This window comes from Primulina eburnea, chromosome 3 (genome assembly GCF_022965805.1).
Source record: "Primulina eburnea isolate SZY01 chromosome 3, ASM2296580v1, whole genome shotgun sequence".
NCBI lineage: Eukaryota > Viridiplantae > Streptophyta > Magnoliopsida > Lamiales > Gesneriaceae > Primulina > Primulina eburnea.
Window position 1 is genome coordinate 51,074,212 of NC_133103.1, and position 144,179 is coordinate 51,218,390.

The following is a 144,179-nucleotide window of genomic DNA, read 5'->3' on the forward strand; positions in this document are numbered from 1 at the left end:
GAAGAACACGGACCCCGTACCTACATCCGTGTAGGGGTCCGTGTAGGTACTGGAAGTAGACACCGAAGGGAAGCAAAGGCACGGACCCCGTGTCAGGGTCCGGGTGAGGGTCCGTGTAGGCACTGGAAAAGACACTAAGTGAAACCCAAAGGCACGGACCCCGTGCCCTCATCCGTGTAGGGGTCCGTGTAGATACTGGAAAAAGACGCCGAGAAGACAACAAAGGCACGGACCCCGTGTCAGGGTCCGTGTACAGGTCCGTGCACCCACTGTAATCGCGAACTTACGAAAATTCTGAACACCTAATATTCATCCTTCTAGACTCGGTTATACGGACCATGCACCGACACCTCGAGACTCATCCTAGCATACCGCAACATAAAACCCAAATTGTACAAACGTTTCAAGACAACAGTGTTCGCTCTACGACACACACGACCCAAAATATGGCAATTGACATCAAACTGTTTCCTACGACTTCTAGTTAGCTCGAGTGCCTATCGACATGAAACGTAACCTCAAAAACACTCTTAACATCATTACTAACATACCCGTACGCAGCAACAATCGCCCGTCGATTTCCAACGAAGCCTGCAACTTAAAACTTCAAGAAACGTATCAATAACATAATTTTCTGAAATTTTCAGTTTGCGCAGTCGAACGGAAAATATCATAACTCACTCAATTTTCGTCCAAAAATTTCGAATCATATATCAAATCGAAGGTATCGAAAAGTTCTACGTTTTTGCCGTTGAAAGTTTTCCCAAAATCTGAACAAAAAAATCGCAGTTTTGACATGAACAGTAAAAACGAGTTTTTGATCTAAAAATTTTCCTTCGAAATTGATCCGATTCATGATTCGCTCAAACTACTAACATCATACATAACTTTTACGCATAAAAACAATGCAATACAATATATGACTTGATCGACACAGCAAGAACAGATTATACGTGCCTTTTTGATAATAAACGTTACCGAAGCGGCGTCACCGAAGCGGAGATAGAAGCGAGGTTGATCCGGGGCGATTGTGGCGCTAAAATCTTTGAATAAAACTCGACAAAACCTGCTGGAAATCGCTAGAGGAGGGGGCGGCTGCTAAGGGGAGAAGAACCCTAGGTTTTGCTCTTTGAAAATAATAAAAGTCTAGAATGAACTTGTGTGTGTGTGTTTAGGCATTACAGGTGTGTGTAAAAGTGTGTAGTGTGTGTGTGGCGTGTGTTTTAATAATTAGGGAGAGTAAATCTTAGTTTAATAAAATAATTAACTACTAAGTAAAATACTAACTCTTTTCCCACTTAAATAAAATCCCAACATTTAAAATAATTGCACACCCACTACACTTTAAGAGTTTTAAAACTCTAAAATTCCTAAATAACATAATTGACATGCTAATCCAATACTAATTAAAAAGGTTAACTCCAATAATAAATTAGTTAAAATACTAACTCTACTCATCTTTAAATAAAATCTCCTAATAAAATTAAAGTGCACACTTGCTAAACTTTTAAAAGTTTAAAACTCATAAAATCACCTAATAATTAAATCAGACTTAAAAATGCTAAAACTCAATAAACTATTTAAAATCACCCCCAAACTCAACTTAAAATAAAATACCACATTATCAATTGCCAAAAATCGTCACCGGGTCTTTTCCTCAATCCCGCCTCGAATGATCGTCTGAAACATGAAACTCGATAAAATATTTTAACGTGCATCCCATAAACATAAATAATTTAAAATAGTGCATTTAAATAAATCATGCATCGCCAAAACTCATTTAAAATTAATTTAAATGATTTAATAATTAAATGAATGCATGGGTTATACGTGTACTATATTTGGGCACTACAGGATACATCTTTTTTTTCAGCAATAAAAATGAAATCATATATTCGTAAAAAATGAAAATCATAATCCCGATATATAGTACATACTTGCAAGAAATCATTTAATTATAAACAAGTAATGTTAGATGGGCAAAGAAAAGAATCAACAAAGTTTTTCTTTTTAATGAAATATTACTTCGATCCATTAAATTTGTTAAAAATAGTCAGAATTACAAATACAATGGACAATCCTCTTGAAATAATAAAGAATGGCAACACTAGAAGTAGTATGGATTTCTGCTGTGATAGGGTTCGGCTTTAATTTGTCGATGACAGGAGAAAAGTGGTCGTTGTAGCTAAGGTTGGGTAGAGCTAAAACATATCCATTTTCACTTAGCATTTACTAATTCAGCTCTAAGTCGTCGATAACTTGGGCCGACCTTACTTGTATTGTTATCTGAATTCGCTGCCAAAAATATTTTGAATCCTGAATCATCCTATCATGCATGGACATCACCACAAATTTTAGAGAAATCATACTGTAGCAAAATGAGTCTCGGTTGTTCCATGTGTACTTTATTACATAAACAAAGACATGAAAAAATATACAACTACTTAAATCTCACTCCCGTCTGTTGTAAAAAATGCCCAAAATTCATGTAAAGCTCATTAAGAATCCAGCCTCTGCCACACAACTCCATACTTTGTAATAAAACAAAAAAATACTAGAGACACATATCTTTACTTGAAATGCAGCATGATAATTAGTCATATGTGCATGAGTTCTTTAGGGATTTCTTGGGGTCTAAGACGATTTGTGTAAGCAATAACTTGTCACAAATAATTTCCTCTTTCAAAGTTTACTAATAAAAACAAAACATTTGTATACAAGTCTCTGAAAAAACATAATTAAGTATAGACCTAATTACGAAGAGTCTGGTTAATTAGCCAACTTTATCTTGAACATCTTATAAGTTTTTAGATCCTAATTACAAAGTGTTTGCATTAATAATTTTGAAATTAAGCTTGTTATTAAAAATAAAATTCATATAGTCTTAACTCGAAAGAACTAACAAGAACTTATATTAACTTCTTTAATTTGAAAATATTATAAGATTATTTATTAAAAAAATGTTTATCTAGTACTTATGTATATCTTATAAATTCAAAATTAAACATCTTACAAGATCCGGCCAAAAAAATCTCTTTATATGTGAAACAGGTCAACCCTACTAATATTCGCAATAAAAAGTAATACGTTTTCATGGATTACTCAAATAAGATATCGGTATCACTTTTGCCAAATTTCTTCGAGTATTCTTGGTACAAATTAATAGAAAGCTAATTTAGTAAAAAAATAATAATAATAATAAGCCATCAAATGTATTTTTTTATTTACCAATCATGTCACATTTTAAAGTATTTAAGAATTAACAAACCCATCAGTAATTCTCCTCAAGTGTCAAAATTACTCTACAAATTCATTTTAATTTTCCTTTTGAAGTTTGAGAAATGACAAACATGGCGTATCCGTTTTTTAATAGAAAATTTACAATTTTGATTTTTTATATTTATCTTTTTTTTTGTCAAATTTCACTCGTAAACTGTTATATTGTTCTTGTTTTTCTTTTTCAAATATTAGTTTCTTTATGACACGAAGTTGGCGCAGTCCGCTGACGTCTATAGTGTAAAATCAACACTGAAAAAATGTCTAAAATTACCAAATTTGAAGAATAATATTTTTACAAATGATAAGTTAGATAATCAATTTTCTACTTGAGGACTGTAACTTATAATCATATTAATTTTACACACAGATGGCATCTGCTCCGGATCGAGATATTTATAATCTTTCAAAAATTATAATACAATATATATCAGTTTAATTTGTAAGTTATCAGTCTTTTTCATCAAGGAAGACTTATATCTATAGTTTCGTGTGTGTGCGTCTATATATATATATATATATATATATATATATATATATATATATATATATATATAGAAGGTCGTCACCCGCACGTTCAATTTAATATTATTTCGACAAATTTTAACTAAACTTCAAGCTATAATTTATAAGCAGTATTTGGTAACAAAACAACTGTTGTTTTCCCCTTTGATTCATGCATGGTGATTATTGACTTCACATGTTTGATTGATTTTGATTACTATAATCCGAGCAAAGCTGAACAATTATTGAGATATTTTCACCAAATTCTTGATTTATATGTTCATGAATAATTATTCCCTCTTTGTTTTTTTTTAATTGGCACTACTCAATTGAAGGTGAAAATTTAAATTAAGATCTCTATTTTTCTTTTCCCTGTTTATAAATATCATATTATGGACTTTAGAGGTGATAGATCAAGGATTGTGATGAGATACACACTTTTGGTTTTTCAAATTGTCAAAATTTGATTTTCACAAAAAATTATATTATGACATTCACTCCTTTTTTTCATAAGTCTTGCGACAAATATATCAACAATATCTAATGTTATAACAATACTCTTCCAAAAGATGGCTACAAGTATAAAATAAACCAATTATTGTACTAATAGTCTAATAACGAATTTCAACTAAATATATTATCAAAATATTATTTAGCCCAATTCATGAAACGGGTCGAACCGACTCATATCTGTTTTGAAAAATTGACCGTGAGGCACACTCACGAGAGTTTTTGTGTTAATGTTAAGATTTCTTGATTACTCAGTGTATTTTATGTTGAAACATATAGATGATCACATAATTTGAATATAAAAGCATTCAAATGACTGTGTAATACAATAATTTCCAATTTTTAATATTTTAACGTTAACATATTAATTGTATAGATATGGGTAATTCCATACAAAAAAGCTAACCTCAAATATGCTCCATTAGATGTGCCAAATGAAATACCAAAATTTGTGCTTAAAAATAAATTAATTTTATATTAAAAATTATTTAAAAATGAATAAAAATACCAGTGATTATATTCTTCAAGCACAAAAGCATCCCAACTCAATAAAAATTGTTGATCCAGCTTCTAGAAATTGAACTGTTACATAACCAGGCTTTTCGAGATATCTCGTCGTATATTGTCTTCTTTATTCTTTCGGTAAAAGCATGTTTTGTGCGATTGAATTAAAAATGTCATTGTAATATAATTGTAGGAACGTTGTCTTTTCTATTCTTTACGCTTGAATATTTGCAATTTTATGTTATTAAAATTGAGTTTTAGTCATATATCTTTCTGTTAAGATAGGCGGTGGTGCTTTAAAAGAGGGTGAGTAAAGCACCACGTATTTTGAGTTTATTTTCTCCATGAGACCTTCACTGTTATTAATTGCAGAAATCTGATTTTGATCTTAAAATAGTCAGTAAGCAGTTGATGAGCAATGTGGAATGAGTCTACTGAACTTTGTAAACAATAATAGATGTAATGAAAAGACACGTTGATTGTTTCTGGAAGTTTGAAGATTAAAGCTTCCTACGTCTCCCCTTATTTTGTTTCCAGAAAGTATTCACTAAAAGACTTTGATATTTACAGTTTATGTAAAAACTCACTTCAGTAGGACTTAACAATGCCTACTGAAACTCTTAGTATTAACTTCTTTACAACTTACGCATCGACTTCTGATCGGAAGTTTTATTATGTCAGTTATAAAGATCTACTCAAAATGTTAATACAATAATGAGATTACAAAGAGTAGAAGATAACACGAGATGATATCTTGGAAGATCTAATAAAACTTGTATGAGTGTGCTTCTGAATGATAAGATATGTTTGCGTTGAGTGTGTTTTCATTTTTTTTACTTGCTGAAATATGACATGACTTTATATAGGTGATCTCCAAATATTCGGATCTGGGCTTAAATTTTCTCACACTTTCGTTTGTAATTCAGATATTTTATTTTGCAATTTTAGTTTTTTTGGTGTGAAAGTGCTTACATGATCCTTAATACTTGAGCGTCATCATGTCAACATCACGTTAGCACCACATCAACTACACTTGGAAAAATGACAAAAATAACAAAGATAGTGAATCGGAACTGAATTTTTACAATATAAATTATTAAAATCACAAATAAACAAAAATTAATTAAGGACCAAATTTACGAGTTTTCTCGTATCTCTAAAATCATCTTCGTCTCCCAAACCTTACCCTACTTATCTCAAGTGTAAAATGTGTTTTTATTTCCAAAAAACCCTAATAAATGTACCTCCAAATATCCTAATCAACATAACTTGACTAAACTGCCACCCACCCCCACCCCCACCCCACCCTTACCCAATCATTACTGTTACTACAGTTGCTCCCCCTTTTCTAGGGAAAAAATCATCCAATCCCTTCACGTGTCTGCACATAAGAACTAAGCAATAAAGCTTAACAAACATCATAGAAATGGCCAACTTTTTCTAGGACTGATCAAACATAAATTTACCCAAAAACTATATTATCTTCTTCCATACCTTAAACCACCAATATTTTCTCCTCCAATTTCTTGAAATTCTATTAAACTTCATGATCAAGAACATTACACTACATTTTCTTTAACCCTAGAGGCAAAAGCAAAGCATACATATCGAGAAATGAACTCATCAACCCCAAAAATTATCAATTTCACCATCACCACCGACACGGCCGCCGCACAAGCCGCCGGTAGCTTAACCTCTGCCTCCTCCTCGTCCCCCTCTGCCACATCCCCGACTACCACAAGTCGATACGAGAACCAAAAGCGCCGAGACTGGAACACCTTCGGCCAGTACCTCCGCAACCACCGTCCCCCACTCTCACTCGCTCGTTGCAGCGGCGCCCACGTTCTCGAATTCCTCCGCTACCTGGATCAGTTCGGAAAAACAAAGGTCCACACCCCGATCTGTCCCTTTTACGGGCACCCGAACCCGCCGGCACCTTGCCCCTGCCCGCTGCGCCAGGCCTGGGGCAGCCTCGATGCTCTCATAGGACGCCTGCGGGCAGCTTACGAGGAGAATGGAGGCAAGCCCGAAGCAAATCCTTTTGGAGCTCGGGCAGTCAGGCTTTACTTACGCGAAGTTCGTGATTCACAGGCCAAGGCAAGAGGGATTAGTTATGAAAAGAAGAAGAGAAAGAAGCCGCCGCCCTCTGCTACCGATGGCTCTTCTTCCATGCCACCGCCGAGTCAATGTTAGTACGATGGACATGCAATATATATATAGCATATCTGCCACCAGCTCAGCTACGAGTCCAGTAAAAGGTACCCTACGTTTTCCATTTGTGTAAGAATTAAGCTTTAATATATTTCTTTTTTTGGACATAAAAAAAATTGTCAAAAATTTATTTGATATTTGATGATGTGCTACCATAAAAATGCTTCTTTATCTAATTTTTGCACTTTTTTTTATTACAAAAGAGAGTTTTCAGTAGTTTAATTTCTGTATTTGAATACTCCTATTTAGTTTCTCCACTCAAGTCTTGATTTCTTGGAAAATCCAGTTTGTTATACGCCATGCAAGACTGTGAATCGAAGGGGCCGGGGTAAACTGAAATCAATAGAGATTATGTAGACTCTAATTAACTACAATGTTTTTTAGACTGTCGATATTGAATAAAGTTTGATTATAATCACCTTGAATCTATATTAATAAATGAATTTGACATAAAATTAGGGAAGTTTCTTGATCAGTATTATGCATGTGTGCACTGATTTGCTACTGTCTTCTTTTAAACTAAACAGATTGTCTTAGATTTTTTGGATGAATTTCAAGATTCAAATTGACCAAAAGATTGAATAGTAGTAGTGATGGAAGGGTAAAGTGCTCTTGTACTATTGAATGAACATTGATAGATTCCTCATCTAATTTCAAGAATAATATTGAAGTTTACCACCTTATGGTTATAATTTGTCTGATACCCACCAGTTTTTCCACCTGATATTACTCGAGTAAATTGCAAAATTCACATCTTTTGTGATTTTTCTCATGCCACTTTCATAAATTCCTAATTAAGAGATAGTACACAATTTAACTTTTTATTACACTTGGTCATCTTGGGACAAATTGGGTGGAGAGACATACGAGGTTAACGATTTATTCGACTCTATCCTTTGGGCATATTATCCAAAGTATTCATATAATTGATGTATATGAGCTACATATGTTTTTTCATGTTTTCGGTGCATTATAACACATGAAAAAATGACGTGAACCCGAGTAACCATTAGATCAACCGCTCAACTGAACCAAGTTTAACATATTCTCCTACATACCGAGCAGACTAATTTTGTTCTGAATTGGTCCCCTCTTCCGGTGCATTATAGCACATGAAAAAATGACGTGATCCCGAGTAACCATTAGATCAACCTGTTCAAACGAACCGAGTTTAACATCTCCTACATACCGAGCAGCCTAATTTTGTTTTGAATTGGTCCCTTCTTGGAGTTTACATGCAACCGTGGCATAGTTTAAGTGGTTTTGCCTAAAATTTCGAAGTCATGATCTCTTTTACTGATTTGAAGTGGTAGTTTTTAAGGTACTGTGACACACTGTTGAACCAACCAACATGTCATGAATGAGTGTACAAATACAGAAAACTAAAGGCTTGTCTTTTGGGGTAAAAATTGCATAGCCATTTATGACATTTTATAGATTTGCATATCATGTTTTGTGTCTTTTCTTTATTATATAAAGATTTCTTTTATAGGTGTTGGCAAATCAACCAGATAGTGGTTGAAAATTAGATTAAAAAAAATAATAATAAGAGGAAAAACTTGTCATTTCATAAAGATTGAGTGTTTTAATTCTAACTCTATGTCAAACAATTACAAGATACATTACTTTATGCCTAAAATTATAATGTTAGTTTGTTTATTTGTGATTTTAGTTGGATATGTTATTGAATTTTCATTTCAGTCGTGTATCTTTCAATTTTTGATATTTTTATTTTTATTAAGAGTGGTGAGGTAGCGCTGCAGATGTCAACGTCATGTCTGATCAGCTTCACGTTAGAAGATAACTAAAAAAAACTAAGATAACTGATTAACATTGAAATTTAGATAACATATAATATTAAAATTACATTTTTTTTTTTCAAAATTCAGAGCAATAAACCAATACTTAAGAGGGTATTATACTAAAACCTTCCTAGTGGTGAGAAAATAAGCAAGCAATAGAAAAAGATCAAAAAATATATATGAGATCAAACCATACAAATTAAGATGTGTTTTCTTTGAGTTTTGGTTTAGATTCAAGTTATCGTGCAATTATTTTCCAAATGCTCGTCATTTTTCCTGGAACAATCCAATATAACGTCCGACGAGCGAGTGATCCCTCCTGGTCATGCGAAAGAAAATTTCAAAAATTCAAATTTTTAGGATTTTTACAGGAAGTTTTAATGAATGGATTGCTTTAACCGATGGAGATATTTTGGAGAATTTTTCTTTACTAAAGGGAAAAACCAAGTGGTTTAAAAAGATTCGAGTAATATGAGTTTTAACTACGCCAGGGAAGAAGGGCGAAGGGTTTTTTTGTTTTAGCATGGATTTGAGACGACGCCTCTCATTTAACTGAGAAATGTTTATGTCACTACACCACGTAACGTGGTAGCGAAACAAACTTATATTTTGGAATCTACTTTTATCATACGTCGACTAAAAATGAAAGTTTAAAATATTGTTTGGTATTTCAATAATTTTCTTAGCCATATAATTAACATTCGTTGTCATGTTAATACACCGACAAAAATCGGCTTGAACATGCAAAATGATCCAACTGATTGACTAGAATCAAAATTTGACTAATTAAAAAATTAAAATATTGTCTAGATCATCTTAAATGACAATTTTTAAAGTTTTCTAAAACAAAATGACTTGGTAAAATCAAGACATCTTGAGCACAAATTGGCATGTTTATTATTAATAAAGGATATATGTGTGTGTACTCATATTAATTAATTAAATCTTTTGAATATTTAATTTTAGTTAGGTATTTTTTCCAAGGCTAGGCCCTAGCTAGCTATCTTGATCTACATGTGGGAAGAAATTAAAGAAGAAAAATCTCAATCTTTCAAGATCCTTTCATTTTAATAATTTGTTGGTATCCAAGAAACACATGTGACCTAACTTTGCATCAACCACCAACAATTTTGTGATGCTAGATTACATCTCTTCTTATATTTATATTCTTTCAAATTTTATCACAGAAAATTTATTATTATCTACATCAATTATTAATATTATTAAAAATTAGTTTTTATTTTTTTTGCACCAAATTGATTACAAAAAATATTTTGGTAAATTAATTTAGCAGCATGAAATCAAGAAGTTTCATGGAATATTTGGGACCAATATGGTAGAACTTTATTTAACCATTTTTTTTTATAATATTATGTCTAGGTTATTTAATTTATTAATTGTTATTGGCAGTGGACTTACTGTTTTCTATCATTAAATTATATATATATCTTTTAGAGTACGGACGTAATCTTATTCATTTTTTAATGGTGATTATTCATATATAATATTATGTCGGCAATTTCATTACATTCTTAATCTATGATTAATAACAATAGAAAAAAAAATTTAGCAACAAGGTTACAGAAATAACATATGGATAAAATAATTATATTATTTATTAATAATTAATTATGTTACCGAGAAAGTGCTACATATGTAATTGTTTTCCCTAGGTTAAATGTATACTGCCGAAAATACCACGATTATTAATTACTAGCTAGTGAATCTTCGTACCATGCTCGTTTAAATATTTTATATTTTGATATAAAATATAATTTTATATATTAAAAGTATAATGATAGCCAAGTAATATTTTGAAAAAGTTGTGCACTTATGTTTGAATTTAGATTTCTTTATGTTTAGTTTTTTTTTTTTCTTTATGTTTAGTTTTTTTAAAAAAAAACTGATGGTAAGTATATGGGAAAAATATATTTAAAAAATAAAAAATTAGCCAGGATAGATGTTTCGTATTTAATAATATAGTTTGTATATATATTTGTTTAAATATGAAATAATGTAAGTTTTAACTTATTAAATTAAGTTATATATCTGGTATTAATAATATCATGTTGTATAAAACTAAACACTTATGATATGATAAGCATGTGATATATAATATAAGGATAAGTTAAGGATAAATAAGATGTATGATATTATATTTAAAGTTTGGTATGATTTTAATAAGAGTGATTAAATTTATATAATAGATTATAATGAAAAAATTAACCTTACCATAATAAATTTTATAATTTCAAAGTTGTTGCTTGAGTTCATATTTTTTATTTTTTCATACGCCGATAGTGCTTGCATGATTTATTTATTTTTATCTAATTTTATATATTATATAATATGATAATTGAGTCCTTGATTTTGTGAGTCAAGTCAAATATCAATTTTTAATGTTAATCGAGTGATACTAATAATTTTATTAAGATTTATAAAAATTATTTACATAATTATCTCGAATTCATTTATATAATTATCATATTATATAATATATAAAAATAAATTAAAATATTTATTTGATTTTAATTTCTACCTACTAGCATAGATTTATATAAATCATTTATAAATTGAGGGTAATTAAGTCATTTGTAGTGTATTTTATCCTTAAATAAAAATTATCACACCTAATAGAAGGGATATTTTATCCTTCTAAAAAATTATTTATCAAAGGCCCATGATATTATCATGAGCTTTTTAAAAATATACCAAACATGGGATAAGGAAGATTATTTATCAATCCTTCGTCCTTATCTCATGTACCAAACTATGCATTATTTTTTTAAATTTCACGACTATAGTGTTTTTCCTCATGTGATGTGGTTTTGGATTTCATTAGATAATGTAAACTCTTGTTAAAGAGTAGGTCTCTTGTGAGACGGTCTCATGAATCTTATGGGTCAACTCTATCGATATTCACAATAAAAATTAATACTCTTAGCATAAAAAATAATATTTTTTCATAGATGACCCAAATAAGAGATATGTCTTACAAATACGACCCGTGAGACTGTCTCACAAAAATTTTTGCTCTTGTTAAACTAGGAATGACCTATGTGATCTAATATTATTGAACCATGGGGAAGGTCATGTTAGTTCAAAGGGCTGGTCACATGGCTACAAGAGCCACATAATTTTTTTTAATGTAATATAATGTATTGAGCAACGTGAAAAAAAATATATATATATAACCATTTTAATTAGAAACATTGTATAAATACTTCGGATATGTTGTGAACTGACACATATTTTGTGGTGGCCCGGACGTTAATCACGTTTTAAATCATAATTATGACTAATTAATCAATTAGTATAAACAGGGTCTAAATTTTTTTTAAAATGCAAAGCGGAAACGTAATGTAATTAAATTCAAATTACATATTAAACATAACATACAATTATTGTATGATCTACAATAATCCAACTAGGTTCAACTACAAGTCAGTGCTGAATCCTAAGTTGCTTCAAAGCCCGGATCTCCACGCTATCTAGTCCAGCTTCGTACTCTTCTTGACCCTGATCCTAGCCCACATGTTGACATGCACACATACAAACAAGACAACAGCCGGATAACTCCGGTGAGATATAAATATCCCAGTATAAATCATGTATACATGCCATCATATAAACAATATAAAAGCATAAGACAGCAAATCATATCCTATATCAAAAAGCAAATCATATCCTATATCAAAATCATGATATGAATCAATAACAAGAATAAGTCATATTCTAAACATGTACCCTAATCCGGAACATAATTCAGTATCAAGAATAAATCATATTCTAAGCATGTACCAATATCAGGAACATAATTCACATCCATCAATATCCATCGATATAACTGTCACTCAACTCGTGACTCTACGTTTTAGACTAGATTCAATCCTAGCCTAGGGATCCCGGTTTCTAAATGTGGTATTCCTATATCGAATTTCGTAATAGAAGGAACTATGTTCCTATTACTCGATATAACCCAATATGGTGTTCCTCTATCGAATTCCGATATAACCAATTATGGTGTTCCTATATCGATTTCCGTAATAGAGAAATTCCAATTCTATTTACTCGATATAACCAAACATCCGGAGTCCTGACCTATCCGTCATAGACTGTAGTTCTATCGCTAATATCGTTATCTTGAGACATCGTGCAATGTTCCCGTGGCGATTCCACCACTATCAGGAACTTCTGTCACAAGATTACTCATCTGATACCTGCTATCTATAATCAAGTAAAAAGTACATCAGTCAACTCAATGCAAATATCAATGCAATAAAGTAAAGTATGTGATTTAGGGAAACTCGAGTCAAACCTCACTCGAGTTGTGCAATCCCAACTCAACATTAATTTATACATTTATCTTCTCTCTCAGAAGAAGAAGAAGAAATCTCGACTCTATCTCGGTCCATTCCCAATCTGGTAATAACAATACCGAACAGATATAATATCAATAACAACTCAATTCAGAACCTGTTCTGATCAATTCAAATCAAAACACATAATCTGATCAATGTCGAATCAAGACACAATCCAATTCATATCGACAATATCACGATATAATCGAAGTCACTACTGAATCTGATCAATATCAATTAACTGATGTTTCGACGGTATAACAATACAGTCTCGATAACCTCGTCAATCCAAACATCACAGATATAATACCAGAACTCATAATTAATGTCGATATCAGTCATAATCTCAATAACCATACATATCTGATATGAGTTCTCAGTCAAATCGACTCCAAAAATCATAACAATTACATGACCAGTCCGTTCTTTAATCTGACTTCAATCTTATGATGTCTAACATGACAAGAACATCATATATGAATCCTATTCAATTCTGACAATAGTCTAATTTCAAAACATGTCAAAACGTAGCTAAACTTACATCCAGTGGTAGCCTACGTTGATAGGAACTCGGTACTGTACTCGGATTCAAGTTTGGACGGACGGATCTAAATATAAAGGCGTAAGGATTTTTCACCTCTTTCCCCGAAGCTTTTCCTCGATTTCTGCTTTTGTTTCTGAGGAATTTTCGAAGCAAACATATATATATATATATATATATATATATATATATATATATATATATATATATATACATGTTTTTCGATCGGCGCCCGGGCGGTAGGCGCTCGGGCGGTCAAGAATTACCGCCCGGGCGCCGAACCTTCTGCCCGGATTCTCATCTTATCATCCTCTCGTGCTCGGGCGGTCAATAACTACCGCTCGAGCGCGAGACATTCTGTCCAAATCCCTTCTTGTGGTGCATTGGCGCTCGGGCGGTAACTTTCTGCCGCTCGGGCGCCAACAGTTCGGTACAAAATATGCATAAATCATATGCTTTGTTTAATCTGATCTCGGAATGGCCCGATCATAATCATATCAATTCATAATCAATGGATCATATCAGATTAATAGAATCAAAACCTCGGGTATTACATATTTCTTGTAATACCGTTATTTTCACACAAGCCTATAGATAAAAAAAAAATATAAATAGAAGCAAAAAGGTACTCCAATGCCTTGCATCATAATATATTTAATTATATATATATAGTATATGCACTTATCATACGACAAGATTCACTAGTAATAATAAATTTTTTCATATGTAAATAGATTTTCAAATATATATTAAAAATCAAATTAAATTCAACTAAATTGTTGTTATAAAAAAATTTATTTTCCCATCTCATAATATCTATATAAAAAAAAACTCAGTTTTTCTAAAAAGAAATGGGTATGAGAATCCCTAAATCACCCATTAGTGAAACTCTGAGGTTGTGATTTGATTGATTTCAATATACATGTGATGCTCATTTACTCTAAGGACAATAATTATCAAACAATAATGGTTTGATTTAAAGCAGCAGCGGAAAAAGGTTTAAAATACTTTAAAACGGACCTCAGGGTCTAGAAAAATTTCGGCATGACATCCCTGTAAGTAGGGCATCCCGAAAACTCAAGTAGCAGTTTATATCAAAATATACTCCAACTAGACTCATTAAAACAAAAACCGAAGTTAAACAACCTATAGCCGCATTGGCCAGGACTAAGCAGAAATTAAAACTTACCAAATACTCACCAGATCATAAATATCACAGAGTCAACTCAAAACATCACAAAAACAACTAAATACGATGACAGATACACGGGGCATCTCCACGGCAAATAAACTACAATACAAGGCTGAAACAAACTCAAGACATACATATAGACTAACTAAAAGACTCCACTGAACAGAACCAAACAATCCAACCTCAATACCGAGCTCCACTGGCGGAACCTCGGCCTGATGCTGTAAAACGACTCGGGAGATCTACCATGGTGCCCAATAGCAACCACAGCAGCCCCCCAGAAAACAACTGAGGTTAGGATTCTGGTATGAAACAGTTCAACAATAATCATAAATCATGCATAATCATATAATAAAATGTAATGTGCAATGCATGACATCCCTGTAAGTAGGGCATCCCGAAAACTCAAGTAGCAGTTTATATCAAAATATACTCCAACTAGACTCATTAAAACAAAAACCGAAGTTATACAACCTATAGCCGCACTGGCCAGGACTAAGCAGAAATTAAAACTTACCAAATACTCACCAGATCATAAATATCACAGAGTCAACTCAAAACATCACAAAAACAACTAAATACGATGACAGATACACGGGGCATCTCCACGGCAAATAAACTACAATACAAGGCTGAAACAAACTCAAGACATACATATAGACTAACTAAAAGACTCCACTGAACAGAACCAAGCAATCCAACCTCAATCCCGAGCTCCACTGGCGGAACCTCGGCCTGATGCTGTAAAACGACTCGGGATATCTACCATGGTGCCCAATAGCAACCACAGCAGCCCCCCAGAAAACAACTGAGGTTAGGATTCTGGTATGAAACAGTTCAACAATAATCATAAATCATGCATAATCATATAATAAAATGTAATGTGCAATGCATGAAGGCTCAACGAATAATCGGGATAACAGGAGCCAACAAACGGTACGATAACAACTGGAATAATGCTCGAGCAACAACACAGGGGAGCTACATCGTCATGCAGCCGCCCTGCCAAGTATGCGAGGTATGCCAAGTTGTGCTGAAAAACACCCCTGACTCGACCTCCATACAGCCGATACGATATAACAAGATGACACAACAGAACGAAATAGATGACACATTCCCAACGCTCATCTCAAAAGGCTGCACTAACCACGAGATTATTCAATCACATCTATGGTCTCATGTATATAGGCCTATCAGTCACACTATGATCTCGAGATAAATAACAGTGCCAGATAATAACGAATATCAACATTGAGCTGACAAGAACGGTATGACTCAACATGAATGTCACAACAGTATACCCTATGCTAAATGTTAATAATACGTCACAACAGAGGCAGATCTAGTGTAGGACCCAGGGGGGCTGTGGCCCCTCCGGAAATTTTAAAAAAAAATTATTATTATATAATATATATTTTATTATTTAGTATATATATTATTTGATCATAAAAAAAATAAAGTATCTATAGACGGCCCCCTCGAAATTTTTTAAAAAAATTATTACTCTATAAGATATATTTTATTATTTAGTATATATATCATTCGACCATAAAAACATAAAATATATATAATTAGTTTAATGGTTATAGACTTTCAAGGTTTACATATGTGGTCCGCGTTCCATTATCTGTAATTTTTTTCGAAAAACTAAATAACGAGCCTTTACAAATGGTCAAATGCCCAACTTAAAACTATCATAATTGGTGGTGAGCCGCCCCCCCAAACTTAAAATCCTGGATCCGTCCCTGCGTCACAATAATAAATATATATCACAACGAAGACATTTAACAACTTACAACAGTCAACAAATCATAAGCGATCAGTGCAACACAGAATGATAATAAACATAATTTATGTTTTACCGTCGTATGTTGCCGAGCTGTAACATACCTATACCGACTGATAACGACAACAAGCTCAACTTTGATCTCCTCGGCCTAAAAATAAGATAATATAACAAGTCGAGTAAATTTCCAATTCAATAACAATATTTCCAAATTTCAGCTTGTACCTATGCTAAATTTTAAGGTCATAACTTAACCAAAACTTAACCAAAATATACTTATCATACGTGGTTGGAATCCTAACTAAAAAACCCATATTTCATCAGAAGATGCCAAAAAGAAATTCAATCATCTTGACATGGATAAACATCCACAACCAGAAATCTAGAAAAATGAATTCTATTACGGTTTCAGATTCGGCACCTATGACCATAAAATTCATATCTAATTCATTTTTGACCCAAATCAATATCCGCCAATTGGAAATGAAAGACAACTCAAATATCTAAGTTTTTCTAGAGTAAAGCATTTTCATAATCCTTACAGATAAATACCAGAATTATCAAGAAGACACTACTCCATACGCACGCAGAATTCTGTAATTGAGCAGTTTCCGCAAAATGAGGATAACTATCTCAATTCTTAAAAGACTTTAACGAATCTTATATCATTACGAAGACAACACATAGATCTACAACTTTTGTTGGCATCATATGTTCAGAATCCGACTGCATATATGCCACAATCCCGAAATATAGTAGGTATTATACACAGCACAATTTCATATTTCGATTTTGAAAAATTTTGGTGGAAAAATCATATCAAATCCATTTCTAATAAAAATTCGATAATTTTAGTGGCAATAGAAAGATAACAAACATAGCTACAAGTTCTATTTGAACCACAAGTCGAGATTCTTAGTGCACAATACACATAAACTCGAAATTCAGAAGCACAAAAACTGAAACTCAGCAACTACTGCATAGAAACAGGGCTCACGAAATGGAGCTTCGATCTGCTCGCTTCCTTGCTCAAAATTCGTGTTTTATGACTCAAAACGAAGCTACTGATGTAAGGGAAACAACCCCTCAAACCGATCGAGACTTAGACGTCGGACGAAGGAAATATCGAGATTTTGCCACGGTTGCTCCAGGGGTGCCGAGAATGGGGTTGAGGGAAATGGGTTTTCTTCCTTCCTTCTCTCTTCCTTACCTCGTTTTCTTATTTTTGAAGGAGGTATGTGTGTATAGATTTGTATATAATGTAATATTCATGCCCCTTTTTATCCCAGTTTTGCATTTATTTTTCTATCGTGTGTTATTTTAATTCCATATGTATTTTATATCGTTAAATTATCCGATATTCTAAAATACATATTTTTAACACACATCTTGAATTTATTTGGTATAAATAATTATTTTAATTTACAACTCAATAATTATTTTAATTTTGTCAAATTACCGGATAATTAATTACTGGGTCTTACAATAGATTTTTTAAATGTATTTTTATTATATAGAGAAATAAGAAAATAAATTTAAATCAACACATTTATATTTATATAGCATTTCATGGTAATTATGATAAATTTCAAGTTCACATGATAATTGTGTCATTTGAAATTCATTATACTATGTATTACTATTGTGTAAATAAGTAAAGTGTGAATTTAATAACTGATTTATTTTTTCGTTGAGAACAATAATATTGTAATTGAAATCCATGAATTTAAATACATTTCCACAAGTGTAAGGATGACAATTTCCTCCGAATTTGATACTCGACCTGAATGGAGGAGATTTTTTACTTGATTAAATAAATGGAAAATCGGGTATGAGGATGCAAATGGGTCTTAAAGAATCTTATCCATACCGATCCGAATACCAGATTAAATTAGTATATTTATATATATAGTATTGTTTTGCTGCCTTTCAACCATATCTACCTTTATGTCCAATAATGATGTGTCACTCACCTATTAGATGTAATGAAACATATCAAAATTGTACATCTAATATATAAGTGATACATCATTGGTGGGGACAAAGGTTGATAAAGTTGCTTAGCATCATATCAAAAATTTATATATATGATTTTTCGGATATTGTATTAATTTTATTATGTTTTTTTTAATGATATTAGTTGGATGGAATGAAGAAAATTATTAATACAGAGTTGATGTTATTTTTTAAAGATAATGTTAGGGTAAATGTGTTTAATACTTTTTTTATTTTTTAAAATGTTTAATTTACTAGTTTTTATATTAAATTTCTTTTTCTTTAATATTCTCAACAATTTAGTAAATATCCATAACTTACTAAAAATAATTCAAATTTGAGAAAATACAGTAAATAATGATAATATAATATTTGGGTAGAGTATTCATATTCAATCCTCCAATGAGTACGAGGATGAATTAAATACCCGATGGGGATGAGAACATGGACGAGAATGAATATAATAAATGAGAGTAAGGATAGAAGATATGAGATCTTATCAAAACTCGACTTATTGTCATCCCTACCCAAGTGCATGTTCGAGCTGGCCCACGAGATTTGACATAAAGTTCTTTAATGGGCCCATGGGCCTTGCCAGCTGCACGTGGTAAAAGTCTTTATGTCGGTCCGTTCAGCAAAAGAAGGCCCAACACGTGCTCGGTGCCATGTGGATGAAAATGGGCTGTTATTGATTTTCATTTTTTTTTCCAAAATGCAATTTTTTTTTCCTACTTTTTCACCCATTTGTTTATTTCGATATAATTTATTGTTAAATTAAATTAAATTTTAAATTTTATTAAATTGGATTAAAAAATATTAAGTAACTATTTTAAGTTTAGGTTACTCAAATTGGATTCAAATTAATTAGGTTGTCTCATAGAAGCTATTTTTTTAAATGAAAACAAGCTTAATTATTCAACTCCCAGGATCTACATTGCCAATAGTTTTTTTTTTTCAAAATTATAAATATAATAAAATATACAAATAGTTACCTTTTATTGTAAAACAATATTTTTAATAATAGTACCAAAAATATCTAGTTAAATAATAAATAAATAAATATATATATATATATATATATATATATATATATATATATATATATACGAATTTGTTACCCTGCACAGTAGTGCAGGGTATCATGAGCACCGCCTACGTGACGGTGTATGATAGGTCAACTTTTTGAAAAAAAAACAAAACAAAAATTTTTATGTAACTAAGGAATTGATTATAAGGAGTTGATCTCTCGTTTCGGTACTGATATTAAAAAACTAGTGCAAAAAATTTATCAGATTCCTTACACACAAAATTAAATACCAAATAATAGATTGCAACAAACAAAGGAATTGATTATAAGGATTACTTGTTCGGTGCATGAACTATGTCCAAATGAATCAACTTTATTAATTCAAGACAAATCAATAAAAAAAACATAATAACTTCAAAAGAGAGAGTAATAAGATTTCAACATTGTCACACAGACCTGTCCGAAATCACTTACATAGCTGCATTAACCTCAAAATATCCAACAAAAATTTCCCCTCAAAATAAATCCCATGTTCTCTTTCATATTACTTCGAAAAATGCTTGTAAGTGCTCGTGTCGTGAATTGTAACTAAGGAAGGTCGACGTAGACATAGACATTGCACAGACGCAGCACGAGTTGGTGCCTGTTTCTTTCAAAAACTAATTACGTGTTGTCCTTGACGCGGACAATAGTCCAGAGTCGTGGCTTCCCCACCTAGCCTTGATTCAGGATCCCACAGATTGATGCTTGATGCAGGCGTCTCTGATAAGTAATTTATTTTTCATGCCAAGCAGTCCAAATTCTTTTTTCCCGTGTCTTTCCCTTTTGATGGACGTGGAACTTGATTTGTTGGCCTTTCGTCATCTTTTTACCATTTTCATGCTTTCAATCAACCTACAAATACACAAGAATATTTAACAATACCCGCAGAACTCGAACAACGAATACAATAAGAAATTTTATTTAAAACAACGATGCAAGTCCCGATTATCAAATCCGTAACATATATCTATCACTTTGTGACTCCACCAAACATTCTTTCCATACTGCTTGGTGATATAATGACTAATATCATTTGACCCAGGTGTAGCATGAAATAATCTGAAACAGCCTCTCAACCTTTTGCCCACCCTTCTATGTATTGCATACACAATATATCCTCTCATCAATCCATAAAACATAGTTTATTTCAACTCCCTCTACAACTAGAAGGACCCCCCACACTATTCGTCCTCTAGCTGGATATCACTGGCATGTGAACTTCCGCCAAGCAGATTAATCATAGTTCGTGAGTGGCCTTTATTTAGTCTTCAATGTTGATGTCAACATGTATTTTTGCAGCTTAAACAAAATTTGGTTACTTGGAAAAAAAGTGCAAAGTGCAGACATTGCTGAAGTGCTAGAAATATCCAAGCATAAAAAGAGCCCTACCATAATTCTCAAAGAGTTGTGAAAGGTGGAATCTACTGTTGGTGTATGACGTTTGGCACCCAAAAAGCATTACAATGTATTGAAACTTGGTAAATGAATTCTAAATAGGATACCAAATTTCTCGGAGTTTGTCATAAAATATGCTATACTTATATGGAGTTTGACATGAAATACAAACATCAGAGCACGGGAAAGTTGCAGACGCACTAAACACAGAGAAGGGTACCTTCAAAGTCAGCTGACGGAAAATGTATGGTTGCACAGGTGGGAGCACTTCACCAATTGGTTTGACTTCTAAAGAACATGTGGTGCGCAACTGCTATACTTCATAATTATTCGGATATCATTTGATTTCTAGAAAGACAAAAAAGTGTCCAGCCTTCAATGTTTTTGAAATACCTCCTCTGTAAGAGTCGATGCTTGGTATCAATATTTGGACCAAAAGGAAGTACTAAATCACGAGACAAGTAGTTAAGGACTCCATTTGCAATGTCAGGTAACATGTGTATCCCTCAGAACAGAATTCTTCATTATATAGTCACATTCACCAAGTAAGCAATATGTTAGGTTAAAAACATTCTCGTCTATCCAACCAATTAATGTGTAGCAAGATTCGCCTTTTCAACATGTCTAAACAGAATATGAATCTGAAAAACGAGACTGAAAAGCTTTGAAATTGAGGGGTGCAACCACCGATGGTAACATATGCAAATTAACTGAAATTCTGTAAAAGAAAGTGACCAAAGTTCCCAAAGTTAACATCATAATGAAGGATGAAACTTGGAGCACCTGATATACTTACTACTCACTGTGAGATCTTTATTCATTGGGTCATCAACTTAGCTGAGGCTGTTCATACATATTGTCAAGATTCAATAAGAAATTTTTTCCAAAACAGCAAGAAAATAGCAAATACACTGAGCCAGGATGCAGGCAAGACAAGCGAGTATGGATTAGGGAAAAAAGATTGACAACTCAAAAATGAATAGAAACTACAGATAGAGAATAAGATGAACATTAAACTTGCATATAGTATGTTGTTTATTTTAATGCAAAATATTTATACAATATACATGCAAAAGTATAGCACAATTAGGGCAAAAAATAATGATGTATCAACAATGACGTGAAATTCCAGATAGAGAATGAGATGAATATGAAACTTGTAAATATTTATCTTAATGCCATATATTATACATGTAAAATATATATGTCAACACTAGTTTGTTGAATGATTACCCAGCACAATTCTCAGAACTGAACAAGGTACTCTATTAAACTGAGCCTCACAAGCCAAATGATAGAAAAATGTAAGGAATAAAAATAAGCTGCTGATACCCTACATGTTTCTGAGGCATTTTAAGTATTTCCAGAATAGCATGTACTAAAATTTTCAATGACAGATTGGACTCTATCATACCTCTTTTACTGAAATTCCACTGCAATCACGATGGAGAAAAAAAGAGATCACATAAACAAAAATGAGAGGCTAGTAATAAATCAATAATCTGCGTTTCCTCAATCATAAATGCTTCCCCTCAAAAACAACAAGCATTCTTAAGTAAAGGATAAAAAATTAAAAATACGTGAATATTGATACAAAAAAGATGCGTCAACAAGAATACTTGACAACATACAGAGTACCACATGATTTAGTTTCTATAAGAGAACCATACATATAAAGTGATTTTGGTGAACAGCCTTACAGTTGTTATAAAGGTGATGCTTCATATGGCATTCTAAGTTCTATACTTTACGAGCCAATGTCCGTTGTTTGGTTGCATGCTGAACAACTTTGTCCTCTACCGGAAGACCCTTCCGTCGCCTAACGGCATCAATGAGCTTCCTGGCTGTATTCTGCAGGACACTGGAACCATCTCCAAATTCTTCGAGTTCCTCTTCCGTTTTGGGTACAAAAAAAGGATCCTCTGAAAGTGTTTCCCAATGGCTTAGAACAAGTAGAGCACTTGATGCTCCAGAAGTCCATCTTCTTAGCTCATCAGCAAATCCAAAACTTTCTGCGACTGGCACATATGCATGTACAGTGAATAAAGCGGAACCTTCTTGCATTTCCTCCTTGATGACTTGAGCTCGTCTTCGAGCAAGTACTGCATACATTGGTCCCAAATATTCAGTCGGGGTGTTCAATTCACAAAAGTACATAGCTTCAACAAGCCTAGGCTTCCTCTGGAGAACAGCTGCTCTGCAAGCCTCCTTGACTGTGCTCATAACTTGTCCTGTGGAAATGCCATAATGCTCCGGTTGATGTAGAGAAGAATTATTCTTGTTAGACTGTTTTTCCATGGGAGATATGTAAGTCTCAACAATAAAAGCCAAACCCCACATAGGTTCATCGCACAAAGGACCAGCGGAAGTGGCTAACTGAAATCCAGACAATACACTGCTCTCTAAACTCTCAGCTTCTTGTAACAACATTCCATCCATTAAAAATGGTGATTCTCTAGATGCATCATTGCAGTCACGTGCATCTAGAAAACCTAATCTTTCAGAAACATAAGGGGAGCCCCTGATAAGAACAGAACCCTCTGAATAATTTTCTCTCACTGGAGTAAGGAGAATGTTAGGACCAATATGTCTAGGTCCCAAAGCCCAGATCCTTTTGAAAAAGTTTTTCCAATATATTCTGCATCTCTCAACCTGATCCTTCTCTATCTCAGAAGTTCCAGATAAGAAATCACTCTCCACAGCCTCTGTCATCCTTTTCTTGATGGCCTCACTTGGATTCGCTTTTTCCACAATACTACACCTCAAACCTTCTGAGTCATTCACATGTCTAGATTTACCTCCAATTATGTCTCCCAATGATTCTGATACTTCATCTAGAAGCTTGGTAAGAGTAGCTGGAAGTTTCATGACCTGCACTCGTACAACACACCTACCATTCGGTGTTGTCCTCTCAACATAGTCAAAGCTCCCACTTGGTAACTTCAGATTCTCCAGAGGAATAGTCATCCCACTCTCAATTGTCTCTTTATATGATACGAGTGGAGGAGATACTTCCAAACTCACCTTTGCAAATCTTTCCTTAAGATCGTTAATACACCTCTCTAGATGAACTTCTCCAGCAGCAGCAAGAACGTGCTCCCCTGTGGCAGAAACAGAAATCTCGACAAAAGGATCTGCACGGTTTAAGAGCCGCAGCCCTTTCATCAGAGCACCCATTTCAGCAGGATCAGATGGCTCGATTGCGACTTTAAGTGTAGGTGAAACCTGGAAAACCATGCTAGAGAAAGGCCAGGAATTGATAGTAGATGAAAGAGTAGCACTTTTCAATATATACTGCCCAAGCCCTCGAATAGCAACAATATTTCCTGCCTTAGCGGATGCTACTGGTTTCAGTCCTTGACCAATCATTAGATACAAAGATTGCAACTCAGCTACCTGGACATGCTTCTGATTTGATTCCACCTTGAGTGGATCATATAATGCTGAAAGCACAAAAACCCTCTGTCCCGCAAACAGAACCCCACTGAAGACCCTTGCAAATGCAAGAAAGCACTCTCCTGAATCTCCATCATCTAAAGAATTATCTACAATTTCTTCTCGTGGGAGCATCTTCAAGGGAACAGCAAACATCTTAGAAACAAATGCAACAGACGGTGCATAAGGGCCAGAATCACAACTCTCAATAGATTTCCTCACAAATTCTGCCTCAGTAAGGGCACCTGAGATATCTCCATCATCCAAGCCATCTCTTTTAGGTAGCAATCTTGATATTCGAAGAGACTGTGCAGCACGGGGATCCGGAATGTATTTGGCCACCATTGACAAGATTGTATCCGACAATGGAAGCCAACGCCTCATGACAGCTTGAATCACAGCTTTAGGATCCTTATTTTGAAGTTCACGTGAAGGTATAGATAGATTGAAAGATTTGATTACCTTGTCAAGAACCCCTCTATCTCCACTTGCTTCCAAAGTACTCTGATAAACTTGCCAAAGTGGCTCCAATATAAATTGAACAAACATGGGCCTAGTTTTCGAACCACTGCTGATTCCCTTCTTGCCCACAATCATCTTAGTTTTAGCATTGAAATAATGAGGTCCCCATAATGCTCTTTGCAACGCAGCTGAGCTTGCCCCAAGCTTAGAAGCATAGAACTCTGCAAAATCATTTATTCCAAATCCCCACCCATCAAGAGCACATGCAAAGACAACATTTCCTTTCTGAGGTTGAAAAGTATCCTCCTCATCATTCTCAATAAGCTCACAATTATCGTCAGCTGCATCACCAGATGAAACAAGAGACAGAATAGAATCCACATCTGATAAGTACTTTTCTGACTTGTAAGCACTGACTATCCCATTAACCTCATGTATGATTCTCAACAACCTATTGTATGCCTCCATAGGGCTCAACCTCAACTCACATATCAACCGATCGACTTTATTCAGAACTAAACATGGTGTCAGTTTCTCAATCCATGCTTGACGCAACACAGCATGAGTTTGAATATGAACACCCTCCACAGCATCCACTAAAACCAATGCACCATCACTCAACCTAGCTGCTGTAGAAACTTCACAACAGAAATCCATGTGGCCTGGTGAATCTATTAAATTGATGCTATACTCTTTGAACTGAAGGGCAATGGACGAGCTCTTCATAGTTATTGCACGCCGCTGTTCCTCATCCAAGTAATCCATGAATCTAAGTTTACCAGCCTGCTTTGGATGGAGCAGGCCACCACCATATGATGCGATTAAATGATCTGCAAGCGTAGTCTTGCCATGATCAACATGCGCAAGAATGCAAATATTCCGGATCAGCTTGCAATCATTTCTATCATGAACAGTAGATGGATTATTCTTCTCTACCAAGACCTGACAAGCAAAGATCAGACAACAAATTAGACTCTAATCACTTTTCTTTTTGCTACTTGGTAATATCTTCCCCTTAACTGTATCATATTGTCAACTGTTTTCCTCTTGATATCAACTTAATCCAACTACTTGAGTCAGATTCCTTAGGTTTTAAATCTTTAAATTGTTTTGGGTGACCACTCTTTATTAATATGCTAATGTCTAACAAAAATTCCCTTTATTTTATATAGCACTAAGCATGTGGAATCTGGCCGCGTGGTTATTTTATTCCTAAATCTCCATATCTAATTTTCTGTTTCTGTGAATAATTTTGAACACGGTAACATTTATATCCATCACTTCATGATGATTCCGTGAATTCAAGCAATTTCTCGATTTTGTGAAAGTAATTTATATTATTACCATGCCTTTCGAAACAATTGGTGCTTACCACAAACATCGTCAGGGAGAAAGAATCTGCACATTCAAATAGAATCTTCTATTCATTTCTGAACGGAAAATGCAAAGAATCTAGTCTAGTGTGTTGACAAATAACTAAGAAAACTAACGGAACACATATACAATGTTATGACACTACTAGCACTTCTGATGTAAAACACGGTTGTATCTTTAGCTTCGGTCAAGCGACCTCTCAGCCTAGCCTCCAACTATAACAGACAGGGACACGATAATTCAATCAAGCTATGCAGGAAAAGTAAAATGAGCATCTTTCAAATGCCAGGTCATTGAACAAACTAGAGCAACTATCCAACTTACTCAATTTTAAACATTCTTTAAAAGAAGCTTCTGCGAGAAACTAATGGAGAACAAGCAGAGAGAGAAGCTTTGCTACATCAAATATCTCCACGGTAAAAGATGAGTTACCTGTTTATGTTGTATTTCTTGTACGTTGATTTCACCAGATATCTGAGCATCCATTCTAACAGGTGAGGAAGATAATTCAATTGAAGCACTCGAGACCTCACAAATCCCAGCCACCTAGATCTTGCACAACTATGCTTCAACTATTCTGCATGTAAACAAAATAAAAATGGCCTGGTAAATATTTGCTGCCACAAATTGACAAACATCGAAATTAATACATAAAGTCCAATAATTACTAGCAGTTAAAAAGGTAAATTGAGTGATAGGGAGCCAATGTCCAACCATTTGCAGGTCTATGTTAAGCACTAAGTACCACATAGAAACAAGAATCATCAACAATGCAATTGTCAGCACCAGGAAAACAAATAAAGTAAAAAACCATCATTGCCCATACCACAATTAACAAAAATAAACCTTGTTCCGCAATATAATCTCATTGAGACTTGTGCACTCAGAATTAATACGAGATACACACTGAAGTAGCAGGAAGCTTCGATTACGCCCCGTAACATCAAATATTGAGTTAACAGGAAGAATTTCCTGGTTAAATGAATACACATCTCCCAAAATCTGCTTCAGGAACCACGCGGGACCCATTCCATAATCATACATCAACGTGAATAAAAAGAAAAAAGAGAAAAAAAGATTACCAGCAAACGGTGAAACCGAATCTCTGGTCCGCCCTTTTGATTTTCTTCGCCTGATTATTTCAATCTATTGTCTCTGGATGGAAGAAGCGATCTCTCCGGGGTTTAACAAGAAAAAAGAGAACTTTTTACGGAACTGTGTTGTTTAGGTTTAGGATTTTCTGGCGGAGGAAAAGATTAAATTGGAGTAAATTAAATATTGAGTAGTTAAATATTGGGTCTAATCCTAAAATCTACTTCGTGAGAGAGTTTTCATATTTGGCAAAAACTTGTATCATCGTCAATGAAAAAATATTATTTTTTATGCTAAGAATATTATTTTTTATTGTGAATATGAGTAGGGTTGATCCGTCTCACATATTATGATCCGTGAGACGGTTTCACAAGAGACCCACTCTTCATATTTTATACAATTACCAAGATTTATGAATTTAAAAATATGACAAAAACTCGTTTGAAATGGTCTCACGGATCGTATTTTGTGAGACGAATCTTTTATTTGGGTCATCCACGAAAAATTATTACTTTTTATGCTAAAAATATTACTTTTTATTGTGAATATCAGTAAGATTGACTCGTCTCACATATAAAGATTCATGAGATCGTCTCATAAGAGACCTGCTCAAAAAAGATTATATGATTTACTTTAATAAATATTTAGATTCCAAATGCAAACCCCCCTTTTTTAAAATCAAATAATTGATGGAATTTTACAATTCAATTTTAATTTAATCCAAATTCTATTTTTTAATGAACCAAACACAGCGTAAATCTTTTTTACCAACTATTTAATTAAAATGAAAAATCTGATTATAACCAAATTGCTTGTACACATGTTCGATTCGGTTAGAAAACGATTTTGTTTACGATTCAAGAATGATGCTACAAGTACATTAAAATTTGTACATCAATTTATACAATATAAAAATTAATTTATCAAAATCTTATTATATGTTGAATACAAAATTTTGTTATATAATTGTAAAATCCCATAATATTGGTGGTAAATATCGCTGTAGCGATACATTGGTTGTATATTTACCATTATTCATGATTTTAAGCTACTTCGAACCAATTTTTTTTCTCTTAGATTCAAATCATAGGGAAGAGAATAATGATACAAATTAGGATAATCAGAAAAAATTAAAGTTAATTATTTCATTATTTGGCAATTATAGAACCAAGTATTATGAATATCTGAATTTCTATTAAAAAAGAAATTTTTTTCAAAAAAATGAATTTGTTTATGTATATGAAATCACAATTGAAGTGCACTCATGTTTCTCAAGAAAAACTAAAAAAGTAAGTGATGCATTTCGGTTCTGGTTTTGAAATCGAAATCAAAAACCCAATTTCGAATTTCAATTCTGATTTGGATTCTTTTCATTCGAACCCATCGGAGCCGCTGCTGTATGCTAGTAACAATGGAAGCACTTACGGTGGCTTAAGGTTAGGGAGATTTTTCAGGTCGGCATTTTAGCGAACACCTTTAGCTTTTTCTCAACATGCTTACTTTTACACCCATGAGAAGTCCTGTGCAAACCATCAAGACCTTGATGAATGATCCTGCATCTATCAAAACAAGCTCCCAAGCCAAGCAACTGCATGCCCAGATAATTAAGTTTAAAGGGAGAGGTGTTCCTTTTTTTGAATTTACTACTATCATTCTGTCCATTTACTCCAATTTTAGCCTCTTGCAAGACTCCCTATCGCTTTTCAAAGGCCTTCGATCGCCACCGACCAAGGCCTGGAAATCCATCATTAAGTGCTGTGCTTCCACTGGTCATTTTGTGGAATCTTTAACTTTTTTCAAGAAAATGATGGTTTTGGGGAAGAACCCTGGTAGAAATGTGTTCCCTTCTGTGCTGAAGACTTGTGCTCATTTGAGGGACTTAAAGCTTGGTGAGGCTGTGCATGGATGCATTGTACAGCTTGGGTTGGATTCTGACCTTTTCACTGGGAATGCGTTGATGAACATGTATGCAAAGTTGGAGTCTTTGGATGGTAAAGATGTTTTGGATGGTGTTTCTGAAACAAACAGAACATGTGGATTTGAAAAGATTATCAAGAAGTTACGAAATTCACATGAATTTATTCAAGATTCCGAGTCGTGTTTAGCCGTTGTCATTGAAAGTAGTAGTAGTGATCATATGATTGGTGATGGCTCACATGAGACAGGTCAAGATTTTGGAGGGCAAGTGTTTGATGTTGATCAGATAGAGTATTTCGATAGTAGCGTGAAGAATCAGTTGAATCCTTGTGGTGGAGAGACACAAATCCTCGATGGTTTGAAAGAGAGAAAGAAGGGGACTTTGCCCCAGGATAGTGTGACTAAAGTTTTTGAAATGATGCCAATTAGAGATTTGGTGTCATGGAACACAGTTCTTGGAGGATACGTTCAAAATGGAATGTACGAGGAAGCTCTTATGACAATTAGAGAGATGGCAATAGGGAATCTGAAGCCAGATTCTTTCACTTTGTCTAGTGTGCTTTCGCTACTCGCATATCGTCAGGAGTCCATGAACGGAAAAGAGATTCATGGATATGCCATTAGGCATGGTTTTGATAAAGATGTATTTATTGGAAGTGGTTTGGTCGATATGTATGCAAATAGTTCACTGGTGGAAGATTCATATAAGATTTTTAGATCATTGCCTCGGAAGGATAAGGTTTCTTGGAACACGATGATAGCCGCGTGTGTGGACAATGGCTGGTTTGATAAAGGTTTAGAATTGCTGAGGGAGATGTTGATGGCTAATATCAAACCTGTGGCTTTCACATTTTCAAGCATTGTGCCAATATGTTCCCAATTGACTATGCTCTGTTTGGGTAAACAGCTTCATGGATACATTATTAGGCATTGGTTTGATAATAATATCTATGTAGCTAGCTCCCTCGTGCACATGTACTCAAAATGTGGTAACATAAGGATTGCTCAGTGGATTTTTGATAAAATGGAATTTCATGATGCAATTTCATGTACTTCTATGATAATGGCATATGCAGTACATGGTCACGCCCAAGATGCAATTTTGTTGTTTGAGAAGATGGAAATAGAGGGGGTGAAGCCCAATCCTCGATCTTTCTTGGCTGTTCTGACCGCCTGTAGCCATGCTGGATTGGTCGATAAATCTTTGAATTATTTTAGGAGTATGACTCAAAATTATGCAATTTATCCATGCCTGGAGCACTATGCTGCCGTAGCAGACCTTCTTGGTCGAATGGGTAGACTGGATGAAGCTTATGAGTTCATATCTAGCATGCATGTTGCACCAACTAGTAGTATTTGGTCCACGTTGCTGTCTGCATGTCGAGTACGCAAGAACGTTGAACTGGCTGAAAAGATTGCAAAAGAAATGTTTATAATTGATCCTAATGATAACACGCCATACCTTCTCCTGTCTCATGTCTATGTTTCTGCTGGGAGATGGAAAGACGCGATGAAGTTGAGAACTAAAATGAGAAAAAAGGGGATGAAAAAGATGCCAGCTTGCAGCTGGATTGAAGTCGAGAAATCGATGCATTTTTTTGTGTCAGGAGATGGAAGCCTCTCAAATGATAAACAGATGAACATGGCACTGCAAGATCTTCTGGAGCAGACAGAACTCGGAGACCATGTTCCAGACTCATGTTAGGAGCTGTATGATGTTGACGAGGAGTGAAAAGACGCATTGTTTGTACACAGTGAACATCTTGCGATAGCATTAGGCGTTGTTGGTAGTCCTCAAGGAACGTCAACTCGGTGGTCAAGAATCTCAGAGTATTTACAGATCATGGCATACTGCTACAAAGTTCATATCCAAGATGCTGAACTAAAAGGTCATCGTTCAGATGATACTTGATTTCACGATTTTCAAGTGGAAAATGTTATTGCAGAGATTACTGGAGAGACGAGTAGTTAATATGTCATAACATTGAACGTTTTCGGGAAGAAAAGACGAGCTTCCAGGGGACTAGAAAGGAGCTTGTTTCTTCCATTTTTTTCTTGATACAGCCAAAGATTTTCAAGTTACCTATGGCATAAAGATCGAGGATTCTCATTTTTTTTAATTTAAATTATAATTGAAATGTTGGTGCTGCTATCCTATTTGCTGGTCTTTGACTAGCAGTGGTTGTAAGAAATAGAAAATCTAAAAAAAGAAAATAATATAACTGATTGCTAACTAATAATAATTTTATACAATTTACTCTCCCAAAGAAGTCAAAACATGATTTCACCATCATACAAAGATCCGACACAAGTTGATAGTCGTTTGTAATGTGAACTAAGAAAACCATTGAACCGTGACTTCGGTTGAGAATAAATTTAGCTGGCGGATTAGGTCAATTAATAATAGTTGAATGATAAGTCCAAGTATCATATTCACATAGATCAATGTTCAAATACTAGAATATTAATTATTTTTCTTAATTTAAGCTAATCAAAATCAAATGAGATGAGATAAATTAGTTAAAACTAAATTAAACAACTAAAATAAATTAACTAAAGCGAGAAATCCAAAACAAAGACGGTGGAATATTAATTTAGACAAAAATTCAAATTCTTAAAAACAATTACTGTGCACACCGATAATGAGACAATTTTATAATCTACGTCTCAAATTCAAATTCAATAATTAATCACTTAATTCACGACAAAATTCCTTAAATTATTTATGAAACAATTCTTTGAATTAATAAACTTAATTAAATCTAACAATCCAACTATTCATAATTGAATCTAATCAAATTCAAATCCAATTTTTTAAAAACTTCAATAAATTTTGAAAATTGATGGTCCAATTATAGTTGCTTTTCTCTTTGAGAGAAGGGAAGTGCATTAATATCAATATTATCATTAGAATCAACGGGAAATTTGGGTTCAGTCCCCGGCCGCCATTTTTTTTTGTGTTCAGTCCCTAGGTACTTTTTTAGTACCACATTTCCACTTGAAGTATACCACATTTCCACATGAAGTGTACCACATTTTGCATGACATAGTACCACAATTTTGTGGGTAGAGAGTGAAGCCAAAGAAATTTTTTGATTGGGGATTTTTCAATAACTTCCCCTAGAATCAAACTCATTACCTTTATTACATATCTTCTATGTAGTGGTGAGGTGAGTGTTCTGCTCCTTAGCATCTTCCATATTTGATCACTCATCCATCATCATTTTCCTCTACATATGTAGAATTCTGCTTCTTTGGTTCCTCGTCCTTGAACTCAATCATTGTACTCATTGCATGCACTCTTTTCATATTTTTCTTAGTATTACTTGGTAGTGTTCCAAGGGCTTGATTTGCTAAATGACCGGCTATTTTACACATTTGAGCTTCCAACTTTTGCAAGATAATATAATGATTTTGAGGCCTCGTTTCTACCCCGTGATATGTTTCATCATAGCTTCCTTATAAATTGGTCTGTGATCCCCTTGCTTGAATCCTGGAGGTGCTGCATGTACCAATAATCCTTATTGTGTCCAAATTTTGGTCAGATCTACAAATAATATCAAATTAATTCTGACAATCGCAAAATAAGGAATAAATTTTTATATAAGCACAAATACGATAAAATAAAATCCTTTTTGGATTCGGGCTTATGAACCATTTTTTTAGCCAAGAAAACTAGTCAATTTTTTTAAGGATTATAGTTGACTCATCTAAATGATCGAGTGTTAGCATCAAGTGCTTACCAATAGCACAAAAGTTATAGTCATTAGCCAATGAAAAACTTTATTTCTTTATATTTGTGACAGAGTGCGTCTACTTGGGTTGTAATGAGTCAGGCTATTAGGTTCATGAGTCTGAGGAAATGTCTATCTATCTACTAGTGTTATCTCATATCCCTTCAAGATCAGTCTTATTCTTTTCCTACAGCAGGACTCTGTCCCAGCAAAGACATTATTACCCCTTAAGATATGTGGTCACTCTTTTACGGCCCAAGAAAAATAATATACTGAAAATAAACCATATATCAAACAAAGTATTTGTTACAAGCGTTTACCACTAGGCCAAAAGCTATAATTCTTACTCAAGGCGCAACTTTATTTCTTTATACTTGTGGCAGCGCATATTGCATCTACTTGGGTGCTAATAGGTCGGGCTGTCAGGCTTATGAGTCCAAGAAAGTGCGTATCTATCTGTTGATAATGTCTCATATCCCTTAGAGATCAGTCTTACCCTTCCCTACCATCGGTCATGTCCCCAGTAAAGACAGTATTAACCGTTAAAATCTGGTGTCACTCTTTTACGACTCACTTAGCCAACCAAATCAAGCGACACAACGTCAGGAGCTTGATGCATAAGAACTTACCAGCAGGTCATCCATCATAGTACTACTCTTACTCATGCACGCTTAACTCAACATCCCCCCGAATAAGTATAGAAATATGCTTCTTGGGTGATTTGAACCCATGACCTAGCTTTGATACCAATTGTTAGGATCAAGCGCTTAGCACTAGGACACAAACTGTAGATGTTAGCCAAGACGCAACTTTATTTCATTATACTTGTGGCAACATAGAATGCACCTACTTGGGTGCTAATGGTTCGGGCTGTTAGGCCCATCAATCCATGGATGTGCGTGTCTATCTGTTGGTACTATATCATATCCCTTAGAGATCAGTCTTATCATTTCTCTACCGTCGGCCATGTCCTCAGCAGAGACATTATGTTACCTATTAAGATCTTGTGTCACTCTTTTACGGCACTTAGCCAACCCGATCAAGCGGCACAACTCAGCAGCTTAACGCATGAGACTTTATCAGGAGATCACCCATCTCAGTACTACTCTCATTCATGCACACTTAACCCGACAATAGTGTTTGGCCCTATTGTTGTCTTAGCTTAAAGAATTTCATTCCATAAAGTTAAAACAAAGCAAAGACACAATGTTTGAATTCATAAGAATAAAACCTAGGAAGGATAAAGAAAATCTCAGTGTGGTTGACATGATTTTCTCCTTTGAAGTTGTCTTCCTCATCTCTCTCAAAATCTAACAGCTTTCGTCTTCTTCCAAGTCTCTCTTCTTCTCTGCTGCTATCTTCTGCGTAAAGTATTGTCTTTTCTCTTTTCTCCCTTCTTTGCTTCCTCTTTTCTCCGCTTCCTTTCTGTACGCCACCTTTTATCTTTCTTAACGAGCCTAATCCTCCAACTCCTTGAAGCCCATGTCAAGTTAAAAATTATAGATAAAATTGTAGATATTTTATTTTTCAAATGTGAGGCTTCATCTCTATCAAGATCTTTTTTTGGTATTTTGTTGCTTTTGAAGTCTTGTAGAATCATCTTATCTCCAAAACTAGGATTTTCCTCTTTTATTCAAATCTATTCATATTAATTCAAATAAAAACATAATTAAGAATAACAATTACAGATAAACACAAATATTTTAAAATTAAATCCCTAAAATCTCTATAAGATTTGGACTTATCAATCCCCACACACTTAACCTTTGTTCTTCCTCAAACAAATCAGAGAATAAAATATAACTGAGGAATATTCGATTATCCACCACAAAAATGACAGAATCAACACTTTTTTAACATACCAAATTCCGTCACACTCATTCAAATTATCACATTTCAAAAATCACAAAATTCACTTTCATTGCAACTTCAAAACTCAAGTATTCACTAAAAAAGATCAAGATAATAAGACATGTATAGTGTGAAAGTCAAAACTCATATCCATCAAATGTGTTTTAATTCAAGGAGTGCTTGTATCTTCTGATTTTTTTTAAGAAACTCTCTATAAGCTCATCTTTCATGTAATTTCTCCACTAAATGTTGGAGGAATATGACCCATTCAATAGGGATTTTCAAGCTTATAATATTAGACAACGACTTACGGATACAATAGAGGTATGAAGATTAAAAATAAGAGAAAATAAACAATTTAATCATACAACGCATTCCTTCATCTCTTATCTTCCTCCCCTTATTAAATTTTATCAGCTTCATCTAACTTTTTCATCTTATTTCTAATTTCATTATTTAATTTTAATCCACCAGTTTATTATTATATTTCATCTTGTATCCCCTTTTTTTTTTATCTTCCACACTTTCCTTCATCTTCCCCATCTTTTTTTTTTTCATTCCTTTAGCTTTTTTTTTTTTAAGAATAGTCTAATTTTGATCATTTTCCAACTTTTTTCTTTTTTTTCATCTTCCTTCGGCTTTTTTTTTTTTTTTCATTTTGTTCAATCCTCAACAATATTCCCTTATATTTCTTTTCAATTACTACACCATACAACATTTTTTCCTCTTCTTTTCTTTTATAATTATATTTTTCATCAATTCACTTCCATTTCTTCATATTTTTTTACATACTCCTCCAATTCTTATTGTTTATTGTCAACACAAGAGAATTATGAAAATTGTAAATCGCTAAAGAAGTTTATTTATCTCTTCCTCTCTGCTGCTATCTTCTACGTAAAGTCATCGGTCTCTCTCCTCTCTTTCATCGTTGTTCATGTTGTCTCTTTTCTCCCTTCTCTGGTTCCTCCTTTCTCTGCTTCCTTTCCGTACGCCGCTTTTTATCTTTCTTAATGGGACTAATCCTCCAACTCCTTGAAGCTCGTGTCAAGTTAAAAAATTGTAGATAAGATTGTAGAGCTTTTATTTTTCAAATGTTATGCTTAATCTCTATCAAGATATTTCTTTTGGTAATATTTTGCCTTTGAAGTCTTGTACATCATCTTATCTCCAAAACTATGCTTTTTTCCTCTTTATTCAAATATATGAATATTAATTCAAATAAGCACATAATTAGGCATAACAATTACAGATAACCACAAATATTTAAATTAAATCCCTAAAATCTCTATAAGATTTGGGCTTATCAGTCACCATCCTAGTACTAATATCACTCATGTACGTTTATGTGGGGACCTGAACCTAATTCATTTTCTTAATCATTATTAAGATTCAATATAACAATTAAGAAATGTGGGACATAAATTTTTTTTTAATATAAATTACACGAGTGCGCAACAAATGAAATAAATCTTATTTCATTTACAAGATCAATATCCAGATCTAAGGTACAAGTCTAGTACAAAAGTGATTCATCATAACTACTGTTTATTCACTACATGTCAGGTGATGAAACAGATCTACTTCTAAGTCCGGATCTCCACGCTAAACTTGAATCTCTCATCCTCTGTTCGAACATGATCATGTCCCACATGTTGTCATGCACACATACAAACAAGACAACAGCCGGATAACTCCGGTGAGAATATAATCCCAGTATAAACAATGTATAAATGCAATCATATAAAAACATATATAAAATCATATAACAGTTATCATTAACATGTATCAAATCTGAAAACATGAATGATATAAAACTGTAAATAAACTCGTGACTCGTCATCTCAGACTCGACTCATCTCTAATCTAGGGATCCCGGTTTCTGGACATTATTTCATATATAGAATCTCCGCAATAGAAGCCGATCTGCTCCTAAGCAACATCGATATAAATCAAACATCCAGTGTCTTGGCATATCCGCCAAAGACTTGGCATATCCGCCTATGACTCAGTACACGCTTTACTATAACTCAATAGACTAAGCATATCAATATCATGAATCGCAAACATCAATGCAATAAATAAAGTATGTGGTTTTTGGGAAACTCGAGTCCAATCTGACTCAAGTCGATCTCCCGGTTAACATTGATTTATACCTTTCGTTCTATCAATCTGACTCTGTCGAAGTCTCGAATTCAAAGCATGTCAATATCAATTTGGCAATGATAATATCGAATATACTGTATCAATATACCATTCAAATCAAGACATCTTAGTCTTATCAAATTCTGACGGCATACCAGTATAATCTTGAAATACCGGTAATACAAAATCAGTATATACCAATTCCAATAACTCATAATCAATCACAGTACAAATCTGATACCTAATCTCAATCAAATCCATTCTGAAAATGATATTAATTTCATACAATAACCATTCTTCAATCCGGTTTCGATTATACGATGTCTAACATGTCAAGAACATCATATATGAATCACATCCGATTCTGGCAATACCATAATTTCAAATCATATAAAAAACATAAAAAACTTACGTCCAGTTGAAGCCGTTAACACGAGGATCACAACACTGAAATCATATTCAAATTCGAACGGACGGATCTTACATAAATCACAAATTCCTTGCTTGAAGAAACTTAAGCCTTCTCCCAGAAATTCTTTCGTTTCTCCCTTGAATTCTGAGGGAGTTAGCCTTAATATATATATATATATATATATATATATATATATATATATATATATATATATATATATATATTGCATGTACGGGGCAAGTTTCTTATCTCTTGTGCAAACACGTCTCGCGCATATGCGCGACTTCTCTCGGCGCATATGCACAAGACCTACTGGTCTCGGCACATAACATCTCGGCAACTTGCGCATATGCGCGATGTTCTCTGGAATTGGCACTTAGCTTCTCGCACAGCTCGCGCATATGCACGCCCTCACTTCGCGCATATGCGCGAGGTCTTCTGCCCATCTCGCGCATGTGCGCGCATCATATCGTGCATGTGCGCGAGAGATACTGTCCTCGCACATCAAATTTCGCATGCAAACTCATTTCGTGTCTCGGAACGATCCTTCATAATCATATCAAATCATAAATCAATAATCGTGAATTAATAGCAAAAGAAATCTCGGGCATTACAGTTTAACTCAACATCCTCCCACTGAAGAAGTATAGAAATATGATTCTTGGGAGACTTAAACCAATGATTTTCCTCTGATACCAATGGTTAGGATCAAGAATTTACTACTACGCCAAAAAGTATAGTTGTTAGTCAATGCACAACTTTATATTCTTATACTTGTGACAGTGTAGAGTATACCTACTTGGGAGCTAATGGGTCGAGCTGTTATGATCATTAGCCCAGGGAGGTGTATGTTTATCTACTGGTATTATCTCATATCAATCAGAGATCAGTCCTATCATTTCCCTACCGTCGACCTTGTCCCCAACAGAGACAGTATTACCCGTTAAGATCTGACGTCATTCTTTTATGAACTACCTAGTCAACCAAATCAATCGGCACAACATCAGCAGCTTAACATATAAAAACTTACCAGGAGATCATCTATTCCAATAATACTCTCACTCATGCACACTTACCCCAACAACGAGTGTTTGGTGCAAAGTATGATACATTAATTGATTATTATTTTTATTTTATCTAACTTTTGATTTAAGTTTTACAAATGATTGGAGTTATAAATTATTATGTTATCGACACACACACACACACACACACACACACACACACACACACACACACATATATATATATATATATATATATATATATATATATATATATATATATATATATATATATATCATTATTCCATTTCACGAGCCAAACAGTGTAGTCGACATAAATGGTGCAACTTATGGAGATCAACGAGATCACATCTTCAGAAGATGTTGATCAAGACGTATATATTCTCATTTTCCCAAGGTGGAGAATGGTTAAAAAAAAAAAGGAACCAAAATTAGCAAATTTTATATATAAGCAGACAACTCAAGATAATGTAAAATATAAATAAACGAGAATATAGAATATATTCATAGCTAAACTAATAAGTGATAAAAGTAGGCTGGAGATAGAAAAAGAATCTCATGAATAAACTAAACTTGAAGCCTAAACAAATTGACCCCTTTTAAGGTTCCATTTTAAAGCTTTTTTAATCATATAATAATAGAAAGGTTCCATTTAGGAATGTTTTTCATACTTTAAATTAAGGGCTTTACTCCTAATTGAACTCAAGAAATTTCAAACTTAGCATACTGCATAACAAGCTACATATGGAGGTTAAAAAAGAGAGAAATGTGGAAGAAAAAGCAATGGATATCACCTTGAAAGAGCTTGCCAATAAATTGCAAGAATTTGCCAAGGATAGAGATTGGGAAAAGTATCATAGTCCAAGAAATTTACTACTTGCAATGGTAAAGTTTGCTGTTTTTTTTCATCCTTTATTTAATTTATATTAAAGAAATATTGATTTTTGCTATTTTTTTCCCCACCTATATCATCGTTTTGTCAATGAGATATAATCCATTTTTTAAGTTCATTTGTAGTATATATCTCTGTCTTACGTTGGTTTAAAACATGGATATTTGAAATATATATTTCTAATAAGTTACAATGGATTCTTGTAAAAAATCGAGTTAATCATTTTCGTTTACGAACAGTTACTATTGGAGCTCATTGTGAAGTTACGATCGAATGTGCCATGTGTGTGAGATTTTTTCATTTTTAGGTATATGAGATAATATCTGATTTTTGATCAGGTTGGCGAAGTGGGAGAATTATCAGAAATATTTCAATGGAGGGGAGAGGTGGAGAAAGGGTTGCCAAATTGGGAGGAATCAGAAAAAGAACACCTTGGGGAAGAGCTGTCTGATGTGTTGCTATATCTAATAAGATTGGCTGATATTTGTGGCATTGATCTTGGAGATGCTGCCACCAGAAAGATACTCAAAAATGCCATCAAATACCCACCAAAATTTAACTATAAATTTGCCTAGAGTAGTTTAATAAATATGTTTATGTAAAATTTGTTACAATATAATTAAGTATATAATTTTCGGGGGCAAAAATTAAGAGTTGATGTATATATTGGACGATCTCAATGGATTAATATGTGATAATATCTCACAAACGGGAAATTGTATGTTCGAGGTCATGTAACTTGTATTTTTTTCTTCATTTTGGTCCATTTACGGTCTTAGTCCACTTACATTTTAGTCATTTTTATTAGAAATAGTAAAAGATGTACACGTGTTGCATGTGTTATTATTGGTTTTAATTTGATCGAATAATACAAAAAAATTAACATGAAATTGTTTTCAATTTAAAAGAGTTGTTCAATTTAAAAGGAAAGTTTTGTTTAGAATTTTTTCTGTGTAAAATATGGAGTGAGTTGATAAGGTTTTTAGTAGGTAAGAAGGGTAATTATAGAATTAAATATTTTGGTGTCCTCCAAGTTAATTACTATAAGGGTCTCACACTTAATAATATAAAATAATAATAATAATAATAATAATAATATAGATGTTGTTGTGACACCAAACAATGACGAGTTAGTACCAAGAAATGCTTACATAACTATGGACGTTGCTGGCATTTCCGATGTGACGTCAGTAATCCAGTAAAAAATAAATAAAATTGCAAAGGTGAAAATTAGTAGATTAATACAGAATTGACATTTAACAAAACTAGAAATGAAAAAAGTCCCGCTACAATACAAACAATATAATTTTCTTCCTTACAGAAAACTAAATATAAAATTATGAATATTTAAAAATATATTTTAAATAACACAAGATAATTCCAATATTTGCTAATAAGCTACAATTTAACACGAATTAAACCTGAATTTGAACTTTGTTTCGAGTCCAACTCAAAACGAACCAGCCTCGGTTCGAGCCGAAGAAGCAATGTAACTCGAACAAAATTCAAATTTACTTTAAATGGTGCAAAACTCCAAAAGAGCGGACGCGACGAATAATGAAGCATCCACTCTAGCTGCATCGTTATTTTATTTTATTTTTTGTTTCTGTTTAATATCATGTTTCCTTGTGTAATTAAAGGTCACATATTAAACATGTGAAAATTTCACTAATTTGGAAGACAAATAATTTTTAAATAGTATGTATCTAGTGTGAATTTCTCACGGATTTTTATCTATAAGACGGATTGACTCGGTCCATGACTACTATGAAAACTATACTTTAATACAAAAAAATAATAATTTTTATGGGTTGAGTCGACGGGCTCACAAAAGCTAATATGTGAGATTGTCCTCTTGGAGTTTTTTATATTTTGAAAATAATATTGAACCGGAAAATCATGTTTTTTTAAACAAAATATTTTAAAATATTAGGTAATTTATCTTTCAAAAAAGATTTCGAATTTTTATATTTCTACAGTTTATTTAACTTATTTAAATATGCTTAGGTTTAGTTTTTTAAAAAATAAATGATGGTTTATGTGTATCGGTCCACTTTATTTTTATTTTATATTTCCTATTAATATATAATAATAATAATAATAATAATAATAATAATAATAATAATAATAATAATAATAATAATAATATTTGGCATAAGTGAAATTTTAGAAAAAATAAAAGGAGTGTGAATTTACATGCATGTGTCTATTATTTTTTTTACTAGTAATATGATCAATTAAAAAATAATAATGATAATTAGAATAATAGTTGAGATAAGGAAAATTATAAAAAAAATTCCCACGCAAAATTCTAGAATTTTTTCTCTTTTTAAATTTTAAAATTCATTTATTTAAATATATAGGTTTAGTTTTCAAAAAAAAAAAAAAATTGTATGTGTGTCTGTCCAGTTAATTTTTCTATTTTTTTAATAATATTAGATGTGATAGGTGGTCTTCCTCGTTAAATGACTAATAATAGATATTAATTTTTTAAACGCAAATTTGTGTGAGACGGTTTCACGGGTCATATTTTATGAGACATATATCTTATTTGAGTCATCCATGAAAAAAATTACTTTTTGAGTAGGTCTCTTGTGAGACGGTCTCACGGATCTTTAACTATGAGACGGGTCAATCTTACCGATATGCACAATAAAAAGTAATACTCTTAGCATAAAAAGTAATATTTTTTTCATGGATAACTCAAATAAGATATTTGTCTCACAAAATACGACCGTGAGACCGTCTCACACAATTTTTTGCCTTATTTTTTATGCTAATAATATTGCTTTTTATTGTAAATATCAGTAAGGTTGACTCGTCTCACAGATAAAAATTCGTGAGACCGTCTCACAAGAGACCTATTCTTTTTTAAAACAAAACATATATACACACCTTCTTTTATTTTTTCAAAAATTTTGCATACAAAAATTCAAGAATTTTGCATCTTCCAATTATTATTATTATTATTATACAACTATTAATCATATTATTAGCAAAAATAAAATAAAAAAAATAAGTAGGCCAACATATACACGCATCTTTGTTTATTTTTTTAAAACTAAACCAACGTGTATTTAAATAAGTTAAAGAATTTTTTTGAAAATTAAAAAGATTACAAAATTTCTTAAAAGATAAATTACTTGATATTTAAAAATTAATTTTTTTAAAAAAAATTGTTTGTCCGGTATACCATCATTTTCGAAACAGAAAAAAAAAAAACCAATGACTCGTGAATGATACGGTCTCACAAATCATTTTTTGATATTGATTTCCGACCCGACCCAATGCATGAAAAAAATATTAATTTTTATGTTAAAATTATTAAATTTAATTATAGATATGAATTAAATCGACTCGTCTTACGGATAGAATCCACACCAGCTTCTCACAACATACCCCAAGTCTTATTTTATTACACAAGAAAGCATGACATTAAATAAAACAAAAAAAAGTTAAAAAGGCTACAACTCCACTGCAGCCTTGAGCAGACGCTGCAAACTCTTCATGGTGGACTTTTGCAGTACTTTTGCAAAACTCCACCATTCAAAGTAAATTTGATTTTTATTTTATTTTTAAAATTATTAATTAAAAAAGCCGACATGAATAGTTCATCTTTCGAACGTTGTTCTAATAGGGTTTTTCAACCACGGTTTGGTTCGATTTTAGATAAAAATTCGAACCAAACCATATTTCATCAGTTTACAAACTTTCGAATCAAACCAAACCAATTAATTTTATAAACAAACCAACTGAAGCCATGAATTTTTTTTGGTTTGGCTTAGTCCGATTTAGATGACTAATTTTAAGTTTTGAATTTTATATTGAATTAGTGCATGATATGTTGTAATTTGAAATAATAGCAATTGACATTTGACAAAATTGAGATTATATTTTATTTGATTGTGGACTAAAATGATTATAACTAAAAACTATATATTAAAATACTTATGATTGTTACATATCTTGAAACTCATAAAAAAACTAGACTTTTAGTGTTATAGTTATGTTTATTTCTATTAAAATCTGGAATAAATAAAATTTTCCATGTAATAGTACTGTTACAACTTACAAAGATCCTAATAATATAATAGAAATTAAACTAAAAATCAAATAAAATTTACTTATATATATAAAAAAATCACACTCAATTAACAAGACTTATTACATGATTTTTTTATATGAATTCAAGTTGGTTTTGTTTGATTTATTTTTATCAAAAGTTCGAACTAAACTAATTGTTACGGTTTATTGGATTTTAAAACCAGTAAAAACGTGCTTGCTTGAAAGTAGATCCAAATTAACTACGCGGTTTGATTTGATTTTAGAGTTTGCTTCAGTTTCTGAACACTCCTACTCTACACGTAGAAATATATATATATATATATATATATATATATATATATATATATATATATATATTATCATCCCAATTCTGAGACGGTCTCACGAATCTTTATCTGTGAGATGTGTCAACTCTATCGATATTCACAATAAAAAATAATACTCTTAGAATAAAAAGTAATATTTTTTCATGGATGACCCAATTAAGAGATTCGTTTTACAAAATTCGATTCGTGAGACCGTCTCACACAAGTTTTTATCATTTTTAAATATTGTCCTACGCTTATGGCGTATATTTAAATGATCTTTCAAGTTTATAGACTTCGTTCTACGCTTTTAAATTGGTAGAAAAATCGAAGAAGATCATGAATTTAGCATTGAAATTCGAAAAATTAAATATATAATGATTGAGGCTCCAAACAGCAGACATACCCACCACATAAACAGCGGGAATTTTGAAAATCAGTTAGGGCTAATTTATTTCATCTCTTCAATTTAAATACAAATCATAAATTTTTTTTAACCACAAAAACCACACACAAACTCAGATTTTGGCCTGAATATGATCCAACTTTCTCTGCAAATCTAAATTTCAGGTATATTTATTTATCTCTTTATTTTTTTTACTTTTTCTGCATGTAATTGATTTATAATCTATAAAACAATTTTATCGCAGGTCGATTTTTCGTCTCAGCCTTTTGTTCTTGTTATCATGAATTGAATTTGCTTTTCTCATAGAAAACATACGTTTTCCGCAAATTCCTTTTTTAATATCATTTCAAAGAATTTCGCTGTTAGAGAATCGGAAATTATTTGTCAAGCATATAATAAATCATTATTTTTTTATAAATTCGACTTGCATATGATGCCATTCACGCGTATTGAAAATGAAGACATGAATTTAATTTATAACGCGTTATTTAAAGTTTTCGAACAAAGTTATATAGTTTTTTTTATTATTTCTTACAGAAATAAATATATAATTGATGAAAATGGAAGATCAATCAGTGTTTATTCCCAGTTTGGAAGGTATAAAGCATGTGAAATCTGAAGAAGGGGATTTGCTAACCAAGCCTTTCTTGGATGTGTGCAAACTCATAATCCCTATTATAGGTTGGTTCAATATGTTTCTCCTCTATAATGCCAACTTAAGATATTATATTTTTTCTTTATATGTAAATCATCATTTTTCTCTTTGACGGAGTCTGCTAAGGTTTGACATTTCGCGTTTTACAATGGTTTTAAACAAAAATTCGTATTTCATTTCATTTTATTTCGAAATTTTAATGCGACTGTTAATATCTTATATAGATAAATTCGGGTCATCCATGACAATCGTAAAACTAGACATCAAAAGCAACATATCGGTAAGATTTCATCGAGCGAAAATTTCCATTTAAGAGAGTAATTTAATTAATTTTCAGTGATAAAAGCTACTATGTATTTTCATAAAATAATTCATCAATTTAAATATTTGTATTCTAATTTTTTTTAAAAAAAATATTTCTCCAGAGGCTGGAATCAAGGCATAAGTCAAATCCATCCAGATTTAACTACTTGTACAGCTTGATACAAGCTGAGGTCGAGACAAACACTGCTAAATCATCCTCTAGCTGCACCAATGCACTTCTCTGGTTAACAAGGTATGAAGGTAATACTTATTAGGTTCACGAGAACGCGTTTTGTTAATAACTATTCTTTACCTGTCCATATTATACGAAAATGATTAATCGAGATTCAAGAATTACTATAGAAGCCTATTTTAACTCTTTATTAATCAATTCAAACTTCTATATGGGACGTAAGTATTATCACAACTAGCAAATCGACACACGCGTTGACTAAAATCAAATTTAACCAGAAGAAGTAAAGATAGACGTAAATTATAGTTTTCTCTGTAATTTTTAACTAATCATCATCTACAAAAATTTCTTGTGCAATTGATGGAGCATATGAGTAGTGTTGAATGCAACCTTGCAAGCTACCATCATCGCCATCATCTGTAAAATACGTAACATTTTTTTTATCTGAATAACTAATGTTAAATACTTTTATGTTAATAAATGTTATATCTGATATTAACTTTGTCAATAGTTATTCTTAGAATTTACAAATTTGCTGCATATATTCTCATACCAAACTATTCTCATTTTGTGGCAGAGCAATTGATTTTCTAGTAGAGCTATTGCATAATCTAGAACAACATCAAGATTGGCCGATGTCCCAAGTTTACAACGATTCATACACCAAGACCTTGAAAAAATGGCATGGTTGGCTTGCTACTTCAAGTTCTATGGTAGTATATGATTTATCAAATTCATCCATTATGTGTGTGTGCGTGTGTGTGTGTGTGCTTGCGTGTGTGAAGTAAATTTGAATTTATTTGGTGGGAAAATAAGGTTGCAATTAAGCTAGCACCGGATAAGAAGAAGTTCATGGAGGTGATTGGAACACAAGGTGACATCCATGGAGACATACAAAAATTCTGCACAGATTTCTCACTGATCACTTTAAGCATTCACAAGTTTCTGGTAAGCTCTCTGCTCTTTTCAATGTAAAATCGAGTCACATCGATCAATACAGGAGAGAGATGCACTACATATCCATGTTGATGCATATCGTTCGGTTGCAGGGCAGTGTTGGATTGGACAATATGAAAACATCATGACAAGTATGACAGCCGGGATATTTTGTTGATCAACCTATAATTTTCGCTCTTTATATTTTGTGTTCTTCGTCTCTTCACCTTTTTACTGGTAACTTAAACGTTTAAATGACTCGGACACAATGTTAAATGATAATCTAATCTTACATTTTGAATAGTTAGATATGTTTAAGGTCTATTTCTCCAACATATTGCCCATGCATACATGTGGAGCTTCATGTGCCCATACAGCTCAAGTCTCAAGCAAAGTTACAGCAAAACGAGCTTTATTATCAGTTCACTTTTGATATGATCTTGTTCCACAATCACCCCCTTTTTAAACCATTTTATAATCAAGAAACACCAAGGGAAATAAAAATAGTCGAGGCTTACCCCAATACCAAGAGTATTTGTAAGGGGTGAATCCCTGGGATTTTCATGCTTATTGTAAATCTGGAGTTTTCATGCCCTGCAAGAGACTTTCTTTCAGCAACTCAACCTCCTGTAGCTGTTCAAACACACTTTGTTTCATTTTTCTCATGTGGGATGTAGATGCTAGTTTGTATACTAATTAAATAAAATTTTGATATCCCAAAGCAATTGTTTACAAGAAAGTCAAATGGCTTTGGTATCATTTCTCAATATATTTTTGTCCCTCTATACAAATCTCGCACATGAAAGGAGATGAAAAGAAAAGGAATCAGTCACAAACTAAAATATATATGATTTCCGTCCTTCCAAAACTTATGAGATAACAAAAACCCTGAGCTCTTCTCTATCTCCTCGAGTGATACGTGTATCAGAATCGAGGTAGGTAACATCAAATTCACCGGCTCCAGTATTGGATTGAGGCCGTAACACATCTGGCAAACGGGGAATATCCACCGGTGGTAGCTGTGATAATTTTCCAGTTGCTTTCACGGTTGTTTTCTCGAAAGTTATCTTGATCCTATTAGTTCCTGTTCAATGAAAGAATGGTAGTTTTAATAAATACATGAGAAAAGTTAATGAAAGTATTTGAACCAAAATAACAATGTGAAGTACAAACCTATGAGCACAAACTTGTGGGCTAAACTTGCAGTCAATTCGACGGGTGGTAAAGGCCATGGAGCTCCCAATTCAAGTTCAACTATGTTGTCGAAATCTCTGCTTAAGATGTCGATTCTTTGGAACACCTTCACAATAAAGAAAGAATGGCATTATGTCACCAGCATAACCCAAGGGCAAGTACTAGACATGATTTCCTTAATGCATATAGAGACTGAACCAGGATTTCAATTTTGCTTTTCGGGAAAACAATTTAATGTATAATTTTCAAATAAAATATAAAAATATAGGATGGGTGAGGGTGAAATTCACGTATCTGAAGAAGTTAAATATGAAACAAGATACTTTTTGGTGTCAAGGAAGGAACAATTCTGTCTCTTGTTATGAATGTTTCAACTCTAACCCTCTTCATACTGATCTTCATCATTTTTTCTTTATTCAATTTTGCTATTGAAAAATAAATGTCAGATACACAGTAAAGAGAGAATACAACATACAACACAAAATCATGTGGTACGACCGAGAAGTCCTACATTACATTCATGAAAAATATCCTGAGCGATAAACTCTATTAATTTATCGTTCTTATAAGTAAATCAATATTAAATAATATAAAAAAACAAATCGAAATCTCAATATAACATCTGATTCCACAATGTAATTATTTAGTTTCTAACATTCCGAATCCAGAATAAGCAAGAAGAAGTTTTCAAATGCATCACAAACTCATTTATGATGGGATGAGAATGATAATCTACTAGAATCAGACCATGTGTCTCAACTCCAATACCTTAAAATTAAATTCTTTCTGAAAAATAAGCCAAGCATAAATTGTATTGCACGAGCATGTATACCTGACCAAGATTTATAGGAAGAAGCCTTCTGGTGGGTGGTCCAGGACGGCTACCTCCAAGAGTTCGAGATGAGAATGCACTGCTGTAAACTAATTTCCACCGTCCTTGAAGCTTATCAAGACCATCAATAGTTGACAGATCTACAGAACCTCCAGCAAATTCAAGCGCCTTTGCAGAAGCTTCAGCTTTCCGCAAGTCATCTTCATTTGCTGCAAGGCCTCTATTTAAACCAGAAACAGTACTCTGCAACGAAGACCAAAATACAGTTTTTCTTTTACTTCCAATAGAGAACAAATTATCCTTCACAAGATCCTACTTATCAAATACATGATACCATATTTGTTCATACAAAAACTTATTTCTTGTTTGGCTGCTAGAGTACACTCTTTTCTTGTGTGTTGATATATCACAAATTTAATGATTTTTCAATTCTGTTCTTCTTTTAGTCAAATGTTCGTTTTGGTAACATAATGTTGAATAGATGCTCAACAAGCAACCGTAGTCTCTAAGATTTTGATGCTTGCAACATATATATTTCAATATATTTTATTTTGGGAAAACTTTAGCTCAGTACCCATGTGTGCTCATAGTCAAATATATGATACAGTATTTGTTCATACAAAACTTAAAATTGTAAGATGTCTCATATGGATTGAGTTATTAGTTTTTTTTTTTTTTAAAAAAAAATAAAAATTTAAGCACTTTTTTCAAATGGCAACATGGATAGAAAAGAGTACACAATATTTTTCAACCAAAAAAGCATTCTCAACAAATTAAGTTCAGTAAGAAACATTCATATTTTATCCTTGTTTTTATTTACCCATAAAATCTTACTATCGCCTTAAAATTACATAAACCTCTAATCCAACTAGATTTTTTGGATCCCACAACAAAATAAATCTAGCAAGAACAAACCATAAACAAAATCAACCTAAAAAACAATTCAGTATTAGCCTGATCAGGATCAAACAACATCAGAACTCAAGAAATAATAATAATATATTAATAAATAATTTAAAAAGCGAGCAAAGGCATAATATTTACCAACAAATTGAGCTTAAGTGACCCAATAAACTCATCTTTGGACTCAAGAAGTGGAGTATCACTAAAAGATGACAGACAAATGACGCCATTCTTGATATTACAGTTTCTCCTGCCCTGAAATCTCTCAGTTCTTGAGAAATTTAAGGTTATAAAAGAAGAATCGGATGCATTACTAAATGGGTTATGTGGGGATTGAATGTGGGAGAATGGAAGTGATAAATGAAGCACAGAAGCCATGGGCAACGAAAAGGTCGATTCTTTCCCTGCTTCGATTGGTTGGTTATTATCAAATCAAGTATAATTATTGCTTTATTTAATTTGGATTTTTCGAATGAAAATGGTGAGGCCACCTAATGCACACTTGGACCAGTGATGGCCAGAGGAGTGCCAAACGATAGGATACTTGCTTAAATTTGTGTTCATGTTCAAGACAAAAATTTGTGTAAGACGGTCTCACGGGTCGTATTTATGTGACGAATCTCTTATTTGGGTTATCCATGAAAAAATATTATTTTTTATGCTAAGAGTATTACTTTTTATTGTAAATATGGGTAGGATTGACCCGTCTCACATATTAAGATCTGTGAGACGGTCTCACATGAGGTCCACTCCATGTTTAAATGTTTACAAAATTAGAATTGCACCGTTATTATTATTATAATTTTTGGTAAAACGCAATAACGAAACGAACTTAATTTATTAGTTCGTGTTGTTTTACCAATCATCCATAATTCCGTGTTCAACCTCAAGAATGAAGAAAATTATATACTCATATTAAATATAATTTGTATATTTTGTCTACTTTCCAATTCAATCTGGGGTTTTCGATTGTAATTAGGATGTCAATCGAGTGGGTTGGGTCAGGTTTCGGGTCAACCCGTGAAATTTTTTTTATTTTTTTTTTCAACCCAAACCCAACCCGAACCCGAAGCAACCCGAAAATCCCCAACTCGAACACGAATCCGTATAACCCGACTCAACCAGACTAACCCGCCTAACCCGAATTTTATTAATTTTTTTTAAATTTTTTAAAAAAAATTAATGAAAAAAATTCAAAAAAATAAAAAATAATAATAATATTTTAATTTAAACACATAATAACAAAATTTTCGATTTAAATTTGAAAGTTTAATCGTAAAAAATTAAAAGTATATTTACTAAAACAAATAAAAAATTGTTAAAAAAATAAAAATATGCAAAATAAATATTAAATGATGAAAATTTATCATATATATATATATATACAATAAATTTTGTTCAAACATACAATATATAAAAATATAGGTAATATTTTCAAAAAAAAAAGTTCGCGGGTCAACCCGCGACCCAACTCGAAACCCGTCTAACATGGCACTAACCCGAATCCACCCAACCCGAACCCGAAAAACCCCAACCCGAACCTGATTTTTTTCGTGTTGGGTCGTGTCGGGTTGACGGGTCGTGTCGCCTTTTGACACCCTAATTGTAATGGATTGTTGGTTTTGTGTTTTGTGTGTATATACTAGGTCTCGACAGTCTCACGAATCTTTATCTGTGAGACGGGTCAACCCTAACGATATTCACCATAAAAAGTAATGCTATTACCATAAAAAGTAATATTTTTTCATGGATGATTCAAATAAGAGATCCGTCTCACAAAAAACGACATATGGATTGTCTCACTCAAGTTTTTGCCATTGTTTTTTTTTTTTTTTTAGTTTTATATAACATCTTTGGTTTGATTGTTCAATGATTTAGGACTGCAATTATTTCAGGGCAATTTAAATTAAGGATTATTTTGTTTTGGGTTCTTGTCAATTAATTTATTCTTGATGCTTTTGTTTATGAAATCAACATATGGATCTAGGATCAAAATCTTCAATTTGTTTGGCGGCCGGAAAAATAATTTGGAAATTGGAAGTAAACGAAAAAAATTTGGTGTCATTTTAAAATTATGCATGAAATCAAGATTTTGAATTTTCAATTTGCTATATATATATTGGCAAAAACTTGTGTGAGACGGTCTCACGGGTCGTATTTGTGAGACGGATCTTTTATTTGGGTCACCCATGAAAAAGTATTACTTTTTATGCAAAGAGTATTACTTTTTATTGTGAATATGGGTAGGGTTGACCCGTCTCACGGATTATGACCCGTGAGACGGTCTCACATGAGACTAGCTCATATATATTTATTAGTTTTATCTAATCTAAGAATTTATTATAGATGATTTTCGCAAGAAATCTTGCAGAATAAATATAGTTATGCTAAAATCGCTTCGATTGTATTTACATTATCTTTTATATATTTTTTTATTATTTACTTATTCGTAAGTATATTTATTGAAATATTATTCATTATTATTTGTTAGATATGTTGGAATTATTTTGTGGGTTCACATAATTTAATTAATTGTACATGGACAAGCTATCTAATAAAAAAACTCAATAAAGTGATCTAATTAATTATGAGTTTCCAAAGTATTAAATAAATTGGTATGGTCCACCTTATGTGTAGAAATACAGCCCAATTAGGTCTTCTATGATGGGTTGAAGACTGCTAAGGTTATATAAGGTTATGGTCCCCAAGGCACAGAGAACATAACACAGAATACATACGGCACACGTATTATAGATCTATCTCCTTCTCCCATCAAAGGTAAGAATAAGGTGGTCGATTCTCTGTTGTCTTGGAAGAACCATCACTCCGACGCTAGATCAATCAATGGATTCTGGTACGTGTTTACTGTTATTCCTATTTTTGGATAATTCGACATTAATTCCTGGCGTGTTGTGATATATGGATTTAATAACATGATTTAGAGATTTATTTTATTAAATCTCCAACAAGTGGTATCAGAGCCACGTTCATGTTGAATTATGATAATTTTATTGATGGATCGAAACAGAAAAGTATGTTTTATTCTCAGATCTGAGACGATCTTCTTGTCTGTAAATTTTTTGGATTCAGATCTGATCTTTTAAAATTTTCTGAATTTGAATCTGAATAAATTCATGTTCTTTGGATATAGTATTTTCGAATTTTACATCTAAAATTCAGATTTGTTTTCGAATTAAAAAAAATCGAAATTCGAAAATTCGAATTTTTCGGATTCTTGGATAGGCCGCCGGTTTCAGGCCAAAGCGAATGTCTTCCGGCACATTTCCGGCGGCAATAGTTTAGGCGTTTTGTTCGCAACACTCAGACGCTTCATAAACCTTAATTAATTATCCATAAAATCTCCTGTATCGATCGAATTTGGTCGCGTTTTCTTCATGAATCACAATCTAATGCGTGATTTATATCTTGACATATTCCGGCCAATTTCCGCCCTGATGTTGATCGGATTATGTTCTACTGTGGTCGCCGCCTTATGGGTCGTCTTTTACCGGCAGTTGGTCGTTGTTCAGGCGGCGCCCGCGGCGGCTAGCGGTGTTTATTTGTGAGTTGGGGTTAGGGTTTTTCGAATTTGAGGGGGTTTTTTTTTTGTGATTTAAGTCCTTGTTTGTTTGTCCAAATATTGAAATCCATAATTTTCATTATTATTAAATTTCGACTTCCGCAATTCTGATTTGTGAAAATTAAATTCGACCATTTCAAAATTTAATTGCATGAAATAAGATTAATATGGAATTATTCATTATTTTATCGCTTCTGTTTATTTCGATAAAATATTTATGGATGAATAATTATGAGGTGCAAATATTTTATTTCTTGCAAATTTGGTCTTCATGCTTTATTTGATCCAATTAAAGTAAATTAAATTTTCTTGTGAAAATTTTAGTTAAGTTGATATCTTGTATCTCAAATTTGGTTAAATTTAAATTACATGTTAATAAAGTCCTTTTTTGAGATATGTAGATATTGTTCAAGTTCAAAATAAATTGTGTTTCAGTTTATGCGAAAAATAGTCGGCCCAAAAGAAGACTATTTTTTGGCCAAATTCCAAACACAATAGATGATTTTTAAAGTGCATCTAGATCTATGCAGAAAATAATCGGCCCAAAGAAAGGTTATTTTTTGGTCAGATTATAAGCACATAATTATGTGGTCTTAAAGCGTGTCAAAACTATGCAGAAATTAATCGGCCCAACTGAAGACTATTTTCTTGCCAGCTTGTAGACACATTATATGATATTAAATTGTGTTATATTTATGCGGAAAATGATCGATCCAAAGGAACGTCATTTTCTGACCAAATTTTAGCACAATATGTGGTACTAAATATGTGATAATTTCGGATTTATCCATGCATGCAATTGTCGATCCAAAGAAAGGCATATTGTTGGTCGGATTTAATAACAATATTTAATAACCATGATGGTTGAGTGTACTATTTACAAATTGTTAATTTTCTTCAAAGACTAAATATCAATTTGTGCTAGGTATATTTTTTTATGGGTCCGCCACCAGCATGCTTATATTTTGTGATTTATTTAATTTAAATATATGCATGGACTATATTTTATTGTGAGTTTTTTGTTATATTTTGTTATAGCATCTTCTATATCTGCCAATCTGAACAACATTCCAGTACTTAATGGCTCAAACTTCAAGAAATGGAAAGAGCATGCTATGATAGTGCTCGGCTGCATGGATTTGGACTATGCGCTAAGGGAAGATCGGCCCCGCACTTTTGACCAGTTTAGGAACTACTGATCAAAAGGGTTCTTTGGAAAAGTAGGAGCAATCAAATCGCATGAGGCTGATGATTATGAAACATTCTATTCCAGATACTATAAGGGGTGCAATTACTGAAGAAAATGATGCTAAAAAGTTCCTTACTCAAATAGCAGATCGTTTCGCTGCAAAAGAAAAGGTCGAGACAAGTACTATTCTGAATAAACTTGTCTCAATGTGGTACAAAGAGAAAATGAATCTAAGGGAGTACATAATGGATATTTCAAATCTTGTGACTCGATTAAAAGCAGTCAAGTTGGAATTGTCGGAAGACATAGTCGTGCATTTATTCTTGATCTCTCTGCCTGTGCAATTTAATCAATTCAAAATAAGTTATACCCAGAAGGAAAAGTGGACTTTGAATGAGCTTATTGCGCAGTGCGTTCAGGAGGAGGAGAGATTGAAACAAGATATGATTGAAAGTGCTCACTTGGCATCTAACTATCAAGGTAATTGCATTAATAAGAAAAGAAAATGGAGCAATAAGAAGGAAACTTTGGGACTTCACAGCATATAGAGCAACAGAAACAAGATAAAGTGATCACTTGTTTCTTTTGCAAAAGGAATGATGGGCATGTGAAGAAGGATTGTCCCAAATACGCCAATTGGCATGCAAAGAAAGGGTTGCCTAAGGAGCCGGTTGCCAACTGATAGTGAAAGATACATCTTATGGTAAATGACAATAAAACTGTTGGTGTTTTTTTAGCTTTATTTAGGAATTGATTTTTTTTTTTTCTGGTATTTGAATTTGAAAAACTAAATTTGATTTTAGTTTCATGTTTGGACAAATCAAATTTTTCTTTTATCCATCGGTATTTTCAATTTTTCGAAATTCAAATATGTTTGTTATGAGTTTCTTGATTCATAAACTTGATAAATGGAACATCAATATTTTAAATGACATTGACATTATGCATGCATGAAATTTTGAAATTAAATGCAAATTAACTTCGTATGTTGACTTTAGTGGGAGTGAGTAAATTGAAAGTTAACATTGAGAAGAATATATTGATGTTTATGTGTACATATGTGGTGGTATAAATTTTATCATGTGATAATCTCATTCGGATTTATAGAGATTATTGTTTAGATATTGTGAACATCATTAGAATGTTGGGCAGATATTTAAGAAACCCGATATTAGATTATTAATCGGGTTATGCAGTACATAAAGTTAACTGAGGATTTTATGCTCACACATCGGAAATCTGACATTTGGAAATAGTTGGATATTTGGACTCCGAATAAAGTTACGGAATTTTATCACCGGTAATTATCATTGGTCTAAGAAACCATTGAGGATCAATTGTGATAATAAAGCCGCTATATTATATTTAAAGAGCAACTGAAACTTGTCAAAGTCAAAAGATATTGACAGGAAGTTTCTAGTTGGAAGGAAATAATTCAGAGCGATTGTGTGTCAATTGATTATGTTATTGCAAACTCTATCATTGCGGATGCGTTTGTCATGGGATGGCCACCCAATATTTTTGGGCATGTGACATACATTGGTGTTGTTCATATAGTTAATATGCATGTACAGTGAGAGTTTGTATTCTGTTTAAGCATCGAATCATTTGAAATTATTTGAGTTTCTGTACAGACTAAGGTTTATTTGAATTACTATGAAATAAATTGATGACTTTCTTTGCGGTTTAGCATTTGGTTGAAAGTCTCTTATTGGACTCTTTGAGTCATTTAGAGGACCAGTTGGAAATGCATGTTTTATTCTTGGATCACATTTATGTATTTCCATGCTACACATTCATACTTGATCTATGTTATTGATTATGCTAATATTGTGATCGTTGATGGGTCTAGTGATTTTAAATGTAGCGATGACTGCTTTGGTTCAATATTGGTGTAATTGATAGACCAGATTGTTAAGGAATATTTTGGTTTAGATAGCAAGAGCTCAATCCAGTTTTTGCATGTACAATATCCGGATAACTTATGTGATCCAAGTGGGAGATTGTTGGAATTATTTTGTGGGCTCACATAATTTAATTAATTGTACATGGACAAGCTATCTAATAAAGAACCCAATAATGTGATCTAATTAATAATATGTTTCCAAAGTATTAAATAAATTGGTATGATCCACCTTATGTGTAGAAATCCAGCTCAATTAGGTCTTCTATGATGGGTTGAAGACTGCTAAGGTTATATAAGGTTATGATCCCCAAGACACAGATAACATAACACAGAATACATACGGCACACGTATTATAGATCTCTCTCCTTCTCCCATCAAAGGCAAGAATAAGGTGGTCGATTCTCTGTTGCCTTGGAAGAACCATAACTCCGACGCTAGATTAATCAATGGATTCTGGTACGTGTTTACTGTTATTCCTATTTTTGGATAATTCGACATGAATTCCTGGCGTGTTGTGATATATGGATTTAATCACATGATTTAGAGATTTATTTTATTAAATCTCCAAAAGATACTATACATCTTAACCCATTAAGTTTTTATCATTGATATTTTTTTTATTATATTGATGTAGACAAGAAATAATATTATTCGAGTGATCAGCCAATCTGGACGGACATCTGATCCAAGTGGCACAACCAATGTCGGTTATCAACAAATCCGATTGATCAGCCAATGAGGGTAATCAGCCAATCCGAGTGGACAACCAATCTAGGTGATCAGTCCACTCGGGTGGACGTCAAATTCCGGGTTATCACACTAAAACCAATTTCTTAATCAACAACACACATACAACAGTTTTTACTAAAACCGTTGTCGTAGAGTCTTTTCTTAAGCAAAAGACAATGGTTTTATAAAACCGTTGTCTTTTGGGGATCAAAGACAACAAGTTTTTAGGTTGTGAAAGAGACGTGTTGTTAAGTATTAGCATCTTTCTCAAAGGACATGAACAATTTCCTGAAATTTAATAAAAATCACAAAGTATGATATATATTTTTATATATAGTACAAATAATAAACATATGTTAATTTTGATATAGAAATAAACAAATTTAATATAATATTGTTAGGTAACATGTCTCGGTTGATTCAAATAACATATGCATTGAATTATTGCTTAAAAATTGTTATTGTAGATTAATACTAGTAAATCTTGAAATGAAAACCCTAATATAATCTCACATAAATATAAATAAATACAATATACATTGTATCTGCACACATGCAAATCACATTTCACGTTGACCATGTTAACAAATTAAATTACATTCTTTCTTTTATTTCTAGATTCGGTTTTCTTCATCGAAGTTTCGTTACAAAGAACATAAAAAAAACAATAATATTAATCAGAGACAGTCTCACAGATCTTTATTCATGACACGAGTCAATCTTACATATATTTAAAATAAAAAAATAATATTTTTTGGCAAAACAAATATTATTATTTCATAGATAGACCAAATAAAATATATATCTCATAAATTGCATCAATAAGACAGTATCACAAGAGTTTTTGTGTATTAATTATCGTTGAAAATGTAAATATTTTAGTCCATTTAGGCGTTTGTAGCCGAAAGTTGCATTTATTTGACTCGGACATATATATTTTCTTGGAAATTCATATTTCTGATAAAAATACAAATTAAAGTGTAATATAAAAAGTTTTACGAAACACTGAGATATAACGATCGGATTGGTAAAAACATAAATTTTCATAAACATACCTCATTAAATTAATTATCACTTGTCCTATTTAAAATGAAACAATCTATTACTTCCTTGAATTGACTAGATAACTATGTTCAAATGTCATGAGCGTGCAAAGAGTGTAAATTTTTTTGGGGTCACTATAATTTGTGTAAAAAAAGTAAAACATTTTCTAAGATTTTTTTAAATAATTAAAATAATTATTTTGGTAAATTTTTGTTATTTTTAAATTTTTTTTGTTAATACCATTTTTTAAAAAATTTAATATTAAGTACATATAATATGGTAATGTTAAGATCGCGCTATGATTAAGATGATGGAGTTTAAAATAATTAAATCGAGCCAAATACAAGAAAAAAAAATTAAGATTAGAATTCGAGTTCAAATTGGTTTTCAAATTATTAAATATTTTTTGCTCGAATGTAGCTTATGTTTGAGCTCAACTTGAAATATTTAAGTTTTTTGTGAGCTATTTGAATTATAAATTGAAAATAAAAATTATTTCAGAATTTTAGAAGATTAATTCAATTTTATATAAACATCGATACTATCATCATAAAATTGCCAATGGTAAAACGGTAGTTATTAAATGAATCGGAGTAATTTGGCAAATAATAAAAAATTAATATATTATTCAGATATCACGATGTCAATTACCAAAATGGACATGGTGATACTGACAAGTACAAAAAATAATCACTTACCACTAATATGTCCACAATGTAGTTATAGATTATATTGGGTTGAGAAACGGAAGAAAATTTGATTTTGATGATAATAAAATGTTTTATTGTGTTTCTAATATATTTACTCAAGTGTGTAATTGCTATATCAAGTTGGAAGTTGAAACTCGAATTTAGCTAAAATGAAAATCTGACGATCATCGGTGTTTTGATGATATCTGACATATAAGTAATGCAAATGACAAACGTCAAAACCAATTAATAGAAAACTCAATTTGGGACAAGGTGTATTTCAAGTTATTTGAGCTACATTGGATGTTATCTAGACAAACTGATGGTTGCAAGATCAAACGGATTGAACAAAAACAATAATCAGTTGGGCATGAACAATTACAGTATTTTGGTCAGCCTGATCAGTTCGTTTATCCAAATGAAAGGATTCAATATGTGTTACGAAACTAAGACGATGACAAATCATATTCACAAGTCAAAATCTCAATCAGAGTGTAAGATGCTGATAAATGACGATGACGATACAAGTTCTACGCATGCTGAAATAAGCAATGTTTATTTTAGCAGGCTTCATCAATTTGTTTCAGTTGAGCAGACAAGAAAAACTGAATGACCAGTTTAGCAGATGAACAAAACTGAATGACCAGTTGAGTAGACGAGCCAAACTGAATGACAAGTTTAGTAGGTTGAGTTTAGCAAATGAGCAAAACTGAATGACCAGTTGAGCATTTAGCAGGTTTAGTTTAACAAATGAGCAAAACTGAATAACCAGTTGAGTAGACTGGCCAAATTGAATGGCCATTCTAGCAGAAGAGCCAAATTGAATGATCAGTCTAGCAGAAGAGCCCCACTGAACAAAAACGTCAAAATCAGTTAGGCTCAGAAAAAGTGACCAGTAAGGCGGAATGACCGTTTCAATATCAGAAACAATACAGAAACTTTCTAAAATGTCATATTTGTCACGCCCCAGGGACGGGGTTGGTCGACACCGGCGTTGCTCTCAAATTTACATTCGAAAACACAAGCATCAGAAGTACAAAATTCAGAACACAGTCTTTTTATTCATAAATACTAAATGTTTCAATGTCTGATACAAACTCGAATGACTAATGTTTTACAGCTGAAATATAAAACCAGACAGAACACTATCTTAACATATGCAACGGAATATAAAACATAAATCAGAACTGAGAAATAACATTCTTCTTCACCATCCCCAGAATTGATTCTGCTCTTCTTCTAATAATTCTTCCTCGTTCTTATCTGAGATGAGTTTGGTGGGTGAGTGATACGGTTGTCACTCAATAAGCGGGGGCGGGAATAACTCCGAGTTTTCAAAATCATTTTCCACATAAACAGTAATACAAATAATATACAGAAACTCTTATTTTCAAAACAAGAATAAGTATTCAGAACATAAATCAGAAATTTAACAAGTAAGCACTGAGCACGTTTGTGAATTTCATGGCTAAACTGATATAAGTCCATTATATATTCTCTCATCTAAGGGGTGAGGCCAATAATCAGTAATCAGAATTCAATAATGTTCAGAATATATATTCCTACCATTAGTTCACTAGGTTTCAGTGCTTCAAAAATCAGATATCTGAAATCAGAAATACATATACTTTGCTTCAAAACAAAATCATCAAACTGGTTTCAAGATATTTATACATAAGCCCACTTACCGTAATTTGCTAGGAGTTTTGGTTGAAGTCTGAAATCTATTGTTCTCGCTACTGGATTTTTCTGCTTGAACAAAGGCACTCCCTTAACTCAAATTTTCAAGTGATACTCAAGATTTGTGTAACTCCAATTCAGAGATTTGTGGGTGTTATTTATATGAAATTTTTTTACTGTTAGCCCCCCAAATAAATGGCCATAATCTGTCATTATATGCCATTACAACCTTTATTCCATGTTAAATGCTTTAGTTACAAGTCAAAAGCAGAATCAGAAGCTGTCTGTTGGAAACTCGCGCTACTGAACTGTAGTAGCCCGAATTCCAAATTGGGTAATTAACGGAGTATTGGTGATTAAGAAGGTTTAATGTGTAATTTTGACCGAGTCATGATCGGACGGACCGAAGATGGTTCGGAAGCACCGAAGAGTTCGGAAGGTCCGAGGTGGGTTCGGTGGATCCGATCATGAGGTGTCAAGAGCAGCTGGACACGTGCATGTTCGGACGGTCCGAAGTGTATGATCGGAGGATCCGATCATGAGCTGTCAAGAGCCAATGGACACGTAGCGTTCGGACGTTCCGAAGTGGTGTTCGGAGGATCCGAACATGGCCTATAAATAGTGCTCGGATTTCCTCATTTTGACTTGCCAATTTCTTGAGTTTTCTCTCATTTTGGAGAGTTTGGAAGGTTTCTAGGGTTAGTTGTTGGTCGAGCGATAGCTAAGAGCTGCCAGGAGTAGTAGCGTAGCGGCGCCTGAGTTTCAAGGCAATCGACATCAAAGGGCTGTCGACGGACGAAGGTAAACCCTAAACCTTTGGTAGTACTAGGGAGTACTAGTTTTGCTAGTCGAGCATGGTAGTATTGATTGAGTATGCTTTTGATGCGTAGGCTTGTGCTAGACCTGATTAGCGGTGTTGCGTAAGGCTAGGCTTGCTGTGATAGAGGTACGAAAGTACTATCCGAGAGATTCTGGAACGGGTCACTACATTTATGGTATCAGAGCATGCATACGATTTTGGGATATAGATTTCTGTTTTGGGATTTCCGTTGACCAATTTACTAGTTTCCCCATTCTATTGTTGTAGCAATGGCTGACCACTTTGGTGATGAGAGTAGTCAGGGAAGTGTAGGTCGATGGGGTGACCAAGACGATCATAGACGTCATCGTGACCATCGTCATCGACGGAATGGTCCTAGGCGTTTTGATATGCATCGTTTCATGCAGATGGGGCCTAAGCCTTTAGTTGGCGGTGAGACTCCCGATGATGCGGAAGATTGGTTAGAGCGCATGGAGAGTTGTTTTCGCGCATTCCAGTGCACCGATGAGCAGAAGATGGAGACCCTTAGTTTTCTTCTCGAGGGCCGTGCTCGCAGGTGGTGGCGATCAACTTCTGCGCCGATAGTTCAGTCGCAGGGTAGAGCGACTTGGGTCGATTTCCGTGCAGCGTTCATGCAGCTGTACTTTCCTCCAGCCCTTCGCCAGGCCAAGACGATTGAGCTCCTGAACCTTAAGCAGGGGAGTATGTCTGTTGATGAGTATCAGCAGAAATTCTTTGAGTTGTTACCCTTCGCTCCTCATATCAGTGGCAGTTCTGAGGCCAAGTATGATCATTTCCTCCAGGGCCTTAATCAGGAGATCTTTGATCGAGTCACTGTCTGTGATAATCCTACTTCTTATGATGGGTTAGTGAACCGGTGTCGCCAGGCAGAGATCAGTCTCCAGCGTGGTAGGGCTATTTTTTCTTCTAGACCTTCGCATACTTTGAGCCCTCGACCTCAGTCTTTCAAGAAATCTGGTTCTTCTTCTTCTGGATCTGGATCAAGGTCTAGCGGTGTTGTTCGCTTTGGTGAGAAGAAGGATGCTTGTGTGCATTGTGGGAAGAACCATCCATCGGAGCAATGCCGAGTAGCCGCAGGAGCTTGTTATCAGTGCGGAGAGATGGGGCATATTAAGAAGAATTGTCCTCAGTTGCGAGGTGGAGCAGGATCTGGTTCTGGATCCTAGACGACTGTTCAGCAGAGGAGACAGGGTCAGGCAGTGGGTAGTTCGAATCTTCGACCTCGTGCCCAAGGTCAGGTTTTTGCGCTGAACCAGGATCAGCCTGGGATGTAATTGTTATACAGTTGTAATGAAGAATATTTGCAGTGTATTACAATGGTGTTTTATTCTCTTGCCTGATTTCGAGGACGAAATCTTTTTAAGGGGGGGAGAATGTAGTAGCCCGAATTCCAAATTGGGTAATTAACGGAGTATTGGTGATTAAGAAGGTTTAATGTGTAATTTTGACCGAGTCATGATCGGACGGACCGAAGATGGTTCGGAAGCACCGAAGAGTTCGGAAGGTCCGAGGTGGGTTCGGTGGATCCGATCATGAGGTGTCAAGAGCAGCTGGACACGTGCATGTTCGGACGGTCCGAAGTGTATGATCGGAGGATCCGATCATGAGCTGTCAAGAGCCAATGGACACGTAGCGTTCGGACGTTCCGAAGTGGTGTTCGGAGGATCCGAACATGGCCTATAAATAGTGCTCGGATTTCCTCATTTTGACTTGCCAATTTCTTGAGTTTTCTCTCATTTTGGAGAGTTTGGAAGGTTTCTAGGGTTAGTTGTTGGTCGAGCGATAGCTAAGAGCTGCCAGGAGTAGTAGCGTAGCGGCGCCTGAGTTTCAAGGCAATCGACATCAAAGGGCTGTCGACGGACGAAGGTAAACCCTAAACCTTTGGTAGTACTAGGGAGTACTAGTTTTGCTAGTCGAGCATGGTAGTATTGATTGAGTATGCTTTTGATGCGTAGGCTTGTGCTAGACCTGATTAGCGGTGTTGCGTAAGGCTAGGCTTGCTGTGATAGAGGTACGAAAGTACTATCCGAGATATCCTGGTTGAGTATACATTCATATATGTGTTGCATGAGTATGTGGTGCATTGATATATGTCATATGATGCATGCTATTATGTCACGTTTATTACTGCACGTTGCATTTCATGTTGAGCCGTATCTTCTTCGAGATAGCCTTTACTGTTGAGCTGTATCTCTTTCGAGATAAGCTATATCTTGGGGCCGCTCAGCCCTGTCTTGTGGACGCATGGACACCGAGAGTACACAGTGGCCGACGGGTCGGGAGGGCTTCGGTGGTCCGGGACATTTTAGGTCCACGTCTGTCTTGTAGTGGATGCAGTGACCCAGAGGTGTACCGCGCGGCACTATCCACTTGGCGCCTCTAGACTGAGCATTGTTGAGATCCTTTTGTGACTCCTGTTTCTTGACTACCCCGGTATCATGATCATAGCATGTGCATTTCATATAGGTCTGTATACTCATACTTTTGTACTGGGCGTTCTTATCGCTCACGTCCTCGGTTTTGTTTATTCTTGGACACCCCATTCCCTCGGGGCAGGCTTCAGGTTGGACAGCTCAGGAGGAGCAGGAGGAGGACGTTGAGTAGCTGGTTGGTTTAGTTTATCGGTATTGTTTTGTTTCGATATGGTTGTATTGGGTATTTTTATTTTGAAGTTATTCTAGACTTCGATTGGGTTGTATAACCATTATTTTGTTGACTATTTCCGCTGTTATCTCTGATTATTGTTAATTAGGTTAATTGCATGCTTAGTTTTTGATTAGTAGGTGATTCTGGAACGGGTCACTACATGAACTCTTCTGCTGCTGGATTCCATCTGCTGGAAACATATTAGCTTCTGAAATATCAGTTGCTGCTGAAATTGCTAGCTTCTGTTGAAATTTTTGCATTGCTGCTGAATATTGCTAGCTACTGCAAAATGCTAGCTACTGCTGAAATTTCGGGTTCTCACAATATTCTTGTGTCTAACCTACTTATCATTCTTGGAGCCTACAAATAAAATATCTTGAAGATCAAATGCAAGCCTTGGAAGAGGATTTAAAGCATGAGCAGCCTACACAAAAAAATTAGGTAGAATGAAAATAAGTCCAATGTGTGAGGATATATGTGAGAGATAAATATATTATAAATGATTAAATTCTCACACACAATCACTCACATATATACATGAAATTTGTGCTTCAAAGTTTATTTGAGCGAGTTTTTACACAAATACACTAAAGATTGTGCTTGTAGTCTTGGCGTAAGAAACATTAAACATTATGCGGAATGTGATGTTGTAGCTTATAATCGAGAGTGTACTAAGAGTTTCAATTAGGCAAGAGATAAGTTTTAATTTGAAATGAGTTTGTACAAGGAGTCGTATAAATCAAAGTTTTCTAATGGATCATTCCCTAAGGGAAAAATGGGTGACACAAAAGTTTTTAATCTTCTAACATCCATAAACAAATTCGTATCTATTTATTTATTGCAGTTATTTATTTGTTATTGTTTTTAAGATATATTATTGAAACATTTTATGTGTATTTCAAATATCAAAATATTTATACCAATGTTTGATAAAATGCTTCTACCAATTTTTTTTACTCATTTGACTTGCATATGTTTTAAATGGTTTACTTTTTTTATTTTATTTTAAATGGTTTACTTAACGCTTAATTGGTTTTTACGAATGATTATTTTGAGTATCTTCCGTTTGGTCTGAAACCAAACTAGATTTAATTCATCGATGTTCAATATTTCAAGAACCAAGCTATTGTGGCTCAACGATCATCCCACAATCGATCCTATCAGATTATATCACATTAACAAAATATTAAACACTAAAATAATTTGAGATCGAATTCCACTGAAAAATATTGAATATATTCAAGATTAACTCGAATGTGATAGGTTCAAATGTACGAATCGAAGATATTTTAAATATGGTAAAAAAGCTTCTAAACCAACTTGATTCATTTAGAACTCTTAAACATACTTATTTATTTTCGTATACTTACAATAGATTCTAAGTAATTTTATTTGATTATTTATTGTGCAAAAAAGGAAAAAAAACTAGATTTAAACATGAAAACAAACTTAAATCATTACCGATAAAATAATTAAAATCTGGGACAGAGTTATGAGATTTAAGTAAACTTTCAAAAAAAATTCAAAACTAATTTGGTTGGATTAGCAATGTCAAGTTGTAACTGTCTTTCAGTTGAGTGTACAATAAACCAAGAGTAGAATTCTTTGCGGAAAGGCTTGTTGAAACTATTTGAACACAGAAGATAGCTAGGATAAAAATAGTTTGATTATCAAAATGATACGACATAAAGTAAAATACACATAAATTTTTATGCATGTTCGGAGATTTGAATAAATCATATGTGATTCATTCTTCCACTTAGGAAAGATTTCACTGGAAAAATTTGGTAATTATAAGTAATTTGCAATTCAACATTATTTATCTCTTGCATACTGAAACTCTTAAACATTTCTCAATCTTAAACAAATGATCAATAGGAAACTTAATGTCAATTTCAAGTATTTCACAATAAAATATACTAGTATGAATTGATCCTCAATGATCAGATATAAATCTTTTGAATGTGTACTAAATAAATAGTTTGAACAGTTTGCTTGAAATTCAAAGTAATGCTTCGCAAATCAGGATTGTTCGACCTTTGAAATTTCATTTGTCGATCTATTTATAGTCTTCGATCTCGATGGTAATGAATTTCAATCTGATTCATTTTCAAATAGAACGGTCGACTGTGTCATGTCATTATCGTTTCTGATAGATCGTATATCTTGGATAGTGCAGTGAACTTTGACATTCTAATGGATTGATAAAGCTATTATAAAATATCTTATCGGATATTTTAGTAAGGCTCTGAAAATTAACGAGGAACAACCTCATATAATGTTCGCCAAACCCTAACTGATTCAGTTAGACAGGGTCATCAATTGTCCTATAATAAGTGACCCTCGAATCATTTAGCTTAAAAAATCAGTTTTGATCTTGATCAGTTGGATTGACGATCAATTTGTGTAGGATCGAGTGCTTACCACTTTACCAAAAATTATAGCTAGGAGTAATGGTGCAATTCAAATCATTTAAACCGCACAGCAGATCAAGCACCACGGTTCGATCGCTCTACCAAGTATGGACAATTATTGCACCCAACAATCTCCCTCCCAATAATTACACTCCTTGCAATATATAATCAATGTGAATCGAACCCGTGACTTTGGCTCTGATACCAATTGTAGGACCGAGTGCTTATCGCTTTACCAAAAGCTATAGGTAGTAGTAATGGTGCAACTTAAATCATTTAAACTGCACAGCAGCTCAAGCACCACGGTTCGATCGCTCTATCAAGCATGGACAATCCAACAGTTTGGCTCATGAAACATTAACACATAAATTATCAATTTCTCTTATGAATTCAGTTCGGTTAGGCTGTATTAATTCTTCATAAATTTCATATCCTTTGTTAATCATCCAAAACTTACTTGATCCAACACATAATTTTAGTTCATAAAATTTAGCGATTGAAATAATTTTATTGTATTATGATATTTTAATATTTAAAAATATATTATTATAATTTTTTTATATATGAATTGGATATAAATTAATAGAATTTTTTTTATATTGTGGGTTCATGTGGAATTGAACACGTCTAAAGTTAGGAAGGGCAGACCTAAACCCGCCCTTAGACATGAGCAGATTCCATTCCAGCACACGTTAACGACGACTTGTGGAAAAAAATATTATCAAAGTCAACTTTTCTCGAGTAAAAATTTCACATTTATTTCGAGAAATCTTCTGGTTTTACACCAGCAATGGATGTATACATAGCAATTTATGCTATCCAAAGCCTTCTTAATGAGCTGCTAGAGGAAGATTTAAAAAACTTGACAAAACTACAAGGTCGAATCGAGCTTATTCAGACGAATCTGTCCAAGTTAATGTCCATTTTGGAGATTGCGGAATCCGGTCAAGAATCAGACGAAGGAACCCGAAAATGGGTTGGAGAGACAAGACAAGCTGTGTATGAAATAAAATTCTTACTTGATTCATCAAGAAAAGAAGGAAGCGTTTTCAAAAGAAGCCACAGTTTCAAGGATGTTGGGTCAAGGATCAAGGTTGTTGAGGATAAGATCACTGCCCTTGAATCAGATTCACGAGTTCGACATATAGAACCGAGGCAGCTGCGAATCCAGAAGCAGAGGAGAACACAGTTGCATCAGGCAGTGCCGGATTTTGTCGGCCTTGAGAAGGATTTGGAGGCGTTAGTGAAGCGTCTGGTGGGAGATGATAGAGTTCAGGATTCGCAAGTCGTGTGCCTTATTGGGGAGACTGGTGTTGGTAAGACGACCCTGGCGAAAAGGATTTACTATCATGAAGAAATCAAGAATCATTTCCAAGCTTTTGCTTGGATCTATGTATCTCAGCAATGGAAGCTGGAGGATGTCCTGCAATGGATTTTATTCAATCTCGAGCCGGAGAAGGGGAAGAAACCCGATAGAGTATTTAAAGCTCACGAGCTGGTTAACGAGCTTTTCGGCGTTCAACAAAGGAAACGATGCCTTATCGTGCTTGACGGTTTATGGTCTAATGGATTCTGGGATTTACTCAGACCGGCCTTTCCGACCAAACAAAACCGAAGCAAAGTTCTGATCACAACACGTAGTGTAGAAATCGCTATTCACATCGATCAAACTCACGTGGGATGTTATCTCTACGAGCAAAGGCGTTTAAACGAAAAAGAGAGTTGGGAGCTACTTAAGAAGAAAATCGGCCACAGACTTAACATTGCAGGTATCTTTTTGGGACCAAAATTTTCAGCAAGTTCAGGGAGTTTTCCAATTTATAAGTTTTCCCGATGCATTGTTTTACAGGAGAATACGGTGAGTATGACGATGAGGATGAGAATGACGATGGAGCCTCAAGTATACAAAGCTTTGAGACATGCGCGTCTCTGGAGGAAGAGGACGACTCCACTGATTTTCCTGATATATCTACTCCAGAAGACGGTATTCAAGGTATGGTGATTAATTCGATACCGCATATATTCAACATACTAAATCTATCCAATAAAATATTTGATTGGGGGAGAAATGTTTGAAACAATATGGCTTAGAAAGCTTATAAGTTCTTAGAAACGGTGAGCCCGGAGTTCCATTCTTGAATGAGTCGTAATCATGATCGTTAATATACCTTACAGACCCAAAAAATCAGCTAGAGGTGGAGAGAGTAGGAAAGGAGATTGTTGATCGGTGTGCAGGGCTGCCACAAGCTATCGTGCTGCTCGGGGGAATCCTAACGACGAAGTCTACAATAACGGAATGGAAAATGGTGCATCAAAACTTGGATTCATATTCCAGAAGAGGAAGGAGCTCTCAAGAAAAAGCAGGAATACGTGATGTTTTATCACTGAGTTATCATGACCTACCATATCAGCTCAAGCCATGCTTCTTGTATATGGGAAACTTTCCCGATGATTATAAAATTTCCACTCGGAAACTCTACTTTTTGTGGGCTGCTGAAGGCTTTTTACCATCTGAATCAACAGGTGGCAAGAATCAAGAATCGATCGCGGACACAGGGGAGAGTTACTTAGGTGAACTAGCTCAAAGGTGCATGGTTAAGGTGGTGGTGGACGAGTTAACTGGACGATTCAAGACTTGTCAGCTTCACGACTTCACGAGGGAGTTATGCCTTTTAAAGGGCAAGGATGAAAATTTCTTGAATAGGGTTCCTTTTAGCCATGAAACAAATTCGATAAGTTCCCCATCTTCGTCACCTACTGTTGCATCCATCCGTAATGCGCACAGACTTTCCATTGCAGTAGAATATGATTTCAACAATTGTTTTCCTACTGCGAAGCTCGAGCACATCAGGTCAGCATTGTTCTTTTCCAGGCTTAGTGACAGAAGAAATCTTCAGCCTACACTTGAATTGCTATGCAATGAATCTAAACTTCTAAAAGTGTTGAGCCTCGAAAGGTTCGATTTTGGCAGAAAACTATCCAAGGCTATTGGGGATTTGGTCCACCTAAGGTACCTGAGTTTAAGAGGTTCAAAGTTTCATGAACTGCCACATTCCATAGGAAATCTGAAATACTTGCAAACGCTTGATTTACGGTTACCATTTTCCATATGTTTAACAATTCCCAATGTCATACGGAACCTGAATCAGTTGAGACACCTGTATCTCCCTCCATCACACACAAGTGCAGAGAAGTTGCAGCTAAGTCATTTATGCAAATTGAAAATCCTTAAAAACTTCGATACACGTGTCTCAGACTACAGGGATATCTTCAAACTAACCGCGCTTCAGAAACTGTCTGCAGTAATAGAACTGGAAACCGAGAAACTTCAGGCAGTGTGTATATACCTAAGTTTGAATTCTACTCGTCTAAGAGACTCCTCTTTACGTGTCCGCCACTTCTTCCAGTCCGAAAGAGAGTTGAATCTCCTGAAGCAACTTGTGGGGTGCGGTACTCTTCGTAAACTAGATTTGATTGGTACTATAAATAAACTACCCGAACATGGCTTATTCACTCGAAGCCTTGTCAAATTAACCCTGAGAAACAGCATGCTCAAAGAAAATCCAATGGCTACACTGGAGAAGCTGCCTAATCTGCATTCCCTTTCGCTACGTAAGAATGCAGTCGAGACAAATGAGCTTCATTGTACTTCTCAGGGTTTCCCACAACTAAGAATTCTTGAAATTCAAGGGCAGAGAAGTGTAGAAAATTGGACAGTAGAGGAAGGAGCAATGCCTAAACTTCGAAGTCTGAAAATTGATGAATGTGTCAATTTGAAAATGGTTCCTGAAGGAATTAGATATATTGCAACATTGAGGGAATTGGTGATTGCTAACATGCCTGATTCCTTCAAGAACAGGGTTCAGGTGGTCCAGGAAGAAGTAGGCGAGTCTTCTGCTAGAACTGAACGTAACTTGTCAGTCAAAATGTTCGAGACCAGCCCAGATTACACGACACAACTGGAACATCGGTCACCAGGTACAAACCGGCACATACCAATCATTGTCATCATCATCATATCCATAGATGTAACTCTAGAATTTTGTCAGGAGTTGAGCGCGCTACTCATCCATCCCAAAAGACCATCAGTTTTTCTGCATTTTGCATACACCTATATAAGTCGTGCGTTGACATGCGTCGTCGTTTTTTCCCCAAACAGGAAGCACTTCTGCTGTTCTAAGAAGTTTTTCTCCGAAAATATTGCCTAAGGAATGGGAGAATGCATAAAAATATCTGCAACGGACAAAATTCAGGAGCGACGTCAAACGACCAACACACTCCAGGAGTCATATTAAGCTCGAGACCCGACTCCCAAGTCCCAACAACAAGAACTGCATATGGCAATTTAGTTCTTGTTTGAAGCATATATATATATACACACACACATATATATGGTAAAGAGTTCGCACTATGTTTGTGGAATAGCTAACTATATATATGGTAGGTCAGGACCCTCATAAATTCATGGCTTCAGTTATCCAATTGAGATGATATTTATTTCAAAATTTTAGAAACGCAATAGCTAACTTTGTACATAAATACATCACTCCATTTTTTTTGTTTTTAATCTTCACGACCCTTAATTTTTTTTTTTTTTTTTTGGATTTGTCTTGATGATCTTCACCTTTTTCTTATTTTTTTGTATGAATGTTAGATTTTCCATTTCAATAATTGACCTCAAATAATTACTTATATGCTTCGTACCACTTCTTTCATATATGAGTGAGTCTCATGTGAGACCGTCTCACGGATCATAATCGGTGAGACGGGTCAATCCTACCCATATTCACAATAAAAAGTAATACTCTTAGCATAAAAAATAATATTTTTTCATGGGTGACCCAAATAAAAGATCCGTCTCGCAAATACAACCCGTGAGACCGTCTCACACAAGTTTTTGCCTTCATATATATTCTTTAACATAATAACATGTAGATGATAATTCTTTTTAAAGAAAATTATCTTTTTGATCAACTAACTTGTTCAATTTCAGGTTTGGTCCATTAAGTTTTCAAAGTTTGGTTTTGATGTGTTAACTTATAATGTTCAGTCATTTTGGTCCAATTGTTGACATGACATCCAACAAATCAATAATTTTCTCAGTATTTTTTGATACCATGTCAGTCTTTTCCAAAATCAAATCATCAATTGAACCAAAATAACAAAAAATTAAAAGTTAATATACCAAAATCAAACTTTGAAAGCTTAATATACGCTAAAACCCAAAATTAAACAAGGGAGTGGACCAAAAAACAACTAGTGAAAATATACTTTCATAAAAAAATGAAACAATAACATAAATTACTAATATTTGGAACTTATTATTTAATAGTTATCATTTTAAACTTTTTTATTGTAACTTGTGTCACGATCCGAGACCGAGACACATCGTCGACGTTGTTTATCAAATTAAAATCGTTAAACAACTGCCACATAGTACATAAAATAGTCAAAAATCAGACTATTACATAAATTAGGACTATTTTTATAGTATATAATATAAATATGGAAATGATAATTTAATGAAAATAAAACTAAACTCGATGTTTGAAACTTCATGTCTCGAACTTGATCATCAACCCCGAAACATGTGTTGTTGATCCTCTTACAATTGATCTTCGCCCTTATCTAGGGAGGGAAGTAAATGTGTGAGCATTTGAGGAAACACTCAGCATGTGAGGGCCAATCGTACACTCGAATATCGAAATATACATACAATATGAGTTCCAAGGTGAAATGTCCCACATCATGTCGCAACACGAATCAAGATAAAAGACAACCAGAATTCAAAACAAGACATCAAGACACATCATAAACTAAGCATAAACTTATACAAGACATTGCTATTCATCTATTTATCAATGACTAGAAAAATGCACGTGCGTTGCACGTAAAAACCTAAACTGCTGAAAATATATGTACGAAATTTTGATAATATTTAAATGAATTAAAACATGGTTAATAACATTTATCAAATGAAACAAACTAAGCCATAAAAAATAAAAAATCATGACCATAGACGGTATATGAATCAGAGAAATTATCTTATCCACTTGACACACTTTCCAATATGCTTCTTGGTTGATTTTGACAACCCAACAACTCTTTGTCCAGGGGCGGATCCAGAATGATATGTTTGGGGGGGCCCGGTCTACCTCAATTCCTGAACGTAGAAAAAATTCCAAGAATCCTTGTCTTTCCTTCTGATGTGTATCCGAACTCGCGTCCCACAATATTTCACTCGTCAGTCGACAATATAGCAGATGTTTTGCAAAAGGTTATTATTTCAAATGTCTTTCTTGATTGTATTTGTATTAACCAACTATAAATGTTTTAAGTTGGGACTTTGTGAAAGCCCGTTATTTAGGTTTTCAAAAAAAAAAAAAATTGCAGAACAATGTCAAAAAACAGCGTATAAAAAGAATTAAACATGGACCATATGTGTAAATCTCGAAAGTCTTTAATCATTAGACTAATTATAGATACTTAAAATTTTGATGGGTCAAATAATATATATACTAAATAATAAAATATATCTTACATAGTAAAAAAAAAATTAAAAAAATTCAGGGGGGGCCGTGGCCCCCTCCGGCCCTACAGTGGATCCGCCTCTGTCTTTGTCGTAGTTTGTTATAATATGCATATAACTATTTTGGTATGCTCAGCAAATATCTGATCGCCTATAGCTATAAGATTAATAAATTTTCAACAACTATTTCTCAATCACTGTGAGAAAAATTATTTGAAATCTCTTCAAATGACTATATCTTAGAATTGTGTCCTCATTTAATTTGACACAATTCAAGAAAATCATCTTTGATCGTCATTTTTTGGAAGCTTTGCAATAATGATTGCGTGCATCATGTCATTAGGATGATATAGTTTCAATCTCATTTGTTGCGTTTAGAACATAATATTATATTATTCATTGAAACAAAACAAATTTTTTTCTAGCGAGTTTATATTTTGTTTTATAATATTTTATCTTGTAGAACAACATACAAAATTATTTATTGTATTTTAAAAATCTTGAGAATAGATACGAATAATATAATTAAAATATGCATATGAGATATCATTCTAATATATGTCAAAGTATTTGTTTTATTCAATATCTCATCTAATAATATAACCATTTAGATTTCATGAGCATTTTACGATAGTCAAAATTAATTTGATGAAATATTGTAGAATTTTATTTGAATTTCAATATTTGGCTAAGTGAATTTACTTGACGAGGAGTTTTCTATGCTACATCATATATGTTATGAATTAGCTGGTTAGACACTTTGACTAAAAAAAGAGACAAAAACAATCTCGTATCACCTCGAAATATATTGAGATAATATTGGAGGAAATAAAGTGAAACTGGCTCGATGTCTCAATAAAATGCACAGAATTCATCTATATTGTGTCAACAAAGCTTTAGAATTGTTCTCATACCATTATAAATAGAATGAAAATTATGTACAATTTGTTTTTCATGTTACTTAGTTGGACCTAATTTCAAATATCTATAAAAAAATGTGCTTGAATTATATCATACAGAAATTAGGACATAGTATGTAGGACTGGGCACTTGCCGTTTTACCAAAAGTTATAGCTAGTAGTAATGGTGCAACTCAAATTTTTTAAACCGCGCAACAGCTCAAGCACCACGGTTCGGCCGCTCAACCAAGTAGGGACAATTATTGCACCCAATAATCTTCCTCCTATAATTGCACTCATTGCAATCAATGGGAATCGAACCTGTGACCTTGGCTCTGATACCAATTGTAAGACTGAGCGTTTGTCGCTTTACCAAAAACTATAGCTAGTAGTAATTGTGCAACTCAAATCTGTTAAATTGCACAGCAGCTCAAGCATCACGGTTCGACCGCTCTACCAAACATGGACAATTATCGCACCCAACATAGTAACACACAACATATTTTTTTTATTTAACATGTCTTTTTTTTTTTTCATCCTATGTTTGTCGAAACTTTTTTGTTCAAAATTTGACGCATTTCGTAGACTATATATATGAAAAACCAAGAAATTATATAATTCACAGAAACCATTTATTATTCTCTTCATAGAACAGAAGACCCAAAATACGTGGTTTGATTGGTGTACTTTCATACTTATTTTTATATAAACAACAAGACACGTCATATAATATCAGAAAAATCAATTACCGCCAACAATACTAACCTAATCGAATAAAAAAATCATAACACAAACAATCTCGATAAGAAAAAAAAATGATAACTCAAAGTTTAAAAATAATTTATTTAGTACAATAACAAAGAAATTGAAGTATATACGAACAATAAAAAGCATAAATCACTCTCAAATTAAATATTAACCAATATTATTTACAATTTGTATAAATTTTCCAATATTTTTTTTAAATAAAGAGAAGACGTCTTATTAATGTCATCGTTTTATAGATATTCATTCCACTTCTTTAAAAAACACAAATGAAAAATGGTGCCTTGAAATCATAATAAAACTATTTAGAAAAGCAGCTGTAAAAATATAATACAAAGTCACACAATTTTTCTTAAACCATAGAAAAATATTAGACTATTGACAAAATATATGTAGCAACAACAAAACATGCGCTAACTTGTGATATAATGAAAATTTAGAATCATGCATAATCATTGAATTAGAACAAAAGCGCATGTCAAAAATCTACTGGATATTATATATTTTAATAATTTATCCATATTTGTCGTTTACCTGAAGACTCTTAGACCTACCAATTTTTTTAGTTCACCTATTATTTTCATAATAAATAATATTACAAAAATAATATAAACAAGAACATAAAAACTCAAATTAAAATGCCTTCTATCAATCTAAGTAAAAAAAATTGATTAGATAATAATATAATAACGTCGTAAAAAATTTAAATATTGATTTATAGACAGAAGTTTGGAAATATATTTGTCCCAATAAATAAAAAATATTATTCCTTGATATTCTGAGACATAAGGTAAAAACGAAGAAATATTTCAATTTTTTAATATTTTCTAACTCACTTTAAACTAAGTAATCTAAGCAAACAGAAAACATACATTATGTGTTTAAAAAATAACAAAATATTTTAATAATAAAAAATTGAAAAATAACTATTTATGTTGGATATTTGATTTTGTTTTCTCTTTTCTTTGTGCAAACAAACAAATAACAAAAACAATCCAAACACAATTACATGATCAATACAAATGACATTTATAATAATCAAACATGTTAACGCTAGGGTAAAAAAACTCCTCTCATTGCAAGAACAAAAAATGATCAAATATATCATATTATTTAGTAATATTTATTTAGCAGCATTTATAAAAAAATTGAATAAATAACTTAAAAACAGTGTTTGAAATCTATTACAGAAAAATATTTCTCTCAATCGTATATTTCTATTGACACATGAGGAGTCTGAAAATATTTTTATTCTAAATGAGAGAAAGAAATTTTGTATGACCTTAATATTTATTAATACTTTATTTTTATTCAATCCGACTCATCTTTTTTGTCTTCCTATTATTATTTGACGGCAATGTATAAATTTAAGTATTTAAAATTAAATTTAAAGTAAATTAAAATAATAGTTAGTTTGATTGAGTTAAATACACTATTAATGATCTTATTAAACTAAAATAAAAAATGACTTAAATAACACCATTAATATGACAAATTGTAATATAAAAAAGTAAAGTGATTTTCTGTGAATTTGAAAAAAAAAAAGTGATTTTGTGTGAATTTGATGTCAATGTAATCACAATTCACATTCATATATAGATATTAGTATAGATTAGTATAGATAGATAGATTAATTTAATTTTAATTTTATGAAATAGAAAATGAAAAAGAAAACATGTATTCAATTCACATATTTATATTAGTATAGTATAGATATAGATATAGATAGATTTTAATTAATTAATTTTAATTTTATGAAATAGAAAATGAAAAAAAAATATGTATTAATGATTAATATGAAAATATGTATTTTAATTTAATTTTAATTTTATGAAATAGAAAATGAAAAGAAAACATGTATTCAATTCACATATTTATATTAGTATAGTATAGATATAGATATAGATAGATTTTAATTAATTAATTTTAATTTTATGAAATAGAAAATGAAAAAAAAATATGTATTAATGATTAATATGAAAATATGTATTAATGATTAATATGAAATGAAAGTAAGGATATTTATGTAAATTCACAATTCAATTCATATATTTATATTAGTATAGAAATTTTAATATATTTATATTAGTATAGTATAGATATAGATATAGATAGATTTTAATTAATTAATTTTAATTTTATGAAATAGAAAATGAAAAAAAATATGTATTAATGATTAATATGAAAATATGTATTAATAATTAATATTAAATGAAAGTAAGGATATTTATGTAAATTCACAATTCAATTCATATATTTATATTAGTATAGAAATTTTAATATATTTATATTAGTATAGTATATATATAGATATAGATAGATTTTAATTAATTAATTTTAATTTTATGAAATAGAAAATGAAAAAAAAATATGTATTAATGATTAATATGAAAATATGTATAGATGATTAATATTAAATGAAAGTAAGGATATTTATGTAAATTCACAATTCAATTCATATATTTATATTAGTATAGATATACTGATCAGTCTCTAACTGTTTTTTCATCTAAGGGGGCAAGACCATATATCAGCTATTATAACTTACCGCTTCAGGGTCTTATCTTATCTTAACATGTTTTGAAAATTTCCTTATCACTTTTAATTTAATTAATAATAGTGCATTTTCAAAATTTCATAGCATAACAACTGAATCATGTGGAAGGAAACATATACTAAATCAGAGGACATGAAGCAAATAGTGTATTGTTGAATTTTCAAAAATAGGAATATCATTGTTTTAAAACATATAATCAAATGTGAGTGAAACTTGTTGGAATGATCAAACACCAAGGCTGCCCGATGACTCGAAAATTGGTAGAAGCCTCTCGGGCTTGCAGGGGACCGATGATTCTTGAAAATTAACAGAATTTTGTCACTGTAGTTGACAAACTTTTTGCTGGAATTTGAAATTTGAAACCTTCACAAATTGAGCAAAAATTGCACCGACTCAGGTCAAAATATACGTACAATATCATCATAAATTTCGAGTTCCCTAAATATTGATATACATGATTTAATTATCTCACACAACTTTAGATAAACTTGACAATCTCAAATAAAATAATTAGATAAAAAAATAAAAAATCTTGGATAACACAATACAATTTTAAATTACAAAATAATATTACGAGTTTAAAATTCGTGGATTTTACATAACCAGCCGTCAATCCTACATTACGCTCTCCATCGCCATGAAATGGGGTGGGGGGTTCTTAATATGTATGACAAGCTTACAATTTAACAATATCCTTTCACTGTCTTGTACTAAGCACAAGCACGACATCGCCAGGAAACGTAAGACATATTACAGACCAATTTGATTTACATATCCAAAGTTTTGTATCATATACAATTCCAATTCCACATTCTCTTGCAATTTTTTTGAACAGATTAGTATATTTTTCTATCTATTTAAATGTGAGTGTGTGTGTTCTTTTCCTTTCTCCAAGATTATTCTTTTTGCACCACAATAGATGCCCTTCTCTTTGCCAGTTGGAATGTTTTCTTCAAGAATTGGTTAGCCCCTTCCTCATTTCTATGGCAAAGGATTCTCAATATGGTGTCGGGATCAGACCGGTTCCATTTCCCTGTCCGCGGAATGGGTAGTTTCAGACCTTCAACCATGAAACCTATCCCACTAGCTTCACAAGCCACGATGTTGAAATGCTCGATTAGTTGCTCGGTTGATTCGCTCATCAATGCCACCACACCTTCGATCATCTCAGCTTCCCGTTCAAGCACATCTTCGACTATCAAACTTTCTCCACATGTACACAAAAGCTTCTTTAAATCTCTAAAATCTTCTTCAATCATGGCATGATCAGATCTAGAAAAGGCCCGCGAACTCCCGCCGGCCAGCAAAACCATTAGGTAGGCCTCAAACGAAGCCTTCATCACTTCTTTTAGAGCTAGTATCTGAGCCCCGTTAGTAATTATTTCGCATAGAATAGCAATATTTTGCTTCAGTGTTCTCAGTGCTGGTATAATTCTTGCATTCATCACATCTCCAGCATATAAACTTCCATAGAAAACCGAGCTCGAGTCAAGGAATATCAGACGATAGGCTGCAACTTCCGACACTTGTTGTAACCCGACTTGGATGGCAGATTGGCATAGTTCGAAATAGGAACTTCCAAGTTGCTTGTTTCTTTTACGGCTTTTAGGTGAAGAAATCACATTTTGGGAGACGGATAGTGTTTTATCTAAGGAGTGAAGTTGGTAGATAAGGTACTGCAAGGTGTTGAGCCTAATGTAAAGACGTTGTGTCCCTCGACTTATGGATGGATTAAAGTTGTTTCCGGAATGCCATGCTTTTTCGCTTGACTCGTCTACACCGGCATTGCAAGATGCTATCTTCCAAAGTTTTGCAAATTTTGAGTCAGGGCTACATCTTGTCAGAGGAGGAAGTGTAGGGAGGTAGTTTTGTTTTGATCCTGCAAAATAGAAATGACACACAATACTGAAGCAATCACAGGTAGTTTTATAAAAATTACACGTGAAATTTATAATTTTTTTTCACTTTAGGACTCGCCTCAACTAGCCCTCGTCTGTGCTTGACTAAATAGGAATTCAAGAATTCTTACCACATGATGCAACAAAATTAATGTAATCTTGGAAGAAATGCCCCAATCCATCCGTAAGATCATAAACTAAGTTCTCAGGTATGTTAGCCGGAATTTCAAAAAAGCTCTCCACAGCTTCCTTGGCGAATCTCACTAGTTCCACCGCCGAATGCGCGTATGGCTCACTCTTGCTCTTTGGATTCCATGTCTGCAAAAACAAATGTTGAAGTGAAGAAAAACCCATAAACTATCTGACCAATCTTTATGGATATCCAATCCACAGGGGAGCAAACAAGTGGCGTTGGTTTCATCAATCCCCCAAGTCTAAAATTAAATCAAGGTTCTATGTATTTTATAATAAGCTTACTTCACTTTCTTTTGATTGCTCGATAAATTCCTTGCTTTTTTTCAACCTTTCTTGAATCCATTGTTTTAACAATCTTCTTATGATATAATCAACTTCGTAAGAAATGATTTCTTTGTATCCATCTTCACCAGTAGCAGAGCCATCAACCATCATTTGTATCAGCACCTTTTCGAGCTTTTTAGCCTTCTGTAAGACCAACACTGCTTCGTTTGTGAACGAGGATGTTCCAGTTAGGTACCGTTTCAGCAATGTGCCGTAGCAAGAATGCAGAGTCGCAGCAGCAAGTCTAGCAGCATGCTGGTTCCATTTCTTGAGAATAGGGGTGAATATATCCTTCTCCTTCGCTGCCAACTCTTCGGTTTCTCTGGTAAGTTTCATCAGCACCTCATTCACTTCTCTTGTTTCTTGACTCTTCCCATTGATGTTTTGATCTTCTAGAATCTTTTGATCATAGAAATTTCAGTAACAAGAAGTTTTATAGTTTGTTTTGTGGCCATTATCTTTCAAATAACATCAGCAAAGACAATATAAATCAGAGAGAGATTAGACAAACCTTAGCAAACGCATTTCTTATCGACGATTGGATGTATCGAGCAACCGTATTGCCATCTAAATCATCAGCCACTTCTCCTTTTTCTACACTAACATAGCAAGGTACATCCTCTTCCAATATCTTTGTGGCTGAAATAGCTAAAGGAAGAACATTTTCCATTATGCGAGTTGTCCCTCGATCGAAATTCCCGTGATAATCCAGCAATCTCTTCTCAGACCATCTCTTTACAGCATTCAACACACAAGCCAACATCTTAACATAAATGTCATCTTTTTCAACCCTTTTAGCATCGTCTGCTACGTCATTCAAGATCACGATCGAAGCCCCCAGAAGATCCGACTCCACCTCTCCGGTCGCAACATATTGCTTGAAAAATACCCAAAAGAGAGACAAGTTGTGGATTGACCGGTTAATCCCCAACACAGGCCATGTTTTCTTTATCAGTTCGAGCAACTCATCAACCTCATCCAGGACTAGACTCTCATCCTTAATATCGAACACCGAGTACAACAAGGCGATGTAAATGTAGACATTTAAAGGGTATCCATCGGCCCAATGGCATGAATCAGTTTTCTTGCCATCAAGGCCTCGGCTTGCTAAAGATACGACACAATGGCTAAGTGTTTTCATGGTTTCGGAGTTTTTCCCGGTTTCTATTGCCTTCGTTTCTGAAGATTTAATTATGTCTGTAAGTTTAACAGCAAAGGAGTCTGATTTTTCTAGTGGAACTGAAGGGTGGAGGAGGAGTCCCTCCTCTAGAATCTTCAACTTCCGTCTCTGCCATTGATAGAATTCCTCTCCGTTGTTAAATTCGGATGGTTTAAGATGGCGGAGTAGTTCGAGAGGAAGGATGATCGCCTCTGCTCGCTTACTTGTCTGTTCAAATTAAACAATTTGTCACAAGCAATATTACAAACCAACAACTTATTTGAGGTAGACGATTGATGCTACAATATTTCTGAAAGGAAACTTTTTTTTTGCAACAACAGAAAGCCTCTCGCGTAAATTTCTACGTGAGACAATGAATTTGACATGAAAATTCTGCTCCATTTATTGTTACAAACATTATTGTCTCAATTTATACAAATCACCACGCATATTTTCTATCAAATAAATTCTTAATTGTTTATTTGGTTCAAAAGCAAGCGCACACATAGACACAAATATATACATATATATATGAATGCATGCCACATTACTTTGCCAACAAGGGTTCTTGTGATAGTTTTACGTAGCCTGTTGTCACTCTCCTCTGTCATCCTCAACTGCCTCCTCATTACCTCCGCTGCAGTCATCGGCCGCCTCGCCCTCGCGGCTTGCGCCTCAGTGAAAACCATCCCACTCGACGGGTTCGACCCGCACATGCTCGCCCGCCTCGACGGCGGAGACTTCTTCACCATCTTCAATCCCAACGCCCTCTTTAACCGGCTCGTCACCGCCATCCCAACCCCAGACCACTTGACAGGAGACCCAGGACCCGACCCGATCCCATCCGCCCCATTATCAGCTGATGGATTGTGTTTTGTGGCAGCGCTTCGGCCACCAAACCCGGGCGAAGACCTGCATGCAGTGAAGAAGATTTCTCCGGCGGCTTCAAGAAAATCTTCGCTGAAAACACCATCTAGTTTCCCGAATGGGTAAATGAGATCTGATGAGGAGTCCGAGTCCATGTCAGAATCGCATGGCATTGGTAAGGAAGTTGGAATTCCAAGTGAGATCGATACAACGATGTCAGACAGCTATCAGGCGGGACAACGCGGAGACGGAAGCCGGCGAACACGAAATGGTTTTCTTCTTGTTTTTGTGGAGAGAAGAGAAGGGGAAATATGACAGAGAGAGGAAGACATGCAACGTTAATTAAGACAGGGAGAGGTGAAGATGAATGGACAAGAGAATATTCAGGGAGACGGGGTAGAGAAGGGTTTATATTATATCTACTATTTAAATTTCTCGTGTTATATATATATATATATATATATATATATATATATATATATATATATTTGTGTGTGTGTGTGTGGGGTGTGTGTGTGATAATTGAAGATTTTGATAATTTATCTTGTTAAATTTAGTCTTTGTTGTAAGTTGTAATAATTGTTTCTGTTTGTCAGAGCAATCAAAACGTAATGATTGAGTTATTCAGCAAGGGGAATTCGAAATTAAAGGTGTAAGGATGGCTAGGCATGATGGTGTATTTATAGGTGAGGAGAGGAGAGTTTAATATGGTACCTAAATCATGCATGATATGCATCCAAATCCCATGATTTTCCTTCCAATTTGCCACCAAATCTCACGTTTTTGGCTTAGAAACCTTTTTCCATGGTTGAGTTATTTGGCTACCTAATGGTGGGATTTAATCCTTGATTCTTTCCCCCAATACTTGGCTCGAAAATGGTGATGCTAATTCAAGGGATTTTTGAGCCACTTTGATGATATATTTCCCAATCACACTAGTATCTATCCATCACCATATGTAGGAAATTAATCTAGGAGGGATTTTCGAAAATCTCTAGCAATGATCATGCCTCAATTCTTTTAATTTGTATGATACTCTAATCATGCAAATATTCTTTCCAATTTTTGAAAATTAGCATGCCATAGTGTAGATATTATTGACTTGGTAAAAGATTTCCAACAATTAATTCCCCAAGGTGCACATCTTATTATTTATCTATTTTACACAAAAATATCACATCCTATAAATCTTTAAAAAATTCGGTTCTCACATCCTTCCCTCCTTATGAGAAGTTTCGTCCTCGAAACTTGGGCTGGCTTGGTCTCCAAAGAGGTAAGGATATTCCTTTTGCATCTTCTCTGCAACTTCCCAAGTTGCTTCTCGCTCGGTGTGGTTGGACCACTGTACTTTGACGTAGGGAATGATGCGTCGCCTAAGGACTTGTTCTTTGGTGTCCACGATTCTGATAGGAACTTCTTCGTATTTCAGTCCTTCTCCCAAGTTTCCTTCGGTCAAGAGTGGTTCTACTTCTAAAACGTGATTTGGGTCTGGAATGTACCTCCTTGGTTGGGACACGTGGAACAGTGTTGGATTCTTGACATGTTTGGTGGCAGTGCCAGGCTGCATGATAGGGTGCCCACTTTTTCCAGGATTTCAAAGGGTCCAACATATCGAGGGTTCAGCTTTCCGGCCTTACTGAATCGGGCAACTCCTCTCATAGGCGAGGCTTTCACATAAGCCTTCTTTCCCACGTTGAACTCTACCGGCCTTCTTTCAAGATCTGCCCAAATCTTCTGTCGATCTTGAGCTACCTTGAGCTTCTCTCGGACAATTTTAACTTTGTCCACAGTCATTTGTACTAGCTCGGGTCCCACTAAGGCTTTCTCTCCCACTTCATCCCAGTAAAGTGGTGACCGACATTTCCTCCCATAAAGAGCTTCGTATGGAGCCATTCCAATGCTGCTGTGATAGCTGTTGTTGTAAGCAAACTCAATTAAGGGTAGATGAGTGATCCAATTGCTACTGAATTCAAGAGCGCGTGCTCGCAGCATATCTTCTAAGGTTTGGATGGTTCTTTCTGTTTGCCCATCGGTTTGAGAATGATAGGCTGTACTTAGGGTCACTTTCGTTCCCATGGCCTCCTGAAAGCTCTTCCAAAAGCGCGAGACGAACCTCAGGTCTCTATCCGATAGGATGCTCACTGGCACTCTATGCAGTCTCACAATGTTGTCCACGTACAGCGAAGCCAACTTATCGAGATTGTAATTCATGCGGACGGGTAGGAAGTGTGCAGTCCTCGTGAGTCTGTCTACTATCACCCATATACCGTCATGGCTTTGCCTGGACCTTGGCAATCCTACCACAAAATCCATGGAAATGTGCTCCCATTTCCACTCGAGAATTTCCAGATGTTGCAGCAATCCTCCAGGTCGCTGGTGTTCTGCTTTGACCTGCTGACATATCTGACATCTGGAGACGAATTCAGCTACGTCTCTTTTCATGACATTCCACCAGAAATTATTCTTGAGATCCCTGTACATTTTTTTACTGCCCGGGTGGACTGAGAACCTTGACTTGTGCGCCTCTGCCATTATCTCTTGGCGAAGATTATAACTGTCGGGCACACACAGTCTCCCTTTCATCCATAAGATTTCCTTGTCATCAATCTGATGCTCCTGAGACTTCCCTTCTCTGACTTGCTCCTTAAGTTTGGTCAATACCGGGTCTCGATCTTGGTTTAACTTGACGGTCTCCTGCAGACATGGCTGGGCCGAGAGGGAAGCTAGATCGCCTGGGCCCTTCCGACTTAGCGCATCAGCCACTTTGTTTGCTTTACCCGGATGGTAACTTATGGTCAAGTCATAGTCCTTGAGTAACTCTATCCACCGTCTTTCCCTCATCTTCAATTCTATTTTTTTTGAGTGTACAAATATTTTAGACTTTGGTGTTCTGTGAAGATTTCACACTTGAAACCATTTGTGTCCGAATTTCCAAGGCAAATACCATTGTTGCCAACTCGAGATCGTGAGTAGCATAGGTTTGCTCATGCGGCCTCAGTTGACTCACATGTCTCGCATGAGTACGCATTTGATATCTTCCTTTGATGCTTCACTGTAGATGGTAAAATCCTTGTCCTCAGTAGATAATACCAACATTGGTGTAGATGTTAGCTTCTTTTTTTATGTTTGAAAGCTCTTTCACATTTGTCTCTTCAGTTGAATTCATAGTTCTTTTGTGCGAGTCTCGTCAGTGATATGACTACTGAATAGAAGCACTCGACGAATTTCAGCTAATAGCCTGGTAATCAAAAGAAGCTTCTAATTTCGGTTGCATTAGTATATTTCGGTTGATCTAGAATTGTCTCTACTTTCTTAGTTCCACTGATATTCCTGATTTCGATCTCGTATGAACTAATTCTGAATGCTGACATTGGGGTGTCTTCTGCTCTGACCTTTAGCTGATGATAGCATGTCCTCAGGTCAAGCTTGGAGAAGACTGTAGCTCATTTAAGTTGATTGAAAAAAAAACCGTCTATTATTGGAAGAATATATTTATTCTTGATTGTGATCTTATTGAGTAATCTACACACAATCTCATACTTCCATCTTTCTTCCTTAAAAAAATAGCACTGTAGCTTCCCAAGGGGATGTACTTGGCCAAATCTGCTTTTTGTCTAACAACTCTTGAAGTTGTTCTTTTAGCTTCTTGAGTTCATCTGAAGCCATTCGATAAAGTGTATTGGAGATTAGTGCATCAATGGTGCCAAATTTATCTCGAACTCTACTTCTTAGTCCGAGAACATTCCAAGAAGTCCTTCTGGAAAAACGTCCGAAAATTTTTGTATTACTGGAATATCTTCCAACTTTAGCTCATCTACTTCTTGCATGCACTTTATTTACCATTGCTAGGTAAATTTGTTTGCCCGATATTATGGCTTTCCAAGTCTGAGAAGCAGAAAAATGTATTTCTGTTCCTTGGCATTGCCATGATACCTGATTTCTTCTTGGTTCGGGGTACAGAGTTTGACATTCTTACTCTGGCAATCTACTATTGCACGGTTCTTAAATAACCCATTCATCCCTAGGATGGCGTCGAAATCTACCGAAGTGAGTTGAATCAAATCGACACTAAACATATGCAAATTGATACTGATTTATTCTATTTTGAAATTATCCTGATTACTCTCTAAAAAATTACAACCCATATAGAATATTTAAACTTAACTCAATATCGATCTATAGCTTAAATCCCGAAAATTATAACCTAGTCATTACCTCAAATAATTATTCTTTTACTAAATCTTACTAACATCAAGATCATTAGCCTATCACGCTCAATACAAAGGAGTTCATTGAATATCATTCTCTTTGAATCATTCTTAGTACCATAAAAGTCAAAACTTTGTACTATACATTCCTTGATACCCATCAATATCTCATAACTTATTTTATTTACATAAGGCCGTAGCCTACTTGTTATCCCAAAATAATATAAATTCTTTAACCTGATGGTATTGTCTCACAAGATATTCCAAGGTCCTATATATTTAAAGTTATTGCTTAACATTTTTAATAACCCAAACATATTGCTCACACAATTAACTATCGATACAAAATCAACTTCTATAGTGCAATACCCAAAACTTATGATATAATTCTTATATCAACTTTTATTATATTAGTTTTCATAAATAACTTAACATCCTCGAGTCAATTTTTTTTTTTAATCAGAAGCTTAAGTCAACTTATCTCTGATAGATATATTCCCAAAAATGAATACAAATACTAATTGTCCTCATAATAAAATTTCATAAAAATCCTCTAACTAGCACAAAATACGCATTGAAACAGATTTTTCGAGAAAATTTTCAAAAATAAAATTTTGGATATTGACCCATGGATAGAAAGAATACGTCGAGAGGATTCTAGAACAGTTGAGGGAATTAAATTCTGAGTTTCCTCCGAAAAGTTATGAATTATACGAAACTTTCCTAAAATAGAAAAAACGCGATTTCGGAGGTCTAAACGAAGGATTTTCACGTTTTCGGACTATGCCTCACAACAAATTTGTGAATATTACTCGTTGGACCGTTCCGAAGGGGACTGCATCAGCCTTTTGCCATAATCTAACAAATTTTTCTTCCCAACTGGATTATGAACCTGGCGGCTCTGATACCACTTACATGTCACGCCCCGAAACTCGGGATTGACACCGGCATTGTTTAACAGTCACACAATCGAAACAACAAGCCTTTCGTAGCACAGTATAAACCGAACCAGTTTATATATAATAATTTCCACAAAATAAACATTGTCTTTACAATAACGAAATTCAACAAAATAGTAAATAATGCGGAAACGTCTTACAATTATTAAATCATAAATTCAAACATAACTACTACTGGTCTCGTGGATCACCAACCCCAGAACTGTTCGGACTCTTCATCCTCAACCTGCTCTTCGGACTTATCTGGGAGGGGAGAGTAATGGGGATGAGTATTTTGGCAATACTCAGTAAATGGGGGCACTTTGAATACAACATAACAATTTTATAACATTTTTGAAACATATCATAACTTACAGCATGCTTTTCATAATCGTAACGTAAATTCCATAACATAATAATACTGCGATTTTTCACCTTTAACGGTTTACTGACGTCAGTCCCTAAGTTTTGATCCTCTAAGGGGGCGATGCCATAAAACGGTTCTATCCCACCGTTGAGGGCCATATGTCGGAATTCCACCCATTTTCAGGGAATCCTCATAGTGCCAAACATAACGTAACAACTTTTCGTAAAACTTATAGACAACACGACGGTACTCGACCGTATTTTTAAACCAAAAACCGAAAATCTTACATGCAAAAAAAAACCGAAATCTTAAGCATTTAAAACAGCCCACTTACCGTATATAATGATGCTAAAAACGTGGTGCACAACTTTGGGGATTGGGTCGCTCCTCGTTCTTCGGTCAGACGGCGCTTCGGCTTCGATTTTTCTTAGAAGATTTTCGGCAGAGTTTGGCTAGGAAATGCTGCTGAATTCCGAGACTTTCAGCAAGGGGAATTCGAAATTAAAGGTGTAAGAATGGCTAGGCATGATGGTGTATTTATAGGTGAGGTGAGGAGAGTTTAATATGGTACCTAAATCATGCATGATATGCATCCAAATCCCATGATTTTCCTTCCAATTTGCCACCAAATCTCACGTTTTTGGCTTAGAAACCTTTTTCCATGGTTGAGTTATTTGGCTACCTAATGGTGGGATTTAATCCTTGATTCTTTCCCCCAATACTTGGCTCGAAAATGGTGATGCTAATTCAAGGGATTTTTGAGCCACTTTGATGATATATTTCCCAATCACACTAGTATCTATCCATCACCATATGTAGGAAATTAATCTAGGAGGGATTTTCGAAAATCTCTAGCAATGATCATGCCTCAATTCTTTTAATTTGTATGATACTCTAATCATGCAAATATTCTTTCCAATTTTCGAAAATTAGCATGCCGTAGTGTAGATATTATTGACTTGGTAAAAGATTTCCAACAATTAATACCCCAAGGTGCACATCTTATTATTTATATATTTTACAAAAAAATATCACATCCTACAAATCTTTAAAAAATTCGGTTCTCACAGGTCTTCCCTTAGAATTTTAAAAAAATATATACATATGTGCATACCAATTCTTTGGCATCATCTGGCTTTGATATTTGTGTGAAATCAAAAGGACAAACATAACATAATATGAACTTAATATGGACACTGTCACAAGTTAAATATTTATATAGTAAGCGATGGAGCTAGCAAAATTTATTTGAAGAGTGGCCAAAATGGTTTATTTTTAATGCAATTTATTTGAAAAGAGGCCAAAGCAGTGGTGCGGGGAGGGGCAGGCCATCGTAGCTTTGTCTCAGCTTTCAATAATGATATTATGTTATCGATTACGACGACAACTTTGATTGTTGCATATCCAATAGAAGAAAATTTCCCGTAATATTTGATCGATTGGCCATAATATTTGACGAGATGATCATAATGTATTGATGATATCGTGGAAAGGGCTCGGGGTCATTCTTGGACTCGGGCGGACAAGAGAAAACTTACACGAGTAAAATTCCAATTTGTAGCAAAGAGTAGAGCATGGGTAAAATTTAGATAGGGTATTTTTTTCCCGAACATGGTACTTTCGCCCGACAAGGATACTTCCACCCAACCAGGGTACTTTCGTCTGACCAGGGTCCTATAGCCCGGACAAGGTACTTTCGCCCCACCAGCGTACTTCCGCCCGACCTTATAATATTTATTATTTTTAGTTTCATATTTCCCATTATTCCAACCTCCGATATGTTTAATTGACACATTTTGTGTAATTTTATTGTATGAGGAACTTTTACGATCTTGGAGCAAATTTTGAGCTAAAAAGGTGCTGTTTATCACACTTGAAGTTTCCAAGTATAGAGTTTGAAAGAGAATGGCCAAACCAGAAGAGCTCCTGAAACAAGGCGTGGCCACGCCTTATGATGATGCTTCAGCTGCCAAAGAAATTACAAAGAGGGAAAATATAGATAAAATATTATCTATTATATTATATTTTAAGAATTAGTTTAATTAGAGTTAGTGGGCTTTTAGCAAAAAATTTAGACCCAAACAAATCTACTACTCAAGGAGAAATAGCCGCCGCATAGGAGATTCACCAATAAATTTTGGTAAAACTCTCTCCAATTTCATTCCATCACACGTGAAGAGAAGGCAAAGAATTCCAGATTTTTCTCCCAAAAAAATAGTTTGCATTTTCTTTATATTTTATTATTTATTTTTTATGGATATTTTATATCAAACAATGTTAGGCTAATTTTCTTAGTCTGATTCAAGGGATAGTCTACTATTTAATTTTATCACCGTGAGGTTTTTGCACTTTAATTTATTATTCTTGTTTGCCCAAATATTAGTTGATTTATGAATTAATTATATGAATGTTATACGTCAATTAATCTGACAATTTATTTTGATGTATGATTTTCTAATGCTAACCATGAATTCAGTGATCCGTAATTGTCATGAACGATTGGTACATGAGTAGTAATAGGTTAGATGTGTTGTGCTATCATAACATGTGTAATTTAAATAAATCGACGGAACCAGATCTTTCAATTGCAGCTATCTCGGTTGTTAGATTTAGGATTAACTGTTTTCTCAAAACGAAAATGCTATTTTTAATTAATATGGAACGCTATCGTGCGCAGTTAATTATTGATAAGTTTTGACTGGATGCTGGGTTTGGTCAATTAAATTAGGAAAACGCAAGGATTTTAGCGGCTATCCCTATAATTCTAAGGTTAATTGTTTGGAATAACATGAATAAATGATTGGTTAACCGATGAACAATGAGATAATTAAATAGTGGACTCCCCTTGAATCAATATTTTTTTCGTATTAAATTCTTCAATTTATTATCCTTGATTAATTTTCAATTATAGATTCAACATTCTTTCTTGCTTGGTAATTTTAGTTTAGATTATTTTATTTCGTAATTATCAAAACAAATCCCCCTTTTTTTATTTTTATTATCAAAAGAAATAAATCTACTGTTCCCTGTGGATTCGACCCTACTCACCATTACACTTGTTTTTTTAATTCAAAGGGTAGGAATTAATTTGGTGGTCAACGACAGCACACCAAATTTTGGCGTCGTTGCCGGGGAACGATGTAAGGTTAATTTCTTTTGATTATTTTCTATTTTGTATGCCTCGTTCTTCTCGTACAGGTGAACTCGAATACAATCCAGAAATCGAGAAGAGAGCTAAGAGATTGAGAAAAGAATCAAGATTAAGACGTGAAAAGCAACCATCATCATCATCTCCTTATTTGGACGTATCATTGGACTCAGACGATACAGAAAAAGAATCTGACATTGATCTTGATATTGAAAGAAGTGAAAGTGACCAAGAAGAAATGGCAGGACAAGCTCAAAGAACACTCAGGGAGTTAGCTAACCCTAATGTTATTCAACAACCATTATGCATTCAATTCCCTACTACTGATGCTACTTTTGAATTAAAATCTGGCTTGATTCATTTATTGCCTACTTTTCGTGGTCTTGCAGGTGAAGATCCCCATAAACATCTGAAAGAGTTTCATATTGTTTGCACAGCCATGAAATCGCAAGGGATCACAGAGGAACAAATTTCACTGCGAGCTTTTCCATTTTCTCTAGCCGACAAGGCTAAGGATTGGCTCTACTATTTACCTTCTGGATCCATAACAACTTGGGACAATATGAAACAACAATTTTTGGAGAAGTTCTTCCCAGCTTCGCGAGCAACCAACATCAGGAAGGAAATTTGTGGGATTAGACAGTTACAAGGAGAGACATTATATGAATATTGGGAGAGATTTAAGCAGTTATGTGCCAGTTGCCCTCAACATCAGATTCCAGAACAGCTCCTAGTCCAATATTTCTACGAGGGTCTCTCACTTTTTGATAGGAACATGATTGATGCTGCAAGTGGAGGTGCATTGGTAAACAAAACGCCTCAAGAGGCACGAGCTCTAATCTCCAACATGGCCGCCAATGCACAACAGTTTGGAACTAGACAAGATAACCCTCCACGACAAGTCAATGAGGTAAGTGTTACTCCTATCGATCAAAAGTTAGATTCTTTGACATCTCTTTTGGAAAAGTTGGTTGTAGGGCAGGTACAACAGGCCAAAGCTGGTGGCACATGTGCGATGGTTGGACATTCGACGGACACGTCCCCTACATTACAAGAAGATCCAAAGCAGCAGGTTAATGCAATCGGTGGATTTCCTGGACAGCCTCAACACCGGTATGATCCATATTCTAATAACTACAATCTAAGATGGAAAGATCACCCAAATTTCAGCTACAGGAATCAAGGAGGTCAACAAGGATATCCACAACAATTTTTTCACAAATATCCATCACCTGCGCAAGCCTCTAACTCAGGTATGTCCCTAGATGAAATTGTGAAGGCCTTAGCTGAGAACACTCAAAAATTTCAACAGGAAACGAGGGCTAGCATTCAGAATTTGAGCACTCAAGTGGAACAGTTGGCGACTTCAATTCACAAGTTGGAAGCAAAAAATTTAGGTAATATACCTTCTCAGACAGTGGTGATTCCAAGAGAGAATGTGAGTGCAATTACTTTGAGAAATTGTAAAGAACTGGATGCTCAAGAAATTGGTGTACAAGCATCAATTAAGCAAAATGAAGAGAATGAGATAAAGGTTGAGGATAAAATAATCAATCAAGATGATGCTCCGAAAGGTAAGTTTTCTCCTCTATTTGAGTATAAACCTATTCCCCCATTCCCTCTTGCATTGAACAGGAAATGTGAAAGTATTAAGGAGTTGAATGACACTCTTTGTAGAGGCGAGGTAAAAATTCCTTCATTAGATGTTATTAAACCAGTGCCTCATTGTGCTAAAATTTTAAAGGAATTGTGTACTACAAAAAAGTGGCATAAGTTGAAGGGGTGTAAAAAGGAAAAGATAGGAGAACATGTTTCTGCTGTTATTCAAAAAACTATTCCTATCAAATGCAGTGATCTAGGTATGTTTTCTATCCCTTGTACTATTGGCGATATTAGACTTGAAAAGGCTATGTTGGATTTAGGTGCTTCTATCAATGTCATGCCTTATTCTGTTTATAATTATTTAGAACTTGGACCTCTGACTGAAACCGGCATTGTGATTCAATTGGCTGATAGGTCCACTGTTTATCCTAGAGGTGTAATTGAAGATGTTCTTGTGAAAGTTGAAAATTTGGGTTTTCCTGCTGACTTTTATGTGCTTGACATGGAAAATGATGATTTAAACAGTCAAATTTTGCTAGGAAGACCATTTTTGAAAACTTCAAAATCTGTCATAAATGTTAATAGTGGTACCATTACTATGGAATTTGATGGTGAGATTGCAAAGTTTAATATTTATGATACCATGAAATATCCTCTTAGTGAAAGCACTATTATTACTCTTTATATCGCTAATCACTTGTCACAAGAAAATTCAAAATTTGTGGATAAGAATGATTTAGAGGAGATTATTGAAAGACATGTTGAAAATTCTAATACTATATTTTCTCTCTCTGCTTCACAGATATCTAAAATTGCGCAAAAACTTCCTCCAGATTGACCCAAGCATGTACTCATAAAAAAGGGAGGAAATATCCAAGGGATAGAGATTTCCAAGAAATTCAAAGAAAACAAGCATTTGCTGAAATTTGCTATGAAAATATTCAAGCGGAATAAAGTGGACAAATTGACCATTTATGAACCACCATGAGCAACAAGAAAGAATGAATTTCGAGCATAACGACTTTAAAAAATTGCGCTTTTGGGAGGCAACCCAAATTTTAGTTCTTGATATTTTTTATTTTGTTCCAGTAGAGGTCTTGGCACAAGGCGTGGGCAGGTCTTGGCACAAGGCGTGGGCACGCCTTGTTGAAACACATCTACTGTTTTATTTTTATAAAAAAAAATACAGCAGAGGTCTTCGCATAAGGCGTGGCCACGCCTTGTTGAAACACCTCTACTGTTAAAAAAAATTAAATTTTTTTTTTTTACAGCAGAGGTCTTCGCACAAGGTGTGGCCACGCCTTGTTGAAACACCTCTCCTGATTTATAAAAAAAATAAATAAATAAAAAAAATTTTGTTTACAGCAAAGGTCTTCGAACAAGGCATGGCCACGCCTTGTGGAAACACCTCTATTGTTTAAAAAAAAAATTAATTAATAAAAAAAATTAACCTATTTTTTTCTTTCTCTCTCTCAGAGCAGCGTCCACCACAACAATAGGACACCTTGCTCTATGATGCTCAACAATTTTCAGGGTAGTTCTCTAACTTCCTTTGCTTGCTTTTACTGTCTATGTCGTGCATCTAATTTTGTGTCATTGAGGACATTGCCACATTTAGGTGTGGGAGGGTATATTGCCTTATTTCTCGTTTTAATTTCTTTTTTCTTCTCATTTTTTGCATAAAAGTAAAAAAAAAATAGTGACGTTGTTAGTTCCTAGCATCTAGTTCATTTGTTATCTCTTTTTTCTGAATCTTGATTGCCTCCGATGCGAATAAATTTAAAAAAAATGATGTTTTCTTTGCGTGCAAATTGTTTTTGCATTCTCATTTTTGCATTATGAATAAGTTGCTCTTGATGATAGTTAGAGAGGACAAGTGTGTGGGATTTAACACAATTGCTATATTTTTTCTTTGGTGAGCTTTGAGCCTATGAGCAATCATGATATCATGCTCTAATTTCTTCTTGATCGTGTGTTGTCATTGCATTGTTAATTATTCTAGAACTTGCATTGATATACATGTCTTTGTCAACACTTTATGGTGGATTAGGTGCATAGACAAAATGATAAGGGCATTAGGTTTAAACAATTTTCTTTCGCATCATCTAAGCCGTTCTTTGAGCCTACCCTGATTCATAGACACCTAGTGAACCAAGTTTGAGCCTCAGCCTTTTTCTTTGAATAAAAAATAAACACATTACAAGCCGTGATAAATCTTTTTTGTTGGTTATCCCCCTTTTTTGAACCTTGAATTGGAGAATCATGTAAAATTTTCGCATTTAGCATCGCTTTGAGCCAAGAAAGTACAAATTGTTGAGATCGAATGATTAATGCTCGAAATCGTTGTCTCGGAAAAAAAAACTCCTTATGAAAAAAAAAAAGAAAAAAGAAAAAAATATTTATAATGAAAAAAAAAGGGAGTGAGAAGGAAAATAAAAACAACGAAGAAAAAAAAATTTTGCTCTTGATTTTATTACGAGGTTGAAGATGTTATTATTTGGATGAAATTGTTTTTGTGAAAACTGCATATGATTTCTCCAATTCCATAGCTCATTGTTTCCTTTTATCCTACCTTACCCCTAGCCACATTACAACCCATTTATAGCCCTTTTTGTTTGTGTATTTTAATTCATTAATTCATTTAGTGGAAGGATGTGATATATTTGCAAGCCTATGGTAAAACTTTTCAATGCATTTGACGTGAGAGTTTGTTGATATATATCCTAGACACTAATGAGCGGAATGAGCGAACCTTGTGAGGAGTTGTTAAATCCCATGCATTTTAATTTCTACACATTCTGATTGCAGTGATTGTTCATGATGTTATTTTGTGAGATGCTCTGAAATTAAAATGTCTTCCTGCATGAAAAATGTTTTGGATAAGTAGAGGAAGCAGAAGGAGGACGAAAAATTGAGATAATGAGTTGATCTATTTTATGCTTGAGGACAAGCATCGTTTAGGTGTGGGAGATTTTGATAGGCTTATAATAGTTATTATTTTTAGTTTCATATTTCCCATTATTCCAACCTCCGATATGTTTAATTGACACATTTTTGTGTAATTTTATTGTAGGAGGAACTTTTACGATCTTGGAGCAAATTTTGAGCTAAAAAGGTGATGTTTATCACACTTGAAGTTTCCAAGGATAGAGTTTGAAAGAGAATGGCCAAGCCAGAAGAGCTCCTGAAACAAGGCGTGGCCACGCCTTATGATGATGCTTCAGCTGCCAAAGAAATTACAAAGAGGGAAAATATAGATAAAATATTATATATTATATTATATTTTAAGAATTAGGTTAATTAGAGTTAGTGGGCTTTTAGCAAAAAATTTAGACCCAAACAAATCTACTACTCAAGGAGAAATAGCCGCCGCATAGGAGATTCACCAATAAATTTTGGTAAAACTCTCTCCAATTTCATTCCATCACACGTGAAGTGAAGTGAAGAGAAGGCAAAGAATTCCAGATTTTTCTCCCAACAAAAATAGTTTGCATTTTCTTTATATTTTATTATTTATTTTTTATGGATATTTTATATCAAACAATGTTAGGCTAATTTTCTTAGTCTGGTTCAAGGGATAGTCTACTATTTAATTTTATCACTGTGAGGTTTTTGCACTTTAATTTATTATTCTTGTTTGCCCAAATATTCGTTGATTTATGAATTAATTATATGAATGTTATGCGTCAATTAATCTGACAATTTATTTTGATGTATGATTTTCTGATGCTAACTAAGAATTCAGTGATCCGTAATTGTCATGAACGATTGGTACGTGAGTAGCAATAGGTTAGATGTGTTGTGCTATCATAACATGTGTAATTTAAATAAATCGACGGAACCAGATCTTTCAATTGCAGCTATCTCGGTTGTTAGATTTATGATTAACTGTTTTCTCAAAACGAAAATGCTATTTTTAATTAATATGGAACGCTATCGTGCCCAGTTAATTATTGATAAGTTTTGACTGGATGCTGGGTTTGGTCAATTAAATTAGGAAAACGCAAGGATTTTAGCGGCTATCCCTATAATTCTAAGGTTAATTGTTTGGAATAACATGAATAAATGATTGGTTAACCGATGAACAGTGAGATAATTAAATAGTGGACTCCCCTTGAATCAGTATTTTTCTCGTATTAAATTCTTCAATTTATTATCGTTGATTAATTTTGAATTATAGATTCAACATTCTTTCATGCTTGGTAATTTTAGTTTAGATTAATTTATTTAGTAATTATCAAAACAAATCCCCTTTTTTTTTATTTTTATTATCAAAAGAAATAAATCTACTGTTCCATGTGGATTCGACCCTACTCACCATTACACTTGTTTTTTTAATTCAAAGGGTAGGAATTAATTTTGTGGTCAACGACAGCACACCACCAAGATACATTCGCCGACCAAGGTCCTATAGCCCGACCAGGGTACTTCCCCTCGGACAGGGTCTTATAGCCCGGACAGGGTACTTCCACTATGACAGGGTCCTATAGCCCGGACATGGTACTTTCGCCCGACCACGGTACTTTCGCTCAGACTGGGTTCAAGTCACCCCACCAGTATGTATCCCCATGCATCATTAGCATGATAATCAGTATTCATGACAGAACCCGAGTTATATGGGTCGCCATGCCTACTAACAGATGACAGGGCATGTGCATTTGTCAAATGACAGAGCATGGGCAGTTGTCAGAGTACAGAGCATGTGCAGATGTCAGATGACAGGGCATGGGCAGCTATCTAATCAGTAACAATGTCCATGCACTATAATCAAGGTCACCTTCTCCCCTATAAATACTCGAGTTTTCTCATTTAACAGACATTGCAATCTATTGAATTCAATAAATTCTCTCTCTACTTGGTGAACCTTGTACTGAATTGAGCGTCGGAGTGGCTATGCCGAAAACCATTTCGACACCCCACTGAAATTATCTTGTTGAGTGTGTTTAGATTGTCTGACCCTGGGTCATCCCACCAGGACAGGTCAGAGCAACGGGGCAGTCCAGGCCAGAGCACCTGGGTAGACCAAGCAAGAGCACGCAGGAAGACCAAGCCAGAGCACCCGGGATGTCCACGACAGAGCACCCGAGCAAACCAGGCCATAGCACCAGACAAACTAGGCTAGAGCACCGGATAGACTAGGCCAGACCACCCAAGATCATCTCATCAAGCTAGGTCATACTCATCCTATCATATCAAAATCTTTACAAGGAAAGTACTCTTCTCTGCTCGGGTAGACTGCCCACCACAGTTCACCCAATCTACCCAAAAATCATCATTATCTCGTCTGTGGGAACTCTGAACTATAGACGTAGATATGATTTATATTCAAAAATAACCCCGACCAGCTCGGCACTAAGATTTTATGTGTTGATTTTCATATGGATCGAAGTTAGGCTGCTATTCCGAATTAGAGTGGAAGAGCATTTGTTGTACACTCAGTAGCATACAATTATATTAGTTACTTAATTTGGCTCAACTAAGAAGTTTCACTCTACCAAAAATGAATTCAGATTCATTATTTCCAGGTTAGTGATTTGTTTTTTAATAAAACTAATATAGCAGGAGAAGCAGAGAAGTTAAAAGTCTGGGAGACATGAGGCCCCGACAACTTATAGTAAGTTCGAGAGACATGAAGCCCCAACACATTCTTGAAAGTCCGTGAGGTATGAGTCTCCGACACCTTATATTAAGTCCGGGAGACATGAAGCCCCGAAACATTCTTGAAAGTCTAGGTGACATGAGGCCCCGACACCTTATATTAAGCCTAGGAGATATGAGGCTCCGGCTATTCATTAAGTCCGGGGATCCGTACCCTGGCAAGGGGCTCCGCACCTCGACCATTATGTAAGTCCAGGGACCTGTACCCTGGCTCGGGGCTCTACACATCGACCACTCCAAGCCCTGGGATCCGTTCCCTTACCTAGGGCTCTGTACCCTGGTTATTCTATAAACCCAAGGCTGCATACCCTAGCTCGAGGTTCCGAACCTCGACAATTACAAGTCTTGAGATCCGTTCTCCGGCCCAGGGCTCCATACTCTGGTTAATCTATAAGCCCAGGGTTCCCCTAGCCCGGGGCTCCGCATCTCGACCACTCCAAGTCTCATGATCCGTTTCCCGACCCAGGGTTCTGTACCCTGGTTATTCTATAAGCCCATGGCTCCATACCCTGGCTCGAGGCTCTGCACCTCGACTATTCCATGTCTCAGGATCCGTTCCCTGGCCCAGAGCTCCGTACCATAGTTATTCTATAAGCTCAGGGCTTCATACCCTAGTTTGTGGCTCCACACCTCGACCAATCCATGTTTAGGGATCCGTTCCCCGGCCCAGGGCTCCGTACCCTGGTTATTCTTTAAATCCAGAGACCGTACCTTAGCTCGTGGCTCCGCATCTCAACAATTCTGTAAGTCAAGAGATCTGTACCCTGGCTCGGGGGTCCGCACCCTAGTTATCCAGTAGAACCAGGGAGACATGAGGCTCCGACACCTTCTTATAAACCCGAGAGGCATGAGTCTCCGGTATTATATTTAAGTCAGGGAGACATGAGACTCCGGCACCTTATCCCATCTCTGGGAGACATTAAACCCCCGAAGCTTTTATAGACAAACTGACTATCTTTTTATTGAAGTCCAAGCATGACTAATCGGGACAACGAGTATGACTCTAGCCCGACTATTTAAGGAGGGAGTGATGATATCCTGGAAAGGGCTCGGGGTAATTCTTGGACTCGGGCGGAAAAAGAAAACTTACACGAATAAAATTCCAATTTGCTGCAAAGAGTAGAGCATGAGTAAAATTTAGACAGGGTACTTTCGGCCGAACATAGTACTTCCGCCTGACTAGGTTGCTTCCGCCTGACCAGGGTCCTATAGCCCGGAGAGGGTACTTTTTCCCGACCAGGGTACTTCCGTCGGAGTAGAGTACTTTTGTCCGACCAGGGACCTATAGCTCGGACAGAGTAATTTCGCCTGACCAGGGTCCTATTGCCCGGATAGGGTACTTTAGCCCGACCAGGTTACTTTCGCCCGGACAGGGTACTTATGCTCGGACATTGTCCTATAGCCCGGACAGGGTACATCCGCCCGACCAGGTACTTTTGCCCGACCAGGGTACTTTCATCCGGATAGGGCTCAGGTCACCCGAACAGTATGTATCACCATGCATCATTAGCATGATAATCAGTGCCCATGACAAGACCTGAACAATATAGGTCGCCATGCCTATTAACATATGACAGAGCATGGGCAGTTGTCAGAGTAAAAGGTATGGGCAGTTGTCAGATGATAGAGCATGTGCAGCTCTCAGAGGACAGGGCATGGGTAGCTGTCTAATCAGTAATAGTGTCCATGCACTATAATAGAGGTTATCTTTTCTTCTATAAATACCCAGGTTTGCTCATTTAATAGACATTGCAATCTATTGCATTCAATAAATTCTCTATCTACTTAGTGAACCTTGTACCGACTTGAGCGTCGGAGTGGCTATGCCGGAAACCCTTCTGGCGCCCCACTGATGTTATCTTGTAGAGTGTGTTCAGATTGTCTGACCCAGGGTCATCCCACCAGGACAGGCCAGAGCACCTGGGCAGTCCAAGAGAGAGCACCCGGGCAGTCCAGGACAGAGCACCCTGGCTGACCAGGCCAGAGCACCTGGACAGACCAGGCCAGAGCACCGGGGCAGTCCAGGAGAGAGCACCCGGATAGACCAAGCCAGATTACCCGGGCTGTCCAGGACAGAGCACCTGGATAGGCTAGGCTAGAGCTCCCTGACAGACTAGGCCATACCACCCGGGATCATCTCATCAGGCCAGGTCAGTGGCAGATCTATGTTGTGGCCAACAAGGGCCATGGCCTCCCTAAAATTTGTAATTTTGCTAGTTTATATTAATTTTTGAAAAATTGAGTATATATGTATATAAGTGGCCCACCACAATTAATTCAAAGAGCATGCACGTATCTCCATGATAAGGAAATAATTGGTTGAAAAGTTTTAGCTACAAGATTTTATTGGTGAAGAAAAAAAATGGTTAGAGATGCAGTTCAAGCACAACCATTTCCGAGTTGTGTCAATGGTTGGTGATGACTAAAAAAATTGCCACATATGACCTTGTTTTTAGAGTTATCATGCTTGTATTGACTCTTACAGTTTCTACCGCTACTATAGAACGGTCATTCTCGTCTATGAATATCGTCAAAACTAGACTTCGAAGCAAAATAGAGGATGATTTTCTCTCGGATGTATTGATGATATTTATTGAAAGAAAAATTTCTAAAATATTTGAATAGATACTATTATTGAAGATTTTGAAAATTTTAAGGAATTTCGAATTCTTTTTAGTTAGAAATTTTCTTTTAAAAACGTATTGTTTATGTTTAGTTGAATATAACCGATAGAATTTTTATTTTTCCTCTTTTAATATTTTGTTCGTATTTTATAAGTGGCCCCCACAAAGTAAAAATCCTAGATCCGTCCCTGGGTCCGGTCACACTCATCCTATCATATCAAAATATTTACAGGGAAAATACTCTTCTCTGTTCGGGTAGATTGCCCACCCGATCTAGCCCAATCTTCCCGAACATCATCATGTATATATAATAAATCAAGATAATTAATTTAAAAGATAGTAACACTCAACTAATATTTAAATATTTAGAATTTGATGTTACATTTATCAATAATAATTCAAACTATTACTCATAGGTACAATAATGTTTCCAAAATATCTTTTCTAATAATTACAAACTATTAATTGCTATATCAACTCAATATTACAAATGACGGAGATAATAAAAAATAACACAATATATAATGAAAGATCAGATATACATATTAGTGTGTGCTTTGAGAGGTTGATGTGCTTCTTTAAAGAGTGCTCAAGGACTTAAGTTTTTAGAAAGATGCAAAAATGATCGATAGCCGCAGTTGATTCAGTAATCTTCAATGTCGTACAATTTTTTCCTTGATATGTGACAATTTCATTGTTAATATTTTTTAAGAAAAAGATCTCAATCGTAAAATCAGTCGATATGCTTACAGAGAATGTCATATATCCTTGTCTCCTTTCCAAATATAATATAAGATGATAAATATTCTTAGAAACTAGCTAAATTCAGCAAACCAACTATTAAATTTTTTTCGAGGAAAGAGAATATTAAGTAGAGTTTGTCTTTATCTGGAAACATTATGTTGTCTGGCTCATGTATAATTTGTCACTGTCTGATGTTGGCAGTTGATAAGGCGGCTTGATGATATCTTTTGGCAAGCTTTAAGATAGATAAAGTGGATTGAATTAAGATAGTTCAGTTTGCTCTCTTAGTAGTTGGTAAAAGATGAACAATATTTGTACGATCGGTTAAGTGTTTAGAACTGAAGATTGAAGAAACACTCCAAACTTTTTCTTTCTTCTGCCTTGAAATATGTGCTTCAAACTTTTTTAGGATTCAGAAGCTGATCTCGATCTTTAAAAGTGTAGTGGGCTATTTAAAAGTGTGGAAATTGACCACGACAATTGATGAAACTTAAAAACAGTATAAGGTAAAATAATACAAGGTTTTTTTTTGGAAGTTCTGTAACGCCTCAGATTCGACGACTGTCCTCACTGTATCAAGACGGGTCTTTCCAGCGTACTTATGTCCTCACTCATACGCACCCTGAGAAACTTCCCAAGAGGTCACCCATCCCAAAATTTCCCCAAGTCAAGCACGCTTAACTTTAGAATTCTTATGTGATGAGCTACCGAAAAGAAGATGCACCTTCGTGATATGAGTAGTACCAATCAAATCTTATAAGCCCTCTTCAACTGTACAGTCCATTACATTGAACAGTCTCGGAATCCCTCTCCTTCCGGTGTAAGAACGGTTCATTCATGTTCCCTCCACCTAGAAGCCTGGCAGGAGCCGCTCATTGTCCGTGCCACCTCTCATGGCACCGGCGATCACCTCCCGCCCTCTTCGGCCCAGGGCCTCACAAGTTCGAAGGACAAAACCCTTGTACGCCTTCTCTTCTTTTATTTTCAGAATGTATTACGAAAAGACTTTGATCAATACACACTTGTAAAAATCCAATTCAGTTTATCCTTGTCTACTGAAACTCTTAGTATTACAACTCAACACTTGTTGAATTTTGATTATGGGAAAGACTCTTTCCACATATTACAAATACTTCATACTTTTCAGTGGATGAATACAATGAAATAGTATGTGAACAATGATAGCACATATGATCTTATGAATTTGATAGAACTTTATGGCGTGATGGTTTTTATTTTTTGTAGACTTTCAATATGATTAGCTAGAAGGTGTGCGTGATTTCACAATTTCATAAAAAAGTTAGTATTTGTGAACACATCATGAAGTCTTTCTATAAACCATCTTCAACTTTCGAATGAAACTGACTCTTACTTCCATCACGAGTACCTGAATATAAGAATAGATTTGTTATTTGTTTTTGTATCCAAAATGGTATTAACAATAAATGATATGCACAATTCATTTAATTGATTTAAATAAAGCTTACTATTGTACAAAACGAATATAATAAATAGAGACATCCTCTGATAGATAGTACAAACAAAATGGATGTCACTAGTGTAGTCTGACATATTATCATAAAAAGTTAACTTCTTGACTACTGCTTCTGGTTCTGTATTACTTCATTCTCAGTTCGATCTACTAATATTTTTTCTTAAGGTGTTTTCCTTAAATAACTTAGTACCAAAAATTATGGTTATGATTTTCCTTAAGATGAATACTACTTCTAGTTTTCACTAATTCAAAAGTTTTCCTTAAGCATCACATCACCTCAATTAAAAATATCTTTATCAAACATCCAACAAACTTGAATAATAATCCAACAAGACTTCAATCAACTTTTAATTATTAAACAAGTTATTTCAACTGCTCGTGCACATTCAATAAGATGTAACACCCATTAAACATTTAGCCTGATAGCCTAACAGTCTGCAACTATTTGTTATCATAAAAAAATTAGATTGTTTTAATCAACAACATACCTAAAATATTAGGATCTTGATTTTGATAAGTCTGATTTATGGAAAATCGGTTTTATAAAGTAACTTATTCTCGGTCCAAAATTTTCCAACAACTTAGGCATTCCAATGGTTCACGTCCAAGGTAAATTCGGATGCGATCAAGGCCTAAACACTTTTGGAGCTGACTCTCATTTAATTTTCATAACATTGGCCCCTCCAAGTAGCCCATGGGATTATTACTTGTAACCCTCACTCTATCCTCAAAATGTTTTACTACTATGTCATGCTCATGATGGGGGCGAGTGAAGTATTATATTTGTTTCGACAATTACATCTATAATGAGGAAAATAGGCATAGGTTGAGAGAACTAGGAATTATGGATGACAACGGGTCAGATTCGGATATGATTCCTCCATATAATCCGTTCTCATTCTCTTTTATTATATTCATCTTCATCTTCATCTTCATCTTCATCGGATATTCAACTTTCATCAACATATCTATATCCGTTGGAGAATCGGATATTCTTACCCTACCAAAATATCTATTTATCACTTACAATTATATTTTTTTTCAAAGTTAAATTATTTATGTGAAGCTATGGATATTTACAAATTTTTTATATAAAAAAAGAAAATAGGTTAAAAATAAAAATTATAAAAAAAAAACATCATATAAGAAATAAAAAAAATATTATAAATACTTTATCTCAGCACCATTCTCCAACAAAAATTAACATCATCTTTATACGAAAATTTCCTTCATTCCACCCACAACCATCATTAATAAAATCATATTAAATTTAATATATATATATACACTAATACACACACACATGTGTGTGTATTTGGGTATTGGGTTGGATATGAGTTGAATTCTACCAGACTCGTCTTCATCCTCGAACTCGAAAATCTCTTATATAATGGGGTTCAAAAAATCTTTTCATACCCTTCTCCATTCATATCAGATATCGGATCATCTAAAGAGTTCGGAAGAAATTGTCATCTGACAAGGAATTCTATATGATTTGTATGAGAATATTGAAAAGATGCTAAAATGTCACTTGTGTAGTTCAATTTCAATCGAATATCTATGCATATTTTGACCAAGAAATTTAAATTAAGCCTTTAATTACAGCTCGTTCCTTGTCCTATTATTGTAATTATCGTGATTCAGTTAGGCTATCTAGGGTAGGAAGTGGCGCTATATCTTGATTTTCCTTGGCTGTTAATGAATTAATGATCATCTATTCATAAATGTTGTGTTGGCGCCTGCCGCAGCACTAATGCTAACGCATTTTAATTTTATTTTTAAATTATGTAAATATTTATAAAACAGTCTGATTTATTTAGTTTAATTGTTAATAAATAAATAAAATATTTGAAATCAGCAATTTGAACTGATTTATGATTTGTTATAAATAAAATAATAAAGAATAATTTTTGGTGCAATGTTTGAATTATATATATATAGATTCTACTACAAATACTAGATTATATATATATATATATATATATATATATATATATATATATATATATATATATATATATATATATATATATATATATATATATATATATATAGTGTAGTATAATCTATGCTAAAATCGAGTTAATAATTTCAAAATACTCCTAGGTTCTACCCTAAACATGAATTAGTGAAAATTTAATAATATCTGTGAAGTCTATTGAAAAATCAACAGATCTCATATATATTGATAAAGTCAACTTTTAGATGCATTCTTAGGGTAGTGTTCTGTTAGGATTGGTGAAGTATTTAGAAGTAGGTCGAATAAACATTTCAAACATGAAATACTTTTACTTCTGAAAAGTGTGCTGATTTTTTTAAGAATTTAGAAACTGATCTTGTACTTGGAAAGTGTGGCAGACTACTTTGATAAGTGCGAAAACAGTCCACAACATTTTAGTGAAACTAAATGCAAGAGGTTAGTAAGAAACATAACTTGTTTCTAGATGTTCGAAGGACTAAACCATTCTAGTCTCTTTTTCTTCAGTTTTTAGAAGATATCACTAGAAGACTTTGGTTAGTACACACTTGTACAAACCAAATTTAATAGATCTTACTCTTGCCTACTGAAACTTCTAGTATTACAACGCAAAAATTTAATCAATTTAGTTATGCGGAAGAATCTTTCCACGGATTACAAGTACTTTACACTTTACCGTATATAAAATAATGAATAAGTGTGAATATAGCACGTGGTGATCTCCTGGATCTGATATGTCTTTAAACGTGCGATGGTTTTATGAGGTTTTGAAAATGTTGATTCATTTTAATGATTGTTCACAATAAATGCAGAGTTCGTGATAAGTGAAAGTTTTGCACTTAAATTACCCAAGGAAGTGGCATGAAAGTGTGCGAATATCGAGCATGTGTTTTGGCAGTGTTTTTATCATTGCGGGAATCAAGCATCAACGCATAACTTGTGACCAACAAGGAATAAATTAAATTTCAAAATGGAAAAATGAAGAGAAAAAGAAATCAGAAGAAGTGCAAGTGAAAAAAATGAATGAACAGTAGCGCACGCGGCGCGGCTGCACAAATAACTGAAGCTTGCGTGCGGCTGCTCGAAAGCCTGCGCAGCCGAGCTCGCACAGGAGACAGAATTTGACGGGTTTTCTTGGGCTTTCGCAATTGTTCATGCATTTATAAAAAACTAAACCCTAACCACATGAGAGAGTGGCAGTCACACACAAAAATCTAGAAAATGGGAAAAAGAGCGAAAACAAAGAATGAAGACGAAGAGCGCATCCATCGGTTCGAAATTATAAATATAGATGTCAACGATAATTTTAATGCAGTGAAGACCAAGTGAAATCGTACCTCAAGATTATCATTCTCATTGATTTTAAATTTTTTGAGCACTTTCATTAAGTTTAGTTCATAACTAAGTACAAAAATTCTATTAAATTTTCTAAGTAAAGTCTAATTATTTTAATTGTGGTAATTAATTTATAATTTGTTAAGAAATGAAATTTCAGGAATTTTGGTGTATGACAAATTAGAAATCAATCGCGGTGGAAAATTCTCAACCGCTGATTTTCAACCGCTTATTCTTTAGATTTCAGCCGATTCATTTAAGAGACTTACTTATTGCTAAACGACATTCTCTGATCGGTTGTATGCATTCAAAACCTTGAAGTCAACAACCTCACATCGATTCCAAGGAAGATGTGCATTTATCTCTCCTTCCCAGAAAAGAAGTTCAGAGACAGTTTTCATGATCTGATGATATATGCACAGTCGCCTAAAAAAGAAAACCTCAAGTAAAGAGCCTCAAATTTATGATAAGCAAAAGGAAGATTAAATGCCGACATTTATTGCTCATAAATATGAAAGCGACTTATCTGTTTCAGGAGCTCAGGTTTACGTTAACAGTACTTTCTGACCGTTAGATCTTTTAGCTATATCATCTGGGAGGAATGCAAGTTATTCACAAGCAAGCTACACAATTCTAACATCGATTGAAAAAGTTTCTCAGCTTGCCTTCATAGAGATCTTTGAGCGCTTTCACAGTCTACATTTTCCATTATCGCTCTTTTGCACGCAGCTCCACAGACACATATTTGATCATTTAAGGATCTTTTCGTGCTACCAAAACAATCTACTGTTCTATCAATAACCTGTGGTTATTTGATTAAAGTTTGGAAGTCTGGTGAACTAAGGGTTCTTAAAAATCCAGAAGTGTAAAGTGATCACTAGGAGTTCCAAAACAGGCAATGGAATAAGTCCTGATTGGATTGGGCTGTTACAAACGATTTGTAAAGTCAAAGTCTTTTAGTGGAATCCTTCCTACCAAAGGAAGAAGGGGTGACGTAGGAGTATTCAATCTCCGAACATCCATAAAAATATTGTGTCTCTTATCTTGTGCAAACTGCTATCTGTTATTCATATCCTTGTTGTTTAGATTGTCAAATCTTTAAGAAATATCTGTCAAAAGGAAGTGAACCGTCTTCCGCACACTTTAGTGGTTCACCTCTTTCGACCGTTTGAGAAAGGAGTTTTTCGAACCGCCTAAAAACGGTTGAAAACACATTTTAAATAAGAAAATGTGAAAGAGTTCATTCACCCCCCCCCCCCCCCCTCTTAACTCTTTCTCGATCCTAACAATTGGTATCAGAGCAGGATCTTCTCAAACATTGATATCTCTTGAATCATATGGCATCTTTCAATAAAATCCCTATGTTCTCCAAAGAAGACTATGATGATTGGAAAATTCGCATGCAGGCACATCTAGCAGCACAGGATGACGATATGTGGTTTGTAATTACTGATGGACCAATGAAGATAATGAAAGCAAACACAGCTGTTGGTGTAACTGAAGGTGCTCCTCAAATGATAGAGAAGCACAGATCTGAATGGACCGCTGAAGATAAAAAGAAAGCAAACTTAGACAACGTTGCAAAAGATATTCTCTATAAGACTCTGGATAAGAACATGTTCGCCAAAATCAAGACCTGCACCACTGCAAAAGAAATATGGGAAAAACTCACTCAATTGTGCGAAGGAAATGATCAGACCAAAGAAAACAAACTGACAGTGGCTATTAAAAAATTCGACAATGCAAAGATGAAGCCAGGAGAAACTCTTGCAGAATTTGATGAGCGATTCAGCAGCATTATCATCGAACTCACCTCACTTGGAAAAGAGTACTCCAACAGAGAAATTGCTTTAAAGTTCATGAGAGCTCTTCCCAGAGAATGGGATGTGAAAACTATAGCCATGCGAGAATCCAAAGATCTAAACAAACTGGAACTCCATGATCTATTTGCTGATCTTAAAGCATATGAATTTGAGCTCGGGATACGAACCGAAGAAGAGCCGTCCACAACCCAACAAACAAAGGCCTTGGCAGCGGCTACAGTGACTCTTCCGGTCGAAGAGTCCACAAGTAAGAAATCGGCTGAGCAACTAAGCAATGAAGCCATGTCTCTGTTTGTTAAAAAATTTGGTAAATTTATGCGCAAAAATCAATCTCAAATGAATAAACCTTATTTTAAAAAGGACCATACTGAGGATGGTCAAGGTTGTTTTAACTGTGGAAAGAAGAGACATTTTATTGCAGAATGCAATAAGCCAAAGAAGGATGAAAAGAAACAGGAGAATAGAAGAAGATTCAAAAACGACAAGAAATTCATCAAGAAAAAGAATCAGAAAGTTTTAGTTGCAGAAGAAGACAAAGGCAAATGGGCTGAAACAGAGTCAGAAAAGTCTTCTTCTGAAGAATCTTCGAGTGAAAGTGAAGACGAAAGAGTCGAATGTCTTATGGCCAAGGAAGATCAAGAAGCCACTGATGAAATGGGGTACCAATCTTTAATTTTCAGGAACTAAAGAAGAAAAATATAGAAAAGTCATCATGGTTCTTAGACAGTGGATGCTCAAGACATATGACAGGAAATAAAGATCTCTTGTCAGAAGCTGTAGACCTCAAAGGACCAACAATCACCTTTGGTGACAACTCTAAAGGTAAAGCTATGGGTAAGGGTAAGATTACTCATGGCAAAATCATCATCAAAGATGTTCTTCTAGTAGAAAACTTATGTTACAATCTGATCAGTATAAGTCAACTTTGTGACAATGGGTACACGGTTGAATTTCATAAAGAAAAATGCATGGTTAAAACTAATGCAGGTTCTACTGTGTTGACTGGTTATCGAAGTCAAAATACCTATAGAGTAGAATGGAATGATCAAAATTTAAATGCATCTACCTGCTTCGTTGCTTTAAATGGAAATAAAAATTGGCTATGGCATAAAAGGCTAAATCATCTAAATTTCAAATCCATTGCTACCATTAGTAAGCTTAAGCTAGTATCTGGACTGCCTAACGTTGATTTTGCCAAAGATAAACTATGCAATGCTTGTCAGCTTGGAAAACAGGTTCGATCAACTTTCAAAAGCAAAGGAAGAAACTCTTCAACTAGATGTCTAGACCTTCTTCACATGGATCTTTTTGGACCAATCCCGGTGATGAGCTTAGGGGGAAAGAAATACACTCTGGTCGTTATTGATGACTATTCTAGATTTACATGGGTACTATTCCTTGGCTCCAAAGATCAAACTGCCGATCATCTAATCAAGCTGCTCAAGAGACTTCACAATGAGAAAAGGGAAAACATCAACAGAATCAGAAGTGATAGAGGAACTGAATTTCTAAACAAATATCTAGCATCCTACCTTGAAGATCTTGGGATTAAACACGAGCTATCAGCTGCGAGATCGCCTCAACAAAATGGAATAGCAGAAAGAAGAAACCGCACACTGAAAGAAGCAGCTAGAACCATGCTGGCTGAATCCGGTATCTCGCAAATATTTTGGGCTGAAGCCATTAACACAGCTTGTTTTACTCAGAATCGATCTATGATTAATAAAAATCATGAAAAGACTCCATATGAAATATGGACCGGCAAAGTTCCAGAAGTGGGGTATTTTCGCATCTTTGGCTGTAAGTGTTTTATTCACATAAATGGCAAAATACATCTCACTGCATTTGATGTAAAGGCTGAAAACGGCATCTTTCTGGGATACTCAGCAGTAAGTAAAGCATATAGAGTATATAATCAAAAATCTCTCACTGTCGAAGAATCCATACATGTTGTATTTGATGAATCATCTATATGTCATGACAATAGCAATAGCAACATGCATGATCTGATAAATAATTTTGAAGCTGCTAACCTTGAAGCTAGCAATGATGATGATGAAATAGACATACGAAGAACAGGTGAAACAATTTCTAAAGAAAATCCAACCGGTCAAGAAAACTGTCAACAAACGAATGATCCAGAGAACAACTATCAACCGCAAAACACACCACTGGCAGAAGAGGCAACAGAACAAGAAAATGACATCATTCAACCAACCGAGGAAGATCAATATGGACCATGTCTCCGGTGGAAAAAGGATCACCCACTCGAGCTGGTCATTGGTAACCCTACTGCTCCTCTTAGAACTAGAAATCAAATGATAAGTGAAATTGCAGGCTGCTTTCGTTTCTCAAATTGAACCCAAGAAAATTGATGATGCTCTTCTAGATACAAACTGGATAGAGGCCATGCAAGAAGAACTTAATCAGTTTGAAAGAAACAGAGTATGGCACTTAGTATCTCGACCTAATGATGCTAATATAATTGGAACTAGATGGGTTTATAGAAACAAAATGAATGAAAGTGGTTTAATCATAAGAAATAAGGCTCGTCTAGTGGCTCAAGGATATAGACAGGAGGAAGGAATAGACTTTGATGAATCTTTTGCCCCGGTTGCTAGATTAGAAGCCATTAGAATATTTCTAGCGTTTGCAGCATTTAAAAACTTCAAAGTATATCAAATGGATGTTAAATCTGCCTTTCTGAATGGTATGTTAAATGAGGAAGTTTATGTAGAACAACCACCCGGTTTTGTTAACCACATCTTTCCTGATTATGTTTACAAATTGGATAAAGCTTTATACGGACTAAAACAAGCCCCAAGAGCATGGTATGATACACTAACCAAATTTCTGCTCGATCATGGATTTTCTATTGGTACAATCGATAAAACCTTATTTACATTCTCCAAGAATGATCATTTACTTTTTGTTCAGATATATGTAGATGATATTATTTTTGGATCAACTAATACTAAGCTGTGTGAAAGATTTTCAAAGATGATGCAGGAACAATTTGAAATGAGTATGATGGGCGAATTAAACTATTTTTTAGGACTGCAAGTCAAGCAGTCTGAAAATGGTATCTTCATTAATCAAGCCAAATATACTCGAGATATGTTAAAGAAATTCGGCATGGAAAATTGCTCTCCGGCCAGCACTCCAATGAGTTCATCAATCAAATTGGATAAAGACGAAGGGGGAATTTCGGTGGATACAAAAATGTACAGAGGACTAATTGGGTCTCTACTATATCTAACCGCAAGTCGACCGGACATTATGTTTGCTGTATGCCTATGTGCACGGTTTCAAGCTAATCCCATGCAATCTCATTTTATTGCCTCTAAACGCATACTCAAATATTTGAAAGGAACCACAAATGTGGGTCTTTGGTATCCCAAAGATTCAAGTTTTAACCTTGTAGGTTACTCAGATGCAGATTATGCAGGATGCAAAATTGATCGAAAAAGCACAAGCGGTTCATGCCAATTTTTAGGGGAAAGACTTATTTCATGGGCCAGCAAGAAGCAAACGTCTATCGCTACATCAACCGCTGAAGCAGAATATTTAGCAGCTGGAAGCTGTTGTGCTCAAATGTTATGGATTCAGCAACAGTTAAAAGACTATGGAATCCAAGCGGCTGAATCTCCTACATTTTGCGACAACACAAGTGCAATAGCTATAACATACAACCCTGTCATGCACTCTCGGACAAAACATATCGATATCCGACACCACTTCATTCGAGAGCATGTGATGAAGAAAGAAATACGGCTTGAATATGTTCATACTGATCAACAAACAGCTGATATTTTTACAAAACCATTACCCGAGGCTAAGTTCTCCCATTTTCGCAATATGCTTGGTTTGATTGACTTATCATGATGTGTTTATTTATTGTGAATGTTCAGGTTAAGTTTGCAGAAAACAAAAGAACAAGACAAGCATCTGTAAGTAAAATAAAATAGTATATCATTAGCAAGGAGAGATTAGTACATCAACAAAGGCGGAGGCGAACACTCCTAATCTCCTTATCTACGCACAACCTCCAAAGGGCTAACCATCCAGTCATCCCTCCTACGGCAATACGTGAGAACTTTTATGAGATGGCTACTTTTCTCAGAGCTCTCCTCTCCTTAAGCAGCATAAGAAGATAAACACCGTCATCAGAAAAGACTCCAGCGTTATCAGCGACGCGAAGCCGTAGCCTATATCTTTTTAATGCCGCCTTATTTCTGGAAGAAGGAGCCTCTCCGCTCTCAAGGACGGACTGTAATCTTTGAACTTTTGCCCAAATGGCCAGCGGCTTCTCATGCACTCTATCCATGATATTCTTCTTCCTTGAAGCCACGACATCCTTCATGAACTCCTCAGCCAAGTCTGGACTGCTATCTCTATCCATATTTTTAACTTGAAGTATAGTGTTAACATCTTGGCTGATACTTATAGATGAAAATCAAGCGTCAAGGGCTTATGTCATCATGACTCTGGTGGGAAATGTGAAGAGTTTTATCATACGCAACCGACGGAACCAGTTTACAGAATCCTTTCAAGAATCATCAAATGGCTGCCTCCATTTCACAGAATACAGTGGCTATCAACTTTCCATCTGTCTCCTCTATGCCCAACAAACCAATGAAGGCCATGTTCCGTACAATTGAAGAATCTGGGCTTCGAACTTTTCTGGGCTGTCGGTACTCATACTCTGAAATATTACTGAAAGAGTTCTTTGAAACTGCTCACATGAAAAATGGAGAAATTCTCTGTTCTGTTCAGGACCAACACTTTACTTTCACCCAGAAGGTGTTTGCTGAATTGTTTAAGTTACCTACGGCAGGTGTCACTGACTTCTCTACACTACCAGATGGTAATATTGATATCTGGCGTCAAACCTTCTCACTCACTGCCTCTCCTATCTCTCATCCAACTTGCCAAAAGCGAGATCTAAAGATTGAATATCGACTGTTGGCTGATATTGTGGCTAAAGGAATTCTTGCTAAAGCTGGTGCTTATGATAAAATTACTCTGGAAAAATTTCTTGTTATGGCAACCATCTCCTCTAAACTAGGAATCAACTGGTCTGATATCCTCTTCAACATTCTGGTGGCCATGGTAAAGAAAGACAACCAATCTCAAGGATTTGCAGTTCCAATTTGCCACATGCTAATTTCTGCCGGTGCTCAACCAGTTGAGATGATTGAAGTTGGTAAAACCAAGCTGTTCTCATGGTTATCGGTTGACAAATTCATTTCGAAAAACAAACCGACGGATGAAGAATTCGTCCAAGTCAAAACAGAAACTGGGTTGAATTTGTGAAACAAAAGAAAGCGATTGCCTCCACTCCCAAGGAAACAAAAAGAAAGCTGGTTCTGAAATCCAGTTCTGATGAAGAAACTAAGGATGAAATTCCGGTTTCACAAGTGTTCAAAAAGAAACGAACCGCTCCTGCCAAAGCAACGAATATTAAGCTGATCAAGCATATCTCTGCACCACTTATTCCTGCACCTATCCCATCAGTCTCGGTTTCAAAGTTAAAAGGTATTCAGATTACAGAAAAGGATATCCAATCATCTTATTCAGGAGTTCCGATTATTCTTTCATCAGACAAAGGCAAACAGGTTATGAGTACCAATCTTCCGCAAAACCATGCAGTTCATACGGCAATCATTCTCACAAGTCAGCGTGTTTATGAAGCTGTTGAGTCCAAAATCAAGAAGTTTGATAAATGGGTAAAATATCGCACTGCTGTCTCTTTTGATTCACTCATCGAAACGGGGAAAATAAAGACTGCTGCAAAGCTTGAACGGTCATTTTTGGAATGGGCAGAAACAACAGACATTCCAACCGCTCTTCAAAGACGTGATTTCATAGAAATTCAAATGAAAGAAAGCACTCTTCGAATCATCATACAGTTAAAAAGGAGAAATTTTGATCCATCTAGTCCTACAGCTCAAGATGACTCTGCAGTCATATCTCAACTTGAAATGGATGCTCTGTCTCTTGCTACATCAGTCGCTCTCATGTGAAATACGCTCAATCTTCCAGCTAGTGCAAATCAGAATAAGTTTGACTCTTTGATGGATATTCATGATGACTTCAGCACAGAACCAGTTCCACCAATTGCCTCTCAGAAGGCTTCTTCGTCACAACCTTGCACTAGTTCCAAACTCACTTCACCAGGCATTTCGACAACAGCTCAGCTGGAGCTAAATCTTATTCAGGACACTCAACGGTCAGAACAACAGCTAGCCTCTCCCACTTGTCGAGATGTTTTATCTGATACACATGATAAATCTGCATCACCCAAGGCTATTGTTGAAACAAATCAACCAACTCATGAAGACACGGTTCCTACACCATCTGAAACACTTCTGAAAGAAGACTCTTCCTTTCCCGAACAAAAATGCGGTCTAGATATTTCAATTGTCCCAGTTGTTTCGTCACCACATTCTGATACTGGCATCATTGCCTCTCAGCCCTCTGTTGAGTCAATCAAAGCTTCAGCTCTTTCAGTCGATGAAGCAGAACAATTTCTATCTGACTTTGATGCTGCTCAACCATATCAGGACTCTATTGTATCTTCACCAGATCCTCTTCAGGTTGTTGCTCCAATGGAACTTCAAAAGCAGCCCTCAGCTTCTTCGACAGACATTCAGAAAGCAGAGATAAACATATCCTCAAAACCTTCCTCTGCCAATGATCAAATTGACAAACCAGAGGAATCCAAGCTCATTGGGTCAGCATCTTTTGTATCAACTGACGACATTGATAAATTTATTGAGAGTATCGCGGATGACCCCCTTGACATTGACCCCTCGCCTTCATCTGCCAAAGCAACCTCATCTAAATTAATTGCTTTGAAGGGCAAACTTCTTGCTGATCCCAAAGCACCTGAAGACGAAGAAATTTTCGCAACTGAAGAAGAAGAAGTTGTCGAAGCAAACTTTCATCAGGATCTGCTAAGCCGACTTGTCAATATGGATCAGTCTATCCTCGCTCTAAACCGCAAACATTTTGATCTAAAAGAGGATCTACAGACTATCAAGAGCAGTATATCTAAGGATTTTGCTGCCATCACTTCAAAGGTTTCCAACATTCAGTCGACTACTGTCAATATGTGCCTTGGTCTTTCATCTCAAATCACTCGTATTGAACAAAGAATGGATGCCCAAGGAGCTCAACTTACAGAAATTATGGACTTTCTGGTAAATGGTGATGTCAAAAAGGGGGAAAAAGAGCAAGAAAAGCTTATTCAAAAGGAACTGGCCGCTCTAAAGAAAAAGGAAGCCAAAGGATCAGAACCTAAGAAATAGCAATATTGTCTCTGATTTGGCTAACAGAATTTCGGCTCAGTTTTATCATCACCAAAAAGGGAGAAATTGTTAAGAAATGAAATTTCAGGAATTTTGGTGTATGACAAATTAGAAATCAACTGCGGTTGAAAATTCTCAACCGCTGATTTTCAACCGCTTATTCTTTAGATTTCAGCCGATTCATTTAAGAGACTTACTTATTGCTAAACGACATTCTCTGACCGGTTGTATGCATTCAAAACCTTGAAGTCAACAATCTCACATCGATTCCAAGGAAGATGTGCATTTATCTCTCCTTCCCAGAAAGGAAGTTCAGAGACAGTTTTCATGATCTGATGATATATGCACAGTCGCCTAAAGAAGAAAACCTCAAGTAAAGAGCCTCAAATTTATGATAAGCAAAAGGAAGATTAAATGCCGACATTTATTTCTCATAAATATGAAAGCGACTTATCTGTTTCAGGAGCTCAGGTTTACGTTAACAGTACTTTCTGACCGTTAGATCTTTTAGCTATATCATCTGGGAGGAATGCAAGTTATTCACAAGCAAGCTACACAACTCTAACATCGATTGAAAAAGTTTCTCAGCTTGCCTTCATAGAGATCTTTGAGCGCTTTCACAGTCTACATTTTCCATTATCGCTCTTTTGCACGCAGCTCCACAGACACATATTTGATCATTTAAGGATCTTTTCGTGCTACCAAAACAATCTACTGTTCTATCAATAACCTGTGGTTATTTGATTAAAGTTTGGAAGTCTGGTGAACTAAGGGTTCTTAAAAATCCAGAAGTGTAAAGTGATCACTAGGAGTTCCAAAACAGGCAATGGAATAAGTCCTGATTGGATTGGGCTGTTACCAACGATTTGTAAAGTCAAAGTCTTTTAGTGGAATCCTTCCTACCAAAGGAAGAAGGGGTGACGTAGGAGTATTCAATCTCCGAACATCCATAAAAATATTGTGTCTCTTATCTTGTGCAAACTGCTATCTGTTATTCATATCCTTGTTGTTTAGATTGTCAAATCTTTAAGAAATATCTGTCAAAAGGAAGTGAACCGTCTTCCGCACACTTTAGTGGTTCACCCCTTTCGACCGTTTGAGAAAGGAGTTTTTCGAACCGCCTAAAAACGGTTGAAAACACATTTTAAATAAGAAAATGTGAAATTCACCCCCCCCCCCCCTCTCTTAACTCTTTCTCGATCCTAACATAATTAAATTGCACTCCTTGTGAGATCGATATACGTGCTCTACCTAATACTAAAATTTGACACCGTGCACATCCGGGTAGCAAATATTGCAACAAGTTTTTTCGTCGTTTCCGAGGATTGCTCTAAATTTATCTTAATATTAATATCACTACTAATTAGTCTATATTTTAATTTAGATTTATTTATTTATTTATTCACCAATCTGGTTCTCCTCTGTTGCAGTTTATGCGACAAACTTAGAGCTTGAATCGTTGCTTTTTGACCTAGAAATTCAAAAGACCGCAAGAGCCTTGAGAAAACCACGAAGATAAGAGGTTAAATTCAATGGATGAATACAGAGAGGACGAAAATCCACTCTCTCATGTGGTGCCTATCAAACACCATTTCAGACCGATGATCAACGCCCACTACTTTGGCATAGCTCACGGAACGATAAACACTAACAATTTTGAGCTAAAACCATCACTAATTAACATGGTTCAGTAGAACTAGTTTGGGGGAGCATCAATTATAGATCCTCATCTGCATTTGAGGACATTTTTGGATATTATAGACACGGTAAAAATTAATAATGTTCTTTATGATATTATTAGATTGCGTTTGTTTTAGTTTTCTTTCAGGGATCAAGCTAGAGGTTGGCTCCAATCACTGTTGCTAAGGAGCATAACTACTTGGCTGGAATTGGCTACAAAATTCCTTTCGAAATGCTTCACAATGAAGGAGGCAATGAGGAGATACAAAGAAATCTTCCAAGAAGCTGCAAGACCCCGAGAAATTAGATGTAACATGTGCATTAGAGGGCCAAATGGTGGGAGAAGTTCTTTGTGATTCAGGGGCGAGCGTGAATGTAATGCCAAGTTCTCTTTACGAGAAACATGGACTGAGCAAGATGAATCCCACAGAACTTATCTTGCAATTGGTAGATAAATCTGTCGAGGTACCTTTGGGTTTGGTGGAAGATGTTGAAGTACAGGTTGATAAACCGAGGCTTCCAGCAGATTCCTTTGTGCTTCACATGGAGAACATTTCGAATGTTCCCATTATCCTAGGACGTCCATTCTTGGATACCACTGGATCCATAATAAATGTTAAGAAAGGAAGGTTGTCCATGAAAGTTGAAGGTCAGAGAGCGGTAATCAAGGTGTCCAAGAGATCATATGATCCACCTTGAACTGGAAGAAGAGCCAGGCTGATGACTTTAAACAAAGCATGTGTGGGAGGCAGTCCACGAAATTTTATTTTCTGCATTTTAATTTAGTTACTTAATCATTGTATTTATTTTTTTAGTCACATATTTTCACATCATTTAGACTGATAATCTTTTAATGAGCAGGTTTGTGTGATGAGTTAAACACCCCAACACATGGAAGAAAATGATGATAACGACGAGTACAGACGCTTGTCACCACAAGTATGAATTGTCCTAATTTTTTTAATTCTTACATACATTGAGGAAAATGTATGTTTTAAATTTGGGAAGGTGCTTTAATTTTTTTTTACAGGTACTTGAATTTTTTCCTAAAAAAAATATTTTCAGTGTCTAGTAGGCCAAGTGTGAAAGAAGAATCAGTGGGCCAATAATGATATTTTGCCAAAATGGTTGAGTCATGGTGCATGGGTACAATTTCTTAAAAGTTCACAACCATTTATGCACTTTCCCCATGATCATTGATACATCTGATAAGGAGAGAACATATAGTGCATGCTAAGTATTACTGAATATACGGCATAATTTGAGACTTTTTGTGATTTCTATATGATATTGAAATAAATGTTACAAGCACAGAAGTTATCTAGGCATTCATTGAGTTTCTTTGGCCCATTTTTAAATTTATATAACATATCATTTGAAGCTCTTTGAGCCTAACAATAAGGAGATGTGTAATTGAATTTGTTCTAAAAAGTGTCATATCATTATTTTGATGCACACGGTCAGATTGTAAAGTTGATTAGTGCATGAGAAGTAGTCTAGAACTTGATTTAACACTCTTCGAGACGAAATACGGATATTGTATGATTTTGAGATGATTTAGATGATTTTTGGATCTTTTGAGACTTTCGAGCCTGCCAATATCTCATATTAATATCTAGTGTCCTAGTTTGAGCCAATTTTAAAATTTGATTGGTGTGTTCCAAGGCACAAAATAGCCCCGTTAGTTCATTTTTCTTTGTCCTATGTAAACTACCAAAAATCCTAATCCTATACACTAATTGCTGCATGAATGTGAGAGAAATGAATCACCTTTTGTGCTTGTAAAATGAAAAGGAAAAAATACTTGTGGAAGAAAGGGAACTAAAACAAAAAAATTTATGAAGTAAAAGGTGGAATGTATGGTGTAAAGATGGTGAACATGAGAAAAGAAAGAACTGTAGATGAAAAGAAAAAAAAATGATGAAAAAAATCAATTAAAGGTGGAATATCAAAGAGAGAGTGCAGCGGAAAAAAATTGGTATGTTTTCCCTCTAGCCTAACGATATATGCTTATAAGACCTATTAACTGAGTCACACATATCCAATATACTAGTGGAGAAGAGTCGTTAAAGTTAAGTCTATGGACACTTCAAAAGCACTGCCAACGAGTATGAAATTTGACCATTTACACATACACATCTCATGACATCACGTTACAATTTGGTATTATTCTCTTTATTATCTTTTGAACAAAATGTTTATCCAAATGTCCTGGTGATCTTTGTGCATAGATAATTATTTCCATAGATAATAGTCTGAAACCTGAGTTAAACATTCTATGTTTCTATGAGGTAAACTAGAAGCTTAAATCTATCACTATGTTGGGTTGGGTAGATGAGATTGATGATACACACACACATGAACTGCTAAGTACTGTGTGCATGCATCAAGCTTGAAAACCTAGACATGTGATATTTGAGACCATAATGATTACTCTCTTCCACCACTTTCGTTTTGTTAATTTCCTAGAACAACATTGAATGTAATTTTTACAATTTGATCGGGACTATCAAAACTTAAGTTTGGGGGTATTTGATAAGTACAAGTTTTGCACTTAAATTACCCAAGGAAGTGGCATAAAAGTACGCGAATATTGAGCAGATTTACGTGTTTTGGTTGTTGTTTATATCGTTGCAAGAATCAAGCATGGACGCATAAATTGTGACCAACAAGGAATAAATTAAATTTCAAAATGGAAGAATGAAGTGAACAAGAAAGCAGAAGAAGCACGAGCGAAAAAAAAGAATGAACATCATCGCGCGCGGGCACGAGTTTAGCGTGGCTTTGCAAATACCAGAAGCTCGTGCGCAGCTACGCAAAATCTCGCACAACCCTGAGTGCATAGGAGACAGAATCTGACAAGATTTTTATGGGCTTTTGCAATCATTCACTCATTTATAAAAATTTAAACCCTATCCAAAAGAGAGAGGGCAGTCATGTACAAAAATCCAGAGAACAGAAAAGAGAGCGAGAACGAAGAACGAAGAAAAATAGCGCATCTACCGAGAACAGAGTCGCAACTTTGATTTGATTCTTCTTCCCTTCTTCTTACTTAATTTTATTCTATTAGTGATGTTGAAGAACATGAATATATGTTGATGTTTTTCATTCATGAACTAATTTACTAAATCCAGAGGACGAAGTATCTTAGTTGAATCTTTATTTATGAATTGTTAATTTGTACATCCGGATTACTTCTTTGTTTATTTATATTTTCCGGATCTTATTGCTTTCAATTGCTTGATCACTAATTGGATTTTCATATTTATTTGAGATCTATCACTCGGGAGAGGAGATTTTAAATAAGACCGTAAGAAAATTTATAGTTGGTGTTTATAGAGTTCGGAATGTCTATAAATCCAAGGCATCCATTAAAAGAATTATCGTGCTATTGATTGTTTGGTTTTTTAATATGGATATTGAAATCGATTTCTACGCACAACTTGGGAAAGATAATAGGAATAGTTGAGAATTGTTGAATAGTAAATAGGTTGAAATTATAAATATAGAAGTCAATGATAATTTTAATATAGTGAAGACCAAGTGAAATCGTATATCTAAGTTCTTATTCTCAATGATCTTAAATTGTTTGCGTGCTTTCATTAATTTTAGTTCATAATTAACAACAAAACTCTATTAAATTTTCTAAATAAAGTCTGATTCTGATTATTTTAGTTGTGGTAATTAATTTACAATTAAATTGCACACCATGTGAGATCGATAAACGTGCTCTACTGAGTACTAAAACTTTGACATCATATACTTGTGGGTAGCAAATATTGCAACAGTTTGAGAGCTCTTTGTCAATCATCGGAAAACCTTTATAAAGTTCATATGTAATGTTCAATAAAGAACGACTCTTTTCCTGTAAGAGGGCTTGAATCCAAGAGTAAACTTTGTTAAAGAGATTAAAATATGATCTTGTACTGTTCATTTAATAGCATTAAATGAAGTGCACTTTGGTAAAGAACAACCATATTAAACACGAACATTCTTTAATAAAAAGTACAGACAAAATAGATAACACTAGCCTCTTATTAAGGAATATAAGATTTGATGTTAGCCATACATATTATTACTAACACGAAATCTACTGCTTATGGTTATGAAATGTTGTAGTCTAGTTTTAATCAATGTGAGGCCCGATATCGAAGAGGGCGGAGGGTGATCCTCGGTGTCATGAGGTTGCACAAACAATGATCGGTTCTTGACAGGCTTCTAGGTGAAGACAACATGAATGAACCGATCTCACATCGGAATGAGAGGAATTCCAAAAAGTGTTCAGGTATGGTATTGTACATTCAAGAAAGATTTAAAGGATTTGATAGATACTACTCATATCAAGAAGATGCATATTCTTTTCGGGCGATCATCACATAAGAACTTCAAAGTTAATCGTGCTTAACTTGGGAAAATTTTGGGATGAGTGACCCCTGTGAAGTTTCTTAGGGTTATGGCGAGTGTGAGTGAGAACATAAGCACGCTGAAAAGTCTCGTTGTCACGCCCCGAGGGCCGAGGCATAGATGACATTCAGTATTTTTATATAACAATAAGCCTCGTAGAAAAAACCATTCTTTTTCATAAACAAATATTTTCTTTTACAATGACAATGGAATAGAAATTACATCAACAATTTTGCGGAAGCGAAATACAAAGAATGTAAAAATAAGAGTAAAAAAAAACTTGTGATCTTCAGTCTTTCGATCATGTCACCAGCCGTAGAACGTTTGTTGTTCTTAATCATTAAGTTGTTCTTCAGTTTTATCTGGGGAGAGATGTAAGGGAGTGAGCTTTTTGGAAAACATTCAGCAAGTGGGGGCCAGTCGATTACCAGAAATACATATAGAGATAGATTTAAAATATATCCCAAACATATTTTCAAAACTTAGTATTTCGACTTATCTTATCAGAACATTAACAGAATCAGAATTAAAATGTGAAACAGAGCTTATCGGAACAAATTATAATAGATCAAATCAGAATAAACGAAACACTGTTATTTATCTCGTTATCCATGGTTAAATTGTCCCCCATATGTTAGTCCTCTAAGGGGTGATGCCAGAACACAGTTTTATACCAACTGGTGGAGGTTAGACAGAACACAGTTTTATACACACTCATGGAGTCAGAAAACAGTTTTATACCCACTGATGAGGGCCAGAAAGAGTTGAAAATCTTCGTTCCATATCCAACTCGAATCATAACAGTATATTACAGAATCAAATTTATCAAACAGAACTTATAAGAATTTTGAATGGAATCAACAGAGTCAAAGGAAATCGAGAGAAGAATAAACATATAGTACATTGATCGATATTATAACATATACATAAGCTTTTAAAACATATATAAGCCCACTTACCGAAATTCAAATATGTGATGTGGTTTGAAATTATAGGTGAAAAAATGGTAGATCCCCCCTCCCCATATCAGCCGAAATTGGACTTCAAATGCCCACAAGTTATGGTCCAAGTAGGCTCCAAATAGTTAAATTTTATCCAAAACCAAGGGTCACCTAGGTGCACTCAAGGGTCACTCCTTACATCTTAATTATGTCCAACTTCTATCTTCTCTCATGTCTGAATTTTTGGCTCTTTTAGGACATGGATCAATGAGTTCCCTTGAGGTAGAATCTTGGGTTCATGAGCTAAGGGTTTCCTCCTCTGGTGACAACGCTTTGATTATCGTGGTTTTTGAGCTAATCCCTCGAGCTTTTTGAGCTGAAAGTTTAAGTCTACTGTTGAGTTTCTTTAATTAATAATAATTTCAAGCTTAAATATCGAGTTTTATTGCTTACATGGTTTTCTTCGAAAATCAAGATCCTCACATTAGTCTTGGTACAATGGGGATAATCGTCGAATTCGGAGTGTTGCATTTGGTATCAAAGCCAACCTCTCCTAATATGGTAGTGGTTCGGGCACGAACCAAGCGGAAGCTGGTGGGCATGTGAGGCCTGGGGCCGAAGAGGGCGGGGGTGATCGCTGGCGCCATTATGTTGTACGGACAAGGAGCGGCTCATGTGCAGTTGAGGAAGACTTAAAAGATTTGATAGGTTCTACTCATATCAAGAAAGTGCATCTTCTTTTCGGGAGCTCATCACATAAGAACTCCAAAGTTAAGGGTGCTTGACTTGAGAAAATTATGGGATGAGTGACTCCCTGGGAATTTTACTAGAGTGCGTGCTAGTGAGGACATAAGCACGCTGGTAAGACCCATCTTTGTATAGTGGAGAAAATAGTTGAATCTAGGGTAGTACACTTAATGTCTGACAATGACTGTCTACTGGCATTTCTTCTTAGCAAATGTTCTGGTTCTCTCTTAACTTCTGATTTTCTCTTGCCACATTATCACAATTAAGATAACATGTTCTAAGGTAATATCTCATTTCCTGAGATGGCCTAATTAGACAGAGACCAAAAAATATTTCATTTATGTTTTCAATCCCACCCTATCCCATTTTTCCCCCAAAACAGAATGTTGTCGACTTTTCCTTCCATAGCTAATCCAAAACCCATTAAAAAAAATCATTATTTTCAGATAATCACAACAAATAGATCTGTCCACAGGCCAGGTTGGACAAGGACCTGGGCTATGACCATGGTCAGCGGGCTGATTAACCAGGTCAACAGGTTTGAACCGGGACCTTGACCATGATCGTGATCATAACCGACCAAAGGCGGCTCGGTTACGATTGGGTCTAAAACTCGTTGACCCATTAGGTCGGACAGGTTGAATCCAATGAGTTGACAGTATTTGATTAATTTTTTTTTTAAATGTACGACAATGATCAATAGGTCATCTGGTCGTTTCAGATCAACGGCCATCAAGTGGTTGTTGATCAACCCAACAGATTGGAACCGTCGGGTAGGCCATTATGATTTTTAAAAAAAAACGGCCACAAATTTGTAATCATTGATGAGAAATGGTCACAATGACGTGATCATTGTGAAAGAGTTGGGTCGACCAGGACCCGGAAAGATGGTTTGACAATTGAATTTTTTTAAAAATTCCCGAATTCAACCTTAGTCCTTGTAAATTCCCCCATCCCTTTCAATTTTTTCCACACAGTTCTTTGTCAAATCCCAATCTCTAATTCTCAATTCAAGCTTTATTTCTCTATTCTAAAAATATCAATTATCGATTATTGTCAATTGTCATTTATTTTTCTAATTACTTCATTTTTAAATTTAAAAAGGCCGGTTCAAGTCATAGTAAGGGCAAGGGAAATAACATAATGTCCGAGTTTGAGGATCACAATTTCCTTCATTCAACATTGATTCCTATTATCTTGATTTTTTCAATGAGGAGCAACAAGAATAAGAGACAACCCAACAAACAAATCATCATCTGAGTCAAGAAAGTATGAGTAATCAGATTATGCCTAAAACTCGAGCGATGCCAACACACATCTAATATCTTCACCAAACGTTTCGAAAAAGTAACTCTTCCCTCTGATAATTTTGCATTCCAAATGCAAATATTGTTCGAAAATTTACAAATTTTATCAAGGACGTGGTTATAGAACTTTGACGTGGCACGTCAAAAAAAATCATATGGTAGAAATTGGTATTGATCGTTCTCAAACTCAAATGCCAGCTGAAGGAAAATAATGTTTTCCAAGTTTTCGATTGATATAGTTAATCATTTCCCTAGTATATTTTTCCCTATTCTTTTGATTGAGTAAATATTTGATTTGATTTTGCCTTCCTTAGATAATGAGATATTAAAAGATTTAGTAAATTGATAAGATATGATTTCAATGTTTAAAAAGAGTTTATTCCTAATAAAACTCTTATTTTCCTTGCTTAATAGGTTCCCTTATGAGATAAGGCTCTCATCTATAAAAAGGAAAACCTAGGACGTTGAAGGTGGCCATTTTCTACTCGAAGTAATACGCACACTTTGCACGTTCTGAATCTCAGAGAAAATCACTGTCAAACGTTGCTGCTTTGAAGACTGTCGATAGCAAGTGTTGTCTTGAATGTTGGGAACATCTGAACACAACATCTGTGCAGAAGTTGGCTGAAGATTGTTTCGCTTGGATCTACTGTTTGGGAACACGTTTAGCTTTCTTGTTTTAGTTTTTGTCTGGTTGTTTGTTTTTAGAAAGCATTTGTTTTCTCAAAGTGTTGAGGAAATTGATTTTTGTCATAATCACTAGTGTTAGGTTTTTGTGTAAACATTTTGGTTTTCTAGTGATTAATTTTTGCCATAAGGCACCGCACAAGTATTTATACTTGTGCAAATTTAATCTCGTCCATCTATTTGTTTCAAGTCAATTTGTGTTATTAATTTTCCGCTGCATGTAGATGTTGTCCGAGATGTTGTAACATCTGGCACAACACCTAATTCTGACTAAACACAAATTTACTATTTTTAATCTTATTCTGATATTTTTATTATTTGTTATATTGTCGGACAAAATAATCCTAACAAGTGGTATCAGAGCCAACTCTTGATATACTAAATGCTGATTCTGGTTTTTGTTTTGTTTGACAGAAAAATATTCAATGGACATTACGTTTGCAAGTGCAGCACTTCGACCACCAGTCCTTGATGGTACTAATTACAGCTTATGGAAGGTCAAGATAAGATGCTACATAAAATCTCTAGATGAACGGGCGTGGCAGCGTGTCATCAACGGATGGACTCCACCAGTCGCAACAGATCAAGAAGGGGACAATCGACCAAAGCCTGAAAATGACTGGACTGCTGACGAAGTGCAAAATTCAAACCATAACTCAAAGGCTTTGAATGCTATATTCATATCGGTTGATATGAACATGTTCAGTTTAATCACAAACTGTACTTCGGCTAAAAGTGCATGGGATATCCTTCAATGTCATTGTGAAAGGTCTGAGAGTGTGAGACGAACCAGACTAAGGATGCTTACTTCCAAATTCGAGATGATGAGGATGGAAGAAACTGAAAGCATACTCGAGTATGATTGTCGTCTATGGGAGATTGCCAATGAGGCATTCAGTGCTGGAGAATCTATCTCCAGTGAGCGTCTAGTAAGCAAAATCCTCCGTTCTCTGCCTGAAAGATTCAATATAAAAATCTGCGTAATAGATGAAGCTAAGGACACGTCTAAGATGTCAGTGGAAGATCTTATCAGCTCACTACGCACGTTTGAGATGAATCTGGACATGCAAAAGAAGGATAAAGGGAAGACAATTGCACTTCAAGCTTCTAATGACTCCTACAATGAACTTCTTCAAATATCTCAGGAAGTCAATGATTCTGATCTTTGCGAGGATTCTATCTCTTTTATCACAAAAAAATTTGGTGATTACTTGAAAAGAATCCGGGAAAAGAAAAAAGATGCACAACCTTCTAGATCTCCTAGCCTCCCATAAAAGCCACAAAGGTTCCCTGCGAAGTTACAAATTCAAACTAGGAACTAAGGCAAGGGACAATTCAAACCAAGGAAGTTTGATTCGGTGCAGTGTAGAGAATGCCAAGGGTTCGGTCACTACGCCAATGAGTGTGCAAACAGATTACGCAAGAACAAAGGCTACAATGCATCCCTAAGTGATGAAGAATCTGATCTTGAGGAGAAGTCCGCTGATGAAGACAACCAAACCTCCCTGACTGCACTACTGACAGAAACCCGCTGGTTACAAGTGAATCCCTCAGGTGTTGCCCTAGGTGTTGCTACACCTGGCTGCAACATTTGTGAAAAATCAGTCTGTCTCAACTCTACAGTTTTTGGAAACTTGAATGAAGATGATCTGGAGGTTGATGGTGAAGAACTTACTCTTGAAAGTGTCCAGGAGCTTTATGAAGAACCGTTTGAAGATTGGACCAAAAGAAACAAGCTCAATGCAAATCTGGTGAAAGAAAATGCCGAAATAAAATCGGCGGTGAAAGAAAATGCTGATCTAAAAGCAGTGGTTAGGGGTGGGCAACGGTCGGTTCGGTCCGGTTTTACTCTACAATAGTTCGGTTTTTCGGTTTTCGGTTTTGAATATCTCTAGTCCAAAACCAAACCATTTTATTACGGTTCGGTTCGGTTTTTTGTAATACGGTCCGGTTTATACGGTCGGTTATATACGGTTGGCTAAAATTTGTTGAGAAATAAAAATTATATGTCACTTTATGCCTTTAAAATCTAAATCATAGTTTTTTCAAATATTTAATTTGTGAGACTTAATTATATACACGAAAAATGCATGAATCTAACAGAATATTAAGTTATACGAATGATAACAAGGTGTCAACCAGCTCAAATGAAAGACAAATAATCTTATGAAAATATTAAAGAAATATATATAGAAAAAAGAGAACGTCGACTGATGAGTGGTGAGAAAGAAGAGACAACGATCGAATTGAAAAATTGAGGGTTAATGATACTAAATTCCTAAATCTTAAATAGGCCCATTATACAAAAAAAACTCTTATACTTAACAATAATATGACCCATTATACATAAAAACTTATATTTAACAAAAATATGACCGGTTCGATTTTTCGGTTTTTTTGGGTATTAAAACCGAAAACCGAACCGAAAAGCCGAACTTTATAAATTTTAAAACCATAACCGGCCGAAAAACCGATAAAACCGAACCATTTAAACCGAATTATTCGGTTCGGTCGGTTTTTTCGGTTTTTCGGGTTTTATGCCCACCCCTAGCAGTGGTTGCTAAACTTGAGGTAATTTTGAGCAAAAAGGATTTGGAACTTGGAAAGACCAGAGAAGATCTTCAAAAAGCAACTGAAACCTTGTCCAAATTTAACACAAGCTCATCCAAGCTTAAATCCATTCTTCAGATGGGAAGAGATGACAAGAAAAGCTTAGGGTTCAAGGACAGCGTGTATGAAACAGGTGAATCTTCCAAGCCTACTGTCTTTGTAAAAGAAAAAGCTGATACATCTCCACAACTTCAATCCAAGTCTCCCATCAAAAGCTCTCCTCCAATAAAACAACCTTCTGCATCAATTTCTAAGAGAAGAAAACGAAGGTATGTATGTCATTACTGCTTTAAGCCTAGTCATATCAGGCCATACTGTTTTAAACTCAGGGATGATCGCATGAATCAAAAGTCGAGCCAGATGTTGCCCCGAATGTTGTCCAACACTTTCCGCAACACCTCCCACCATCGACCTACAGTAAGACAAATTTGGGTCCCAAAGGTAAAAACTCACTGTAAAGTTGTCTACACTTCATTGAAAACTAATACTGCAGGTCATTGGTACTTTGATAGTGGAAGCTCACGCCACATGACGGGCTCTAAAGAACATCTAATCGAGTATGTTGAACAAAAGTGTGGTAGAGTGACCTATGGAGGGGGAGCAAAAGGAAGAATTGTAGGAAAGGATACACTGAATGTTGAAGGACTGCCGAAGCTTCACAATGTGCTCCAAGTTGAAGGATTGAATTCAAATTTAATAAGCATAAGCCAACTATGTGATGATAATTTGTTTGTTAAATTTGATAAACATAACTGTGAAGTCTTTGATGAGTCGAATGTGTGTATTATGACAGGTACAAGGTCCTCAGACAATTGTTACCAAATAGGAGAAGATCTTCCATGCAAATATGTGCAAATCACCGAACTTGACCTTTGGCATCAAAAACTCGGACATGTAAATTTCAAAACCCTGAAAAACTTGAGTAAGTACGATGCAGTAAGAGGTATGCCTAATCTCTCCTCTGGTATACCATATGTGTGCGGTGACTGTCAAAAGGGTAAACAGACTCACGTGTCGCATCTAGTGTTGTCAACACCTGGGACAACACGGTGTATGGAATTACTACACATGGATCTTATGGGTCCTATGGAAGTTGAGAGCCTCGGAGGTAAGAAATACTCTTTCGTATGTGTTGATGACTTCTCCCGTTTCTCATGGGTTAATTTTATTAAAGAGAAGTCAGATACGTTCGATGTAATCAAAAACTTGATCACTAGAATCACTAACCTCCACAGTCTGAAGATAAGAAGGATCAAGACTGATCACGGTAAAGAATTTGAAATCGCTCATTCTCATCATTATGTGACAGAAAAGGTATTTCTCATGAATTTTCAGCACCAAAAACACCACAACAGAATGGCATTGCTGAACGTAAGAACAGGACTTTGCAAGAAATGGCAAGAGTAATGATAACTTCTAAGAACCTTGCAAAGCGTTTTTGGGCAGAAGCCCTTAACACAGCATGTCATATTTCAAATAGGGTGTATCTAAGGAGTGGATCAACCATGACCTTTTATGAGATAATTATGGGAAAGAAACCTAACCTTAGATACTTTCATGTTTTTGGTTGTGTATGTTACACTTTGAATGACAAGGATCAACTGGCTAAGTTTGACTCCAAGAGTGATAAGTGTCTGTTTCTCGGATATGCCACTAATAGTCGTGCTTATCGTATGTTTAATCTTAGAACAAGGACTATTATGGAATCAATTAATGTTGTTTTTGATGACTGTGCAGATCTTAAGAAGAAAACTGCAGAAGATGATGTTGAAGATCTTTTGGAAACTCAAATACCGCTGAAAACGACAGATGTAGCTCCAGATGTTGCAACATCCGGCACAACATGTGACACTGATGTCAACGAATCGAAGGAATATGTTCACAGCGATAATGAGGAAGTTGATGATGGACCATGTATCCCAAGAAAAATCCAAAAGAATCACCCGTCGTCTCAAATCATTGGAGGAATGAGTGAAGATATTCAGACCAGGAAGAAGGATAAAATTGACTACCGAAAAATGGTTGGACTTGTGTGCATGAGTATCATGTACTCGCATGTTAGATTCTCATGTTTTGTGTCTCAAATTGAGCCAAAAAATGTTATGGAATCACTAAAAGGCGAACTTTGGACTGATGCTATGCATGATGAACTTGAAGAGTTTGTTCGAAATGATGTGTGGACTCTAGTTCCACCCCTTGACCATGGCAATATCATTGGATCAAAATGGGTTTTTAAAAATAAAACTGACGAGTCAGGAAACATCATTCGAAATAAAGCACGGCTGGTTGCTCAGGGGTACACAGAGGTTGAGGGGGTTGATTTCGATGAGACCTTTGCTCATGTTGCCCGCATTGAGTCAATCCGGCTCTTACTTGCCATTGCATGCTACATGAAAATAAAACTTTTCCAAATGGACGTTAAAAGCGCCTTCTTGAACGGGTTCTTGAGTGAAGAAGTTCATGTGAGACAGCTAAAAGGATTCGAAGATCCACATAATCCAAATCATGTGTACAAATTGAAAAAGGCTCTCTACGGTTTGAAGCAAGCACCTCGTGCATGGTATGGGAGGTTGACTGACTATCTCCTTGACATTGGATTTACTCGAGGTGAGGTAGATAAAACACTTTTCATTCAAAAGGCCAAAGGTGAGATTCTTATTTGTCAGATCTATGTCGATGATATGATCTTTGGTTCTTCATCACAAAAACCATGCCAATGACTTTGTTGAATGCATGTCATCTATGTTTGAAATGAGCATGGTTGGTGAGCTAAACTTCTTTCTGGGTTTGCAAATAAAACAAATGCATGACGGCATTTTCTTGTGTCAAAGCAAGTATGCAAAAAATGTGATTAATAAATTTGCAAATGAAAACACCAAGCACATGAAAACACCAATGGGCTCAAATGAAAAACTATCCAAAGATGTTGCCGCCGAAGATGTTGACAACACCCTTTACCGCAGCATCATAGGAAGTCTCTTATACTTGACTGCTAGTCGCCCTGACTTAATGTTTAGTGTGTGTTTATGTGCTAGATACCAATCTAATCCTAAGATCTCTCACTTAAAAGCCGTAAAACGTATCCTACGATACATAGCCGGAACCATTAATCTAGGATTATGGTACACTCACGAAACCAACTCAAATCTATTAGGATTCTCAGATGCTGACTGGGCAGGGGATTTAGATGATAGAAAAAGTACTTCTGGGGGCTGTTTCTATCTTGGCAATAACTTGATTTCATGGCATAGTCGAAAATAGAATTGCGTATCTTTATCCACTGCTGAATCCGAATATGTGGCAGTCGGAAATGCTTGTACCCAACTTCTGTGGATGAATCAAATGATAGAGGATTACGGACTTAAAAGTGAACCTTTAATGGTGTACTGTGATAATTCTAGTGCAATTAACATTTCAAAAAATCCAGTACAACACTCTCGAACTAAGCACATAGACATAAGGCATCATTTTATTCGAGACTTGGTGGAAAAAGGATTGATTAAAATTGATTTTGTCGATACAAATAACCAATTGGCTGACATATTCACAAAAGCCTTAGACTTTGAGAGATTCTCCAATCTTAGGAAATCTCTCAGCATGTGTTCTGCTTGATCATTGATAGATGTTGTCCCAGATGTTACAACATCTCGGACAACACCTAACTTGCATGTGCATTTCTAGGACTTAGGCATACCACATTGCATTCATACTGCGATATGTTGTGTTGAAACTATGTAGCATAAGTTTTCTGACGCCCTCACAATTCCCTGCTATCTTTTAAATCTTCACATCTATACATTTGAACTCTGTCACTAAGATCTTGACGATTGGTCACTTGACTCTAACCAATGTGACAAGTCACCTTAGAGAAATTGAAAAGTAAAGAAGAGGGTCTGTGATTAGAAGGAAGATAGAAAAAGCTATCTAAAAGAGCCCAATGAAGGCTGTGCTTTTAGTATGGGAGCTACCCCTTCTAAACTTAACACAGAAATAGGAGAAAATGGAAACAGCTACCTAGGTGAGTCCAATGAAGACCGTTCTCCTAGTGTGAGAGCTGTCACTCCTATGTTAAGAAAGTTGTTAAGTCATCAAGTGTGAAGATAATCAAATTTGTTTTCGGGAATTGTACGTGTTGTCAGGAGATGTTGCCAACATTTTAGACAACACTTCATCTGTAAACATATCTCATATCAGCTCTCATGGCTCTACTTCTGTTACATTCTGTTTTAGACATAATTAGGTCATGCATAAACATATTTCCGTGAATATTGGCGTGCCACTAATATTTTAATAATTCGACAAAAGAAAATTCAATGAAAATCCAGATTGTGCGAAAATCTCGAATTTACGAGTTGCTCAATGTCTAGTGGAGCGAAAATCGATGTGGGTTACTTCTGGTAATTTTGAATCATTTTTGTGCGAAAAATTAACTCTGAAATTCATCGAGGTTAACGGCTAATTTTTTATGAGTTTAATTTTTATTACCGTTAGACTTACAGGGAGTTACATTGTTCTTAATTGTGATTATTAGTCTCTCTACTCCACACTTACTTTACAATCACTACTCTAGAAACCCTAAGCAATTGCTCCAGCACTTTCGCATTTCCTTCTGAAATTTGCTTCCTTTCTCTGTTTAAAACTTGCAAATTACCATCAATGGCAGGCAAAGGTTTTGATCCCCTTGACATTCGGAGTGAAATGGGGCACACAGAAAATGTTGTTCCTAGTGAGACAACATCTGCTACGACACCCGCTGTCGAATCGTCCCTCCCATTGACGCTGACGACTGAAGATCCAGTCCCTTTGGAGGTAATTGCACCAGGCGAACCCGGAAATGCCTTCGATGTTGAGAATCCACCAATTATCCAAGTATTCAATCCTCCGCGTCAACCTGTTCGTCGATCGAAAAGACAGGCTGGGTATAATCCTGACCTTACACCAGGAAAATGCTTTCGGTACAAAGGGCAATCATCCACTCTCCCATCGTTGATTGACCCTGCAGAGACCTCGGGAGATGACTTTGCTGATGGGGACTACGAATTGGTTGCTCGTAAAAAACCTGCACCACGGGTTACTGTTGTCTTGTCATCCTCCTCTTCTGGCCAGGATGATGATGATGCTCTCTCTGAGACTGTCCCCTCTCCAACACTACCCTCTCAGAATCCTTCTGAAGAAAGTGAGGTTGAAATTTCGCTGGCCTAATTTATGGCCAACTTGAAAAATCAGAAGGGTAAGGCTCCATCTACCTCTACCGGTCACCATATCTCTTCAGGTCCAACTGCATCTAGTCCATCTACAGATGACTCTGCTAGCGAGGCGGCTTCTGGTGGTGCTAGCCAAGCCAATCGCCCTGAACCTATGGATGTCGCCTCAGATGTTGAGGACACTGAGGACGACATTGATCTATCTGCATATGACCTGGCCAACAGCTACAACAACATGTTTTACTCTGAGACAACATTCTCGAACTGGCCTCTCTATGCAAATCGAGAGTTCGTTGCGGAGCGCAATGTGGATTTGGAAGAATTTTTTCGGTACTATTTAATTGAGTTTCTAAAGTCTAGGGGTCTGTTTTCAACGTGCTCATCTATTCTCCCTTACTGTCATAAAGCTATCCTCGAATTTTATGGAAATCTTTCTTTAAGTGTTGGCGATCCAAGATCGGAAAAATTTGGACAAGTTTTTGTCCGCAACAGGGTGTACAATTTCACGGCCGATGTAATCAATGCACACTATGGTACACCTGCTGTTGCCGAAAGCTCTCCTCCGGATTTAGGAGAGGTAATTTCTGTCCTCACTGGTGGCATGGTCAGCACGTTCCCTCTCCACCCACACAAGATCTCAGCTGCTACGCTTACATCACTCTATTCGGTACTACACAAGAATGCTATCCACAATTGGACTCCGACTACTAATACCACTGTTTTCACCAAAGCTCAGGCCCTCACTTTATTTGGGGTTGGAAGATCAACCTTAAATTTTGGCCGCCTGGTGTTCAACACAGTTTTGCAGTATGCTAACAGAGGTTTGAAGGCATCCAAGCTCCCATTTCCATCTCTCATTTATGGCATCTTGGAGTCCCAGGGGTTTATTAAGGATATCGTAGAACCTTTGTCTTTGGCTACTGACCCTCTCAAGATTGCTTCTGCTCTTCTGCACGGCAAGAGGAAGGTTGATCTTCCATGGAATGCCTCTGCCTCAGTACCCCCTGATAGTGGTGCTTCTCATCCTCCCACCTCTACCACCTCGCCTCCGGCTACTGGTCCTTCTCCACATACCACCTTCTCTCCATCCTCGTCTGGATATGTGAAGATAGCAGTCCCTGGTGCCCAGATGTTTCTCGATCATGCCCTGAAGAAGATTGCACAAGCCAAAGCGGATTTGGCTTTCTATGAGGATGTGGCTACTACCATCCAAGCACTGTTGGCAGTTGGAGTCTTTCATGGACAAAAAAGGGGAGATGATGTTGGTCCCTCTGGCACTAAAGATGACAGTGATACAGATGATGAAGATGATAGTGATGATATCGTTTTTTGATCTCAACTCTTTTACTCTTCTGTTTTTGATTTTAACTGTTCTTATAGTGTTAGTACTAGTGTGTATGCGTGTGTTTATGCTTTTACTATGTTTGTGCGTCTGCTGCTCGTGCATTATTGAAATATCAAGATTTTTTGCAGATGTTGCTGTGAATGTTGTCACTAGTATTAACAACACCTCTGCTAACCATATCTTATTCAGGGGGAGACAAACGTTCTTAAACTTAGGGGAAGTTAAAGTGAACTAATAATGATAAATGGGTTTGATCTCATTTTGTCCACGAAAGGCAAAAAGGAGGAGATTGAAGGAAAATAATGTTTTCCAAGTTTTCGATTGATATAGTTAATCATTTCCCTAGTATATTTTTCCATATTGTTTTGATTGAGTAAATATTTGATTTGATTTTGCCTTCCTTAGATAATGAGATATTAAAAGATTTAGTAAATTGATAAGATATGATTTCAATGTTTAAAAAAAGTTTATTCCTAATAAAACTCTTACTTTCCTTGCTTAATAGGTTCCCTTATGAGATAAGGCTCTCATCTAAAAAAAGGAAAACCTAGTACGTTGAAGGTGGCCGTTTTCTACTCGAAGTAATACGCACACTTTGCACGTTCTGAATCTCAGAGAAAATCAATGTCAAACGTTGCTGCTTTGAAGACTGCCGATAGCAAGTGTTGCCTTGAATGTTGGGAACATCTGAAGACAACATCTGTGCAGAAGTTGGCTGAAGATTGTTTCGCTTGGATCTACTGTTTGGGAACACGTTTAGCTTTCTTGTTTTAGTTTTTGTCTGGTTGTTTGTTTTTAGAAAGCATTTGTTTTCTCAAAGTGTTGAGGAAATTGATTTTTGTCATAATCACTAGTGTTAGGTTTTTGTGTAAACATTGTGATTTTCTAGTGATTAATTTTTGCCATAAGGCACCGCACAAGTATTTATAGTTGTGCAAATTTAATCTCGTCCATCTATTTGTTTCAAGTCAATTTGTGTTATTAATTTTCCGCTGCATGTAGATGTTGTCCGAGATGTTGTAACATCTGGCACAACACCTAATTCTGACTAAACACAAATTTACTATTTTTAATCTTATTCTGATATTTTTATTATTTGTTATATCTGTCGGACAAAATAATCCTAACACCAGCATTTTGCGTCTCAAACATGTAATGATTCTCAACTATTTAAATATTTTGAATCTAAATATAGAGAAGAAACAAATAGATATTGTGTGATTGTCTTTTAGTTTTGTAATAAATTATCTTTAGAAATTGACTTTCAATAAATGAAAATCTCACTATCACGAAATACACTAAAACACACACTTAAAAAAGTAGTTGTTGAAAAAAGAATTAATTAAAAAATATTCAAGTTTAATTAATAAAGTTTCTTTTTGTTCAGATCATTTGAGTTATCATTTAAAAGTTGTTCATATATGAATATTAATGTAATCGGATTGAAAGTTTTCAGAACATTAAAAAAATTGCTTGTATATAAATATTTTAACGAACCATGCACTTAAGACACCAAATATTTCTCAACTTGTAATTTTTGTTTTTGAATAATATCGTCTAACTTCTCAAATTTTTTAAATTTCTTTTCATAATTCTAGTGAAAATACTTCTAATGTTATTGAACTTATCCAAATATGTAAACCTGTTAAATTTTTCATATTAGATGCACATGTTATATATTAAATTTGTGTGTTCAAGATGAACAAAAAATTTCGAATCACATATTAAACCAATCAGGACAACAATTCATTATCTATGGACATATCTCAAGTTATGAAACAATAGGGAAAATTTTGAAAAATCAATAGTATGAGCCTAAACAGTTTGTACGGAACATTCTAATACATTGGAGTTCAACATATAAATTATTATTACTTTCTTTTTTAATATAAATATTTATCATATTTTTTTATCAACATGTTCAAGCTCTTAGGATGTATTTGTCCGCAAATCAATTGAACATATACACTATAATTATGAAATTTTAAAATTGTTTAATGATACTAGTAATTAATTATCCGGTGTTTACTATTCTACTTTTCATTTAGTTTTAACATGTTGTTGCAATATTGCATGTATTTAGTGAACATATTAAATCTAAAGATGATGCTTTAGTAATTTATTTATGTCATGAAAGCAAAATAGAAAAACTATTTTGTAGAAATTTCTGAAATATTTCATGCGTTTTTTTAGATCATACACTTAAATTTGATTGTTTAAAAGAAATGTTAAACATTATATCATAATTCTTTAGACCTTATTACAAAATAGTTTTATCTATCTCGTTGATTTTTTTTAATATTAGATTTCACCTATATGATATTTATAATTAATATAATACCAAATATGGTGGACCAGTTGTTCCACATGAACCACATCCACTAGTAATATAACTTCTAAACTTACAAAAGCACAACTTTTATTAAGAGAACAGACGAAACGTCTGAGAGAATCCTCAATTTCCAGTCAATAACTTGAGAATTATTTTACCACTACTTTTGATTTTAGTGATGCATATGAGGACACTTTAGATATATTGCGATGGTGGTTGCAAAAAACTCAAGCATATTTAATATTGTCTATAATGACCAAAAAAAAAATAGCTTATCTCATTTCAACGATTGTAGTGGAGTTAACTTTTAGTATTAGAGGAAATACATTAGTTAGAGAATGTCTAGCTTAAGATCGAAAAATTTGGAAGTCCAGTGATTGGTCAAAAGCTGCTACCCACAAGATGTTAAAAGTGATGAAGGAGACATGGACAAATCTGAGGGAACATCCAAAAAAGTGTTAGGAAGAAATGTGAGTGGTTGAGCAATGTCACTCCTAAGAGTAAATATGTATACAAACTACGATGCCTTTGATTCCTCTATACCAAAAGAGGATACAAAGTTAACTTATATATTTATAACTATATAAGTGTAAACTTTATATGTATACAAACTACGATGCCTGTTGTGGGGACCCAGACGCTAATCATCTTCTTAATCATCTTTGGGGTTTAATTATCAGTTAAGATAACCAGGGTCTAAAAATTTTTCTTTTAAAAAAAATGCGGAAGGTAATGGTATCTACATAATATACATATCGGTATAAAAGTACAATAATATACAACAGTCTTTCAATTAATCTAAGGTTCAACTACTAAAGTTCTAGTAATGAAACCTATCTACATCCCAGTCCGGAATCACCACTCTAATCTTGATCTCTCATCTTCTTCTGGACCCTGATCTTTGCCCCACCTGTTGTCATGCACACATACAAAACAAGACAACAGCCGGATAACTCCGGTGAGATATAAATATCCCAGTATAAACAATGTAATCATGCAAGCAGATAAAACATATATAAAAGCATGAATTATATCTTATCACATGCAGCATAATCAACAACATGTATCAGTACAAGTCTGTAAATAAAACATGAATCGTAATCTACGAAACATAATCACTACGGATCTGTAAATCAAACTCTAGTCTCACTATCTAAGACTTGACTCATCTCTCATTCTAATCTAGGGATCCCGATCTAATTTAGACTTTGGTATTCTGTATCGAGTGTCTGAGATAGAAGTCGATCTACATCTAAAGCTCTTCGATACACCGTAAGTCTAGAGTCTTATCGGTTCTGAGAAAGACTCGGCGGTTCTGCCCTAGCTAGGCTGTCTGCCCTAGACTCGGACTCTGACTCTGTTCTAAGTCAATACATTAACATATCAATCTGATAATCTGCAAATATCAATGCAATAAAATAAAGTATGTGATTTAGGAAAACTCAAGTCAAACCTAACTCGAGTTGTGCAATCCCGAATCAACATTAATTTATACCTTTGTCTTCCCGGTCTGACGAAGACGAAGTCTCGTATTCTGATCTGTCCATACCCAGTCTGGCAATGACAATCATATAAATACAACATCAGTATATAACTCGAATCAAAACCTGTTCTGATCAATACTCAAATCAGTATATAATCTGATCTATATCTGAACAAGGTACAATCTAATTCATATCAACGATATCACGTTACAATCGAAATCATTACTGAATCTGATCAATCTAATCAACTGATGTTTCGACGGCATAACAATACAATCTGAATACCCCGTCATTCTGAACACCACAGATATAATACCACGAGTCATAATCGGTATTAATACAATTTATAATCTCAACGATAACACAAATCTGATATCGAATCTCAGTCAAATCGACTCTGAAAATCATAACAATTCCATAAACAGTCTGTTTCTCAATTTGACTTCGATTCTATGATGTCTAACATGACAAGAACATCATATATGAATCCTATTCAATTCTGACCATAGCATAATTTCAAAACATGTCTAAACGTAACAAAACTTACGTCCAGTTGTAGCCTGCGTTGATACAAACACAGTGCTGAAGTCGGATTTCAATTCAGACAACCGGATTCTTCGCAAATTGGATTTGAAACTTACGAATCCAAGTTTCTCTCAAACTCTCGATTCCTTTCTCTCAATTCTGAAGAAGGAAGTCGGTTTACACACATATATATATATATATATCTTGCATGTAAATGGATACGTGTCTTTCTCAAAATGTGCCACCAAACGACTCGCGCTCGGGCGGACAAGAGTTTCCGCGCGGGCGGAGAACTCTCGGCCCTCATCCATTAAATAATCGCGCTCGGGCGAACATAAAGTTCCGCCCGGGCGAAGGACTCTCGGCTTTCTACCAACACTCAATGGCGCTCGGGCGGACAAACATTTTCGCCCGGGCGCTATACCTTCAGCCCAAATTGTATAATTTCATATACTGGCTCAAATCTTATCTCGAACTGGCCCGGCTATAATTACATCAATTCATAATCAGTAAATCATATCAGATTACCATAATTAAATTCTCGGGCATTACATTTCTCCCCCTCTTAGATCTGAGTTCGTCCTCGAACTCACAACAATCAATTCAGATATATGAGAAGAAATGCGTACAGAGTTTAAACCAAAACTCAAATATCTGATTCCAGTCTGGAATAAGAATTCACGAAGTATAATGTCATAATACCCCTTAAACTAGTTCTGACAAAATCAATCTCATCATACTGGCTATACAACATCCGTATAAACCAATCTATAGCTTATCACATATCAATATCATCAGCTGTTGACAAATTTGTTTACCTCAAACCAAGACATAAACAATCTTTAGCTTCAACTACCAATCGTCATCATCCGATGGTTTATGACATCTGTTCTTTCTGAACTATCTTCATCTTCCTTCGAATATCTTCAAAAGAATTAGAAATCGGTAATATTCACTGTATACTGTCCTGACTAAAACTATCTTATTACCCATCTGATAAGCTGATAGCTATTATCATGTCATGATAATAAGTCATATCAATTAGTGCTAACATCCAGCACTCTATAACTGTACCAAAAATCTTCCAATCCTTGGTTAATACATTCTGACGGTCTGTCAATCTGTAAAATCATCTAAGAGAGAGTTCATGATATATTCTATCACAGATATACAATAAATCACAATCTGATATCATCTACGGTGACATTCTAATCTTTCTGACCACTTCTCTGGCACCAATCTGTGTCATTTGGTCATGTTTGCACGTTATCTGGTACAAACCAATAGATATAGATTGACCAATCTGTCAATCATAATCATATTATCTTACAATCTGTAAAAAAAAATGAGGGTACTGTCATTACGAAAACCATAGAAATGTGTTCTCATTTCTATTTAGAACTATACAATGCTGTAATACATCTTCCGAGTTCTATCTTTCTTTCTTTGCTGTTAGCAATTTAGACATATCAATATAATTTCTGCCAACATTTCCGTACAATATCTGTCATAGCTGATCTAATCTGTTTATATCAAAACTATCTGTTCGAATATAATACATTCACAGTCATCAGAATGAAAACTGAATCCACTACAGTACATTTCTGACCCTATCTGTGATTTCAGATCCGAACTACTGACATAAACAATCAGTTAATAACATAAATAAAAGAAAATATACCTACCTGGTATTCGGCTCTGACTATCAATATCAAGCTTTGCTGTACAATTCTGACACATTTTGAGATCACAAGATAATCCATCTCATACAAAACACAGAATCACATATATGTTACTCTGTTCTGATTATTACAAACAAGTTCTGAACATTCTGATCTCATTCTTGAATTACTGTAACTCTTGAATTCAACTCTGATTCAATTGAACTGTATATATTCCCTCTAGTTGACACTAATCTGTAGCATATACAGATTCAAACACAGTAATATCAAATTAAAGATGAAATATCAATATCCTATACAGATCTAGTGAGTTCAATGAACTCATAAAACAAGGATTTCTGATAAACATCTTCATGTCATTCTGATCAACTGTTATATCTCATCTGCCAATAAAATATGCTCCTCAACACAATATAGGATGTCTCAAATACTGATTTAGAGCAATGACAATACTCAGCAGATATAAAACTACAGTCGAATAGAATAATTTGCCAAATCAGACAAAATACATTTCTGACATTTCTAAACTTTCTGATATCGATATCTTATCAATCACTGATCGAAATCTCAACTGTATCAAAATCAATCTGTATACTAACTGCAGATAACACATATTCTGAATACAATCTGTTTCAAGCAAGATTCTTATCTGAACAATTTCTGTATGCAATTATCACAATTCTCAGAATATTCAATAAAATCTTCAAATATTCTATTCAATCAATCAAATGCTGCAATTATATCAAAATCTCATAGATATAATAAGCATGAAATCAACAGAACATCTTTGAATATACTGAAACATGTCAAAGAGAAACACTAAATCAGATGTAACTCCTGGTCGATATTCTTCTACTGATCTTTCAATTCATTCTGTACATTTAACATACAATCAATGTCTGATCTCAATTCAATTCTGAACTCTATTTTTCTGATATAAAGCAAATCTGAAATCTTATCTAGGCAAACATCAGCCAATTCATACATCATTGGCAAATCTGCCAATGCTAGGCCCGATTTCAGTAGGTCTACTGAATACATAGGGATGCAATCTGCTCCTTTCTGTATTAATCGAGTCATAGACAACACAGATATCAAAGGAATTCTAAATCTAGAACCCTTACTGTGAAATCTCTACTCTTCAGCCATATCTGGTCTGAATCTTATACTTTCTTAACTGGAATCTATCATAGTCCTGTACTTGTTCAGCATATATATATCAATAATGCGTTCAAATCAGAAAACACAAATACATCATAATCTATTTCCATTCCATTCTCATCTTACTGTAGTATACAATCTATACAGAAATCTCTGATATTAACATTTCCTCAACAAGCAAGGACATCAATACTACAATACATACAGACCCAACAGATACAGCATATTTCTATGCAACTCAGTCAAAGATATTCTTAACAAATGCATTAGTATATCTCAATACATATGCAATCTAATCATAAAGAATAGTACCTGTTATGAATTCTGGATCTGTGTTTTCAGTTGAACTTTGTTCCCTACAATCTTCGGGAACGCTTCTGGGGACAAACTTTAGCAAAGTGTCCCGGCTGTCCACAAATATTGCATCTACCAGTCACTCCCTGGCATTGCTCGGTAAGATGTCTCCCTCCGCAACTCCTGCAATAGACTCTAGTATGACTTGGACCAGAAACACTGGAGCTAGATGAACCACTTTCTAGCTTCTTGAATGGCTTCTTCCGAGCTTTCAGCAAATCTTGCTTTCTACTCGTACTGCCTCGATCAACTCGGAGAGGGAAATGCTGTGTCTGGGGTTGTTTCACACACAACCTTGTCAATTGTCTAATCAGACTCGCCTCAGCTCTCTTCGCTTTACTCAAAATGTCAGCAAAATGGTAAGGTCGTTGCAAATTCATAAATGCAACTACCTCTGAGTTCAACCCTCTGATGAACTGATTTACTATAGCTTCACCATTTCCAGCTATCTGAGGAGCAAAACGCAGTAGAGTAGAGAATTTAGCAGCATATTGGTCAATATTCAGCTGCCCTTGGCTCAAATTCTCAAACTCTAATTTCTTGTCCTCTCGGTACGAAACTGGGAAAAATCTTCGATAGAATTCAGTTCTGAATATTTCCCACGAAATCACTGTACCTCTCTGTGCCCACATTCTTGTACTGGTAATCCACCAACTCCTGGCGGCTTCCTGTAACTGGTAAGGCACCATTTTAACCCTCTGTTCATCTGTACAATCAAGTAAATCAAACAAGATTTCTATATCATCAAACCAGTTCTGACAATCTTCAGATGTCTCGGTACCACTCAGAATCGGCGGCTGTAATAATTCAAATTCTTTCATCTTTTCTTCTAACTGAGCTTCTGATACATCTCTCTGTTCAGACGAAGTACTGCCCTTTTCTGAAATTCTTCGAGGCGGTATATCTGAATGTCAAAAAAAATCAATATACAGTCTGTATAATCTGTCTCAGCCCTCCTCTGATCATATGCCTCTGATTCAGACTCGGTTCTGATCCAGGCTTGGCAATTACATGCTGTAGTCAACTCAGATAACAAACAACATGTAATAGGGAAAGCAATAAATCATGCTAGCACACACAATGTAGTCAACATTGAAATAAATCTCATGCTAGCAATCACATGCAAGGACAAAAAAATTCAATCTACCCCGCTCATTCTCTGCTGTCTCAGTCTGAAGAATCTATCAACTCTGATTATCTCAATCTAAAGGATCTATCGGCTCTGATACCACCTGTTGTGGGGACCCGGACGCTAATCATCTTCTTAATCATCTTTGGGGTTTAATTATCAGTTAAGATAACCAGGGTCTAAAAATTTTTCTTTTAAAAAAAATGCGGAAGGTAATGGTATCTACATAATATACATATCGGTATAAAAGTACAATAATATACAACAGTCTTTCAATTAATCTAAGGTTCAACTACTAAAGTTCTAGTAATGAAACCTATCTACATCCCAGTCCGGAATCACCACTCTAATCTTGATCTCTCATCTTCTTCTGGACCCTGATCTTTGCCCCACCTGTTGTCATGCACACATACAAAACAAGACAACAGCCGGATAACTCCGGTGAGATATAAATATCCCAGTATAAACAATGTAATCATGCAAGCAGATAAAACATATATAAAAGCATGAATTATATCTTATCACATGCAGCATAATCAACAACATGTATCAGTACAAGTCTGTAAATAAAACATGAATCGTAATCTACGAAACATAATCACTACGGATCTGTAAATCAAACTCTAGTCTCACTATCTAAGACTTGACTCATCTCTCATTCTAATCTAGGGATCCCGATCTAATTTAGACTTTGGTATTCTGTATCGAGTGTCTGAGATAGAAGTCGATCTACATCTAAAGCTCTTCGATACACCGTAAGTCTAGAGTCTTATCGGTTCTGAGAAAGACTCGGCGGTTCTGCCCTAGCTAGGCTGTCTGCCCTAGACTCGGACTCTGACTCTGTTCTAAGTCAATACATTAACATATCAATCTGATAATCTGCAAATATCAATGCAATAAAATAAAGTATGTGATTTAGGGAAACTCAAGTCAAACCTAACTCGAGTTGTGCAATCCCGAATCAACATTAATTTATACCTTTGTCTTCCCGGTCTGACGAAGACGAAGTCTCGTATTCTGATCTGTCCATACCCAGTCTGGCAATGACAATCATATAAATACAACATCAGTATATAACTCGAATCAAAACCTGTTCTGATCAATACTCAAATCAGTATATAATCTGATCTATATCTGAACAAGGTACAATCTAATTCATATCAACGATATCACGTTACAATCGAAATCATTACTGAATCTGATCAATCTAATCAACTGATGTTTCGACGGCATAACAATACAATCTGAATACCCCGTCATTCTGAACACCACAGATATAATACCACGAGTCATAATCGGTATTAATACAATTTATAATCTCAACGATAACACAAATCTGATATCGAATCTCAGTCAAATCGACTCTGAAAATCATAACAATTCCATAAACAGTCTGTTTCTCAATTTGACTTCGATTCTATGATGTCTAACATGACAAGAACATCATATATGAATCCTATTCAATTCTGACCATAGCATAATTTCAAAACATGTCTAAACGTAACAAAACTTACGTCCAGTTGTAGCCTGCGTTGATACAAACACAGTGCTGAAGTCGGATTTCAATTCAGACAACCGGATTCTTCGCAAATTGGATTTGAAACTTACGAATCCAAGTTTCTCTCAAACTCTCGATTCCTTTCTCTCAATTCTGAAGAAGGAAGTCGGTTTACACACATATATATATATATATATATATATCTTGCATGTAAATGGATACGTGTCTTTCTCAAAATGTGCCACCAAACGACTCGCGCTCGGGCGGACAAGAGTTTCCGCGCGGGCGGAGAACTCTCGGCCCTCATCCATTAAATAATCGCGCTCGGGCGAACATAAAGTTCCGCCCGGGCGAAGGACTCTCGGCTTTCTACCAACACTCAATGGCGCTCGGGCGGACAAACATTTTCGCCCGGGCGCTATACCTTCGGCCCAAATTGTATAATTTCATATACTGGCTCAAATCTTATCTCGAACTGGCCCGGCTATAATTACATCAATTCATAATCAGTAAATCATATCAGATTACCATAATTAAATTCTCGGGCATTACACCTTTGATTCCTCTATACCAAAAGAGGATACATAGTCAACTTATATATTTATTATATAAGTGTATGTGTGTGTGTGTGTGTGTATATATATATATATATTGTATGTGATACTTTGAA

At 35.0% G+C, this 144,179-nt stretch overlaps 8 protein-coding genes, 1 non-coding gene and 1 pseudogene across 12 annotated transcripts; 6 read left to right on the top strand and 4 right to left on the bottom strand.

Annotated features, from left to right (window-relative positions):
* The first annotated feature begins 6,122 nt into the window (after positions 1-6,122).
* On the top strand, positions 6,123-7,450 carry LOC140827839 (protein LIGHT-DEPENDENT SHORT HYPOCOTYLS 4-like). Its single transcript, XM_073190695.1, has one exon. The coding sequence runs from the start codon at positions 6,409-6,411 to the stop codon at positions 6,985-6,987; it is 579 nt and encodes a 192-aa protein (XP_073046796.1). The 5' UTR covers positions 6,123-6,408; the 3' UTR covers positions 6,988-7,450.
* Positions 7,451-19,988: 12,538 nt separating this feature from the next.
* LOC140827840 (uncharacterized) lies at positions 19,989-27,686 on the bottom strand. 4 transcript variants are annotated; one of them, XR_012117035.1, is made up of 5 exons: positions 27,500-27,686; positions 26,850-26,994; positions 22,847-25,985; positions 21,367-21,544; positions 19,989-20,603 (listed from the first exon to the last, which is right to left on the bottom strand). XR_012117035.1 is itself a non-coding variant. In XM_073190697.1 (4 exons), exons 2-3 carry the CDS (start codon positions 26,901-26,903, stop codon positions 22,887-22,889), a joined length of 3,153 nt encoding a protein of 1,050 aa, XP_073046798.1. In that variant the 5' UTR covers positions 26,904-26,994; positions 27,500-27,686; the 3' UTR covers positions 19,989-20,603; positions 22,847-22,886. The 4 variants fall into 4 exon arrangements, 2 of the variants coding, with proteins under 2 accessions (XP_073046798.1, XP_073046797.1); XR_012117036.1 differs by lacking the exon at positions 27,500-27,686 and adding an exon at positions 26,416-26,441 and having other exon boundaries at positions 26,850-26,993; XM_073190697.1 differs by lacking the exon at positions 21,367-21,544.
* Positions 27,687-28,771: 1,085 nt separating this feature from the next.
* Positions 28,772-31,507, top strand: LOC140827841 (putative pentatricopeptide repeat-containing protein At3g23330). The gene is given in 4 exon segments (XM_073190698.1): positions 28,772-31,237; positions 31,240-31,268; positions 31,271-31,341; positions 31,343-31,507. Coding segments are annotated over 4 exon segments (2,388 nt in total). The 5' UTR covers positions 28,772-29,001; the 3' UTR covers positions 31,395-31,507.
* Positions 31,508-39,334: 7,827 nt separating this feature from the next.
* LOC140827456 (uncharacterized) lies at positions 39,335-40,057 on the top strand (annotated as a pseudogene).
* Positions 40,058-44,352: 4,295 nt separating this feature from the next.
* Positions 44,353-46,870, top strand: LOC140827843 (glycolipid transfer protein 1-like). Its single transcript, XM_073190700.1, has 7 exons — positions 44,353-44,422; positions 44,796-44,939; positions 45,138-45,193; positions 45,339-45,469; positions 45,987-46,122; positions 46,226-46,357; positions 46,459-46,870. The coding sequence occupies exons 2-7, from the start codon at positions 44,813-44,815 to the stop codon at positions 46,492-46,494; spliced, it is 618 nt and encodes a 205-aa protein (XP_073046801.1). The 5' UTR covers positions 44,353-44,422; positions 44,796-44,812; the 3' UTR covers positions 46,495-46,870.
* Positions 46,871-47,019: 149 nt separating this feature from the next.
* On the bottom strand, positions 47,020-49,709 carry LOC140827842 (plastid-lipid-associated protein 6, chloroplastic). The gene is made up of 4 exons (XM_073190699.1): positions 49,416-49,709; positions 48,372-48,614; positions 47,519-47,645; positions 47,020-47,429 (listed from the first exon to the last, which is right to left on the bottom strand). Exons 1-4 carry the CDS (start codon positions 49,650-49,652, stop codon positions 47,215-47,217), a joined length of 822 nt encoding a protein of 273 aa, XP_073046800.1. The 5' UTR covers positions 49,653-49,709; the 3' UTR covers positions 47,020-47,214.
* Positions 49,710-66,661: 16,952 nt separating this feature from the next.
* Positions 66,662-70,578, top strand: LOC140827845 (putative inactive disease susceptibility protein LOV1). The gene is made up of 4 exons (XM_073190701.1): positions 66,662-67,762; positions 67,843-67,986; positions 68,169-69,971; positions 70,153-70,578. The coding sequence occupies exons 1-4, from the start codon at positions 66,784-66,786 to the stop codon at positions 70,218-70,220; spliced, it is 2,994 nt and encodes a 997-aa protein (XP_073046802.1). The 5' UTR covers positions 66,662-66,783; the 3' UTR covers positions 70,221-70,578.
* A 6,751-nt stretch (positions 70,579-77,329) lies between these two features.
* Positions 77,330-81,508, bottom strand: LOC140827846 (protein unc-13 homolog). Its single transcript, XM_073190702.1, has 5 exons — positions 80,871-81,508; positions 79,672-80,547; positions 79,119-79,559; positions 78,773-78,959; positions 77,330-78,622 (listed from the first exon to the last, which is right to left on the bottom strand). Exons 1-5 carry the CDS (start codon positions 81,357-81,359, stop codon positions 77,640-77,642), a joined length of 2,976 nt encoding a protein of 991 aa, XP_073046803.1. The 5' UTR covers positions 81,360-81,508; the 3' UTR covers positions 77,330-77,639.
* An 8,367-nt stretch (positions 81,509-89,875) lies between these two features.
* LOC140827457 (uncharacterized) lies at positions 89,876-92,287 on the top strand. The gene has a single exon (XM_073190131.1). The coding sequence runs from the start codon at positions 89,876-89,878 to the stop codon at positions 92,285-92,287; it is 2,412 nt and encodes an 803-aa protein (XP_073046232.1).
* Positions 90,458-90,564, bottom strand: LOC140828739 (small nucleolar RNA R71). The gene has a single exon (XR_012117306.1). It is a non-coding gene; the product is annotated as a small nucleolar RNA R71 (small nucleolar RNA).
* Positions 92,288-144,179: the final 51,892 nt, after the last annotated feature.

Bases quoted from the DNA above. Each gene is read 5' to 3' on its own strand.
- LOC140827839 (XM_073190695.1), top strand. From the start codon at position 6,409: ATGAACTCATCAACCCCAAAAATTATCAATTTCACCATCACCACCGAC.
- LOC140827840 (XM_073190697.1), bottom strand. From the start codon at position 26,903: ATGGATGCTCAGATATCTGGTGAAATCAACGTACAAGAAATACAACAT. The intron at 25,986-26,849 runs GTAACTCATCTT...TTTGCTTGTCAG, and splicing joins AAGAAATACAACATAAACAG to GTCTTGGTAGAGAAGAATAA.
- LOC140827843 (XM_073190700.1), top strand. From the start codon at position 44,813: ATGAAAATGGAAGATCAATCAGTGTTTATTCCCAGTTTGGAAGGTATA. The intron at 45,194-45,338 runs GTAAGATTTCAT...ATATTTCTCCAG, and splicing joins ACATCAAAAGCAACATATCG to AGGCTGGAATCAAGGCATAA. The intron at 46,358-46,458 runs GTAAGCTCTCTG...GTTCGGTTGCAG, and splicing joins TAAGCATTCACAAGTTTCTG to GGCAGTGTTGGATTGGACAA.
- LOC140827842 (XM_073190699.1), bottom strand. From the start codon at position 49,652: ATGGCTTCTGTGCTTCATTTATCACTTCCATTCTCCCACATTCAATCC. The intron at 48,615-49,415 runs GTAAATATTATG...TCTTCGTTGCAG, and splicing joins CACTTAAGCTCAATTTGTTG to AGTACTGTTTCTGGTTTAAA. The intron at 47,646-48,371 runs GTATACATGCTC...TTTATTGTGAAG, and splicing joins TTCCTATAAATCTTGGTCAG to GTGTTCCAAAGAATCGACAT.
- LOC140827845 (XM_073190701.1), top strand. From the start codon at position 66,784: ATGGATGTATACATAGCAATTTATGCTATCCAAAGCCTTCTTAATGAG. The intron at 67,987-68,168 runs GTATGGTGATTA...TATACCTTACAG, and splicing joins TCCAGAAGACGGTATTCAAG to ACCCAAAAAATCAGCTAGAG. The intron at 69,972-70,152 runs GTACAAACCGGC...TTCCCCAAACAG, and splicing joins ACTGGAACATCGGTCACCAG to GAAGCACTTCTGCTGTTCTA.
- LOC140827846 (XM_073190702.1), bottom strand. From the start codon at position 81,359: ATGCCATGCGATTCTGACATGGACTCGGACTCCTCATCAGATCTCATT. The intron at 80,548-80,870 runs GTAATGTGGCAT...TAATTTGAACAG, and splicing joins CAAGAACCCTTGTTGGCAAA to ACAAGTAAGCGAGCAGAGGC. The intron at 79,560-79,671 runs GTTTGTCTAATC...TATGATCAAAAG, and splicing joins TAAGAAATGCGTTTGCTAAG to ATTCTAGAAGATCAAAACAT.
- LOC140827457 (XM_073190131.1), top strand. From the start codon at position 89,876: ATGCCTCGTTCTTCTCGTACAGGTGAACTCGAATACAATCCAGAAATC.